Raw genomic sequence first — 121,896 nt, forward strand, 5'->3', positions numbered from 1 at the left:
GATTTTCAACTCATCTATTTAGTTTATCTACATCTTCATGAAGTAGCATATTGTGATTAATGTGAATAACTATCCTTCCCACCTCCTTTGTATCATCAGCAGATCTAGACATTAGACTTGAAATATTTGTAAATGACAGGACTCATCAGATACTAATTACTGTAGACACCCAGTTTCTCCCCTCAGCTAGTGAAGAAATAAGAGTATATCAGTGGAATGCTAATTACAAACAGCTACTTCTGGAGGGGAATATGGCTACTGTTTGTCAGGTGTGTTACATTAGTTACAAAGTAAATTTTTGTAAACAACAGCACATGATATCTTTTCTTCAACTAGAAGTTACACTTAGGACAGCAAAAACTGCTGAGGGCCAAACTAGACAAAAATATACATGAATCAACAAGTGATTTATGGAGAAATCATGTGACTTTACTTCAGCACTAGGATAGGCCAGACAGTTTGATTTTAATTTAGTTTTCTCAAAACGATAAATTCTAGGCCATCAAAAATAAACACATGGCAAAATTAGTAAATCAGTAGGACTGAAGTAACAGCCACCAAAAGAAGAAACTATACAGTTAAAGATTATTGAAAGAGTTAAGCGTACTGAAACAAAATGCTATATATTTTGCAAGTGTGGAATGCCAGAAGGAACAATCCACAGTTTGTTGAAAGAGGTAGAAAAATTGAATTCAATCGTAGACTCTATAGAAGATGAACTGGCCTCCAAAGAAAGAAAACTAGATTTTGTGAAAAGTGATGTGGACCAATGCTTATACAAGTGGTTTCTACAGAAGCATAATGAAGGAGTATTGATAATGGGATAATTTTGAAAACACAGACGCTTAAATTTCATGATACTTGATGGAGATGACATATTTAAAGCTTCTGATGGGGCTTGTCATGGGATATCCCAGATTAGTCTTGTAGGAAAACCTGAATTTGGTGACATTACAGCAGAAGTGTTTCCTGAATTTTTACATAATGTGATTAAAGATGGTGAATTCACAGAAGAATAGTTGTACAGATGTGACAAAACAGTGACATACTGTAAACTTCTCCCCGACATCCATGAAAACTAAGAAAAAGAGAGCTACTGTGTGCAAACAGGACTGGAAATCAGAAGCTACAGCCATTGTGGTTTGGTAAAAGTCGAAGCCCCTGTGTTTTTAGCACATCAGTGTGAAATCTCTACCTGTGATTTATAAAAATAGCTCCAACGCTTTGATGAAGAGTGATATTTTAGCTTCATGGCTTGAAAATGAGTTAATACCATCAGTGAGACACCACTTGCTTTCTAAAAAACTTGAAGGAAAGGCTCTGTTACTGTTGTATTGCTGCCCAGCTCATCCTTTGGCTGATGTTCTAAAATTGAAAATATGGCAAGATCAGAGTCATCTTTTTTCCAAGGAATACAACTGCGCTAATTTGAGCCTTCAAAGCCTACTGTTGTGGCGAGCTACTTGCTGGTATTGTGAACTCAGAAATTTAAGTTCTAGATTTTCTGAAAACATTAACACTGAAAGATATTGCATACAATATTGCATTAGCTTGGGGAGAAAGCTCAACCTGATAGCAGCGTTATATTGAAGTTGCACCATAACTGAAAGTAATATTAATGTTGCAACGACATTAATAAGAAATTGTGAGATTTTCAATAAATGCACACAGCAAACTGATTTAAGAGCAATATAACTCTATGTTATCATGGAAAGTGGTGATGAACTTGTTAAACAACAAACAGTGCTGACTTTTTGTGACATTACTGCAATCTGAAAGCTCTGCATGTGCATACACACACCTCAATTAACAGGTCTACTCCAGCTTTTTAGAGTTAGTATAAAATGTTACTTTTCCCTTTAAGGACAGAACAGAAAATTTACTTATAATGTTAAAATAATTTTTAAAAAAAATTTCTTTTAACAGTACTTTTATTTTATAAATATTTGTTGTTTGCCCATGCTCATTGTGAAAGTTAACATCAGGGCTTCCTTGGGATCAGATTTGGCCTGATCAATATCATTAAAAATTAAATGATAATTAAAGAACAAGTTTATTCAAACAGCTTGAAATTGTAAGGAAGCTTTTATTAATATTTTATCAAAGTTAATAATAATCCATGATATTTTAAAAATCACATATAATTAAAATTTAACAAAAAGTTTTGACACGAAGTTCTACACCACAGCAGCAAGCATGAATAAAGTAGTGAAATGATGACAGAACTATAAAAGATTTTAAAATATTAAAACCTAAATATGAAAACAAATGATGCAGTTCAACACTATAAAGAAGAAAAATACAGACAAGAACATCTTCATGTGTACATATTATTAGTTAAAAGTTAATTCTGATGAATTTTCACCTTTGGTACAATAGTAACAGGAACTGACCAGTCTCCAAACAGTTGTCTGTATGTTTTATTTTCATTTGATCTGATTATTTTCTTAATTTCACTAAAGAAAATCTTTTGTTCGGCATGAAGCATTTATAAAGAGACAGTCAGATAACAAAGGTTTATAAAAAATAAAAAAACTCATCATAAACCATGATGTAAGACTAAGCAAAATAAATTTTTACAGTTTTATATTTGAATATGATATCCAACAATTTAAATGCTGTTTTTACATATTCAAGAATAATTTTCATAATTATCTGTGTCTCTAGATTCCTACCTCTCTGCAAATAATTCCAGGGATAGATTTTAAGTTAGAGAATAAAGTTTTTTTTCAAGTATCCTGAATCTTATCCTTAACTTATTATCTACTAATAAAAGACTCGGGCATATATGATTAATCTACTTGGACAAATAACAGATATATACAAGGCAGTTAAATACAGCTGCTGTCAGCAGGTAACAAAACATAAGGCACTTAGGAAAATATATCATACAGTATCTATCTGTAATGTTTCACAAATTAATATTAAGCACTAAATTTCAATTACCTTTGTACTGTGCTCTATGCAGATGCAAATTATCACAGATGACAGTTTAACATATTAATATTAGTGATTCAACTTTTATGAAATATTTTTATTAACAGATGCAAAAATCTCAAATTCAGGGTGAGCAATTTTTTTACTGCTCTGTTGTAATACTGATATTAAAAATAATTACTAACACATTAAGTAAAAGAATAATATGCCATAGAGGAAATGTAGCTAGTATTCTGAACAAAATGTCTTAAAAGCACTTTGGTATGAACTTTCCTTTTCAGATGTATCATCATCATCTTGGATAATCTCTGTGATACTTTGATATGAAATTTCCTTTTCAGATGTATCATCATCATCTTGGATAATTTGTGTAATAGCTATACAAGAATTCAAATCATCTATTTCAGTGTGACTTAGAGGTATTTCATCATGCTTACTTGAACTCTGAGTGTTTATTTCTGGCATGTTAGTAGATGGCGTTGGAGTAGTTGGTCCTGAAGATGTCAGAGATAGTGAAACTGTTACTAAATGGTTTCCAGTTGTTAAATCAGAGATAGATGAAGCTGTTGATTGTGTCACCTGCATAAAATCTGGTTGTTCATTTCTTTCATTCTGTAAATGAAATATTTTAAGAATTACAAACATGAATAGGCATATGAAAGAAACAATCATACTTTGAAATACAGGTAAATTTTCATTTTCACTCCTAACTTTATATGTGGAAATTATAAATTTAGCTAAATACCAGAACATTATTTCCAATGTTGAGTGCAAAAATTGGGGGAGGGAAAATTTTTTACAAGATTATTATTAAAAAAAATTTTAGATACTTTGCACTGGTCTGAGAAGCTGGAATAACTTGTGGAGAGAAAACTCTACCCTCTTCCACTTGAGATTGGCTAACTACAGTTATGAGGTGGGTTAGCTTGATTATTCGTCAACAAATATTTGGAAATCTAAACAGTATTTTATTTTTTACAGGAATTTTTGTTACATATCCTACTTTGATTTAAAAAAAAAACAAAAAAAACCAGCTCAAACAATTAACTCATTACACTTACCTGACAGTTTTAGCTGGCACCATAGCATTGATGTGACTACAAATTTTGGTAGAGGAGCTAATTTGTTCATATTGCACCTGTTAATGTGTTTGCAGCTAACTACCAAGATAGCAAAATGGATAAAGTCAGAAGTCATATGGTTCTGTTTCAAAGTGGCAAAAAATGAGATGTGTGTAATCTCCTATAACATGGCAGAGTGATGGTGTTCTTGTAGGTGAGAGAGAGAGAGAGAGAGAGTGTTCAAGAAGATCAGATGAATATTGTTTTGCAAATTGCATTCAGTGAGCATATTTTTTAAGGGAAGTGTATACACCAGGGAGGATCATCTCCTGTAAGTAGCATTTATGTGACATTGCTGCTCATAACCTGATATTGCAGTAAAGCACTTTTTTCAGCTGGCATGCTAAAAATATATTTTTTTTTTTGTGTGTCAAAATAAGCCTGACATAAAAATATAAATTTTGCATGCCAAAATAAAGCTGAAAACAAAATCATTTTCATGTGTCATAGGGGTGGGGGAACTTGTAATGAGCACTGTATTGCTGCATAATTTTGTGTATAATTACACTTATTGTTAGATTTGGCCAGTACACCATATATGCGCATGTGTGTGTGTGTGTGGTCTATAAATGATGTAGAGCAGATATCTTTTAAGGGCACAAGGGGTGATATTGTTGTACACGTTAGCACTAATGACATTAAGAGTAGGAGATCTATGGACATTAGCATAAGTAGAAGTGCATAAGTAGAGGCACATGATGCAAGAAAGCAAGCAAACTTCCGCATATCTATTCTACAACTGCCTTTCCTCAGTTTGAATCTATGCTCCCCTCAGGTTTGTAATCTGAGCAAGAGAAAGAATCCCATCAGCATTGAGCCTACCCAATCTATTCAAGGCCTTATTGACCTCAATCAGATTGCCTCGCAGGTGCCTAGTCTCCTGAAGCTGCAATTTGCAGAACTTAAGCCTTTCATCATAAGAGCACTCCTTTGTTCCCTTCACAGTCTTGTTGCCTTTCTCTGTACTTGATCTAGAAACTTTACATCCTTCTTAAAATGAGGTTTCCAGACCTGTACGCAGTACTCAAGGTGTGGCCTGACCATTCCCTTATACAAGGGGATAATCATCCCCTTATACTTATAGCAAAATTCCTGTTTATCATTGGCAAGACCCCTTGACCTACTCTGGCAGCCTGTCTGCACTGTCAGAAAACTTCATATCTGACTGTGCAATTACCCCCAGGTCTACTTCATACTCCACTACCCTGAGTGCAACACCACCCAGTTGGTACATTTCTCTGGGGTTACTGGTACCCATATGCAGTACTTTGCATTTGTCAATTTAAACTTCCGTTGCCCCTTCTCAGCCCATCTACCCCACTTTTTCGGATTCTGTTGCAGCAGCATACTGTCATTACTGTATTAACAACCTTTGTATCATCCCTTGCCAACCTTTGTATCATCTGGAAACTTTGACATTAAGATTGATATACCTTTATTAATATATCATTGATAAATATACAAAACAACAATGGGCTGAACCCTGAGGTACACCACTGATAACCACTCTGTCTTCTCTCACTCAACCATCCTTTTATCCATTGTAGCAGTTTGCCCTTAATGCCACACTGCTCCAATTTGTACAGTAGTCTTTCATGTGCAACCGTATCAAAAGCTTTCCTGAAATCCAAGTATATGATATCAAAGTTATTCCATGCATCCAGTTCCTTTGTGACCACACCATAGTATCCAATCAAATCGGTCAGACAAGGCTTCCCCTTGACAAACCCATGCTGTGTCTGAATTATTACTGCTGTCTTGTCTAGATGATCCTGAAAGGCTTCTTTAACCAGTGACTCCATTATTTTCCCTGGAACAGAAGTCAAACTAACACATCTGTATTTACTTGTGTCACCCTTTGTGAATTGGAGATACATTTGCACATGTTTAGTGCATGGTGACTTCCCCCGAGTCTGAGTACTTACTTAACAAGTACAGGTTAATGTTTAAAAAAAGTTGCGAGTCAGGGTTAAATTTGAAAGTGTCTGCAATTCTGCCCAGATAGGAGAGAGTATATGATGAGAGTCTTGTCAATCAATTCGGCACTGGAGAGATTGTGCAAGACTCATGGGGTAGAATTTTCTCAGCATGGTCTGTGCTTGTTAACAGAAGAGACTGCTTCTACGGGGTTGGGATACACTTAAATAGAAAGGGTGCAAGAATATTTCCTGATGCTATCGAGGCACTGTTAGGTGGGTCAGAAAACTGCTAGCTCTGGGGGGAATTACAGAATAATAGATTAACAGTAGGCACAGGCATAAGTGAAAGTGATTCTTGCACTGATTCTGTTGGAATGAACAGCAGCCTGGAAAGCAAGGTGCTGGGGATATGCAGGACTGCTGGAAGTCATCATGGAACAAGTAAATACATGGACTGTGTTAGGGAAACTAAGAGTAAGAACAGGTGCATGTATACTTGCATGTACATCAATGTTAATAGTTTAGTAAATAAATTTGATGAATTTGGTGCTGGTCCACCAAAGGCAAATATTCTTGGAATATCATAGATATGGTGTCACACAGATATAAAGAATGCAGAATTGGAATTTGGGGAGTACAATATGTTCAGAAAGAATAGACAAAATAGGAAGGGAGGAGCGGCTATTCTGTTAGTTAAGAAACAAAAAATGTAAGGAAGTGCATCCAGTTGAAATTGGTGGAAAGTGCAATATAGAGTACTTTTGTGGGACATAAGCACTGGGAAAGCAAAATTGAGTTAGGCCTAATGAATGATGAGTACAATGAACAACTGTGCAGAGAAATAAAGTGGGCCAGTAAATCAGATTGTCCTATAATGGGGGATTTTAACTTCCCAGATATTGACAGGAACTTGTGGGTTGGTCACTCGTCCACTAGAAAGGCTTTTGTTGACTTAATGGATGATTGTTCTCTACAGCAGCATGTTTGAGAGGCAACTAGAGGGAGTAATACTCTTGATCTGATTATCAGAAGTGATTCTTCATGCATTAAGAATCTGCAGATAAAGTAACCACTAGGCGGCAGTGATCACATTGTGCTGATGTGGAATTTACTTAAAGATGTAAGTACCATCTGGGGTAAAGGGAATGGTTTTTGCTTTCGCAAAGATGACTACAGTGGTCACAGATAGATTTTAAATTCTATACAATGAAGCCAACTGATGATTTGCCAAAAGCAAATTCTAAATGGAAGCATTCAAGGAAGTAATCTTGGAGGCTACTAGTCTTTCTGTCCCAGCTAAGAAGTACTGTTCAAGGTTTAGGTCTAAATGGATGGCAGACTGCCATCCAGCTAATGAGACTCATGGCAGAAAAGAAAATTGCATGGGATACATATAAATTATCTGGTGACACAGAAGACTATAGTAGATATAATCTTGTCTATAATCAAGTCACAAAGGAGGTCAGTCAAGCGAAGGCAGATTAGGAGAAATATTTGGCAAAGGATGCAAAGAAAGACAGCAAAGAGTTCTTTACTTATGTAAACTGTAGAATCAGATTCATTCATTTAATATCAATTCTCCAATTGTTGATCCTACTGAGGTAGATGACAAACTAAATTATTTTGCATCTTCATTCACACATGAAGAATGTCTGTAGGACAGTAGAGGCCAGAAGTTTATCGAACTCTAGCAGGGAGCTAAAGGATTTTGTAATAACTGAGAGCAGAGTGGAGGTGAAATTGTTGAAGTTGAACATAAGAAAGGCACCTATGGTGGATGAGATATATCCATTTATATTAAAGGAGGCAGCAAAGGAAGTAAGCAATCCTTAAGCATAATTATGAAAGCTTCCTTGGTCTCAGGGGAGGTCCCCATTTCACAAATGGTGACAAGTAATTACAGACCTGTTGGTTTAACTTCTGTTCCAGGGAAAATAATGGAGTCACTCATTAAAGAAGCACTGCAGGATCATCTAGACAAGACTGCAGTTATAGTTCAGACAACATGTGTTTGTTAAGGGAAGTCTGGTCTAACAAATGATGTGGTCACAAAGGAACTGGATGCAAAAAATAATTCTGATATCATATACTTGGATTTTAAGAAAGCTTTTGATAGTGTTGCACATAGAAGACTATTGTACAAATGGAGCAGTATGGTATTAAGGGAAAGTTGCTGCTATGGATAAGGGGATGGTTGAGTGAGAGAAGACAGAGTGGTAATCAATGGACATGGCTCTCATGAGCTAATGTTATTAGTGGAGTCCCCCAGGATTCAGTGTTGGGCCCCTTGTTGTTTTCTGTGTTTATTAATGATATTGAAGAAAGTATATCAGAGTTAAGGTCCAAGTTTGTAGACTATATGAAGGTTAGTAATGACAGGACACTACTTCAATGGGATCTAGAAAAGTTGAGCAGATGGGCTGAGAGGTGGCAACTGAAGTTTAACATTGACAGATGTAAAGTACTTCATATGCAGTAACCCCAGAGTAACATACCAACTGTGTGTTACTACACTCAAGGTTAGTGGAGAATGAAAGGGGTATGGGGGTAATTGTGCAGTCATATATGAAGTTTTCTGAGCAGTTCAGACAGGCTGCAAGAGTAGCTCGCGGTGTCTTATCAATGAGATACAAGAATTTTTCTAGCAGGGATAAGGAGGTGATTATCCCCTTGTATAAGGCAATGGTCAGGCCACACCTTGAGTACTATATATAGGTCTGGAGGCCTCAGACCTATATACAGTACTGTAGAGCTGTTGGAACGAGCACAGAGAAGGGCAACAAGATTAGCGAATGGAACAAAGGGTTTCTGTTACCCAGAAAGGGTTAAGTTCTGCAAATTGCAATGTCTGGAGTCTCGGCACCTGAGAGGTGATCTAATTGAAGTATATAAGCACTTGAATGGTTTGAGCAAGCAATAATTGGGTTTGCTAGTTGAGTTACATAAGCTTACCCATCAGTGTTGGCCTTTTTCACTTTGCACATATTTAACTAGAGACAGTGATTGCTTAAGGTCTTTTGTGACTATATACCTAGTGTTTGTATGTATGAAGGTTAGTTGCCAAATATGAGGTGGGGCTGGAATACCTGTTTTACACCAACGACTTCTGTAGATGTGGAACAAGAAACTAACATTTTGTAGAAATTAGATCTTTGCTTGAGATTGGTGGAAATAGGCTTCTACTGTTGCAGAAAACTACTAGCATCGTGGTGATGCTAGTAGTAATTATATTAATTACTACTAGAGGAATTAAAACAAGAGCAGATTCTGTTCTTTTGTTCAGTGATGATGTACTTTATGGTTCATGTGACTACAGGGTGTATAAGTTCCTGAAAAATGATGTTCTTGTAAATGCTGAGGTAGCAATTTTCATCAATTAGCAATGCATTTTCAAATTTGTTAAGTTTACAGTACTTCTTGGTGCTGTTAAAGAAACATGAATAAATGTTTGTCAACATCAGCTCTGTCAGTTTCAGTGTGAGAACCTACCAGATATCTTTTGTATTTTGCCGTACTTCTCTTCAGAGCATCTAGCCCAAAGGTGAGACACAGCTGAAGCCCAAAGTCTACAACAGATGAACTTTACGCAAAAGATTAATTACACACAATGACATATATTTATCTCTGCTAAAGAACATGTCTAGTGATTTATTTTTACAGTGAATAATTTTCACTTACTTGTGCTCTCTTCTGACAGCCACCCAATTTCTAATTATTTATTTTCTCTCGTATTTTCTCTCTATTTCAACTCTAGCTGAACAAGAAATTAAAAAAAAAAAAAAAAAAATCAAGTGCATACTCTTATGTTTCAAATATGTTTATGGCAATATGGAAGCAGACCAACCAATATGGTTTTGCCACAGAGTATTAACCACTAACCCTCAATATCTACTTGGGGCGAGGGGTTTTTACTGCTCAAGCATAATTCAAAAACATCTGAAAGTGTAAAGTGTCAGGTGTTTTTGTATAGTATGCTTTGTAAGGGAAAGTTCCAATGTCAAGCATCTTTGATAAACAACTTTTCCTACAATAGATAATAAATAACCTGTGTATGCATTTTGAATGACCACAGTCCTCAGGGTCACTTAATTTTCTTTTAGGTAGTATACGGGCAAATGAAACTTTCATTTTGACTTAGCAACTTTCGTTGCTAAGTCAATGTTGTTTACAAATGCTATTATAAAAGTTGTAAAAACATTCAATAAACAGTATTGTATTGGGATTTTGCAATTCAAAATCCAAAAACTCTTAAGCTACTGCTTACAGTGTCACCACACTCAAATGGTCAAAACAATATTTTATTCATATTTCAAATTTTTGTACAGTATAATATAAAATTATTTAATTATTTCTTAGTTATTGTAAAATTTGAAAAATTAAAAAATAACTATTATAAAAATACCCCATATAAGTTTTGCACAGAGCCCACAAGTAATTCTTGAACAGAGCCCCACAAATTTTGGGGCTGGCTCTGACTGCTTATTATCAATGACTCGAATTATATTCTTGAATAACAGGAGACAATTCCATAACCTAGCAAATTTAGAAATTTGCTAGGTTGTCGTTGGAGAAAAGTAAAGTAAAGTTGGAGTGCAGTAAAAACTTTTATAGCTCAGTGCTGGGTGGAGATTTCTCCCTAATCAGTTCTGATGCACCGTAGTGCATCAGAACTGATTAGGGAATTCAAGCCAATTCAAGAACCAAATTTGCCAGATTTTCCTGTTTTCTTAAACAGCCAGGAAATGAGTTGTGTTGGATAATGGACTGCCAGATTTGGGAGGTTTGACTACTTTCAAAGTTATTTAAACTGCCAGTATTATTAATAATAGATCATACTACCAAACAATAAAACTTACAATGCATTTTCTTTTGTATTTGTATAATCAAATTGATGTAATGCCTCTTACTTACAGATTTAAAGATATTAATAATTTCTTAAATAAATTAACAATCCATATTTTAATGATTTTAACTGAGCAGTTCCCTCACGAATCCACCCGATTGTTTACTAATTGTGGAAGCTATAAAAAATTTTCCCAGTGGCTGGGCAGTCCTAGCTATACCACTGGTAGTGACTACTGAGAATTCAAATTGTCTTATTTTGCAACAGTATAAGAATGAATGTATGAATAAAAGATCACTTGAAACGAAAGCTGATTCAATTTTAAGAGCCTTGAACACATTCAATCTAAAAGCTGAATTGCTGTTATTTTCTTTTATTTTATCTTTCAGAAAAGCTATCTCTGCAATAGTACAATGTATCTCCCCAGCACAACTGGTCAACACTTCACGAGTGGCTGTATCTGTCCTGTCCAAGTATTGTCTCCATAACTGTATCTAGATGGTTCTTGAATTATTTTCATCCCATGAGGAATGTTATCTGTTGAATTACTGTACATGTTTACTAATTTGTGTTTATGTACAAGCAGGAAATATCTGCTTCTATACTGTTTCACATTTCATTAAATAATATTACCTGATATCAGGGTGTAGAGTCAGTTCAATTGTTACAGACTCCAATAAATGTGGTATGCCTCACTATGGGAAGGTAGGGGAACCTTGAATGAGTTTAGTTATTGATGTCTTGTTCTTCTAACAATAAGCTAGTTTATATGACTTGAAAAGTGTATATTTATGAGCAGATTTGCATGTTACACAACTGAAAATGTTATAATTCATGGAGAAAACACCTACTCCCTCTGTCTAAGATAACTAGTTAGTAATGTGAAACCAGTGCTGCTCACTGATATAAAAATTACATTCCTTCTTGTCTTGTTAAAGAAAGTAAAAAAATATTATAAAGGCCAAAATATAAATTTTCACAAAATCCATCCATTTTAATTCAAGCTATTACATGGGAGGGGGGGGGGAAGAAATAATAATTGGTGGATTTCTATTTGTCTGATCTTAATGAAATTTGGAATGGATCGACAAATCTTTTTAAAAGTCCTAAATATAAAATTTGATGAAGCTCCATGCAGATGGATGGATAGACATACACAGTGAAAACAATAGGCATAATGCATATACACTGAGTGATCACTGAATTATGACCACCTACCTAATACTTTGTAGGTCCTCCCCTTTTGCCCTCAGTACAGCAGCTATCTGATGTGGCACTGATTCAACAAGATGTCAGGAGGTATGGCCAACCAAGCTGTGTGTAATGCAGTCAGCATTGTAGGTATGGAGGTGATTGGTGTAATCAGACTCCTTATAAGCCTTTCCATAGGGTCCCACAAGTGCTCTATGGGATTGATATCGGGGGAGTTCAGAGACCAATTGATATGCTGAAAGTCAGAACTGTGTTCCTCAAACCATTCCTGCATAAGTGCCCGATGGCTTGGCACATTATCATCTTGGAAGACACCATTGCCATTCAGGAAAAAGTAACATAGCAGGGTACACAGTCAGCAAGCAGTTGATGATAGCGAAGACCACTGATACGTTGTTCCACATGCACCAGGGGTTCAAGTTCCTGCCAGTGAAACATGCCCCACACTATACAACCGCCTGCACTTCTGATACCATGCATGATGGAGCAAGAGCCTTATGTTGTTGATGCCAAATCCAAACACAACCATCCACGGTGTGGAATAAATAACGTGACTTATCCAACAAGCACACCTTCCAGTCTTCTAATGTCCAATTTTCATTCTCTTTGCACCAGGCGAGTCTTTTACGCCAATGAACCTTGGATATTGTTCTGGGTTGGCCCATGTTGTATTGGGTAGTCAACTCTTCAAAAGTGCTGTGCCTGTTCATCTGTACGAGTCTTCGGACCTGGCACTCACCTCTAACACCAGCCTTTCACTGACCTTTGCAGTTTTGCCATCAGGTCGTTGTTTGACCATTTTGATGCCAGTTCTGGTACACTTTAACTATGGTGGCTCTTGAACACCCCACCAGTTCAGCCGTTTGGGAAATCAAGGCACCAGCTCATCGAGCACTCACAAGCTGTCCTTTATCAAAGTCCGATTAACCCTTCCTTTTACTCATAACGTTTGGAATTTTACTACTTACTGAATCACTGACACCTTATGTATGCTACATAGGTCGACGACTAACTCCATACTCTCGTACCTCACATGGTCAACAGGTCGCATTGTTTTCATAGGGGTGGTCATAATTCAGTGATCACACACAGTGTATACTAACATGCCTAAAAAAGTTGTGAAATAGTATTAGTATTAGCCATATAATGCAAGGAAGCTATAGGGTTTTGCTGCACTGGGCCAAAAAAAAATTATGTCCTACCCTCCTCATCCTTTGAATTTCTTCAAACTCTCAAAAACCTGTGGAGGGAACCTGTTCCAATAATCAACAACTTGTTGGCTAAAGGAAAATTTCCTATAATCTAATCTAGTCTAAACATTTTTCCCTGTAATTTAAATTTACAGGCCCTAGTTCTGGAATTCTTTATGACAGTGAAAATAAAGAATTTCACTGTCATATAGCTCATTGACTACATGGTGTTCTTGTAAATGCTGAGGTAGCAATTTTCATCGATTAGTAATGCACTTTCAAATTTGATAAGTTTACGGTACTTCTTGGTGCTGTTAAAGAAACAGATGAATAAATGTTTGCAACATCAGCTCTGTCAGTTTCAGTGTTAGAACTTACCAGATGCTGTTGTGAAAGCAGAAAGAATTGATTCAGTAGTCGTGATTAGGGAACTAACAAGTGCACAAGGAAGCCTAAAATACAGCAAAATTATCCAAAGTCATCAGTGGCATTTTAACAATTATTACTCATAGTAATGCTGAGTGTGAGAGGATATTCAGCCATGTTATAAAAACAAAATATTCTCTTTCTGGTGAAGCTTTTGAAATGCTCCTAACAGCCTAACAGAAATAGACAGCAGGGACATTGTTATTAATAAACCTCTGAATGGTGCAAAGTCTGCAACAGTATCTTTCTTAAAGCAATCAAAATCAGTTTATGTCTAAAAATATCCAACAAAAGTCCACAGACAGAAAAATCAGGTAAGCTAATTTAAGGCTAAATTAGCCTTAAGCTTATTTAAATGGTGTTAAGGCTATTGTACTACTAAACGTTCCTATGGCTGTAATTTTATTATAAAATATATATATTTTGCCTGGTGAAATTTGTTTTCTGGTGCAGTGTGGACTTAAAAATCTGTTTTCCTCCTGCTGATAAATCTCCAGCTTTTTGACAGTTAGAAGTTGGCAACTATGCATTAATGTCATAAGCTTAATTATCAGAAAAAGAGGGGTAGCAGCTTGTAAAACTAGCCTGGAAGAAAGTTTAATTGGTTGGGATATATTATCGAAATGAGTTTTGTGCTCGAAATTTATGAGAAAGTTGAGTGACAAAATTTGTCTGTGAAAAAATCCAGTTGAAGGTTCAAAAAAGATGAAATATAAGAGTTTTTTAATGTCTTAGAAATACGGGTAGAAACTAATGACAAAGAAAGAATAATACTGGTTAGAAATTTAAATAGCAAAGTACGAAATGGCAATTACATCTGAAGAGATATTTTAAGAAAATCTGGAGAGAAAGGTAAAGTAAATTATAAAAGGCTCCTAGAATTTGTGGAAGCCATGCACTCTTAATACAACGTCGTATTTTTATAAAAAATAGCCACAAGTTTAAAAATAAAAGATGTTAAGCACTATAATTGTGTCCACCCATGCATGTTTGCCATGTAGGGGTGGACTCTGGAGTGGGTTTTTTCATACCATTTTGAAATTTGTAAAAAAACTTTGTACTGTTCATAAATGCTTTAAATATTAATATGTTTTTATTTTTACTTGAATTTTATTTATACTAGTGTCAAATATCAGAATTAAAAAAAAAAAAAAACTTCCAAAAACCTTGTCACTTTTTTTATAAAAACAAATAATATAATAATATTCTCTAATAATATAATAATAATCACTTGTTTCAATTTTATTAACTTCTGATCTTGAGAAGAAATTCTTCAATTTTGTCTTTTTAAAGTCAAAATTTTTAAAAGTTACTTTCTTGCTGCTGTCTACCATAAACTGTGTCTACAATTAATTGAAAGCAGCATGTACTGGAAAAATTTCAATACAGTTTGCACATTAACCAATACAATGAAGCATTCTTAGAAACACAAATTTAGATAAATAATTGCAAGAGAACTTGTTAAAGAGATATGTGGGGAAAATGTCTCTAATAGAAGATTCAGAATGATATGGTGGACCGAATAAGTTAGAGGCAATTAGAGAAGAGAAAATATATTGTTTATGAGAAATCCTTGGCAAATAAATCTAATAAATCTTTATTGAATTATAAAGAAAATTGCAAGAGGACAAAGATACATATGAAAGAAACAGCAGAAAAATCTGGGAAGATTTTTGGAAAAATAAGGAAACAAGAATTGGGTATGTGGGAAAATAGCAATGGCATTTAGTTAAAAATCTCAGAAAAGAAACAAAACCATAAAGGTAATCAGTAAGATAAGGGCAAAGTTAAAACAGAAGAGGAGGATATCTCTGAAATATGAAGTAAATATGTTGATTTGCTAAATAAAGGAGATAAAAATATCACTGAAAAGGAGAAAAAGATTAAAATGAAGGAAACTTGGATATAGAAAATATCATGTAAAATACTTGCACTGAGTATGAAAAAGTAGCAAGTGTAAATGAAATTAGATCTGTAATGCTGGATGGAAAAGAATGTCATTGGTTTCTCTATTCAGAAATTTCCTGAAGGACAAATTCTAGAAAATTATAACAAAGCATTATTTATATCAATATACAGAAAGAAAGTGAAATAAAGCTGAGTTCCAAATCAGTGAAATTTCTCTATAATGGAAATTATTTTACTGCTTACTGTACTAGAAAACATCTACCGTATTTGGAGAAGATAGTAATTGTTACTGAATGTAAAGCTGAGGAAAGGCAGTCAGCCTTTAGGGCAACTGAGGATGCCAGGATCAAATATTTACATTAAGACAATAGAAAAGTCATGTCATGGGAATGTAAAAAGAACCTATCAATGCTGATAAAACATCCGACAAAATCACTTAGAAATCTGCTCTTTCAAAATATGGAAAAATATGATTTACGTTTAAACATGGACCGATGCAAGGCTGCACTTTTCACAGCAGCTGTTTTATAATTTTCACGTGCATATATAAAAGTACCATACACACATTTCCTACCACATTACCAAAGGACTACCCTGCACCTTCATGAACTTTACAGTGGGAAAAACTAGACTCCAAAGATATCTGCACAATGACCAAGGAAGAAATCACAAAAAAGTTCCTACCCAACATTGACAGAGTGTACCCCGAGTCCCCAACCTGGTTCAAACCCACCCTCTACACGAACTATCTGCTAACGGGTCATGGAGCATTCAATGCAAAACTGAACTCCTTTAGGATCCTGGATGACCACGCTGCATTTGCATCGAGGCTGAAACATGGACTCACATTATGCATGACTGTACACACTACGAAGACCTCCATTGCAGGCTACGGAAATCACTTACTTTCCAAGGAACCAAGAGATGCATCTACTGGACTCACTGGAGGAATATAAGGCCCTGACCAAATATGCACAAGAACTGTTCACAGACACAGAACCCTAAACGCAATCCATAGGGAACACTAACTAGAACCTTCTGAGCTAACACCTAGGCTTTTGACAGCGACAAAACTAAACGACAAAGCCACATCGAGCACATACCACCTACCTGCACCTGAAGGAACAAACCTCGAAGACCCATGCTTGAATAAATCCCTGACGAGATACAGACTAAATGAAAGACTCAATCTAGCACAACCAACAGGAACGGGTCGCTCAAACTGTGACCACTATGCCATATGCCAACAACTACCTTACCCTGCTCAACTGAAACAAGTCACTGGATGGAACCTGATCCCAAGAACGACAGATACAAAAGACAGAAAAATCACCTGAAATGACTAATCACCTTAGGAGCGAAACCCACCACATTAGACAAAACCAGACAGGAACTATTCCACTGAGATGAGACCACAAGCCATACTGTGACCTACCTGGATTGGACATTTCTTTGATCATGACTGCAGCTCTGCTGCCACATAGCCAACAGGCGATCTGGACTGGGCACCTTGCCTGGCCCACTTTCTTTCCCTATCCTGGTGGGGGAACAGCCTCCCCTCCCCACTGCCCCCCATATTTTCCTTCTGGTGGGACATGGGCATGTCCCACTGACATACTGTCATCCTCTCTATTGGCTCCATATTTCTGTCTTTTCCCCCCAGCCTTCAGTCTCTCCACCACTCCTAAACACCACAGCATACACCCCACACAATCAAAATTTAAATTTAAAAATTAACTGCTTAGCCATGCATCACCCATTCGGACTCCTAACCTCATTAACATCTTACCCCCCCGAAAACTGCAAAATTTTTTTTTTTTTCACATAGGTCCTAGCCACTGAAATCTTGGGAGATTAGGTAGCAGGACCTGCCAGAGTACTTATTTAAAATACAGGTGTACCTGGTCTGCCTCCACCGGGCCGAGTGTGGGCAACGTTGGGCCTCAGCAGGGATCCAGCGGCTAAATGGCCAGATGAATACAACAGAACACAACACCACGCTCCACAATATCCATAACTTTTAAATCTCTGGCCTTTACAGTGCACAGTAACACAACAATGTATACACAGAGATGGAGGAACCCCTGGTGCCATTAGACCCTAAACACACTTTACACTATTTGTAATATTTTAACATGGTATCAAATTAAAATGGGAAATAATCTGTGAAATATAGCAAAAAAGTTTAAAATATTTGTAATGAAATTGGTTTCAGGAGAAATTTGGATTCCGGAGAGGTCCCTACGGATGGAGATGTGCAAATGTATCCCCAGTTCACAAAACAGAATCAAAGGGTGACATGAGTAATTACAGACTTGTTAGCTTAACTTCTGTTCTGGGGATGCAGTCTCTAGTTAAAAGAAGTAATTCAGGGTCATCTAGACAGGAATGCAATTATACAGCAGTCACAGCATGGATTTGTTAAGGGGCAAACTTGTCTGACCAATCTGATTAGATATTATGCAGTAAGAAAGGAACTGGATGCAAAAAATAATTTTGATATCATATACAGTAATACCCCGACTTACGCGAACTCGGAGTTACGCGGTTCTTGATTTTTTCGTTTGGCAACGCTGCCGCCCATTATCTTCAAGGTCGTTTTTCATATGTTATCGACATACGGTGCGACGGCGGAGAATGAGAGCGAAAGATGAACAAAATTCAACTTTGCTGCTTTTATGTTTTTTATATCAGTGAAGGGGAAACACATTTCACCATAATAACGTAAAAACCAACACAATTCCAGCTATCGATATAATCGCAAATGCAATTAGATCGAGTTTACTACCAGTTTATAACAGATTTCACTAGCAGAAACGCAACTGGATTTTTATTGTTTTATGGTAGTAACCCCTAGAAATGTGAGGTGTTAATAGCGTATCTCTGCCTTTATGGTGTTGTTTATTCAGTTGCTACATGCGCACAGCTTTGTTTATGCGTATCAAGCGTGCCTCCTCGTTTTGTAATTGTGCTTTATTCCCTAAAAATGAGTAAAATACTTAATTAAAAGGTGTGAAAAGGAAGCGTCCTGGTGAAGACACTGCAGATTCAGAGAGAAAAAGAAAAGCAATTATCGATAAACAGAGGCGGACTGGATCAAAAATTCTTACCCGGGAAAATTTATAGTGGCCTCATACTATGGTTTATGGCCAAAATCACACTGGCCCACCGAGGTTTCCCCGGTAAGGCTTATGGCCAGTCCGCCTCTGTCGATAGAGAAAAAATATGAAATTGTGAAACGCTTTGAGTGAAATGAAAGACCATGTGATATTGCACGTGCTACAGGCCTAAATGAAGCAACGGCGAAAAGCATATGACAATTGCAAACTTGAGAGGTTGAAAATTGAAAAGGGCTCAATTGTAAAGGGCTTAAAAATTTTAGAAAACATAGACTCCAACGAAGAACACGTTATAGCTACAAAGCAAGGAATAAAAAAATTATTAGCTTGCTACGAAGAAATTCTGCGTGAAAAAAAGAAGGCGCTGTGTCGTCAGACGAATTTGTTAGATTTTATGAAGCCATCGACATCGAAATAACTTTTTAACGTAAGTCATTTGTTTTTTTAATACATATTTTGTATTAATATGTATAAAGAACTGCAATTTTATTAATATTTTTCTTCTAAACTAGTGTTTTTGTTAGTCCTTGGTCCCAATTAAGCAAAATTTATATGTATTTATATGCAAAGTTGTACCCTGACTTACGCGATTTTCGTCGGACCCACCTATCGCGTAACTTCGGGGTATTACTGTACTTGGATTTCAGAAGAACCTTTGATACTGTTGCACATAAAAGACTGCTGTACAAAACTAGAGCAATGTGGCATTAAGGGCAAGTTGAGTAAGAGAAGACCAAGTGGTTATTAAAGGACACTGTTCTTTAGCATTAGTAGTGGCTTATGATACAAGAAAGCAAGCTTACACAACATCAGCAAAAAAACAAAAACCCTTTCCATTTCACCTATCCATTCCCTCCAATAGTTTGTCTAGTTCTTCCTTGTATTTATTTAAGCTATCCACTTCCACAACAACAGATGGAAGTTTGTTCCAGCAATCAACCACTTGCTGGCTAAAGGCAAACATCCACAAATCTATTCTGCAACTGTCCTTCCACAATTTGAATTTTTGCAACCTCATGAGTGTAGTCACTGAATTCACATACAGCACTCTCTATACAATGATACTCATTCTGAGGTCTGATAATAGGCATAAGCACTTTTTCAAAAGCCTGGTTAGCCAGCAAGGTTGTAAGCATGGTAATTGTGGAATTAAATGGCAGTTTTCTTAGACTATTTGTCACAGAAAATCTAAAAATTTTATCACGTGCAGTTTTTAAGATCTTTCATTTTGCTCTACAGTTTCTTGTACCTAAATTAAATGGTTGGCAAGCAAAACACAAAAAACTACAATGGCCATCATTTTTCAGAGATGGTGGTTAAGACACCGTGGATCAGTCAGGACTTACAGTGTGCTGTTTATAAGTGGCTTCCTAACAATTCTACAAATATCATTTCATTATGAATTAGTTTGGTTCGATATTTCACACAAAAAAATATCTAATTTAACCAGACTGTAAGGAAAAATTTTGGAGTAACAAATATCAAATCATAGATAAGTGAAGCAAACTTAAGCTGATGGAACATCAAGCATTAGAAGATAGCTTACTCTGACTAGGGTTGTTTTTCATGCTATCCTATTTCCTCTAACAGGAAACAGGATAACATGAAAAATACTAAGTGGAAGGCTGATAGTCCAGAAGAACTGATCTCTACTATCACAGCAACTTTTACATCAGATTTGGTTGATGATCATGATAACTTTTCTAAAATTTATTTTATGGAAAATATCTAATCCCTTTGGCCTAAAACCTGACTATTTTACCCCAAAGGTTACACTCAACAATACTTTTAATCCTCTTTACTAAGATACTTGCCAAGATATTAGCTGGTATACAAAAGGGTGAAATTTCTCTAATTGCCACATTCAAGCTTCTTTATTTCTACTTTTTTTTTTTTTTTTTTTTTTTTTTAAACATTAGTGTAATTGATGCCTTGCTCTAATCTTCTATGGCAACATTGAGTTAATGCAATATAACAACATGACACAATTTTCCTTCATCTTAGATTTCAGATCTAAATATAATATATGCTCACTGCTTTATCATACTTTTATATATAGAGATGAGCCAAAACATTATGACCAGTGAGTCATTATGTAAATCGAAGCAACTGCAGGTGAACTACGGCGCATGTGCGGGTCAGGACACGGTATAAAAAACACCTGATACTGAGTTCCATTAATCAGTGTTACTCTTGTTCTTCAGATGGGAAAGGCAACGGACTTAAGCGAGTTTGACAAAGACCAAATTGTAATGGCCAGACGACTAGGTCAGAGCACATCTGAAACGGCATGGCTGGTGGGGTGCTTACGGTCTGCTGTGGTTAGTACCTACCGAAAGTGGTCCAAGGAGGGGAAACCCATGAACCGCAGGCGAGGTGTTGGACAACCATGGTTCATCGATGCTCAAGGTGAGCAAAGGCTCTCCCGGATGGTACGTGGCAACAAGCTGGTTATTGGAATGGTGATGGGAGTAATATGTCACAACATAGTACATCAAACCCTGCTGAAAATGGGGTTGCATAGCTGCAGGACACTGAGTGCCCATGCTAACCATGGTTCACCGGTGACAGTGTCTACAATGGGTACACGAGCATCGAAACTGGACCTTGAGTGATTGGAAGAAGGTGGTCTGGTCCGATGAATCACGTTTCCTGTTGCACCGTGTAGACGGCCAGGTATGTGTGCATCATTTACCTGGGGAAGTGATGGCGCTTGGATGCACTGTGAGACGAAAACAAGCTGTTGGCTGCAGTGTCATGCTTTGGGCGATGTTCTGCCGGGAAACCCTGGGTCCAAGTCATCCATGTGCCGGGCACTTTCACATCTACCACCTACCTAAACATCACTGCTGACCAGGTACACCCTTTCATGGCAACAAGTCTTTCCCTCTGGTGGTGCCATCTTTCAGCAGGATAATGTGCCGTGCCACACTGCCCGGATTGTTTGAGACTGGTTCGCAGAACACGAGGAAGACTTCCAGTATTGCCCTGGCCGGTGGCTATACTTCTCGTCTTAACATGCAGACGCAATAATTCGAGCTCCTGATACTTTGTTTAACTTAAGTGCTTAAAGTGCCCCATACTTCTGGAATTATGTTCTCCATAGACAAGTTTAGAAGAGGATTCCGTTGGTGAGACTCTTTTGGTGTTTTCTGGGATCTTTCTGCTAGATCTTAACGTTAATTATTGAACGTCTTTGTCAATGGTTAGGCCGCCATTGGCAGGAAATTGAAGAGAGCAGTTTTCGGTCTTTTCGGAGCTGCCACGCTAATATCTAGCAAATTGTGACTGGGGAGGGGACCACCCGCTGTGTGTCAGCAAATGTCTGCTTAAGTTGCTTAGTAATTGTCGCTTAACAAGGTCAAGAATAACGTGGCGACAAGGTTAGGGATTATACCTCTTCCACCCTAATTGCACTTTTCTCCTCTTATGCCCACAGGCACGTCTCTGAAACTTTTCGCCTGATTTAAACTAACTTTACCACGTTTTCTGTGTGCTCCCCATACTTCTACAAACTTTCTGTGGCAAATGTGAAACTTCCCCCGGGCTTATCCTGCAAGAAAATGAAGACTGTCATCGTATTTATTGTCCCCAAAAACTTATAATAATAATAATAATAAAAAAAAAAAACCTTGTTCTATTAATTTAGAGGTTTTTCCCACGTGACCAGAAGGCTACAACCCAATGCCCAGTTCCTGTTTATCATAGAGACTTGTTTCAACCATCATTTTGCTACTTTTTAGGAGAATACTAACAGCGACCCGATTATCTGGAAACCCCTATTTTCCGTTTTTCGAAAATCATGTCCACTGCAGACTATAATATCATTGATGAATGCCAGGACTTTACTCCTGAAACTATCCAAACTCTAAGCCTACGGGGTGATACTGAGGCTTCCAGGCCTACTCCAGCCTCCAAGAAGCATAATAAAAAATCATTTCCGAAATAAGAAATGGAAACCAGATCCCAAAGTGAACGAAAGGAACTACAAGACCGATCTTCCCAGCAAGGAGAAAATGATGATGAAGAGACACCACTGGATCCCACTCTGCCTGAGGGTCCCATTTTAGAGCAGGTTCTCTACCTGAGAACTGCACTAGAAACTTTAATGAAGACAACCAACAGCAGAGTCAGTACAGCTCTACGCGCAGACAGTTTCCCTATGGATGAAGTTGGAAACCATTTTACTTACAACGCACCTCGAACGCGAGAAAGCAGTGGCTAAACTCGAGGCATATCTTGACGGTAGGGATAATCAAATGCAATAGCGCGCCCCTACCTATGCAGATGCGCTGAGGACTCCCAGAAATGCTGAACAAACAACTGAATCAGGAAACTCAACCAAAAGGAAAACTCTCCTACAAAAACCACATCTGGTAATTGTTAGATCTACTTCCACAGACGATCATCACACAAGTGAGGAAGTAAAAAATATAGTGGTCGCAAATTTAGCAGAAGACCTGAAAATGGAAAAATTAAATCTGTGCGTAAGACACGTAATATTGGTGTCATCATTGAAACTGAGACGAAAGAAGAAGCTAACAAAATCATTAGTAACCCCAAAATACAAACACTTGGCCTACAGGCTGCACCCCCGAAAAGAAAGGGGCCCAGCATAATAATTTATGATACCGAAAAGGACCTAAGCCCAGCAACACTCCAGGATGAACTATACAGAAGAAACCTCCAGCAGGACCACCCAGATGTTGAACCAAATGACCTCGTTTTCCCGAAATTCCAAAAAAATGCCAGAGTGGGAAATTCTACCAACTGGGTAGTGGAGCTTTCCCCCACAGCCTGGAGAACAATAAGTCAACAAAATAGTGTTCATAAATTGGGGCAGTCACCGCTTCAAGGAGCATGTGGCTGTCCCCAAAAGCTACAAGTGTTGTCGTTTTGGACACAACACACACGTGTACACAAGCTCAACCCACATGTGGACACTGTGCTTAGAGAGGCCACGACTTTAACTCGTGCATTAAAAAAGAAGACCCACCCACTTGTGCAAACTGCAAATCAATGAAAATGCAAGCAGATCATTCCATCTGGGACAATAAATGCCCTGTCTACACAAAAGCTAAGAGCACATGCCAACTAAGGCTCGATTATGGGGACTTACCTTAAACCATTTAATACTACCACTGTAAAATTTGCACAAATTAATGCCCAGCGAGCTAAAGCAGTTGCAGCGCAGTTGAGGAAAAAGGCAGATGAGGAGAACCTCGATATCCTCTTTCTTCAAGAGCCATATTCGCATAGTAAGGCAGTCAGAGGGTATCCGTTGACTTATAAGATAGTTCAAGTGGACGGGGAGACCCCATGGGCGGCTATTCTGGTCAGAAACTCTGATCTCACTGTTACCAAAATACCACATTACTGCCTTCCCTGGGCAGCCTGTGCCCATTTCATCACCCATGGGGAATTTTACGCAGTTTCTCTCTACTCTCGGCTGGGGAAGGATATTCTCCTGATTATTAGATACTTACAAAGCATCTCTCTGGAATTCCCAAATGCAAAAATCATCGTTGCCGTCGACGTAAACTGCAGGTCGCCAGCGTGGTTCAGTGAAACTCAAGATAGACGAGGCACAAACAATGGACAAAGACTGGAAGAATATCTCTCAAACAGTTCTTCCTCAATTCTCAACCAATCAAATAACCTACCGACCTTCTCTAGTACAATGTGGGAAGCCACAATTGATATCACCCTGGCCACAAGATCCGTTGCATGACACCTTTCATCCTGGACAGTTAGAGAAAGCTGGACCACTTCGGACCACCGTGTAATAACTTTCCAACTGCACCGATCAGTAAGCCGACAACCAATTATAAGGCAAACTCTACATAGATTTGCAATTGACAAGGCAAACTGGCGGGAATTTAAGGATTCACTGATCATGGCCGCCCACTCTCTCAGCACAGTTGGACTGAACCCAGACCAGCACCAAAAGGCAATTGTAAGCCTAGTCACTGAAAGCTCAATTAACTCTATTAAAAGGAAGAAACCTTCTCTTGGAGCTGTACCTTGGTGGTACCCAGAGCTCCAACAACTGTGACGGGAGGTTTACACCCGACGGAAAAATTTTCAACGCGCAAGATGGACATGGCCGGAAGCGGAAGTAGAGTATCTCAAGCAGCAGTACCGAACGGCAAGAAACGAATAACACAGCCCTGATTAAACAAAGGAAGAAGCGCTCCTGGGAGCACCTAGTCTCCACAGTTGGAAATTTTGCTCCACGGGGAGTGGTCTACAGAGTAATCACAAACAAACTCCCCAGGTGAGAAGTCATCCCAGCCACCAAGACGCCACAAGGCACGTATACAAAGACATGGTCCGAATCTATAAATAACATCCTTGACGCCATGCTCCATCAACACATGCCACCAAGCACCCCAGAGCAAATACTACTATGTGAGGAAAACAGCACATACACCACGGCCCAAGTGGAAGACAGCTTCACCAAGGAAGAACTGGACTCCACTGCAGCAAAAATAAAAAACAAGAAATCTCCAGGAGAAGATATGCTGGAGCCCGAGATCATACCATCCCAAATGAGATCCTAAACTTCTTCAACCATTGCCTTGAAGCAGGCCATTTCCCAGCAGTATGGAGATCTGCAAAATTAAGGCTTATTCTCAAGAATCCGACAAAACCACAAGACCTTTCGGAGTCATACCAGCCCATCGCTCTTCTATCCATACTAAGCCAACTCCTAGAACATCTTCTAAGCAATAGAATAGAAATTCATTACTCCAAGGCTGGCCTTCACTCTGACAACCAATACGGCTTTAGAAGGGGATGCTCCACAGTGGACGCCTTAGAGAATATCGTCAAAGCAGCTACCACTACCAGCCATAAATACTTCCTTGTCATTTCAGTGGATTTTGCTGGGGTGTTTGACTCCCTCTGGTGGCCAAGCGTCCTCAGCAGACTCCGGAAAGCAAAACTACCAGCTAATTTGTACAATTGTATAAAAACCTATCTTGCAAACAGAACAGTAACTGTCAGTGCTCCGTACTGTTCAGTCACACGACCAGTCTATAGAGGATGCCCACAAGGCTCAGTACTTGGTCCACTTCTCTGGAACGTGGTGCTCGACAGCTTTCTAAACCTCGACCTTGGTAATGTGAGGTCACAGGCCTATGCGGATGACCTCATCCTGATGGTGGCGGCAGACTCAAGAACTCAACTAGAGATCTCTGCAAACTGTGCTATAAATATGCTACAAGACTGGGCCACCCAAAACCACTTAAAGATATCCCCAACAAAAACCTGCTCCATCCTACTTAAAGGTTCTCTCAATATCAGAAGGCCTCCCTAGATAAAGATTCAGGAAACAACAATTAAGCTTTCCACCGAACTTAAATATCTTGGTATTTTTCTGGATAAAAATCTGTCATTCACACCCCATCTTACTTACCTCTGAAGCAAAATCAAAAAATACTCTGCACTAATAGCTAGAGTCACTTGTTGCGACTGGGGGCTTAAGAAGAGGACCCTAGCCCTCTTCTATAAGGCAGTCTTCTTACCAGCAATAACATACGCATCAGGAGTCTGGTTCCACAAGGCGGTAACAGCAGTAAACAAAAGGAAGCTAGAGACCATTCAACGTTCAGTCCTACTGACAATCTTGAGAGCCTGCTGTGCTGTAAGCACCCACGCCCTCCAGGTCCTCTTGGGTGCTCTCCCCCTGGTCCTGGAGATCGTCCGCTTTATCAACTATCCAAAGGCAAATCAATCACCTGCCTAGACTACACAACTGATCCGGCGAACGATTGTAAACTCGAGAAAAAAAAGCCTTCTCACCCACCTACAGCAGGCCTGGCAAACCCGCTGGATGACTTCGACAAAAGGGGAAGTCACCCGAAGATTCATACCAGATAATCAACTAGTGTTTCCCAAAAGCCCAAACTGGTTTTCACCGGGACTGCTGACATCCTACCTGCTCACGGGACATGGCGCAATAAGAGCAAAACTCTCCAGTTTCGGATTGAGTGACACCCCTCTCTGCCACTGTGGACAGCCAGAGACGTGGGAGCACCTCATGCACCACTGCCAACTATATGAAGACCTCCACTGCCTCTTAATAACTAGAATAGGTTTCTCGCCAATAAACCAAGAACAATATCTCCTGGAGAGCGAGGACAACTATAAAGCCTTAACGCAGTTTGCACAGGATATTTTTACTAGAAGAAGAACATACCCACAACCTTAGCAGGAATTTTCCCACAAACTAACCACTCGTCATCCATAATAAAGATCCTTAGATGTGTCAACCAAACAAAAACCTAACAGCTACAATCTGAAAAACTAATCATTAACTTAACCTGGATCTGACCACTGGCTTAAACTGGAGTCATTATCTGGTCTTGACCACTCACACGGATGGGACAACATGTCCCAGGAATGGCATACGAAGACCTGACAAAGACATTATGCAGTTTGCTGCCAAAACATCATTAGGCGATCTGAACCGGGTACCCTCACTCGGTTCGCTTTCTTTCCCTTCCCTTGGCAGGGGATGGTTACTCTCTACCCCCCCCCGCCATCCCCTATCTTCACCTGGTGAGGCATGGGCCTGCCCTGACGACTTTTGGGGTTATCTTCACTATTGACTCCATATTTCTGTCTTTCACCCCCCCAGTTTTCAGTCTCACTTCCCTCTCTAGCTATCTTACAACTAGCGTTTGACCCTTGCCAAAACTATACAAGCCTCACACAAAAATTATATTAAAAAAAAAAAAAAAAAAAAAGAACTCTAACCCGTATAACTTATATCTCTTTCGGCCTGACCCAATTTCTAGCGTTTCTCCCCCCCACTTTTTTTTTTTTAGGTCTTAGCCACTGAAATCTCGGGAAATTAGGTGGCAGGACCTGCCAGAGTAAATAGTAAATTTCTAAAATACTGGTGTACCTGGTCTGCCTCCACGAGGTATAGTGTGGGCAACGGTGGGTCTCATTTGAGACCCAACGGCTAAAAGACCAGATGAACAACGGTACAAAACATTACACACCACAATATCCATACACTTTTAAACCTCTGGCCTCTATAGTGTTCTGTATCACACCACAATGTATATTACGCGGAGATGGGGGAAATCCCTGGTGCCATTAGACCCTAAACACTATACTATATTTCCTTGGCCTCCAAATTCCCCAGACATCAATCCCATCGAGCATCTGTAATTTGTGTTAGAACAGCAAAAACCCGATCTGCAGCATCTCAACCATGGACTTTACAGGAGTTAAAGGATCTGCTGGTTACATGTTGGTACCAGATACCACAAGACACATTTAGAAATCTTGTAGCGTCCATGCCTTGTTGGGTACGAGCTATTTTGGCAGCACGTGAAGGACCAATATCATATTAGGTAGGTGGTCATAATGTTTTGGCTCATCGGTGTATTCCATGACCATTTCTACCTCAACAATAGATATAGTATCCAAAATTTCCCCATTACAATCTTTTCCTCACCTTCAGTGAGACCTATTCCTTCTTTTAACAATTCATCAAATTATCTACTTTACAATTCTAAAATACCCTGCTCTTCTGTTTTAAATGTGCCTTTTATCACTGTTGATTTTCTCAGGTTTTCTCTCCTGTTCAAATTTTAACCAAAACATTTTCCTACCTTTCTGATACTTGTCTTCAATACATTCCCTTTTCCTTTAGTCTCTTTGACACATTTCTTTTATATTCCAATGGGAGTTGATTAGTTTATTTGGCAAAAATTTCCCCCCCCCCCCCGACTATACTTCTTTGGTCCATTCTGAATTTCATGGCTTTAACAGATCTCTCCCACACTTCTTTTGCAACTTCCATTAAAGTTCTCTTCATTTTTCTATTCTTCATTTCAAGTTATTTCAGCATCAGGAAAGTCATTTAACTGTTGAGCAAGACAGTTTGTGTAATTCTTGGTTGTTGAAAAATCCAAGAGCCTTTTTATTTTTTGCCCATTTTAAAACTTATTATTCTTTATTTTTGGCACTAATTACCACTTGTAATTTGCTTTATACAAGATGGCAACTTCAAGTTTCAAATCTTCTGTATACCCTTGTATCTTCAACTAGTTGTTTAAGATCCGTTTCTATTGTGATCCCACCATATAACCCTGTACTTATCTTTATACAAAATTAAATGCAAACATAATAAAGCATAAACAATTTTAATTGCAATTAACATTTTAGTAACTTTTTACCGTTACTACTAGGTTTAACTTGCCCTTCAAATTTTCCTAAAACATTTCTGTAAATGCAATAGAATTTCTACCTATTACAACTGCTTCCAAGGCTAGCAGTCTACATGCAGCAGTCATTTCCTACCCTGTTTAAGTGTCCACTCCTTACTGTTCCTTTTTTTTCATTAGTTTACACTGCACTTACTTAGATATCATCTAACTAAGATGCTAAACATACATAACATATGATTACTACAAAATGGATCTTCCAAAAGTTTTACCAAACTAGCAATTATTTAATATTAAAATTAAATCAAAATAGTGCTTACCTCATTAACATTCCATGCACTGCACATTCCTTCCATATTCCCAGAAAAATCACAATCTAGGAATAAATATCATAATTACCTGGGCTTATTCATCTTAAGGCTCTTTTGTTTATAAAAATTAATGTTTAACATTAATAATATATTCATAATTATTTAAATTATATACTAGATTTAACAATCAGTTTAATTAAACAGTGAGACAATGTTAAAGTTTTTTTTTTAATCTACAACTGTTGAAGTTTTCTTGCACAGAACAAGACGTGCATTGAAGTTTTATCCAATCAAAATCTAGTCTATAATGCAATCCATTAATTTTGAAAGGGGTAATGCATAATATAGAATACTCATTGTTAACAGAAAGTGTAACATTTGATAGTTAACAAAGAGAAATTTTCATATAATAGCATTTTTTGAAAAGGAAGCTGAAAATGAAATTCCTAAATTCTTATTTGCAGAGAAATTGATCACACTTTTGCAATGTCTGGAATGTTATTAATACATTAAGAATTTACAGATAAAGGAACCACTATGTGGCAGTGATCACAGTGTACTCATGTGGAATTTACTTAAAGATGTTATTGATATCAGGGGTAAAGGGAAGCGTTTTTGCTTTCGTAAAGGTGACTACAATCATCTCAGACAGTTTTTAAATTATATACAGTGGGGCCAACTGATGATGTTACCAACAGCAAATTTTAATGGAAAGCATTCAAGGAATTAATCTTGAAAGCTACTTGGCTTTTCATACCAACTAAGAAATACTGTTCAAGGTTTAGCATGAGCATTAGTAGAGGCATATGATGCAAGAAAGCAAGCTTTTACAGAATCAGCCAAAAAAAAAAAAAAAACCTTTGAATTTCACCCATCATCCATTCACTCAAAATGTTTGTCTAGTTCTGCCTTGAATTTATTTAAGCTGTCAACTTCTATAACAACAGATAGAAGTTTATTCCAACAATCAACCACATGCTGGCTAAAGGGAAACTTCCACACATCTATTCTACAACTGTCTTTCCTCGATTTGAATTTATGTCCCCTCAGGCAATTAATCTGGGCAAGAGGCAAATCCCATCAGCAGTGAGCTTGTTCAAACCATCCAAAGCCTTATACACCTCAATCAGATCACCTCGCATGTGCCTAGTCACCAGACACTGTTATTTGCAAATCTTCAGCCTTTCTTTGTAAGAGCAACGCTTTGTTCTAGCAGCTTTATATCCTTCCTAAAATAAGGCCTCCAGATCCGTATACAGCACTCAAGGTGTGGCCTGACCATTGCCTTATAAAGGGGATAATCACCTCGTTATCCCTGCTAGAAAAATTCCTGTATATCGTTGACAAGACACCATGAGCTACTTTTGCAGACTGTCTGCACTGTTCAGAAAACTTCATATCTGACTGCACGATTACCTCCAGGTCCTTTTCATTCTCTACCACCTTGAGTATAGTACCACACAGTTGATATGTTACTCTGGGGTTACTGCTATGCATATGCAGTACCTTACATTTGTCAATGTTGAACTTCAGTTGCTACCTCTCAGCCCATCTGCTCAACATTTCTTGATCCTCTTTCAGTAGCATACTGTCATTAGTGTCATTAACAACCCTGCCAACCTTCATATCATCTGAAAACTTAGACTTTAAGCCTGATATACCTTCATCAATATCATTAATAAATACAGAAAACAACAATGGACCCAACACTGAACCCTGGGGGGACTCTACTAATAACATTAGTCCAGGAAGAGCAGCGTCCATTGATTACCACTCTGTCTTCTCCCACAGAACAATCCCTTTATCCACAGCAGCATTTTGCCCTTAATGCCATACTGCTCCAATTTGTGCAGTAGTCTTCCATCTGCAACAGTATCAAAAGCTTTCCTAAGATCCAAGTATATGATATCAAAATTATTTTTGCATCCAGTTCCTTTGTGACCACATCATAGTATCCAATCAAATTTTGGCTTAGGCCTAAATGGATGTCAGATGAACTAATGAGACATGTGGCAGAGAAGAAAAATGAATGGGATGCATAAATTATCAGGCAGCACGGAAGCATATGGTAGATATATGCTAGTCTGTAATCAAATCACAAAGGATGTTGGGCAAGTGAAGGAAGATTGCGAGAACTCTGGCAAAGGAATCAAAGAAAAACAGAAGAGATGTCTTTACTTATATAAACTCTAAAAGGAAGAGGATGAATCAGATTGGCCCACTTGACATTGACGGTTCGAATGTTGATGATCCTACTCAGATAGCTGACAAACTGAAAGAGTATTTTGCATCTACATTTACACATGAGGAGTTCTGTAGGGAAGTGGAGGATAGAAGCTTATTAAACTCTAACAGCAAGCTAAATGATTTTGTAAAACTGAGAGTAAAGTGGAGGAGAAATTGCTGAAGTTAAACATAAGAAAGACACCAGGGGAGGATGGGATCTATCCGTTATATTAAAGGAGATGGCAAAAGGAATAAGCAAACGCTTAGCCATAATTACGAGAGCATCAGTGGATTCAGGAAAAGTCCTCACATATTGGAGATGTGCAAATGTATCCCCAATTGACGGGGAAGGGGGGGTGTCAAAGAGTGACACGAGTAATTACAGCCCTGTTTAAAATTACAATCCTGTTTAACTTCTGTTCCGGGGAAAATAATGGAGCCGCTGGTTAAAGAAGCAAAGCAGGATCATCTAGACAAGACTGCAGTAATAATTCAGACACAGCATAAGTTTGTTAAGGGAAAGTCTTGTCCGACAAATTTGATTGGATACTATGATGTGGTTACAAAGGAACTAGATGCAAAAAATAATTTTGATATCATATACTTGGATTTCAGAAAAGCTTTTGATACTGTTGCGCATGGAAGAATACTGTACAAATTGGAGCAGTATGGCATTAAGGGCAAGTTGCTACAATGGATAAAAGGATGGTTGAATGGGAGAAGACCGAGAGTGGTATTCAATGGACACTGATCTTTGTGGACTTATGTTATTAGTGGAGTCCCCCAGTGTTTGGCCCAATGTTGTTTTTTATATTTATCAATGATACTGATCAAAGCATATCAGACTTGATATCCAAGTTTGGAGACGATACAAAGGTTAGCAAGGTTGTTAATAGCAGTAATGACAGTACGCTACTGCAACAGGATCTAGAAAAGTTGGGCAGATGTCTAAGATTGTTGTTGTTGTTTGGATTTTAGGAGCATTAGCAACTAAGGCCATATTGCTCCGGGATATGTGGTGATCATTCTCTGACTTTTCCACATCCTCTGTATTTGGTGGTGACGGGCTCGAACCCCGGTCTAATCAAGAAGCGTGTGCTACGCACTGCTGCTCCTTCCCACCTGGCTACGGAGGCGCCTCAGATGTCTAAGAAATGGCAACTGAAGTTGAACATTGACAAGTGCAAAGTACTGCATATAGGTAGCAGTAACTCCAAAGAAATGCACCAACTGTGTGGTACTACACTCAGGGTAGTGGAAAATAAAAAAAAAAAAAAGATAATTGTGCAGTCAGATTTGAAGTTTTCTGAGCAGTGCAGACAGGCAGCCAGAGTAGGTCATGGTGTCTTGTCGATAATACATGGGGATATTGTTAGCAGGGATTAGGAGATAATTATCCCTTTGAATAAGGCAATGGTCAAGCCACACCTTGAGTATTGCGTACAGGTCTGGAGGCCTCATTTTAAGAAGGATATAGAGTTCCTAGAATGAGTACAAAGAAGGGCCACAAGACTTGTGAGGGGAACAAAGGGGTGCTCTTACCAAGAAAGGCTTAAGTTCTGCAAATTGCAGGATCTGGAGACTAGGCACCTGGAGATTGGTGTTTTTTTTTTAGGAGCATTAGCAACTAAAGCTATATTGCTCCGGGGATACGTGGTGGTCATTCCCTGACCTTTCCGCATCCTCCGTATTTGGTGGTCACGGGCTCGAAGGTCTAATCAAGAAGCGCGTGCTACGCACTGCCGCTCCTTCTTACCTGGCTACGGAGGCGCTGCACCTGGAGGGTGGTCAGATTGAGGTTTATAAGGTCTTGAATGGTTTGAGCAGACTCAATGCTGATGAGATTCTTTCTCTTGCTCAGATTATAAACCTGAGGGGGCATAAACTCAAATTGAAGAAAAATAGTTGTAGAATAGACGTGTGTGGAAATTTTCCTTTAGCCAGCGAGTAGTTGACTGCTGGAACAAACTTCCATCTGTTGTTGTGGAAGTTTATAGCTTAAATAAATTCAAGGAAGAACTGAACAAACTTTTGGAGCAAATAAATGGGTGAAATGGTTTTTTTTTTTTTTTTTTTTTGGCTGATGCTGTATAAGTTTGTTTTCATCATATGCTTTTTCTAATGCTAATGTCTAGATGGAGCAATGGTCAAATGATGGTTGTTTGAAACCAGTGAATCTTCTAAAACTACTAAAATGCATTGCTAACTATTGATCCCATAACTGAAATTAATGATTTTGATAAATGCATAATACACAGAACTGTAAACTCATTTCATGCAACAAATCACACATTTCCAACAATAAGGCCAATTCTTCAAAAATTGAAGGATTTTTGAAGAAATGTCCTTTATGAGAGTGCCAGAAGTTTAACATTTTAAAAGGTTGGGATATAAGTGGAGTAAATGTAAATCCCATCTTCAAATAAAAAAAAAAAAAAATTAGTGATACCTGAAGCTGGTGAATAGGATAATACAAGGGCCATTCAACAAGGAATGATCATAATTTTTTTTTCACAATGTACTTTTATTAATCATCTATATTTTAATGATCCTATTCAAAATAGTTGCCATTTGATGAAATGCACTTACTCCAGTTTCTGCCATCCTTCAAAAATATGGTGGAAGACACTTTTTGACATGCATTTGAGAATTGCCTCCAAAAAAAAAAAAAAAAAAAACACAGGTTATGAGGTCAAGGCAGTAGGGTGGATGAGGAACACATTTGACATTAATGCTAGCTAAATACTCAATGGCAGTATGAGCAATGTGAAGGCTTGCATTGTTGATGCAGCTTCTACCCACCTGCATGCAGTTGTAATTTGCAATGAATGTGACCCTGCAAAGTATGCAGTACGGTTCTGTAGTAAGGTCCAGTAACAGTTGCATGATGTGGCACAACATGCTGGTAAACCATTCTTTGAATGTCAAAAAAAAAAAAAAAAAAAAAAAAGAGACGACCATAACCTTGTCTGCAGAAACCACAACTTTTGCTTTTTTTCGGTGTTGGTAACGATGTGGACTTCCAAACAGCTTTGCTGCTTACTCTCTGGGTTGAAAGAATGAAGCCATGTCTCATCTGCCATATCACCTTGTGCAAAACCTCACCATCTTCAGTAACCATCCGTTGAAGCTCCTGACAAACCCCTATGCAAACTTGCTGTTGCTCAGGTGTGAGTAGTCTTGGAGCCCAGCATGCACAAAAACATGTCATATGCAAGTGGTTATGGAGAATAGCATGCATGCTTCCTATTGATATTCTCAACATCTGTGCCAGTCACCTTACTGTTATATGATGATCTCTCAAAATTACAGAAGCAGTGTTTAAGGTTTTTTATGGTGACGGCAGTGGTTGGAGCTCCAGGACCACAGATTTTTGCGATTGAATCATGTCTAGTTTTAAACATTCTAAACCACCTGCAAGCTATATGGAAGCATACATTCACCATAAATCTCTTTTAACATTTCATAAGCTTCGGCTTTGATGTTTTCTTGAGATGGAAACAAAATTTTGGAGCAGCATACTGTTCCTCGTGTATCATGTCCATTGTTATGTAGGTGAAACTGAACAGGCATAAACTTAACCAGTGGCCAATGTCACACAGTGTGCACAAGTTAACTGCACAGTTGCCATGTGATGCAGCTTGGTTTAGTCTTAAATTCTGTAGCTCAGCTAGAAACAGCAAACAATACGGTTGTTCTGGAAAATTATCATTATTCTTTATTGAACAGCCCTCATATAAGAAGTATGCATCAATACAGAGAAAGTAGGCAACTGATTATTCATATGGATGAAATGTGGCTAAATAGCTCTCACACAATAAATAACACAAAGTGAGAATGAAGTTAGCCTATCAACTGGCAATAAGCCACTGCTAATTCTGGAAGAAAAGGTGCTTAATTTTATGTCATGGGAAAAAAGGTATTATATGTACATACATATAATACCTTTTACAATTGAAATATGTCTAGCTTTAAACATTCTAAGCCACCTGCAAGCTGTGTTATATGGAAGCATAGATTCACCATAAATCTCTTAACATTTCTTATGTTCAGCTGATGTTCTCTTGAGATGGAAACAAAATTTGGAAACAAATTATATGTATTGGGAAAAAAGCTATTTGTTGAAAATGGGCTTCTAATATATAAAGCCAACCAGATAACAGGAGATTATTACAAAGAAATGAACTGGATTAATTTAAAAAATATGTTAGGAAATAGTTTAAATATCACTAAATGCAACTAGACATAATATTTTTAATAGTTATATGTCTATGCTGTATCTACACCAATATTATATAGGTAAGAAATAGTTTAATACCAAACACTAACAATGTGTTAGTGATTGATAGTGCTCCACATCGTTCATCGAATTACATACACAAAAAAAAAAAAAAAGAATATGAAGGGCGGCTTTGTGAAGGCAAAGTAATATTCACTTTGGACATGTTAATGATGAAATGTATAGCTTAATTAAGCTATATATGCCATTACACAAATATAAATTGGATGAATATTAAAACCTGTGGTTCCACATTTTGCATTTACTTTCATACCATGCAGATCTTAATCAAATAGAATTTTAATATGAGGACAAAACAATATGTTACTGACAATAATGTCAGCTTTAAGTGGATGTCAAAGAATTATTTAAGAAACTTTTGGAAACTGACAGTGATATCAGGGAAGAATGTTGCAAACTTGTTATTCACAATAAAGATGAATACATGAAACAGCCAGTTATCAAAGAAAATTATGAAAATTTCACCATTTAGTTTGGTGAAGAATCTAGCTAGATCAGTTAGGATGATTTGTTTGGATCACAACGATTATATGAAAAATATACCTACTGTAAAAACAAATTTTTATTTCTAAAACTTCATGCCCTGTTCGGTACTTCATTTTCAATAAACTATAAGTTGACATTATTAAAATGTTTATCTCTAACAGATACCTTATGGAAAACTGATACTAAACAAAGGTACACCTGTTTTACTCTGCTATATGGAAAAGAGGCATATTCCAAAATAAGCACAAATATTTCATTAGCATGAAGCATTTGCACAGAATTTTTACTTGGGTTTTTAATGTATTTACTTAAGTTCATTGAATTACTTGAATAAATAAATTTCAATAAAGTTATCAATGTATAGAAATTTTATTTTGTACAATACCCCATCTAATTAACTGTGTGGCTATAATACAGTATAGCAACACGATGAATACCGAAGTATGATATATTTTTAGACACTTATTATTTGCCTGTAGAAAGAACAGTGCATTCAGAGAACTTTCAGACTTTTAAGGTGCTCTGTACTGGTGATATGGCAAACTGCACATTTGTATAGATTGTATGTTTCCAGACTGCTCCTTAGGCTATTTAATCATTTTAAAAATAAAGTTCTGAATTGTACTTATCTTCATCAATTTTCCCGATAGCAGTAGTTAACTGCAGATAATCTGCAGTTATAATCTGCAGATAACAATAACTGCAGATTGTAATGTTATCTGCAGTTATTGTTAATTGTCAACTATCTTAAAATGTACTTACTGTTATAGCTGTTATCTCACTCCATCATATTCTTCAACATGTGCTCTGTCTTAACACAACTAATTCTAAACAAAAAGTGGCTGTTTCCATATATTTCTGCATTATTGTAGGTAGCACTGCTGCTGCTGTTGATACTTGTAATGTTATTAATAATAAAGGGCATGCAAAGCAGACAAAAAAAAACAAAAAAAACTAGGAAGTGGAAGAAGTTTTTTCTAGAAAGGAGAGAGATGGAAAAATGGCAGTGAAAGGTTAGAGTTATAGCTTGTTTACACTAACTTAAGGATTTGATATTTATCAAAGTGCAACTTAAGAAGTTATAGTTAATCAAGATGCTTATTTTATGCTGAATGTCAACATGTCACTGTAATCTATAATCATTCCTGTTTCCTTGTTCTTTATTTGTAAAATAATAAGAGAAGTTTACCTCAATATGATAAGTAGAACACTTCCGTATGATACTCACCAGAAATTAAAAGGAATAAAATATTAATGCAAAATGATTACAGTAAAAAAAATAAATAAATAATTTTAAAACAATTAAAAAATCAATTGAACACAATTAAAACATAATTTTAAAAAGTTTAACGTACATTTTAAAAAATGATTTTCCTTCCTGAAGCTGACAATGCTTTTCGACCGTATGTCGTAATCACAGGAATGAATATTCATTCCTGTGATTATTCCTGTCGTAATCACAATGAATATTATAAATCACAATGAATTGTAATGAATTGTCGTAATCACAGGAATGAATATTCATTCCTGTGATTATTCCTGTCGTAATCACAATGAATATTATAAATCACAATGAATTGTAATGAATGAATGAATATTCATTCCTGTGATTACGACATACGGTTGAAAAGCATTGTCAGCTTCAGGAAGGAAAATCATTTTTTAAAATGTACGTTAAACTTTTTAAAATTATGTTTTAATTGTGTTCAATTGATTTTTTAATTGTTTTAAAATTATTTATTTATTTATTTTTTACTGTAATCATTTTGCATTAATGTTTTATTCCTTTTTCTTTTATAAATATTGATATGTAGAATGTATTGAGCATCATAGCTCTGGTTTATTCTATCTGTTTCCTTATTCTGTACTGGAAGTCAAATTGTAGCATATCAATAAGTCAGTTAATGAATCATAACTTGCATTGCACAGGCTTAGTAGTGACAATGAAGTTTTCTAGATTCTCACTAGAGAATCTAGTTCACTTGGATTCTCTTAGGGGAATAACCATTGTTGCATGGTCCTGCCGCTCCCTGTAGTGTTTCCAGGCATAGCAAAAGAATTCTTTAATTGTGTTAATGCCATTTAACACTTAAATAACATTTGGTAAAGGTAACAGATTTGGAATAAGGAACTGCTTTTCTACTTTGAGGAAGACTTCCAAATTCAATCAGGAAATTTTTTTATAATTTCATAATTTTTTCTTTAGGGATGGAAATTCTCAGCATTGTTGGAATAACCATCATTTAGACTTCTCCATTTACAGAGATGAACCACAGCTAGGATAACCTTACAGTTGGATATGAATAACATTTAATGAGAGTGCTGAATGAATGAATGAATGAATAATAATGCTGAGACAATTCATTTCTCTTATAAATGCTAAAATTCCTTATGAGTAAACTTTTCACATATCAACTAGGTTTAGAAAGAATTACTTTAGACTTAATATCAGTGACCACTACTTAAATTGGTTGTTAGATTTGTAGCTTGTCAGATTTGTAGGCTTGGTTTTATTGGTGCATTAGCTTCTATGGCTATAATGCTCAGATTTGTAGGCATAAAGCTTCTTATGAAATATAAGGTTTCATCAACAACTACAGAGGTTTGTAACTTATTTTGAGCTGTTATGTTAGATAATGTTTACTAGATTAATCCAAGAAACAAGTGTCTTTAATTGATTTAATTATGCTTACCACCAAATTTGAATCTCCGAACTTCATACCTGTGTATGCTTGGACACCTTTCAATCGCAGAATAGCTGGTAATAAATCTCAAAAATTAGAAATACTGTACCTTTATGCACATTTCAGTATGGAGTGGGGATTCAATCACCCATAAAGAACCTTAATTCTTATTTAAGCTGTTCACTGTGGACACATCTCTTAATCTTTACAATTTGGGCATGCATGCACTCTTTGTCCATGTAAATTTATTCTTTAGTAGGGACCAGAGCTGTATAAAGTATATCTGCATGTGTCAAGTGGAACAAATAAAATGGTTTGAAAGATTACCATTAGAAATTCTAAGTTCATTATTCTCTTGCCTACCCACAAATAACAATTCTCATTTGAGATGAAAATTCCTTTATTTCAGAAATTGATTGAACATTAGTAAACATACATAATTTCCTTATAGTAAGTTGAAATCATTGTTAGAGTGAAAATACAAACATCACTTTGCCCACAAATTAAGCAAATCCCTGTGTTCTCATCTTCACTGATGAAGATGAGAAGTAACACAGACTTCCTTCCAGTAAACTATCCAAATTTCCTAACCATATTATAACATACTCCTAAGTAACACTAGGAACAATCCCAGTTATGTTTTCCTTTGTGCAGAAAAAGCTGGTGACTACTACAGCCCCATCCTAGAAGAAATAGCATTGCAATAGATCTGTGATCTGCCAGCAATCTTGCCTGATGTCTACATTTTTAATTTTGGGAAGGGGAGGGGGGGCTCCCAGTACAGGGACTGTCATTAGATCTCAAGTTGTATTGAGAAGTTGTGTGGTCTAGCTGTCTGCTAGATAGCCAACCAGAGTGGGTATGGGGGATTATCTCTGTTACTATTAAAGTTCCTAAATGGTTGGAGTAAATTCTCCAGATTTCCACAAAATTCCTTCTGCTGTTTTATATATGGAAAGTAAGCTAAGTTGATCCAACAGAACTAGAAGTATAAGGGAAGGTGTAAATGTGCCGTTAATTTTAAGAGAGGAAGCATAGTTAACAACCAGAGCAAGGCCATGTTGCTTGAAAATGACATTGCAGATATGGGATGGAAGTGACAATGTAAACAGGCAACTTTGAAGGTTTGATTTGTAGGACCTTCGCAAGGGAGGGATGTCATTGTCTCTTTGTATAATATCATGGGGATATTACATTTACAATCCTTTATTCAGGTCCAGAAGACAATCTAACAAAGACGTGAAGCGTGTAGAGAGGGTTCAAAGAAGGGTGAGTAGGAAGTGAGGAGCAGTACATATGAATAATGACTTAAGATGGTGTGGGCTGCAAAAATTGGAAACTGTATCTTAGGGGAACTTGACTGAGCTGTTAAAGGAGAACCAGTGATATGAATTAAGCAGGTATACTCTCTCACTGGTAGGAAAGATAAGAACTAGGGAACACAAACATAAAATCATAAAAGTTAGCTCTGATAAAGTTTACCTAGTGTGTTGGTGCTAAGATGTGTGGTAAAGGTCAAAGCAGAATTGGACAATCACTTTTTGACAGTGGAGAAACTTTTTTTTTTTTTTTTATCATATACTTCTATATTGAAAGTGCCACATTACTGTTTTACTCTTTGTCAGCAAATCACAGAATGAAATGGGCTTAACAAAATTTAAAAGTATAACTAGAGGTGACAATACCGGAGGAGTTTAGAAAATAAAATTTTATAAACTTCTCCAGTATGTCACCCACGATCGTCTTATAATCTGGGTGTTTATTGTATCCCAAAATATTATGAACTGCATTTTTAAAGTCAAGTGTCTCTTTTAGTCTGGTTCATGGTTTCTTCAAATACAGTATCTAGCAGCAGCAGATTTGTGGCCCAACAGAAATTCCTGCTCCGATTTTTTTTTTTTTCGTATGCGTGCAATAAGAATTCAGTGAAATTTTTTTTTTAAACAATTTACCTTACACTTAACCTTAAATATTTATAATATAATATTTAAATGAAACAAACACTATTAAACTTCTTTAATAATGATTGTAAAATAAACCTAAATAATGCAATGATTGAGCCTGTATAGCAAAAACTAAATGTTTAATATTGGGTGTGATACTTAGAATGCTTTTGACACTGTCTTAAGGACATAACATCATTAATCCAGGCTGTTCTCTGAAGGCGGAGGCTAGTGTTATGTAGGTGTATCCAATGAAGTGGCCACTCAGTGTATAATGATAATTACATAATTATCATTATACACTGAGTTACATAAACAAAATTTTGGAGCAGCATACTGTTCCTCGTGTATCATGTCCATTGTTATGTAGGTGAAACTGAACAGGCATAAACTTAACCAGTGGCCAATGTCACACAGTGTGCACAAGTTAACTGCACAGTTGCCATGTGATGCAGCTTGGTTTAGTCTTAAATTCTGTAGCTCAGCTAGAAACAGCAAACAACACGGTCATGTCTAGTTTTAAACATTCTAAACCACCTGCAAGCTATATGGAAGCATACATTCACCATAAATCTCTTTCAACATTTCATAAGCTTCGGCTTTGATGTTTTCTTGAGATGGAAACAAAATTTTGGAGCAGCATACTGTTCCTCGTGTATCATGTCCATTGTTATGTAGGTGAAACTGAACAGGCATAAACTTAACCAGTGGCCAATGTCACACAGTGTGCACAAGTTAACTGCACAGTTGCCATGTGATGCAGCTTGGTTTAGTCTTAAATTCTTGGTTTAGTATTAAAGGCACTACTGCCTTTAATATATTATCATATATTAAAGGCAGTAGTGGTGATTGTAGGTTGTAGGGAATTCATAATCACTGATCTACTCCTAATACCACAATTTTTCTGAATTATATCACAAGGTAATTTCTGACACAAAAATGTTCAATGTAGGAATGCACTGAAAGCTTTTTTAAAACAAAATAAATTATATCTTAAGTTATTTCCGGCATCCAGCTTCTTTGTGACTGCCTCATAATATTTCACCAGGTTAGTCAAAGATTTTCCTTTGACAAATTCAAGCTGTGAATCTTCTGAGACTTCTCCCGAGTCTAAGGATCCCTCCATTATTACCTCCTTAACTTCTTTCAGTATAACTGGATAGGTATCATCTCCTTGTACTGTATTCATTTTTAAACTTGACAATTTCTTTTTCAATGGTTTTTCACTTATCACAAATTAATTTAACTGGCTGATGCTGAACTAAACAGTCTTCTACCCCACAAAGTACATTCTTGTGAGAATCTAGTTAACTCATCTACTTGGGTCAGAATCTTAGGGGAATAACCACTGTTGAAATATGATCCTGTTGCTCACTGTAGTATGTGCAGGCATAGCAAAAGAATTCTTTAATATCTTTCTCAAACCTCTTTGCCAAATCCTTTTCATAAACTTCCTTAAACTATCTCATGCTCTGAATAATTGGATTATAAACCACATAGTTATATATTCCATATTGAATAGGCTTTCTTGATAAGAAGCAAACTTTCTGTTGAGTTTAGCAGCATCACTTACTCAGATTCATGCACCTAACGATTTTTTTTTTTTTGTTATTAAGTTTTTTGTCTGCATGATTATATTTATCAAGTTTGTCATCTAGTTTCTTCTTATAGCAGCTAGGTTCTATGTACTTTGTGTGTTTTCTTACAGATACATTTATCTCTGACCAGGCCAGGGGAAAGCATTCCGGGCCTCCTAAAGTTACGGGGAAGGGAGCAGGATTAATATTTGTAAATTCTGTAATTTGTGGGAATTGACCAGGTTAGTCGAGTTTATGGACTTGGGGAATGTTAATAATCTTAATCCTATATTCTATTTTAGTGCAAAAGTTTTTCTTGTCTAAAAATTTCTAAACTTTGTGAAAGGTGTATTGAATTATTTGAAAGCCTATGCTGGTGTAGAAAATATATAATTAGCTCCATTAAAAAAATTTACTTTGCTCCTTTTTTGTCCTAGAAAAGGATAAATTCTATTCAAGTCAGCTGTGAATGCTAGTTAATAAATTAAAATAACTTACCATACATTGGTAATGTTGTGCTTTTACTGAGTTTATTGCTTGCTGCAGAAGTTTCATAAAGATCGTCAGAAAGTTGATCTACTAGTTTTTCAAGAAATGAACAGTATTTTATTACTCTTTGTAGTTTCCAAACCTGGGGGAAAAAATAATGTAAATAAATATATTTTTTGTGGATTAAACAATTATCTAAAACTAACAATGTTAACATTTTCCCAAAAATAAAGTTTCAATAAACAAGCATATAGAACTATAGGACTGTACGATTATTTCTGCACAGTAGTTGAAATCAAATCGAAGTTCATACTCTTTCCTACATTCAATTTCAATCATGGAGGGTGAATGGTTCTGGAAGACCCAGCATAGAGTACTTGGCATGAGGCTTGACCTTATTTTCAACTTGAAGACAAATACTGTTTTATCCACAGTTCTGCCTAATATCTTTTAATATCTTTTATCTAAGTTGCTAATATCTTTTCGAATTGAATAGGTTTTAGGGTGCCCTCTCTCTTTTGTATATCAGCACCTCCGTAGCCAGGTGGGCAGGAGCAACAGTGCGTAGCACACGCTTCTCGATCAGACCGGGGTTCGAGCCCATAACCACCAAATACGGAGGATGCGGAAAGGTCAGGAAATGACCACCGCATATCCCCAGAGCAATATGGCCTCAGTTGCTAATGCTCCAAATAACAACCATTTTTTGTATATCATTTAAGAAATGCTTTAGGGACCCTCTTCCTTGCTGGAGCCTCAGGTGCATGATCCCCCACATATGGTCCTGAGGAGTGTGTGTGTGTGTGTGTGTGTGTGTGTGTGTGTGTGTGTGTGTGTGTGTGTGTGTGTGTGTGTGTGTGTGTGTGTGTGTGTGTCGTAAACCATTATTTTAATACATTTGCTGCCTTTTATATTTGTGAGGGTGTAGAATGAGTAGGCAGTGGTTTTTAGTAAATGGATTTCTGTGAAGAGTCTTCACTCCAAGTAATTCCAGCATCTGTTGTTTGTAGAGTTCTAACATCAACAGATTCATCTGAACGAGATTCAGAATCTGCATCACTTGAATAGAATTCTATTTCAGTATCAGATGACATATTATATAAAGAGCTGATTCAATGTCATCAGCTTCAATATATTAACCATCCATTATAACCCCTTTAGGGTAAAATTTTAAGGAAAACTCTTTTTACACAAAATTTTATCAGTAGACACACACTAAGGATGTTTTGTTTTTCACAAAGTAATGAATTAAAATTCAGCAAGAATAATCTTCAAAAAAATTTTACTTTTTCTTCTTCTTGTGGGAAATACTAAACTAGATAAAATAACTTCGACATAAGCAAAGAGCATATGAAACTGTGAACCCAGTATACAGCTTTTATAGTGCTCTCCAGACAGTGCAATTGAGGCTAAGTAAAATCCCAGCCATAATGCAATAGCCCATTGTTCAATCATTGTGCTCATATATAGCACTCAGTTCAGAGGCGGGCCTGGCCATAAGACTTACCAGGGAAACTCCGGTGGGTCCTAGACAAATGTGATTTTGGCCATAAACAATATGGTCATAAAACACCAGTATAAGTCCGCTACAAGTTTTCCCCAGTAAGAATTTTTGACCCAGTCCACCTCTGGCTCAGTTCATTTCGTGTGCCTATCTTTTTTACAGTGCTCATTTACTGACTGCAATTGAATGAATGCATATCTGCACCGAGACATAAAAATTGCAGATGCAAGTTTGTGTTCAAACAGGGAATGTGTTAACTTAATAGACTGGAAATGACAGACATGTACATTGAACAAAGAGTTTTGTTTTTATAGGATCTGAAGACATAACTACCTCAGCTTGCTGGGGTGAGGGAAGGAAAGCAAATGAACAATGTTGAATTAAAAAAAAAAAAAAAAAAAAGAAATATGTTATTCACTGATAAATTCAGTGAAGACACTGAGTTGTAAATAGCAACCTTTCTATGTATCTGCAAAGCTTTGGATTAAATAAGAAATAAACAAACCACCTGTACTAGAAACAATTTCTATGAAGTAAATAAACTGTGGCATAAACGATACCTAGAATTTATTCTCTGTTATTCCATATATGAAACCAAAAATCAAGAGGAAGGAGGGTTGTATCTTGGGGCCTAGTGGGTGTGGTGTCCAAAATGTAACAAAAACAGTGGCAAGTCACCTGACAGCTGCTAAACTTCCAATTTAATTTTTTGAAAATTTTTTTTTGGTTTTTTGAATTTGTTTAAATAGTGCCAACATTTAATCTTTTCTTATGGGTAGCAGTACTTATTTTATGTACTGCAACCCTTAAGAAAAACCAAAATTTATTTGTTTCAGTAAAAAATCAAAAATTTTAAAACATTCTATATGTTTCACACCTTTTATTTTCAAAGAAACAAAAAAAAAATAATAATAATAAAAATAAATTAAAATAATTCTGCTGAAACTTGCAAAAAAATGGTTTAGACATATCAGTCTCTTATTCTCTTCCATTTTCCAGTTTAAAAGACCATTAAATGTACAAAATTTCAAGCATTCAAATATATTTCTGCTTATTATGCATATAAACATTGCTAAAAAATTTAAAAACATATTGTACAAATCCAATAACATCAGTTATTTCCATTTCAAAAAGTTTGCATAAAATAAATTTTATGCAAACTTTTTATTCCCAGAAAAGATTATCCATGATTCGTATTTTTAAAAATGAAAGAGCAGATTTCTGACTTAATTGTTATTTTATTTTTTTTTAAGATCAATAAATCCTAAATACAATTTCAGTTTTTGTTACATTCACTTGAGTTCTGTGTAACTTGTCTTAACATGAATACCATAAACCCCCCAGCATAAAAAAAAACTGTCACTTTGGAAACTACTGCAGTAAAAGTGACTAAGGACAGCGTTGTGGGCAGAGTAAGGTGGCGGATGAATGTGGCTGTCAACGTCTGTCTCACATTGTTTCAAGTCAACCAGAGAGCGATAGTAGCACAAATCACCACAGACTTCAACGAGGGAGGTGCCAGAAATGTCTTATATAGAAAGGTAGAAAGAATTTCAGTCACTGATGCGGGAACATTATTTTTGTGGGTAACCTATCAGGTCACCTGCCACTACTGCTGAGTTTACAAAAATAAAAAAAGCAATGCAAGAGGGGAAAGTATTTTAATTGAGAGTGCTACAGATGTGAAAAAATGCGAGGCATGCCACAGAATTGATCAAATGACTGAAGAAAACATTTAAAATTGGAAGAATGCTATAACTAGAGGTATTATGGTGGGGGTTTACTGTATTCACATTAAGACAAGTTACACAGAAATCAAGCAAATGTAACAAGAGCTTGTATTTAGCATTTATTGATCTTAAAAAAACATAACAATAAGATAAGTCAGAAATCTGCTCTTTCATTTTAGAAAAATATGAATCATGGATAATCTTTTCAGGGAATAAAAACTTTGCATAAAAATGGCAGATGTGTAGTGAGGATTGAAGGAAGCATTGGAAAATGGTTTGTGGCTAAATTACGAGTTAGGTAGTACTGCATCCTATTGCCACTTTTTATAATTTTCATGGACAATTTAAATAAAAGAAGGTTTACTGACGGTGGGAGGTGTAAAAAGGGATCATTACCATAAGAGAATAGTACGATGAAAGACATCTTCAAGAATATTTGAATAAAACAGACAAAGGTTTTGAGAATTTGGCATGAAACCTACCTATCCAAAAGTTATGAAAGTTGGAAAAGATGAGGAAAATTTAAGTTTTAGACAAAATAATCAAAAAAATTGGAAAAAGTTAGTAATTGTATATATATATATAGAAGTCTTTAATGAAGATGGGAGATTAGACATAGACAGTGTTCTCCCCAGAAAATTTTGCCAGCCTGGTGGGGAAGTGCAATACTTCGCAATATTATAAAAATTTCTGTTATTTATAAACGTGACTTAAGTGATCCAGAGCAAAAATTAATTGCATAATTTAACGTTATATGCTCCTGTCCCATTGCACTTGAACGAGAATAACTTATATTTTAGTGGGGCAGTGCACCCATTCGATAGGTCCTGGGAGAATACTGATAGAGAAAAGAAATAGAATATATAAAGCAAGAAGTCAGTTAAGTTCATTTAGAGCAAAAGAGAAATTAGCCAAAAGAAAATATTAGTTTATAATACAATTTTTAAGTCAATTTTAACCTGTAAAGCTGACAGCTGAATAATAAGAAATAAAGGAATAATTCAATCAGCACATTGCAACACACAAAATCCCATACTTCAGCTATGATCTATGGACCTATGTAATATGCATGTAAAAAAATAAATAATTGCCAGATTTTTAATGGTCCAATTTTAACGAAATCTGGGAAGGCTTAACAAATCAATAAATGAGTAAACAAATCAATAATCAGTAAATGAGTCAAATAAGAAATTTTATGAAAATCTATCCACCAAGAGTCGAGTTATTACATGTAGATGGACAAACATGGTGAAGAAAATAAGTGCTTTACACATTGGTTTATACACCTATGAACCTAAAAATTAGCAGTCTTAAAATAGAAAAAAAATTTACTACACAGAAACTTTCAAACAGTGCAATTTTATAATAAAGATTTTTTTTTAAAATGTATTTTAATTAATAACACAAATTAAAAAATAAATTGACACAATATGCAAACTGTGAAACTATGAGAGTATTAACACATTAAGTGAAAACATGAGATATCTCGCATTTTCACTTAGTATTAATTTTCTTATAGCTTCACTTTCAATTAGTATTACGTATCCTAGACTAATCTAGGCTATCCTAGATAATTAATAGGATAAAAAAATTGTTTCAAACTTAAATTCTGAAGAAATCACTCTATAGGAGCTCTACACTTCAGTGTATTATTGTATCTTGTTAATGGCAATGATAAATAGAATCAGGAGATCCTCTATTTATCAATGCCCAATTTTCAAGATACAATATTTATCATTGCAAACTTTCAAGCACTTTTTTCAAATGTGCTTGAAAGAAAGTTCACTGCATTAGCCACTGATATTTGCAGCTCCATCAAAAGACTGGCTAACCATTTACTTTAAATCAATATGAAAATAATTCATTTTCAATTTAATAACATCATACAGTAAGCCCTGACTTACATAAGCCCAAGTGATGTAATTTCGGATGCATAAATTTTTTTTTAGGATTGTAAAATTTCAAACAGTATAAAAAAAAAAAAAAAAAGCAATCAATAATGACAAACACGGTACGCACATAAATTGCATAAGTGAGATACGGGGTAACAAGCTTAAAAAATAGGAATGAAGAGAAGATTCTTAAAATTTATGTTTTTTATATGACTGAAGATTTCAGTGAAGGGGGGACACATTTCACCATAATAATGTAAAAACCCACAAAATTCCAGCTATTGGTATTATCGCAAATGCAATAAGATCAAGTTTTACTTATCCTATGCTTGTTAATGTCTGAGCATTTTCATACATCCTTATTATTTTAATTTTCTGATCCAAATTAATCGCTGTTGTGTTTAACCATATTGTGTCTTTCTAATGTTGAACATGAAATTTTAGCTTCATTGTAATAACTTTATTTTATGATATATTCCTATACAATTTAGGAAAGTAAATAGTTCTTTTTCATTAGAACCATCTCCCAGAATCTGCAATAAATTTATTGATGACTGTGTATTAGTAATTGATTTAAAGGTGTTTAAGCGGATATTTTGAAAGTGAGGACAGTCCACTAACAAATGGCAATGATCAGTTGTACTTGACATGATGTACATTGGGAAGCGTTGTCATTAGTTAATAGATACAGGTGAGTGAGGCGAGTTGTTGTTACTGTTATTTGGGTTTTAGGAGCATTAGCAACTAAGGCCATATTGCTCTGGGATATGCGGTGGTCATTCCCTGACCTTCGCATCTTCCGTATTTGGTAGTGATGGGCTCGAACCCCGGGTCTAATCAAGAAGCGCGTGCTATGCACTGCTGCTCCTTCCCACCTGGCTACAGAGGCACTCTATGTGAGGCAAGTATGCCCAAATCCTTAAATTATTTCATCTCGCCTGTTTTTTTGGTTCCGGTTTTATTTGGTAGAGTTTGTTTCCTGGAAAAAAATCAATCACTTTCCTTTTCTTGGTAGATTTATTAGTGCCACTGTCTGTTATTCTCTTTGTTAACACCATGATAATGGTCAAAATAAAATTTTCTGTAAAGAACTTCTCAGGATTAAGGCAGAAACACACTATTATTGCCTCACGTGAGCTCACATTTTACTAAAGCACATTTCTGAAGGTCATGCCATAAAACAAAGACAATTTACATTTTCCAGACTATTAGGCTTTTCTGTTAGTATAATTATTATTACCCATATGGTACAAGGAAGCCTGAGGCTTATGCTGTACCAGGCAAGAGAGAGAGAGAGAGAGAGAGAGAGAGAGAGAAGTAAAAGGAAATCACTAAGAAAGAGAAGAATGATGATATCCAGCTCAGGATCCTGGGCAAGCCACGCCTATACTCACCAGATGTGAGCCCCTGGAGAAAAAATTGGCCCCCCCCCCAATTGGGCAGCAATTTTTTTCCCAGGGATTTTTAGAAATTTTTATGCAACTTTGTTACAACGTGGCAAGCATGATTTTTTTTCCCCCCTGAAAAATGAGGTTTTTCGTCCAGCAAACAGCAAATTAACCACAGAATACACAATTTACAAACGTGTTATATACGGTTGTTTGTTTGTTAGTTGTAGGATTTTTTTTTTTATGAAAACCCCAAACACAAGAGGTATTAGAACCTATAGTACTTAGTACCGTGCATGGATTGAAGGTTGAGAAGATGAAGAAGATATTTGTTGACATCAGACTTGAACTTCTGTAGACTGTAATTTTCAAGAAATACATATGAAGGAAGGTTGTTCCAGAAAATGGCAGTTGATTGAATAAATGAGGAAGATGAAAAGTTGGTTCTGTGAGTTTGAAGTTGGAGAGTAAATGGATGTTGGCTGGTGGCAGCATGTGTTCGGACTGTTTTGAAAGAGAGCGGGAATTATACAAGCCAATTCAGAAAAACAGTGCCCATGGAAGTATCTGTAGAAAAGGCATGCAGCAGAAACAGTATGTCTACGAGATAGCAAGTGGAGAGACTCTGTTAGAGATGAGTCATTAATTAACCTAACTGCCCTCTTATGAATGGAATCTAGAAGCCAGAGAGAGGTTTTGGGGACACCGCCCCCACATGCGGGAAACAATATTCCATGGAAAGGCGGATTTGCAATTTGTACAGAGTGAACAGCCGTTTGGAAGAAAAGTAAAGCCAAGAGCGAAAGAGAAAACCAAGTTTTTTAGGTGTAGAGGAAGCAGTATTTGTAATTTGCTTGTCTTGTGCCAAGAGAGATTAGAAGTCAGGGTACTCCCCAAAAGAGATATATCATCGTGTCTAGAAATCGGACTGTCACCAAAGATAAGCATGGCAGCAGCAGCAGAAGAATCCTTTTTGTAAGGTATAAGACAAGACTGAGTTTTAGAAGGATTGAAATCAACTAAGTTGTCTTTGCCCCACTAGAGAATTACCTGGATATCGGCATTTAAGGAATTGGTAGCAAATATTCGAGAAGTTGAGGCTGACTGAGCAGGGCAAGGTTTCTCAAAATGGAAAGTGGAATGCAATGTGCTATCATTGCCAAAACTATGGATAAGATTTCTAGTCAGTGGAATAAGTTATTAATATACAAGAGGAAAAGAGTTGGGGAAAACATTAGCATTAGTAGAGGCATATGATGCAAGAAAGCAAGCTTATGCAGCATCAGCCAAAAAAAAACTTCCACTTCACCCCTCCATTCGTTCGAAATACCTGTCCAGCTGAGCCTTAAATTTATTTAGGCTATCAACTACCACAACAAGGGATGGAAGTCCGTTCCACCAACCAACTACCCACTGGCCAAAGGCAAATTTCTGCACATCTATCCTACATCTGTCTTTCCTCAATTTGAATTTATGCCATCTCAGGTAAATATTCTGAGCAAGAGGAAGAATCCCATCAGCATTGAGCATGCTTAAACCATTCAATGCTTTTTACACCTCTACCAGATCACCTCGCCAGTGCCTAGTCTCCAGACACTGTAATTTGCAAAACTTGCCTTTCTTCGTAAGAGCAACATTTTGTTCCATTCACTAATCTTGTTGCCCTTCTCTGTACTCGTTCCAGCAGCTCTACATCATTCTTGAAATGAGGCCTCCAGACCTCTATACAGTACTCTAGGTGTGGCCTGACCATTGCCTTATACAAGGGAATAATCACCTCCTTATCCCTGCTAGAAAAATTCATGTATATCATTGACAAGACACCATGAGCTACTCTTGCAGCCCATTTGCACTGCTCAGAGAACTTCATATCTGCCTGCACAATTACCCCCAGATCCTTTTCATTCTCTACCACTGTCAGTGTAGTATCACAGAGTTGATACGTTGCTCTGGGATTGCTGTTTCCCATATATAGTACTTTACATTTGTCAATGTTAAACTTCATTTGCCACCTCTCAGCCCATCTGCTCAACCTTTCCAGATCCTGTTGCAGCAGCATAGTGTCAGTAGTGTTCTTAACCACACTGCCAACCTTTATAACGTCTGCAAACTTGGACATTAAGCTTGATATACCATCATCAATATTATTTATAAATACAGAAAACAATAATGGACCCAACACTGAACCCTGAGGGACTCCACCACGATGAACAGTGTCCATTGATTACCACTCTCTGTCTTCTCCCCCTCAACCACCCCTTTATCCATAGCAGCAATTTGCCTCCAATGTCACACTGCTCCAATTTGTGTAGCAGTCTTCCATATGCAACAGTATCAAAAGCCTTTCTAAGATCCAAGTATATAATATCAAAGTTATTCCCTGCATCCAGTTCTTTTGTGACTGCATCATAGTATCCAATCAAATTGGTCAGGCAAGACTTCCCCTTAACAAAACCATGCTCTGTCCGAGCTATAACTGAAGTCTTGTCTAGATGATCCTGCAGTGCTTCTTTAACCAGTGCCTCCATTAATTTTCCTGGAACAGAAGTTAAACTCACAGGTCTATAATTACTTGTATCAGCCTTTGATCCTCCTTTGTGAATTGGGGTCACATTTGCACATCTCCAGTCTGTGGGTACCCCCCTGAGTCCAAGGAAGCTCTCATAATTATGGCTAAGGGTTTGCTTACTTCCTTTGCTCCCTCCTTTAATATAACTGGATAGATCCCATCCACCCCAGGTGCCTTTCTTGTGTTTATCTTCAACAATTTCTCCTCCACTTTACTCTCAGTTATTACAAGATTCTCTAGCTTACTGCCAGAATTCAACACACCTCTGGCATTCCCCTCGCTGAATAACTCCTCATGTGTGAATGTCGATGCAAAATATTCATTTAGTTTGTTAGCTACCTGAGCAGGATCATCAACAGTTGACCTATCGATATCAAGTGGACCAATCTGATTCATCCCCTTCCTTCTAGAGTTTACATAAGTAAAGAACTCTTTGCTGGTTTTCTTTGCATTCCTTGTCAAAGATTTCTCGTAATCTGCCTTCGGCTGCCTAACCTCCTTGGTAACTTGGTTACAGATCAACTTGTATCTATCATAGGCTTCTGTGTCACATGTTAATTTGTATGTATCCCATGCATTTTTCTTCTCTGCCATATGTCTCATTAGTTCATCTGACATCCATTTAGGCCTAAACCTTGAACAATATTTCTTAGTTGGTATGTAAAGCCTAGTAGCTTCCAAGATAAGTTCTTTGAAAGCTTCGCATTTTGAATTTCCTGTTGATAACATCATCAGTTCGTCCCATTGTATAGAATTTAAATACTGTCTCAGTCCATCGTAGTTGCCTTTACGAAAGCAATAACCCTTCCCTTTACCCCTAATGGTAGTTACCTCTTTGAGTAAATCCCACTTCAGCACACTGTGATCACTGCCACCTAGTGGTTCATTTATCTGCAGATTCTTAATGCATAAAGAATCACTACTGATAATCAAATCAAGAGTATTACTCCCTCTAGTTGCCTCCCGAACATGCTGATGTAGAAAACAATCATCCAATAAATCCACAAAAGCCTTGCTAGTGTGTGAGTGACCAGCCCCCAATTCCAGTCAATACCTGGGAAATTAAAATCCCCCATTATAAGACTCTCTGATTTACTGGCCCACTCTATTTCCCTGTACAGTTTCTTATTATACTCATCAGAGTCATTAGGCCTATAGCACACTCCTACTCTCAATTTTGATGTTTTGAGCAATACCTCAAATTCATCAAATTTATTTACTAAACTCCTAGCATTGGTGTACACACAACTATACATGCACCTGTTTCTATTCTTAGCTACCCTAACACAACCCATGTGTTTACTTGTACCGCAATGACTCCCAGCAGTCTCTGAAATATTCTGCATCTTGTTTTTCAGGCTTCTGCTCATTCCAATAGAAGCAGTGCAAGAATCTCTTTCACCTCTGCCAGTGGCTACTGTTAATCTATTCGTCTTTGTCCCCTCCCAAGCTAGCAGTTTTATGTGCACAAAGTAAAATAAATAGAAAATAAAACAACTTTAATTCCACAACCAAAGTAAAATTTCACAACTGCAAGTGAACATATTTTTAGCTCAGGCACTGGGCATTTTGCTGTCTATCACTTTCATCCATTCTAAAACGTTAATTGATCACTGGTTCGTATGGTAAGAGCAATTCACACTTAATAAAGTTTACTGACAGCAATAACAAAAGAGGGAAATGTATATTATCTACTGTTTAATAACCAAAATCTCTCTATACATTAAAAATTTTTTCTTCATAGTGATATTTATTCAAGCCAATGGGAGAAAGGGGGGGCAATTACATCATTTATTTGGGCCATAACTACTTCCATAATGTTCACCAACCTCGTGTACATGGTTCACTGTCTAATACATGACCAAACCCAGCATCATTTGATGTTCTATTATAATGTTAGCTGATGAAGGGACCTGATATAGTTTTTATATTTGTATAAGCAACAATATTGCTCATGCATTACACAGGTTATTTCCTGATTAGATATCGATCAGTGCGTTTCGACAGGTGTCTGGAATCCGTGACATCTGATTTGCTAATTATATGTAATAACATAGTAATTAACACAATGCCACGACTTAGGTTGTCAAGCATTGATTCTGAGAGAAAACGATGCCGTCATGAGTCTTCATGGAAATATAGAAACATGTTGAAAGGTTACAAACTAATATACAGGGTATCTCAAAAATATTAGTACAAATGTTTAGGGGAGGTAGGTAGGCAACATCTACAGGAATGTGAATTGCATAGGACCCCATAACCGGAAACGTCACAGGAAAGTAGTAGTAGAGGCACAAGAAGCAGAAATGACACAAGACAGTAATTAGTGGCAAACATTTATTTGGCATAATATTAACAATGGAGTACGAGATGGATGCATTTCATGATGTTACAACAGATGCTCAAAGGTTCCACCATGAGATCCGATGCATGCGTGACACCGACGCAGCATGCATTGGTGGATACGGTCGAACACACCTGGAGTTTCTTTGATAGTAGCAGCAGCGCAGACGAGTCTCCATAGGCGATTCATACACGATAGATTTGAGGGGGCCCCCACAGAAAGAAATCAAGGCTCGATAAATCAGGTGAGCATGGGGGGCCAGGCAACGGGTTCACCAAGCCAATCCATCGATGCCCAAAACACCTGTTCAAATGGTCGGGAACACACCTTCCATAATGGGCATGCACCCCGTCATGTTGAAACCAAATGTTGTGTCTCACATTTGCTGGAACATCGTCATGTAACCCTGGTAGAACTTGTTCAAGAAAGATCCAATATTTAGCGGAGTTCATGCGGGATGGTAACAGGTATGGGCCGACTAAGCAGTCACTGACCATACCTACCCACACATTTATTGCGAAGCGATGTATTGCCGCATGGGGGTGCACAACGTGTGGGTTGTCGTGAGCCCACACGTGAGGATTGTGCTGATTGAATAAGCCTTCCCAAGTGAAATAAGCCTCATCCATGAACAAAACATAGGCTTGAAAATTCAAGTCTCGAACACTTTCTTGGAGAAACCACTGCACAAAAGCCACACGTGCAGGATGATCTTGGGGGAGCAGTAACTGAACCCCCTTTGGAGATGAAAGGGGTGTAAGGAATCGTCATGCCAGACACGCTGTACATTGCAATGAGACACTCCTAAGGCAGAAGCAACGGCACATGTGCTGGTAGTAGGATTATTCTGGATGGCATTCAACACACTTTCTTCCATGGCAGGAGTTCGTGTGGTCTGCCCGTACTACTCCTGTTACCTCTAAATGACCCATAATCGCACAAATTTTGATGCACACGTGCAAACAAACGGTGGTCTGGTACATGTCTGTCTGGGAAGCATTCTCCACAAATTCGTTGAGCGGCTCGTGCATTGCCCTCTGCTAATCCATACACTACGTGCATGTCTTCCAGCTCACAGTTCATATATTGATGCATGCTCTTCATGCGGCAACTACTGCTTGAATGAGTAAACCAGAAATTTTCCCTGATGAACAGCGCCGTCTACCGACTTACAGTGCCGTTTCTGGTTATGGGTTCCTCTGCGATTCACATTCCTTTAGATGTTACCTACCTTCCCTAAACGTTTGTACCAATATTTTTGAGACACCCTGTAGAATAAGTTTAATGACGACGGAGCAAGTGGAAAATCAATGCTACAAAAAGTGGGTAGCTAATATGGATGAAAAACAGGCCGAAATTCAGCGAACTGTTAAATGGCTCAGACATAATGTAAGATCTTCACAAGATCCCGATAACAAAGAAAGCACTGAAGTATCACATTGTGATTCAGGTGATATGGTAGATGAATTGCAGCGGATTATCTTTTCATGGCGAACTCAGCAGAGCTGCACATTCGTGTTATCACAGAGGGAAGGTATGTTTGCCGATGGCAGATACTTTAAAGTATCTGCCAGATGCTTTAAAGATTTTGTTGTTTGACAACATGGAAAAAAACGGAGACACTTCTGAGAAAACATTCAAGTCTACAACAATCTTTACGCCTTTGTGTCTTTTAATGCCGAAAACATGGACTTTCAAGGTGGCGGTGACCCTTATACGATGTGAATACGAGGAGGTGCTATGGCGAAAGGAATGACAAGTTTAATGTCTATCAGACATTCCACAATTGGTCCACATCTACTATTATGATGATGGAGAAGCAATGATGGAAAGAGCTAAAAGTGTGAAAAGGACTGATATAGACTTGAACGTTTCCTAGTTCGACTCTACATCAGTGGGGATTGGTGCAATTGAAGTGGTTATTAAAAAGCAGACAATATCCAAAAAATATGGATATTCTCTATCTCTTGAAGGTATGTACAAATATATGTAATAAACAAACTGTGCCATTTTTATGCATAGTTACACATCAAACTGTGTAATGGAACTCAGTAATATCAAGTGCGAAAAATTTAGTAGATTGCTTCATAGCACAATTTTTATCTTTCTCATGTTGACTAAATTAACCCATTGACTATATATTCATGAATATCTATTTTAAATGAGAATTATAAAAATTCTGCACAGTATTAACAAATATGACTAAAAATCCTCTTGATTAATTAATACCAACATGTTTTGAACTTTTATGTACAGGTAACCCTCGTATAAAACGGTTATTAGGTTCCTGTAAAATGTTGTGTTGTTCGAAGCCGTGATATATATGGGACTAAGAAAAAGTACAAAAAGGGGGGGGTATGTTCCAAAAGCTAACGAAAATACTCCATTTTGTTAACAAAATCTCAACTGTTTGTTAACATCATTGTTAAATGGTGTATTTAACAATGGTGTTAAATACACCATTCTAAATTTCATGCATTTTCTGCTCTCTTTAAAAAATCAGTAATGTGGGTTTGTTTGCTTTTGCTTGATAAATCTTTGTGAATTTCATCGTATGGAACTAAGCATTTTTGAAGCTCCCTTTTGAACTTTGGGCTCCTTTCATTCAAGAATCTGCATTAAAAAAATAAGATTCTAATTGCTTGGCTAACTTTATGCCTTCCCGTATGTTTTTCAGTGTAAAATTTGGAGGTTTAGAATTTTCATCTACTGCAGGGGTGGCCAACTGAATTTGTGATGCAATCTACCTTTTTCCTTCAAAATGTGCCGCAATCTACCGTCTCAAAAATTTCACTGCACAAGGTTAAAAAAGTTAATCAACACATATTGAAAAATGTTGTTTATAAATTTTAAAATTCAATACAATTCAGATTTCTTATTTTAAATTCATATGTATTTAAAATTTTAATTTATGCCAAGTGTGTGTGTCTTCATGTCATCTGCCAAGCTTTCAAAATCGGGGATATACTGTGATAAGTCCAACCGTAAAGAATCTTCTGATTACGGAATCTTCTGTAAGAGCATAGCGATTCTTCGTCTTTGTTAGTTTCAAATACGAAAAGGCTGATTCACACAGATATGTGGAACCAAAACAGGAATTTAAAAGTTCATTGCATTTTTTTACATTTGGGTACTTTTCTCGGCAAACATATTTCCAAAAGTCTTCTTCTGATGATCTGGCTTTTAGGAAGATATCGTTTCACAATGTAATAATTTCATTTTCAAGTAATATTTTCTCCACGTGAAAAATCACACCGATTTTTTCTGAAATTTGTTTTGTATCTAAGTGGACATTAAATGGATAAGAAATATATTGAACAATGTCTTCAATTGTTTTAAAATCACTGATTCTGGTTTCAAAATCGTCCACAACATTCTCAATTTCAGAAACATATTTCTCACTATTAAATTTAAAAACAGGATATTTTTGCAAATGATCGAGTTTTTTATTTCTTTGGGATCTTAGCCATTGCCAAAAATTGACATTTATGTGCAGAAATACTACTAGTCATGTCACCCACATTTTTTTTCTTGTAATTCCAAATTGAGATCACTTAATTTACTGCTAAAATCTGCCAAAAAAGCCAGATCACGCAACCACTCCGTATCTTGTAGCTGCTGATAATCATCTCCCCTTTGATCAACAAATTTTTTAATTTCGTTCAGCAAATTTCAAAATCTCTGTAGAAACTTACTCCGACTCAACCACCTCACATCTGTGTGTAATATCAGTCCAATGGCTCCAATGTTTTTTTATTTATTTATTAATTTTTTTTGCAAAGTACTTACTCTTTCAAAGAACAAGTATTCCCAGTATCTACAATTTTGAGACAATTTTTTTTTGTTCTACCATTGTACTAAATCTGTTTAAACTTTAAACAACTTAGGTGTAACTGGTTGGTTAGAAAAAATTGCTTACAGGCAATACACTTGCCATTGTACTTATGATTATGCAAACAGGTTAAACACAAAAATAAGTCAATTTTTTAAATATATATATTAAAAAAGTTGACTTATTATTATATTATATGTATTAATATGTGCATACATATAATATATAAATCATAATATATGAATAATAGTGCATAATATATTTGCATATATGCATATGTGTTATGCACACATTTTTTACAAACACCTACAATTTATAAAATTACAAGAAATATAATTAATTTAATGCAAAATTTGAGCTTGTATGAATGAAACCAAATTTTAAACCTTAGTTTTAAATTGCTGAGGACCACAATTAAATCATTTTCTGGGAATGATACAATTTCTTAACTTTGTTTTTAATTCTGCCATAGTAGAAAAAACTTGCCTCACATAAATAGGCTCATGTGAATTGGAGGAGTTTTGTGAGGGCCAAGTTACTCAGTTATTTATATTCACCTTTTATTTTCCACAAGAACACCAAATTGTCACCACATTCAATGCCCTACACCTTTAGTATGCTATTAACTGAAAGCTCAAAAAGCTGCTCCTTCATTTCTTCTGAAATTGCTATTTGCTTAATGGCATCCTAATCTGCAGTTTTAAATACCAAAAATTCATTACATGGAAACTTCTCATTAATTCTCTCCCTCAAACCTTATTTGAAGTTTTAAAAGTACAAAGATAGTTAATAACTATAAAACTAAAAATAAAATTTCAGTTGTTGCTGTTGGCAGTATGTTGATATATGCAACTTCTCTTAAGTACCCTCTAAGAAGCCTCTGTAGCTGAGTGGTCAGGAGCGGGAGTGCAGTAGCACACGCTCTTTGAGTAGACCGGGGTTCAAGCCCCTGACTGCTAAATACAGTCAATCTGCCAACCCACACTGGACCAGCATGGCAGATTATGGTCCATTTCCCTCACCATGAATTGTTGAGGAGGCTTCCATCCTGCAGTGGATTGATAATGGCTGCAGTTTACTTCTTTTTTTTTTTATTTTTAAGAATACAGATACCACTGGTTGAGAAACACTGCTCTAGACCAGTGTCTCTTAACCACTGCTCTGCAAGTAATCATCACTCTGTATTCCACACTAAGGAAATAATAAATTTTTACATAATTTATTTACATGTATTGTCTGTATAAATATGAGTGAGATCTTATTTAGTTCATTTTCTGGATTATTTCTATCATAATGTAATATTTATACACAGTAAAAAAAAAAAAAAAAAAGAAAAAAACATTTGTTCTGGTGCTCTGCTTAAATATAGAAATATTTTGTGGTGCTCCACAACATACAGGCCTGGCAACCCAAAGGTCGCGGGTTCGATTCCCGCCTCAGGCTTGGATCAAAGTACTGCAAAAACCTTGGGAGGTGCATTATGGCCACAGAAGCCTATGTGCCAACAAATACCAAAAAAAAAAAAAAAAACAAACAACATACAGGTTGAGAAATGCTACTCTAGACAATGTTAAGAACTATAATTAAAAAATAATTAATTAATTATAGTTTCTGAGAATAAAGCTTGCCTGAAAACAATGAACTTCCCTTTCCTCGACAAAAGGAGATGTGGGTAATGATTCTGATTTCCCTGGCAGGTTCAACCATCACTTGGCTAATACACAGCTACCATTTAAGTCTGACAATTTAATCAAACATTTATGGTAAAAATATGCATATAATGTTTGAAATGGAAAATGAGATTATGTGGACCATTAGCAATTAGAATGGCAATATTTGGAAGCTAAAACAAGATTAAATATCAACTAAAATACATACACATTCATTAACTCTTAAACTGTTTAAGGAAAGCTAAGATGTTGTTGTTGTTGTTATTTGGTTTTTAGGAGCATTAGCAACTAAGGCCATATTGCTCCGGTATATGCGGTGGTCATTCCCTGACCTTTCCACATCCTCTGTATTTGGTGGTGACGGGCTCGAATCCCGGTCTAATCAAGAAGCGTGTGCTATGCACTGCTGCTCCTTCCCACCTGGCTACAGAGGCGCCTGAAAGCTAAGCTAAAGACACTAAGAAACCACATAATAGAAAAGCAAAATGTAAACTTCATTGAGATAGAGATATATTTTATAAAAGTAAATTATATTACTTAAGTCAATAACAAGACACCCAATTACACACAATCCTACCTCACTTTGATGTTTGTATTCCTCTTTGCGAATCATTATCAAGAGTAAAAGAGAAAAGAACTATAGTTGCTTTCATTATATTTTTTCATTACATCTATAATGGAGAGAGAGAGAGAGAGAGAGAGAGAGAGAGAGAGAGAGAGAGAGAGAGAGAGAAAACAAAAACAAAAAAACAGGTTATCCAGTCCAGCCAGAATATCTGGTTTCTCTCCTCTAAATGGTTAATACTACCAAATGAAAAAAGTAAATTCTACCTTTGTTTCTTTTATGCTTTCTCCTGGTACAAGTCTACATAATTGATCGATTGTTTCATTAATGCTCTGATGCCGAATCCTGCAAGAAGAAAAATATTTTTTGTTTTTGTTATTGAAGAATCAAAAGTAAAAAAAAAAGAAAAAAAGTGGCATTTATAGTAGTAATAAGTTATATACAAGATCACAAACCCTTAAAATTATTAATATAGTTTCAAAAATTTTGTCAGCCAGCTGAATTCTTGATTTTTTTTATTGAAGGTATCTCCAAAATCAATCTATTATTTCTTCCAGTGGCTCTTAAAAGAGGCTAGAATAAAAATTATTACTGAAATAAGGCTTGGGAATCACAGCACCTTCGATATCTTGCCCATGGCAGGACAACTAAATAACATTTATTGTAACTCCACACATAAAGGACTATAATATGTTACTTGCATGTGGAAATAAGATTTGCAGAGAAAAACCTATTCATTTGTTTCCTTTGTTTCATAAAAACTGTGATAATAGTTTCATAACTTGTAAAGCATCAAAACTGGACACTAGTTAGTATACTAAAATTTCTACTTCATTCTCACATTGACCTTAGTGTTTAGTCTGATGATAATAAAGTAGAAGCACAAATCATGGTCACTTATGATCAGTATGAATGTCCTTATAAAATCACTGTCCATTTGTGAATAAGGACATAAGTCCACTGTTAATTTGCAACTCCATGGTGCCTGATGCAACCAAGTGTTCAAGTGCGAGACTACAGTAATGTACAATTGTGTTTGAGTAGATGGTGGTTTGAGCCCACATGACTTTTCATTATAATTAATTGTAAATGCCTCTAAAGTAGTAGTAATGCCAGATCAAAAAGAAAAACAAGAACTGTACCCCCTATATTAGAAAAGTACTTACTTTGCAAAATGGATAACCACTGGCAGAGAGGCAACTTGAAATGCATTGAGGGATATTTTAAAACTGGAACATGGGCATAGTTGACTCTGACAGCTTTCAGATTTAATGTATTCAACCCTTGTTGAAATAATTACATTAACCACTCATCTGACTTGCCTATATAAGCTAGGGGCAGACATACCAGCTAAATACAGTCGAACTTGGTCATAACGAGCATCAAGGTAACAACAAAATTTTCTTGTTATAACCATTACTCACTATATCAGTGATGAGTTAAATCTACCTCCTATTTTTTTTGTTCTCAATAACTTAATAAAAACATATATTCGAAAAACAAATGAAATATTAGAAATAAAAAAAATAATATTAGTATATACTTACATATTATTTGTATAAACTATAATACACTTAAAACTAAACACAATTTATTTGTCTGTAATTTTAAAACCATACACTTAATACTAAACACAATTTATTTCTCCATAATTAAAAACAATACTAATTAATATGACATAATTTCAATTAGTCTTTTTATTTATGAATCTTAAAATTGATGTTTGTTTTAAAGATTTCACTTTGATATTTCTCAAGTTTCCCCTTAAAACACTCAATGCATTAAAAGTCTCATTATTTGCCTCAGTTCCTTCAAAAAAATCAACTGTGTCCATTGCACGTTGAGCTTGGGAGATTGTCAGCACTAATTTTGATTCACTTTCACTTGTCATCATCACAATCATTGTCTTTATGGTCTTTGTTGAGCACAGCATCTACAATGTCACTCTTTGTAGGAAGACCACTAGTTAAAAAGTTGTCAGACTCATACAAATTCATCGATGTTATTATTAAAACCTACAACACTGTTAAGCAGCAACCATTCAGATAATGGTAAGTTGTTTTATTTGTTTCCATCATCTTCATCTATGATTGAAATTTCATTTGAATTTCATTTTGATTTCTTGAAGCAATTCAATATGGTTGTCAAAGTAACATTGTTCCACACATCATTCAATAAATTTATAGCACCCAATATCGATATAGACCCGTTAAGTTTCTGTTCTCTTTTACTGATTAGATGTAGAACTATAAATCTTTTATAAAATCCTTTCAAATTCTTGATTACACTCATGTCCATTGGTTGTAAAATTGATATCAGATTGGGAGGCAGAAACACTAGCTTAATGTTGGACAAATTTTGAATCTAGGGGATGTGCAGGACAGTTATCAACTAGTAATAAAATATTTATCTTCTTTTTGAATAGCTCCTTATTCCAGTCATTATGTATTGCCCAAAAATATCCGAAGTCATCCAAGCTTTCTTGTTTGCAGTGTAATCCACGGGAAGTTTCCTTATGATTTTGAAACACCACGGTTTTAGCAAATTTAAGATAACGTTTTTTTTTTTTTTTGTTTTGTCGGTTCCTGTCATATTTGCACATACGAGCACCATCAAGCGAGTCTCTGATTTTTTTTCCATCAACACATTTCCCCCCTTTGAATTTAAATGTATTTTTAGGTGTCAAATTATAAAAAAAGTCTTGTTTCGTCAGCGTTGTACATGTTTTCATCATTGAAATCTTTTCATATGCCATTACTGGATCTGCAGATCAAGATTCTCTCCATTCATTTTTGCATAAATGATGTTATGCCAGTTTTTAAATTGATCCAGCCAACTGTTGTTACATACAAAATCATCGTGTCCAAATTGTTTAGTAAATTTTTCTGCTTGAGCCTTCAAGATCGGACCGTCTATTGAAAATGCAGCACTTCTTTGTATAGTGAACCATTGAAGCAATGCTTCGTAGACTTTGTAAACTCACACTTTTAATTTTTTTTTTTTTTTTACTTATGTTCTTTTCCAGTGCCAATATGTAAACCTGTTTATTCATCCACAATGTCAATACTGTTGAAGTGGACAAAGAAAACTTTTTGCACACTTCAAAATTTTTTGCACCATGTTCTAACTCCCAAATAATTTTGGCTTTTTCGTGAATCAAGAGACACTATATCTTTTGTTAGTAGACATGCTTCAGAAGGAAGGTTTTGCTTCTAACTGATTTTATTTTAAAACGACAGTAAAGTGATCTGCATACAAGCAATTATCAATTATCGTTTCCAAAATTCTTAGAAGTCCCGAAATAAATTTATGGTTCAGTGAATACAAGACAATCTGTAAATAGGGTAATGCGACCATAGAAATTACACTACTGTATAGCCCCTGTCCCTGAAAGGACAAGGTTAGGTCATAAACCGGCCCCTCATCCAATATGGGTGGTCATAAAAGCTAAGTTGCCCTTTCATTTTTGTCTTCCAAGAATTGGGTTTTTTTCAACTACCCGAGCAATTAAGAATGTTTGCATAGTTACCAAAATTTGTATGGTATATCTGTGTAGTATGCTTGTTATAACAGTGAGTGATTGTATGGAATACACATAAATTAAAATCTCGTTAAAACCAAGTTCGAGTGTATCACTTTGCCCACATGTGGTATGTGTACCATGAGCTTCAACAGCTGTTTTCTTTTGAATGCAGATATTTACTAACTACTAGCTATCAAACATTATGTGGTATGCTTGTAAGATGATGTCATTTTTTTTCTATAATCATAATGTGGCTACTGTTCACTAAATGACTATTTTCATCAAATCAATAATATCAACATGCATGTTACTTTCTGCATGGATACATAGGTAAAGACTTCTTCAGCTAGAATTGGGATATTTGCTTTCATAATTTTATTATTACCAAATATAACAAAAAACTTTTCTTCTAAGAGCAGGTATCATGGTTACTTTTATAAAAATTATATTGATTTTTGTAACATAAACTGATAACAGCAAATCAAAAATCAAAATTTCACTTGGTGATTCACGTTCTGAGTCAACAGGTATTTTAAATTTATCAGATAATACTAGTTCAGAAGATGAGAATCATGATTTTAGTGCAGCTAAACAATTTTGTATTGTAAATCAAGTATTGTAAATTTTGCTTCAATCAAACTGTAAACAAAAGAATTTCAAACATACCATACCCATATTTCAAGTGATGGCCATATTATTTTAAGATGGGTGGATCAAAATAGAGGTATGCTTGTCAGAGTGTATGGTGCACTTAACCCCACCCAAAAAGAAATAATTTAAATTTGGTTTGAATCAGGCTGTAAACAAATGAGTTATAAATAGGTTACACTTAAATCAAATGGTGACCATCTTGTTTTAAATTGGTGAATAAAATGAACACCGTCCATCAGGGTACTTGAGCATCCCAATGGAGGGAGGAAGGGGCGGAGAGAGAGAGAGAGAGAGAGAGAGAGAGAGAGAGAGAACAAGTGAGTGAGAATTTGGACACAGATACATAATCCAGTGAGTGTTTGAAAATAGTCTAGAAAGAGGTGACAGCTTTAAAGATAAGTTTTTGTGAAAGTTTTTGTGCCATCATTTCATGGAACCATTCAGAATAGTCTCTAGTGTACCTTAGGTTGTGAACCTCTGGCATAGTGCAATGTCTATTGATTGCCCTACTATAGTAAAAAATATTTAGAGAAAACAAAACAGAAACAAAAATGAGATAGCCTTCCTAAAAAAAACCAGCAAAGACTTCTTTACTTATGTAAACACTAGAAGGAAAGGAATGAATCAAATTGGTCCACTTGATATCAATAACACTATAATGACATCAGCTGCTCTCTGTTAATTTATATCTTATAATAAGATTAAGAGCATCCCAGAACCATTTACTAGGACACTCAATCTTGTTTCATCTTTATTAGGTCCATTCCACACACACACATCTAAGGAGAACAAAGCATTTTGTTGATGGAACCCAAATCGTTCCATGCCAGCTACATGTGTCCAGTTACACCTCTAACATGGATGAAACTGGACACCAACTGCCTTTGTTAAGTTGAATCATACCCTTTTCCAAGTGATTTAAATAAATCAGTTTAATATGTAAGTCAGAATGTTACTTGTTATATTCTTGCCCTAAACATTACCAAAGTAGTGACTGTATTGAAGGGCATGTCCACATACAGATAGATTATCAAAAAAATAATTCAATAAGTGGAAGAACAATAAAAATAAAATAAAAATAAATTTTTATTTTATTTTTATTGTCTGCTGAAAGCTGACAATTATTCATTGAAAATTTTTGAATTTGATATAACAAGGTAAAACTTGTCATATCATTATATATGAAATAATTTGAAACATTAACAAATGGCCATATGTTGCAGATGAATTGTTATTGTTATTTGGTTTTTAGGAGCATTAGAAACTAAGGCCATATTGCTCCGGGATATGCGGTGGTCATTCCCTGACCTTTCCGCATCCTCCATATTTGGTGGTGACGGGCTCGAACCCCAGTCTAATCAAGAAGCGTATGCTACGCACTGCTGTCCTTCCCACCTGGCTACGGAGGCGCCCGTTGCAGATGAAGTTGTTGACTGAAAGTACATTTGTACACGAAAAGTAAAACGTGAGGGTCATTTAAAACCCATGAGTATCAGCCCAGGAGAGCTGAACCTTTGGAGTTTCATGAGTACCTGTTAAAGAACTTAAAACTTCGCACAGATTGCAGATTTATTATTATTATTAGCTATATGGTGCAAGGAAGCCTGAGGCTTATGCTGCAACAGCAAAAAAAAAAAATAAATAAATAAAAAATAAAAAATAATCCCTAGTTACCCTGAGAGAGAGAGAGAGAGAGAGAGAGAGAGAGAGAGAGAGAGAGAGAGAGAGAGAGAAGTAGAAGGGAATCACCAAGAAAGAGAAGAATGATGATATCCAGCTCAGGACCCTGGGTGTGCCAAGCCCATACTCACTAGACGTGAGCCCCTTTTGTTAGTTTTGTTATGTTAGATTTTACTATATCACTTTTCTATTATATTATATTAGTACAAATAATTATGTAAAAATTGCAACCCCATTTTTCTCCAAAGATCAGAATTTATTTCAAATTTTAACTTTTCAATTTTGCTAGGTACTGGTAGAAAAAACAAAAATGTTTCCACAGCAAGAATTTTATTTAGTGCCATCTCAAATATCAGATGCTCATCTGCTCATACCACACAGTAGAGGGACAATGGCTCACCGGCATTTTTGACTTTTGGAATTGTGCTATATTATTTTGTGGCTATAATTCATAATCTTCTTATTTTGGAGAACATGCTTAGATTTATTTAGTCCTGTGCTACAATGTGGCAATACATGTATAGGCACAGAAGCAATGTTCCCGGAAATTTCCCAGAACATTAAATTGTTTTAAATTCATTTTTTAATATAAGGATAAGTAATAATGAGTTATGAGATATTGATTATGGATTATGAAAGAGTTATTGCAATTCCAGGCATCTCATCTATCCTCAAGTAACACTCGGCAATTGACACCATGGTTGCCAAATCTCGTGCTTGGTGTATTATCAATTCTACCAAATTCTCAATTTTATTATCAATTACTCAAAAAAATAAAATAAATAAATAAAATAATATATATAGAATTGAATTCACTCTGCTAGGCACAGTCTGCATCACACGGAAACCCAATTCGTATTGCAGTATCCTATGATATGTAAGCAAACAGGAATGCTAACTGTTAGTCAGCATTCCTGTTTGCTTACTGTTAACTGTAAGTCAGTTAACTGAATGCTAACTGTTAGTCAGTCTTATGAATAGAATAAGAATATTTAAATGAATTTGACTTTTTGTAGGATTTAAAATCTCACACTTGTAATATTACTTTATTATTAATAAATATCACCATTTTAATTACCAAAATACTAAATGATTATCTTTATTACCAAACAAAATTTTAATTACCAAATTCTTGCCAATTTGGTAATTGGCAAGAATATCCTGCAAGATATTGTTTCAACCCTGCAGCCAGTAAAAATTGGTGCAAAGAAATTATGCAACCATGATGCAGCTCTGCTAACTGCTGGAGTATTTGCTCTCATTAATGAGTTACAATAATAAAAGTCAGAATTCGCCGAGGAGATGAAAATCTCTTTTATAAAACAGATTAATGAGAGAAGGAATACGACTTTGGTCGGCCTGCTTCAGTATTTAAATACTGGGGAAAATTAAGTGAATTCTGCAGTGACTCCTGGCCTCCCATCTTTACCAAACAAAGAATCATTATTTGAATTTGCTAAGATGACATTGATTAGACTTTTCAAAGATGAATCTCCATCTAGCCCCAACTCTTCACAATCAGTAGATGAAGAAAATCAAGAAATTGCGCAACCTATGACATTGAGAGACAAGTTAGAAGCAGTGATTCAATCTAAGATAAAACTTGCACAATCTTCAGCTTTTTCTCAGAATCACAAACAGTGTTTAGATTTGGTTTTGAAGCAAGAATTGCAATTATTTGAGGCAACTGGGGACAGAGCTTCCAACATTATGCATTCACTAGTTGATTCACTAAAAACCATTTCACCGACCTCTTAAGAATGAGAGAGAGCATTTTCTGCAGTCGGTTTATTTATCACAAAATTGAGAACTAGCCTTAGTGATAGGAGTATTGATGCTTTTGTTTTTTTAAGGAGTTATTATCAAAATACATTAAAAAATTTTCATTTCTGATTGTAAATGTCGAAATTTTAAATAAAAAGGCTTCATTTTTTTAAAATAAAGTTAATTTTTTTTTTTTTTTTTTCACAAAGAAATTTTAGTTGTAAATAAAGAAATATAATGTTCTAGTCTTTCTTTGTTTCCTGTAAATTGTTTAATTTTTAAATATATAAACCTAAACAGTCGAATTTTCTAAATTTATACAACCATCCCCGAGAATCGGTAAAATTTCCTGGGAAGGAAAAAACTATATTTGAGGCCCATTCTCCTCTCCACCCCATTATTGGGAGTGAGGCCAGCTACTTTGTGGGAGTAATTTTCAAACCTGATGAGTAGGTATTTTTTTTATTTCTTAGAAATTAATGTTTTTTTTTTTATCTTATGTTTGAGATTAGTAGTGAAGTTATTATTTATGTTTATCTGATAAAGTAGGAAATTGTTTCTTATCTCGGCTTGAAAACTGCTCAAAAACGAGAGTCAAAGTAGGAAAGAATTCTGCCAACACTGTTCAGTGTTTATTGCATCAATATAAGAAATGACAAATACTATTTAATATTCTTTTACGTAATTCCATAAGAGTAATATTAATATTAGAAGTATTTTTTTTTTTTTAACTCTGAATTTATAAGGAATATGCTTTTATAACGTAACTATATAACAACAGGTAACATAACTTTATAGTGTAGTATGTACTACTATCACGTAAACGGAATAGTGTAGCATTATTATTATAATTACGTATCTTAGTTTGGTGTGGTATTTTTAATTTAAATTTAGACTAAAATCATGCCTCAGACTAGAGCAACAAATAGCTCAAAGTAGCAGGAATGCTTTGGCTTGGAGGAGAGATACTGAAGGCAGTTATCCTATGAATTGTGGCTGTATATGGTGCTGTGAAGCTTTCTTTATTGGAACATGATACATCCAAAGGAGATGCCTTTGTGTGTTTTCAGTACAGAGTGTGAGGAGATCAAGCTCAAATTCAAAATTACGTGATGGGTGAATTCAAAATCAAAATTACGTGATGTAAGAACTTGAAGAACAGGGTTGATGCCCCCAAAGGAATTAAAATGCGAGGCCCATCAAGCACTCATGTAGACAATTCAGCAGCATCTCTTCAAGGCAGAACGTGCTGGTCCCATAGGATGTAGTTATTGTCAGTGACTATTGCCATAGAAATTTTTCCTGGTGGTGTGTGTGGGGGATATACTGACACTGTAAAAAAAACTAAAAAGTATAGAAATGGCTAAGGGCAGAGCATTTTTTCAGTTAAAATGATTTGGTAATATGAATATAGCCTTAAACTCTGACTGAGTGTAGAGAAATTGTCATGGCAAATGTCAAAGAAACAAAAACATATTTGACTACAATTTTTAGTCAGGTAAAAGAAATGCATCTTTCAAAAGGTTTAATTTATTACATAATAAGAGAAATAAACAACACTATTTAAAAAGAAATATACAACCCGGATAAATTATCACTCATCTTAACCATGTTTTAACTCTGCACAATATACTAAACAAGCTCTCAACAGTACACGTCACTGCAGGCAATGTTAATAAGGTGAGAAATGCCTGGTGTATGGATGGAAATAATTCAGTTTTTGAAAGCAAATCAAGGAATTCTACATTGCTGTCGTGGTCTGGATCAGCAGACCACTTATCAAACCACATCATTGCTTTAGTTTATAAATTTTCTATCTTGTATACATCACTTATGATAGTCATTTGTTCCCTGACCATTCACAATTGAGATTTGTAATCTTAGTTGGATGAAGTGAAAAAAAGATTAAACTGCACACAATTAGCTTCAGAGAAATGGCTTTTTATGGCATTAATTACAGAATCCAGATATCGCTGAAATATCGGTTGACAAAAGTAGTCTTCAACATTTGATGCTCTAGGATTTTTGCACTATATCTGTCTACGACTGTCACACTGATGTGGCACAGTGAACTGGATGTTCAATTTATCAGTTAGCATAGTTACCTTATCAAAAATATAATTTCTAAAGTACTTCTCTGCTTCTTTCCTGTGGAGATTTAATATGCCTAGAAGATTTTCTATATGATCTTGCACTTTAAGGATATCCAGGTGAATGGCTTGAAGTGCTTGTGTAACAAGATTCAAGTACTGCAGAATATGAGGAGATGATAATTAGACAAAATATAAAAGCCGATGAACTACATGAACAAAACAACTGATGAGCCATCTGTTGAGTAGTTCCACTGGCAGTCACTGCCAAAGATGCTAGCTGATTATAGGTTACATATGTTAAAAATTTTCACTAAATATTCTAATACTTTTGTATTTACTTATCCATCGAGTCTCACAAAGCACTGGTATGTTTGGAACTAAGGATCTTCTCATGTGACTCCCACGGAAGAATACAATGATAGCCTTAATATTACCCATAGCACTGCGAAATTCAGTAACTGCATTGAGGTCATTGACTACTAGTTTCAGTCTGTGAGAGGTACAGTTAACAAAAAAAGCTTTAGGATACATTTTTCTAATTTTTCCTTGGACACCATTATCTTTTCCTGTAACAGTGGGTCATGACCCTGACCCAATAACTTCTTAAGACCAAGCCAAATATTCCGATTCATAATGGAATTAGCAATTGTAGAAGCACTCATATCCTCCAGTGAGATTAATTCAAGGAATTTTTCCAATGTGACACATTTACTAGCCATTTCTACAAAGCACACACCAAATGACAACTGTTCTTTTCCAGAAATGTCCACAGTTTCATCTGCCAAAATTGAAAACCCAACAGAGTTGGGTTTTCAATTTTGAATTCTGAATTCTTCACATATTTTGAGGAGTTCATTTTGCATCCAGTGGGAGATGTATCAAGCATTAGCAGCAATGTTCAAATGAGCTTTTAAAATATTATAACCAGCCTCTACACAAAAAGTATAAAGCTCTTATACTTTTCCTTTATTACTTTCCTTTTCTCACAAAGATAAATCATTCATACTACAAAATATTATTGTAGATAAAATAGAAGAAAGTTTTTTGCAGTTTTCTTCCACTTTCATGGAACTATCAAGTTAACAGATAATGTCCTTAGTTGGGTTTCTCTTTACAGCAGGAATATTCTCAGCACCTTGTCAAGCTCCTTTGTGCCATGCAAATGTAATATTATTTTTAGCATACGCACTGAAATTTTTGCATTTTGTGAAAGCACACGTAATGAACATAACTTGATACCCTCAAATAACACTTTAAGGAAACATAATTCAATAAATGCAACGCGTACCTTTTAACTTGGGTGAGTATACTAGCTATGAAGAATTGTGATAACCAAGAATACCTGAAACTTTGGTTTCCACTTACATCCTTTTTAAAATAATAATCATCTGTAGGCTTGAAAACATTCTTTAGCAATTTATATCTGACATCGGAAGAAATGCGTTGTGTTGAACCAATTTAAAGGCCAATATAGTCAGACAAAAATTTATCGGTATCATCTTCCTTACTACTTTTACTTTTTGTTACTCTTGAGTCTATATTTCCAAATTCAATCATGTTATTGTCCTCTAATTTCAGTTTTTTACAACTACTCAACTTCTCCATTGTCTTGTTTTGGTCTTAAATACTTTCTTATATCCATGATGGACTCTGTAAAATCAATGAGAAATATATATTAAAAATAAAAAAAATATTGAATGGAAGCTTTCTGAAATCATAATTAAAATATAAATTCTAGATGAAGTTCTGTAAATATGTTAAAAATATATTAAAATTTCAGTACTGTTTCAGTAATTACAAAATTATGTTTTTCATGTACATGATAAAATGGCAGTTTACAGAATTACATCCAAAAGGCATTTATATTATAAAAAAATTATTTTAAAATTAAATAAAAATTGTTAATAAAACTTACCATGATTAGTTGCTTCTCAACTGGCGCCTCCGTAGCCAGGTGGGAAGGAGCAGCAGTGCGTAGCACATGCTTCTTGATTAGACCGGGGTTTGAGCCCGTCACCACCAAATACGGAGGATGCGGAAAGGTCGGGGAATGACCACTGCATATTCCCCGAGCAATATGGCCTTAGTTGCTAATGCTCCTAAAAACCAAAATAACAACAAAAAATAACTTGTCAACTTGAATGTAGGTTCATATTTCACTAATGTGTAACATACAGGAACGAGGAAACCGTCACTTCTCACATACATCTGATGCTGACTGTAGTCTGTTGAAAATGAGGCTGAGAGATAGATTAACCCAAAATGCATGCACACCAGTGTTGCCGCCAGTAAAATGTAAAATTTTGCTTTCAGTGCACAACAAAGCTGCTAATTTTAAAATTTTTAAAAGTCAGTATTTTGTAAAATTTTAAATATAAAATTTGCTACAATTGTGAAATGAAATTAACCACTTTTTTTTTTTTTTTTTTTTTTAATTTGTTAGTCCTCTTGTGAGAAAAAATTACATAAATTATATTAAAATTGAAAAATCAGTGGGGGATCCCCTTCCCCTTATGTGGGTACCCATGTTTTCAGGGAAACATAATACACACTAAACTCTTTAAAATCCACACCCTCAGGAATGAGAGGCGCTGGATTTTAAAATTTTCTCGAGTTTAGAGAGGTGTATCTAACGGTTGAGCAATTCTGGAAAATCAAATTTGTGGTTAAAATGCAAATAACAATTAAATTTGTCAAATGTGAATAAATTAAAATAAACAAAGACAGTAAATTTTGTCAAAATATCAATTGATGTGCTTCGTAGAAAAAATACTTTTGCAATGGCAAATAAGAAAAAATTAACTATTCTTCTTCAGGAATAATTATTATAAAAATATGATCCTTATTAAGTTTACATGCCATTAGTTTACTTATTTTATTAGTTGCTTATTAGTTTACCTGCTTAATTATGTACTGTGAAGAAATTCAATCAATATCACATTTTTAACAACAAAAAACACTAATTTTTGTTTTTTTTTCTGGCTATAACTAAAGCAGAGACTAAAACAGGCAGTCAAAGTTGTGAACTGAGTCTTTTCTTCTTTGAGCTGCCTTGTATTTTTCTTCCTATTTTAGTCAGGCACCTGATGAGTTGTATGGTTAGTTGTAATGGTGGCAAAAAACCTTGGTTCTGTGGAATTAAATCTACTGGTTTTGCCTCTCAGTAAGTCACTGTTTATAGAAGAGATTAACAATAGATTTAATGAAACTATTTTTTTTTACCTGTACCTACATTGGGCATTTTCAATCTCTCTTTGCTCTTGGCTGTCTGAAAATGATTCACAGCATTTGCATGAACTAGCTCCTGCAAGCAGCTAAAAATTGTTAATAAAACTTACCATGATTAGTTGCTTCTCAACTGGCGCCTCCGTAGCCAGGTGGGAAGGAGCAGCAGTGCGTAGCACATGCTTCTTGATTAGACCGGGGTTTGAGCCCGTCACCACCAAATACGGAGGATGCGGAAAGGTCGGGGAATGACCACTGCATATTCCCTGAGCAATATGGCCTTAGTTGCTAATGCTCCTAAAAACCAAAATAACAACAAAAAATAACTTGTCAACTTGAATGTAGGTTCATATTTCACTAATGTGTAACATACAGGAACGAGGAAACTGTCACTTCTTACATACATCTGATGCTGACTGTAGTCTGTTGAAAATGAGGCTGAGAGATAGATTAACCCAAAATGCATGCGCACCAGTGTTGCCGCCAGTAAAATGTAAAATTTTGCTTTCAGTGCACAACAAAGCTGCTAATTTTAAAATTTTTAAAAGTCAATATTTTGTAAAATTTTAAATATAAAATTTGCTACAACTGTGAAATGAAATTAACCACTTTTCACAATATCACATTTTTAACAACAAAAAACACTAATTTTTGTTTTTTTTTTCTGGCTATAACTAAAGCAGAGACTAAAACAGGCAGTCAAAGTTGTGAACTGAGCCTTTTCTTCTTTGAGCTGCCTTGTATTTTTCTTCCTATTTTAGTCAGGCACCTGATGAGTTGTATGGTTAGTTGTAATGGTGGCAAAAAACCTTGGTTCTGTGGAATTAAATCTACTGGTTTTGCCTCTCAGTAAGTCACTGTTTATAGAAGGGATTAACAATAGATTTAATGAAACTATTTTTTTTTACCTGTACCCACATTGGGCATTTTCAATCTCTCTTTGCTCTTGGCTGTCTGAAAATGATTCACAGCATTTGCATGAACTAGCTCCTGCAAGCACTGTCTGGCCAGCCATATAGTAGCAATTTGCAACAGTTCATGCAAAGTTGTGAAGTTTACTGAATAAGAGAGCACTAAAAAGAGAAATTCAAAGTTATAATATAGCTACAGCTATATGGTCTCAGAGAAATTACAAGAAGCTTGAAGGATTACTTTGTCTTTTATCTGCCTTTGCAGCCAAGAGGATTTAAACTGCATTGATAATGCAATGGTCTTAATTCTCACAGCAGAACAAACTTGCTCTTGTTGGCCTTGATGGCCTTGCCAAAAGTTTAACTGTCCATTTGTTTAAAAGACGTTGTTGTGTCAGGACTAACTTGCTGCTCATCAGACAGCAGGTGGTCTGTAGTAACAACACTCAGACAAAGCAGGCAGCTTTAGCTATATTACAATTTTGAAAATTCTAATTTCGTATTGCAGCTTACATACAACTTCTTTATGACTGTTTCATCAGTATGTTGCCACTACAGACTACCTACTATCTGAAAAAGAACCAGTTAGCACTGAAACAGGCTCTCACAGCAGTCTCATCTTTTAAACAAATGGCCAATTAATCTTGGGCAAGGATATCTGTTTGAAAATACCAGGAGGGCATTCAGTATCATTACAAGTGCAAGCAGAGAATTTCAAGCTGCAAGAAATCATAGGTTTTTTGAAGAATTTTGCCAATTTATTTACTTAATTGTCATATTATATCATACTTTATAAGGAGCTTTAGAGTCCTAGTTATGCTCGTTATTTTTATTTTAGATTGAGATTTTGTAGGTTACTACTTAATATAGTAAAAACTGTTGTTTCATTCAAATCTTGCCGCCATTGTTATAGTAGAGAGTGAGTGGTAGGGAATCCAAATTTTTAATTGAGATAAATAGGTAGCTCTAACGTAAAACTAGATAGCATAATACGTATCACTGCATTTAGGAATTTATTAGATAGTGTAGTATTGATAATTAATTAAATTTATTAATCTTATTAATTTTCATTGTTAATTTTAAAAGTATTCAATTGGATATCATGCCCCAGACTAGAGCAGAAAAGCAATGGGCACAAAGTAGCAGGAGTACTGTGACTCGGGGGGAGAACCAAGGTGGGGGTTATTCTCCAACACATCACAGCCTAAAAAAATGTGCGACGTGAAATGATTGCAGACCTTTCTAGAACAGGATATGACCTAGCCAAGGAGGATGTCTTTCTGTGTGCTAGATGCAGAGTGTATCAAGAAATTAGGGGTCAACTGAGCATTCTGATGAGTACCTATAAGAGTTTCAAGAGTTGGTAGATATCCTCAAAGGTATTAAAGTGGGGGACCCATCAAGCTCTCAGCTGCCCAACTCAATGTCAGAGCTTATTCTTGTGCATCACACAACAACAGAGGCAATCTCCAAGGCAGAATGCACATGTCCAACAAGAGCTAGTTATTTTCAGTGATTCCATTGTCATGGAGACGGGTAATATATTGTGTAAAAAGGATAGGTGGAATGGGACCAGTGTATGTCTGCCAGAGGCAAAGGTTGATGGCATTGTAGAGCAGATATCATCTTTTAAGAGCACAAAGAGTGATATCATTGTATTTTGTGCACTAATGACATTAAGAGAAGGAGATCTGAAAATTTACTTAACAAGTACAGGTCAACGTTGAAAAAAGTTGCGAGTTAGAGTTAAATTTGAAAGTGTCTGGTATTCTGCCCAGACACGATAGGAGGGAGTATATGATGAGAGCCTTGTCAATCAATTCAGCCCTGAAGAGACTGTGCAAGGCTAATGCGCTAGAATTTTTCACAGCATGGTCTGTGCTTGTTAACAGAAGAGACTGCTTCTACAGGGAGGGGATGGAGACGGGTAATATATTGTGTAAAAAGGATAGGTGGAATGGGACCAGTGTATGTCTGCCAGAGGCAAAGGTTGATGGCATTGTAGAGCAGATATCATCTTTTAAGAGCACAAAGAGTGATATCATTGTATTTTGTGCACTAATGACATTAAGAGAAGGAGATCTGAAAATTTACTTAACAAGTACAGGTCAACGTTGAAAAAAGTTGCGAGTTAGAGTTAAATTTGAAAGTGTCTGGTATTCTGCCCAGACACGATAGGAGGGAGTATATGATGAGAGCCTTGTCAATCAATTCAGCCCTGAAGAGACTGTGCAAGGCTAATGCGCTAGAATTTTTCACAGCATGGTCTGTGCTTGTTAACAGAAGAGACTGCTTCTACAGGGAGGGGATACGCTTAAATAGAAGGGGTGCAAGAGTGTTTGCTGATGCTATCGAGCCAGTGTTAGGTGGGTTGGAAAACTGCTAGCTTCGGGGGGAATTCACAGACTAAAAGATTAACAGTAGCTACAGGCAGAGGTGAAATTGATTCTTGCACTGCTTCTATTAGAATGAGCATTGGCCTGGAGGGCAGGGTGCTGGTTTATCAGGTGGTGGCAGTCATCATGGAACAAATAAATACATGGGCTGTTAGAGTAACTAGGAGTAAACACAGGTGCATGTATACTCGCAAGTACACCAATACTAGGAGTATAGTAAATAAATTTGATGAATTTGAAGTGCTGGTCAAGATATCACAGGCAGACAGTGTTGGGATATCAGAGATGTGGTGTCACACAGATATAAGCAGGGCAGAATTGGAATTTGGATGGGGATTGTTGTTGTTTTTGGTTTTTAGGAGTATTAGCAACTAAGGCCATATTGCTCCGGGATATGCGGTGGTCATTCCCTGACCTTTTCGCATCCTCCATATTTGGTGGTGACGGGCTCGAATCCCGGTCTAATCAAGAAGCGTGTGCTACGCACTGCTGCTCCTTCCCACCTGGCTACGGAGGTGCCTACTTCGGATGGGGGGGGAAGTACAACGTGTGCAGAAAGGATAGACAGTATAGGAAGGGAGGAGGGGTTATGCTGTAGTTAAGAAACAAAATCTAAAGCAGCGCATCCAGTTGACATTGATGGACAGTGCGATGTTGAGTCAGTTTGGTGTGACATAAGCACTTCTAAAGCAAAAACGAGAGTAGAAGTATGTTTTAAGCCTAATGACTCTAATGAGTTGTTGTTGTTGTTATTTGGTTTTTAGGAGCATTAGCAACTAAGGCCATATTGCTACGGGGATATGCAGTGGTCATTCCCTGACCTTTTCGCATCCTCCGTATTTGGTAGCTCACAGGCTCGAACCCTGGTCTAATCAAGAAGCATGTGCTGCACACTGCTGCTCCTGCCCATCTGGCTACGGAGGCGCCACTCTAATGAGTACAATGAATGATTCTACAGAGAAATAGAGTGGGCGAGTAAATCAGAATGTTCTTATAATGGGGGATTTTTAACTTAACAGATATTGATTGTAACTTGTGGGTGGTCACTCGCATACTAACAAGACTTTGGTGGATGATTCATTGGATTGTTATTTTCTGCAGCAGCATATTTGAGAGGCAACCAGAGAGAGCATTATTTGTGCATTAAGAATTTGCAGATATAGTAACCACCAGGTGGCAGTGATCACAGTGTACTCATGTGGGAGTTACTTAAAGAGGTAACTACTATCAGGGGTAAAAGGAAGCGTTTTTGCTTTCGTAAAGGTGACTATAGTAGCCGAGTGGGCAGGAGCGGGAGTGCAGTAGCACACGCTCTTTGAGTAGACCGGGGTTCAAGCCCCTGACTGCTGAATACGGTCGATCTGCCAACCTGCACTGGACCAGCGTGGCAGATTATGGTCCATTTCCCTCAGCATGAATTGTTGAGGAGGCTTCCATCCTGCAGTGGGTTGATAATGGCTGCCCTTTGCTTTTTTAGTGGTCTCAGACAGTTTTTAAATTCTGTTCAGTGGACCAACTGATGGATGATGTCATCAACAGCAAATTCTAGTGGGAAGCATTCAAGAAATTAATCGTACAAGCTACTAGGCTTCATACTGATTAAGACTTCATACTTTCATACTGATTAAGAAATACTCTTCAAGGTTTAGGCCTAAATGGATGTCAGATGAACTAATGAGACTTGTGGCAAAGAACAAAAATGCATGGGATACATATAAATTATCAGGCAACACAGAAGCCTACGGTAGATATAAGCTAGTCTGTAATCAAGTCACAAAGGAGGTTAGGAAAGCAAAGACAGATTATGAGATATCTTTGGCATGCACAGCAAAGAGTTCTTTACTTAAGTAAACTCTAGAAGGGGATGAATCAGGTTGGTCTACTTGATATTGATGGTTTGACTGTTGATGATCCTGCTCAGATAGGTGGCAAACTGAATGAGTATTTTGCATCTATGTTCACACATTAGGAATTCTATAGGACGAAAGCTTATTAAACTCTAATAGGAAGCTTAATGATTCTGTAATAACAGAGCACAGTGGGAGAGAAATTGTTGAAGTTAAATATAAGAAAAGCACCTGCAGGGGATGGGATCTATCTAGTTATACTAAAGGAGGCAGCAAAGGAAATAAGCAAAGCCTTAGCCATAATTATGAGAACATCTTTAAACACAGGGGAAGTCCCCAATGGACTAGAGATGTGCAAATGTATCCCCAGTCAATGGGGACTTCCCCTGTGTGGTTAAAGAAGCATTGCAGGATCATCTAGACAATACTGCAGTAATAATTCAGACACAACATGGGTTTATTAAGGGGAAAGTCTTGTCTGACAAATTTGATTGGATACTATGATGTAGTTACAAATGAACTAGATGCAAAAAATAATTCTGATATCATATACTTGGATTTCAGAAAAGCTTTTGATACTGTTGGGCATGGAAGGCTACACTGAGTTGACAGAAATCATGAGATATCCACCTAGTAACGGGTATGCCTATTTTTCGCCTGGATAAGGACAGTCACATGGCGAGGCATTGAGTCCACTAGTTCACAAAACATTCTGCAGGTATTTCCATTCATGCTTGCTGCACCGCTGTCCATAATTCCATCACATTCCTGGGTGGAGGATTCAAAGCTCGAACAGACGTTTCAACAGCATCCCAAAGATGCTCTGCAGGGTTCATGTCTGGTGAACGGTGAGGCCATTCCACGGTGGTAAAATCTGCAGAATGCTCTTCAAATTATTTTCTAGTCACCACGGCTCTGTGAGGAGGTGCATTGTTCTGCTGGAAGAGTTCATTGCCCTGTGAGTGTGTGATGACCATGAAGGGATGCAGATGGTCTGCAATGATGGACACAACCTGGACCGTTCAGATATGTGTCTAGATGTACCAAAGGTACCAACGTGTGCCAGCTGCCCATGCCCCAGACCATTACCGACTGTCCACCTGCCCGAACAATTCCTTGTTGCCGTGCACCTGTCACGGCAACAGTTCTGTGTTGCCGTAACAGGTGCATAGCTTCGTGCGGTTTCAGCCAGATACGCACCCTCCCATCTGCTCGAAATGGGACTCATTAGACCAGGAGACCCATCTCCAATCATCCAAGGTCCAGTGCTGATGTTCTTTCACTCAACCGAGGCAGAGTCCCGTGTCGTGGTGTTAGCAATGGGACTCTTTTGAGTTGGTAGCTCCTATAACCTATTGTGCCTGATGATTGTCTGATGGTCTTGGTGGAGAAGTTTCTGACACCTCCCTTATTGAAGTCAGTGGTGATTTGTACCACTGTCGCTCTCTGGCTGGCTGAAACAATGCAAGACAGACGGCGATGGCCACGTTCCTCCACTACCTTTCTCCGACCACAGCACTATCCACGATGAGATGTTATTCCGGAAATGGCGCATTCCCGATACACTCTTGATACTGTCGAACGGAGATAGAGCAATTTCTGTACCACCTCCACGTTAGAGTGACCCATGTGTCAGGCACCCACTATCATTCCTCTTTCAAAGTCAGTTAACTCACAATTGTTATCCATACTGACATTGCATTACCATCTACGTGAATGCAGTATACCTATATACCTGCCTGGCAGTGGTTTGTCCACTAGCAACAGGGGTGACAACATTGGGTTGCTTGGGAACCAGATATCCCATAAATTCTGTTCTTTCAGTGTACTGTACAAATTGGAGCAGTATTGTATTAAGGGCAAATTGCTACAATAGATAAAAGTGTGGTTGAGTGGGAGAAGACAAAGAGTTGTATTTAATGGATGCTGTTCTTTGTGAACTAATATTATTAGTGGAGTTTCACAGGGTTCGATGTTGGACCCACTGTTGTTTTGTATATTTATCAATGATATCGATGAAGGCATTTCAAGCTTAACGTCCCAAGTTTGAAGATAATACAATGGTTGGCAGGATTGTTAATGATAGTAATGGCAGTGTGCTACTGCAACAGGATCTAGAAAAGTTAGACAGATGGGCTGAGAAGTGGTAGCAGAAATTTAACATTGAAAAATGCAAAGTATTGCTTATGGGGTAGAAGTAACCCCAGAGACAAGTACCAATTGTGTGGTACTATACTTAGGGTGGAAGAAAATGAAAAAGACATGGGAGTAATTGTGCAGTCAGATATGAAGTTTTCTGGGCAGTGCAGACAGGCTGCCAGAGCAAGTCATGAGGTATAGTCAATGATATACAGGAATTTTACTAGTAGGGAAAATGAGGTGATTATCCTTTTGTATAAAATGGTCAGGCCATGCCTTGAGTTCTACTTACAGGCCTGGAGGCCTCATTTTAGGAAGGATGTAGAGTTGCTTGAGCAAGTACAGAGAAGGGCAACAAGATTGGCGAGGGGGAACAAAGGGGGTCCTCTTACCAAGAAAGGCTTAAGTTCTGCAAAGTGCATCGTCTGGAGACAAGGCACCTGTGAGGTGATCTGATTGAGGTGTGGAAAGCCTTGAATGGGTTGAGCAGCTCAATTCTGATGGGATTCTTCCTGTTGCTCAGATTACGAACCGGTGGGGACATAAATTCTAATTGAGAAAAGACAATTGTAGAATAGATGTGTGGAAATTAGTGTTTAGTCAGCAGGTAGTTGATTGCTGGAACAGACTTCCATGTGTCATTGTGGAAGTTGATAGCTTAAATAAATTCAAGGAGGAACTGGACAAATGTTTAGAGGGAATGGATGTGTGAAATGGTTTTTTTTTTTTTTTTGGCTGATGCTACATAAGCTTGCTTTCTTGCATCACATGCCTCTACTACTACTACTAGTAGTGGTACCAGGGCAACTTGTTGCAAAGGCAAGTTTGTTTGTGGGAATTAAGGCTATTACATTATTTATGCAGTTTAAATCTTGCTGGCTATAAAAACAGTATAAAAGACCAGTTATTGTTGTTTGGTTTTTAGGAGCATTAGCAACTAAGGCCATATTGCTCCGGGGATGTGCGGTGGTCATTCCGCATCTGACCTTTCTGCATCCTCCGTATTTGGTGGTCACGGGCTCGAACCCCGGTCTAATCAAGAAGCATGCTACGCACTGCTGCTTCTGCCCACCTGGCTATGGAGGCGCCATAAAAGACAAGACAGTCCTGTAAATCATAATAGCTGTAAATTGCAATCTTATAAAAAGAGAAACGTTATCTTTTTTTGCGTGGATTTTTAAATACAAATGTGACCATTGATACGAGTGCCGAATTTCTCTCTTAATATTTTTGTATTTTAAAATTGATTTTTTATAAAATATTTGGTCTTTAAAGAATTCCCGATTGTAAATTGGTGCTGGATTTTGTATCATTTACTGTATACTGTGGGATATAACAGTCAAAAATCAATGTTGTTGTAGAACAGTCACATTTTAAGGATACAAAAGGTGGTACCATTGTACATTTTAGTAGTAATGATCTTAAGAATAGGCAATCTAAGGAATTACTTAACAGATACAGAGAAATGTTGAGAAAAAACTGCAAATTAGGATTAAATTTGAAAGTGTCTGGAATTTTGCCCAGACATGATAGGAGAGAGTACAAGATGAGCCTTATCAATCAGTTTGGCCCTTAGGAGAGACTGTGCAAGAATAATGGGGTAGAATTTTTCTCAGCATGGTCTGTGGTTGTTAAAGGAGAGACTGTTTTTAGAGAGGTGAGATACACTTAAAAAGAAGGGGTGCAAGAATATTTGCTGACATTGTGGAGGAAACATTAAGTAGGTTGGAAAACTGTTAGTTTATGGGATACATATTCTATTAACCCAGGGGCTCACATCTGGTGAGTATGGGCTTGGCACATCCAGGTTCTGAGCTGGATATCATCATTCTTCTCTTTCTTGGTGATTTCTACCCCCCCCCCTCTCTCTCTCTGGGTAATTCAGAAATTTTTTTTGGCTGGTGCAACATAAGCCTGAGGCTTCCTTGCACCATATAGCTAATAATAATAATAGTTTAATGAAAGCTGCAAGCAGAAGTAAAAAAATTGATTCTCGGCCTAGCCAGTCATGCACGTTGTGTTGTATGACCGGCCACTTACACCAAATACGGAGGATGCAGAAACGTCAGGGAATGACCACCACATATCCTCGGAGCAATATGGCCTTAGTTGCTAATGCTCCTAAAAACCAAATAACAAACAAACAAACTAGCCACTTAGTGACCAGACAATGGAAAATCACCTGGATATTCCATGGCTAGTTCCTATATCCCCCCCCCCATTCTGTCCTTTCTTGCCATGGCAAGAAAGGACAAAATGGGAATTATGCAATTAATTAAGAAGCATACAGAATTAGAGAAGTTAAGGTAGTGCACTAAGCTGATGTGAGTGGCCAGTATAATGTTAAGTTGGTTTGGTGTAACATAAGTACTGAGAAGCAAAAATGAAAGTAGGAGGTGTGTTATAGGCCACATGATGGTGATAAAAATAATAAACAGCTAAAGATACAAAATGGGCCAGCATATCAGAATGTCTTATAAAGGCAGACTTTAACTTCCATATATTGACTGGAACTTATGGGTTGGTCACTCACACAGAAGAACTTTTCTGGATGTATATAATCATTTTCTAAACCAGTATGCTAGAGAGGAGAAGTAACAGGAGGAAAAAATACTCTTGATCTCATTATCAGCATGACTCTTCATGTATTAAGAATCTCAAAAAAAAAGGAAACCACTGGTTGGCAGAGATCATAATATACTGATATCAGGTCTACTCAATAATATAAGTAGTGTCAAGCATAAAAGGAAGGGACTTTGTTTTTGTAAAAGTGACTACAATGTTCTTAGACAGTTTTAAATTCCTTTCAGTGGGACCTACTGATGATGTTACCAAATGTAAATTCTAAATGGGAAGCATTCAGGGAAGTAATCATAGAAGCTACCAAGCTTTTTATACCAAATAAGTAGTGTTTAAGGTTTAGACATAAACGGTTGTCAGATGAATTGATGAGATTACTGTCAGAGAAGAAATATGCATGGGATAATTACAAATTAGCAGAAAACTACATTAAATACAAACTAGTACAATCGAGACACTAAGAGGCAAACTAAGGAAGATTGCGAGAAATATTTGGCTGAGATGCAAAGAAAAGTAGCAAAGAATTCTTTGCTTATATTAACAGTAGAAGGAAAGGGATGAACAATACTGGCCAACTATATAAAAATGGCATAACTGTTTTGACTTTTAATGCAAAATGTTTATTCAGTTTGTCAGAAACAAACATGTTCAGGTTGCTGAAAAACTGAATAAATATTTTGCATCGACATTCATGCATGAAGAAATTTTTTGGGATGGAAATACCAGAAGAATATTAAGACATAACTGGAAGATAAATGATTCTTGGATAACTAAGAAGAAAATAGAAGAGAAACTGTTGATGCTAAAAGTAAATAAGACACATGGGGGCTGATGGAATCCAATTATATTAAAAGAATCAGCAAAGTAATTGTTCACTTTAAGCAAAAAAAAAAAAAAGGAGAGGGGGCAAAGTGAATAATTGCAGACCTGTATGCTTCATTTCTGTTCCAGGAAAAAATAATGGAGTCAGCAGTTAAAATACCACACAATTATCTTAACAAGAATACAGTTATATGGAAATCACAGCATGAATTTTTATGGGAGGATCTTGTCTGACCAATTTGATTAACTACTATGTTGCAGTAATAAAGGAATTGGGTGAAAAAAAAATAATTTTGACATCATAAACTTAGATTTCAACACTTTTTTATGACTACTGCACAAATTGGAACAGAGTGGCATTGAGGGCAAGTTCCTGCTATGGATAAAGGGATGACTGAGTGAAAGAAGACAGAGGGCAGTTATAAATGGGCACTACTCTTCTAAGACTAATGTTGTTAATGGAGTCCCTCAGGGTTTGGTGCTGGGCTTCTTACTGTTTGTTTGTTTATTTCGTAGTTTATTGGTGCATCAGGAGCAGGGCTATAATGTGCCAATAATGGTAAAAGAATAGAAACCAGTTATAGTTACGAAAAAGAAAAATGTTGATAAAATATTACAGTAACCAAAGAAAGTTGGTCACTATGTCAAAAAAGTGTTATAAAGTGCTATATATAAAAAGTGCTATATATAAGTAGAAAAACTATATACAATAAAAAAGTATACTTAAATACAATTAAATAAGCTAATAAATCTTAAATAGTTAAAAAAAAACAGCCTTGGACATTGTCAGAAATTATCTGACTGAGTGTATAGGGCTCAGTCAGATGGCTAAAAGCAGTAAAGATATTCGTTGTTAATGTCTAAAACATGGATATTCAGTTAAAATATGCCTAATGGTTAAAATGCCGTCGCAGTTCTCACACATAGCTGGGTCATCCGCCCTCAGCAGAAAAAACAATTTCCTCTCTACAGCTCCTGTGCAGACTAGACGGCCTGCCATGTTTGAATTACAGGCTTAATTTGATAAAACTTGTTTGTGCCCTGTCTGTGCCATGATTGTTGCCAATGGGAGTGTAATATGTTTTCTATTACTTGCCTGTAGTCTGTGTAGGGGGCTAGCAGGCTGTGATTGCTCTGGGATTGTGCTGAGCTGGCTGATGCTGTAGCCAGATCATTTCCCCTGATCCCAATGTGGCTTGGGATCCAACAGAAGTGGATATCAAATATAGATTCAGACAGACAATGAAATTTCTGCTGGACAGCAGACAGGACTGGATGAAGATTATATCTCATCCTCAGCAACTCACCCACTATAGAGACCAAACGGAACACCCACTACCATCTAGCAAGCAATAAATGCACTTGGGAGTGGGCCACCAGGTTACACCAGACACAGCTGGTGTAACCTGGTGGGCAGCTGTATACCCACACAGCTGCCAGCGTTGCAGGTATAGTGTCTGAATTCTGTCTCTCAGACCATGAGGGTAGAGGCACAGCATTGCTGTGGTTGACCCTTGCAAGTGAACCCACTAGCTGATTGACCTGGCCGAACCATCCAGGATCATCCATCTTGTCGAAGTAGGGGGCCCAAGTGGTGTGTTGAAGCTGGGCCCCTCAACCACCAGGATCCCTCTTTCCAAGTTTTCACTGATTGCAGTGCACGGCAAATATGCTGGATTCCTATGATGATAGACTGGAACCTAGGCCATGGGCGTTGGATCCCAGTAATGCAAATCTGGAAGACCAGCAGCATCACTGGTAGGTCCCCTCACCATGTAGAGGTGCCCACGTCAAGGGGGATCCTTACTGTTTTCAATATTTATTAACAATACTGATTAAGTCATATTGGGCTCAATGTCTAAGTTTTGCAAATGCAAAAAGTTGGCAGGGTAGTTAATGAAAATAATTAAGGTGTACTATTGCAATAAGACAGAAAATTAGGCAAGTAGATTAAGAAGTGGCAAGATACTGTATATGGGCAGCAGTAATCTCAGAATAATGTACAAATTGGGTGGCAACACACACACAAGGTGGTGGAGACTTAAGGTAATTGTAAGTTTTCTGAGCAATGCAGACACTGTCTGGATAGCTCATGGGATTCTGTGAATGATACACAGGAATTTTGGCAGCAAGAACAAGGAGGTAATTATCCTGTTGTATAAAGCAATGGCTAAGCCACATCTTGAATACTGTACAGAGGTCTGGAAGCTTCATTTTAACCCATTAGGTATACTGTGTTTGATTATTAAATGGACAACATATGTCATTAATAGCATAAACTTAAGTATATGTGAACCTTAAATTCAACAGGCTGTGCCCTGTGATAATGAATAGCTGAGCTAGTAAAACTTTACAGGTAGGTACTGTCATTTGTTGCATTTCAAACAAACCATCAATTTCAAAGAGTGGATATCAGAAATGGAAGTTTTTGTTTACAAATCACATCACATCATTCTGAAGAGCTACTGCAGAGTGATGTGTAAATAATTAACAATGCCAGATCAGACAAGTTTCAGCTTTGAAACTTGTCTGATCTGCCATTATTGTAGTTATTGTAGTTCCAACTACAATAATTTATTGTGTGACAATGTTGGAAGTATATGAAAATTGTTAATCTGACAAAGATTCTGAAAATGTTTTATTTGATGAAACAGAACTGGCAGAAATCAACGAACTCCAGCATGTTGAACCAAGTTCTGATTTTGACAAGGAATTAGGCAGCTTATGGAGAAACAGAAGCTGATAAAATATGAAATAAAATAGCACAGGATGAATAGGATTGAATGCAATCCTAAAATAAATAACTTTGATGGCAGCAATTCAGGCATTAGGGAAATGTGTTTCCTGATAACTGTAGTAATCCAAAATAAATTGACATTTTCCAAAATAAATTTACAGAAGAAGCTGTAAAATTAGTAGCTGAAAAGGCAAAAACTTATGCCATTGGCATAATTGAAAATATGACTGAAATTTTATACTCATTAAGACAGTGGAAAGAAACTTCCATTTCATAAATGTATTATTTTTCAAATTATATTGCTTTGCTTATGGTGTTTAATAAGATACAGTCTCTGAAAGAATATTGATAAAATAATTAGCTTTTGAAATCCCCAGCTTTCTCTGAGATTATGGCAAGAGATATATAAAAATAATTCTGAAGAATATTTTTACATAAGCACCATACATGAAATCTATTTTTGTAGAGTTTTCCTTATATTTTTAGAAAAGTCATGTTTTGAAAATGACTCAGTGCTCAAAGGGTTAAGGATGTGTATCTGTCAGAATGAGTGGAGAAGAGCAACAAGATTATTCAAGGACACAGAGGGTACGCCTACAGTGGAAGACCAATTCTGCAAATTGCAACACTTGAAAATTAGGAACTCATGAAAGACCTGACTGAGGTACAGTCATCCCCTGAGTTGTGCGGGGGTTATATTCCAGGAAAACATTGCACAGTCTAAATCCGCCCAATGTAAAACATAGTTTATATGACATAACGAGGGTTCCATACCTGTGTACACACAAAAAAAAAGTGCAAAAAAAAATTAAATTGAAAAAAATTGTCTTCGTTCAGTAAGAAAAAAAGAAAAAAATTAGAAACATGTCCATAAAATTAATCTTGCTAATACTTACCTTTAGATTTTTAATCTAAATTCATTGCTTCTTCATCGCTATTTTACTTGCAACAGTATCCGGCACTTTTTGAAAAAAATTTGTTAAAATTGTTTGCTTAGAAGCACACTGTTTTTCTCTATAAATTTCTTCATAAGGAACTAAAGCTAATGATAAAGTTCTGCGAAAATTTAAACTCCTCTCCAAATTAGGATCCATATGCAGAGCTTCTTGGCTAAGCTGATTTGCAAGTCTTAAAAACACAGCTAGTCTCTTAGTGGTCAAATTTTTGTGTGCATCTTCTTCACATTGTGAAAAAATATTGTCCACTGATAATTGTTCTCTATGAGATTCAAGAATTCCCGTGATATCTGCTTGTTCCAGTTCTTCAAATCCCTCTCCGCTAATCGTTTTGCCAATTCTCACAATCTCAACTTCCTCCAGAATTTCAACCATGGCTTTTTTAGTGCAGCTTTGTGGCCACAGCTTTTTCCACACTGCATTCATTGCTGAGTTCTTAACTTCACCCCACGCAAATTCAGTATTTTTACAGCATCAAGAATGTTATAATTCTGCCAATAATCTCAAATTGAAAGACTGCCTATTTCATCAGTAGCTTCTACCAATTGTAAAAAGGATCTTCTTATGTAATAAAGTTTAAAGGAAGCTATAATACCTTGGTCTATCGGCTGAATTAATGAACTTGTATTCGCTGGAAGAAGGCAACTTTTGCATTTGGGTGCAAATCAGACAAATGTGCAGGATGACTGGGTGCATTGTGAAGAATGAGTAAGATTTTGAATGCTATGTTCTTCAGGCAATATCTTTTTGTTTCCACACAAAAGCAATTTAAAAACTAATCCTCAAAGATTTTAGCTGTCATCCAGGCTTTTTTTGCTCAATTTCCAATGAACTGGTAAGGGGCTTTTTGATATTCCTTTAAAAGCACAAGGATTTTCTGATGTATAAATTAGCAGCGGTTTACACTCAAAGTCGGCCTCTGCATTGGTTGGTTGGTTGGATTGGATATTTTACTGGCGCATCAGCTTATATAGCTATAATGTGCCAAACTTATGATTTATGGCTTACTCAATGATGTCTTTTGTTATGATTTTTATATCAAATTGTAGTAGTTTATGCGTTTCAGAAACTGGAAGACTTCGGATATATTAGATTTATCTGACAATATTGTTTGTAATGAAAATGTGTCCGTTCCTTTTAAGGATTTAAAAGTAATCTGACGTTCTCATGTAAAGTTAGGGCAGTCAAGTAGAATATGTTGGACCGTTTGCACTGTGTGACAGTCAGAGCACTGAGGCGGAGATTCAACTCGTAGCAGATAGGAGTGGGTAACATTGGTGTGTCCTATTCTTAATCTGCTAAGTGTAACTTCTTCTTGTCTGTTGGTTCTTGTACTGGTTTTCCATTGTTGTAACAACGGTTTTATCTGTAATAATTTGTTACCAGCCTGTTCCTGCCATTTTTGTTGCCACTGTTTTTCGCCACTATTTCGAATTGTAATTTTATAGTCCAGGTATGGTATTTTTATGGTATTGTTGATTGGGCTTTCTGCTTGTTCTGCTGCTTGGTCTGCCTGTTCGTTGCCATCTATTCCTACATGTCCGGGAACCCAGCAGAAACTTATGTTTTGCTAGTTTTGATAGTGTGTTATGTATTTTACATACGGTCGGATGGGTATTTATGGCGTTATCCTTTAAGTCTTGCAGAGCATTGAACGAATCTGTAAATATTATACTGTTGGCGATGTTGGTTTGCCATATATGGTTCATGGCTAGTTGTATAGCCTCCAGTTCTGCCGTATAAATGCTGCACTCAGTTGGAAGTAGTTTGGAAACGATGGTATTCGGGAATTTGGCTGCTATTCCTACTTTGGTTTCTGTTTTGGAACCATCTGTGTGCATCAGGGTAGAATTACAATGTTGGTCGCTGTAGGCTGCTTGTAATTTTTTGTTGGAAATTTTGTGTAGGTAGGGACTCCTTATTCAATTTATGCATGTGGAGTTAGCATATCGTTTGAATGGTATCCCAAGGTGGATATGGAATTTTGGAGAAATTGCTATCTGATTGAGATCTAAATTACATTGCTGGATTAGGTCTCTTAAATATATGCCTGCTGGTTTGTTAGCATTTGGATGTGCTCTATATAAGTTTTCCAAACTTGGTTCGTGTAGGATTGTCCATGTTGGGTGGCCAGGTATTGATTTTATCTTTGCAGCGTAGTATAACAGCAAGTTTTGTCTCCGGAGTTGCAGTGGTGGTTCATGAGCCTCTGCATATAGGCTCCTAAAGCCACCTCAGGGCACTCGGTTTGGCTGAGTTATACATGGGGGCTCCATAGTCTAGTCGAGATCTTATGAGAGCTCTCTGTATAATTGCAACAGAGTAACTCTATCTGCACCCCAGGTCGTTGCAGACAAGACTCTCAAAATGTTTAGTTTCTTGAGGCAGTTTATTCTTAGTTGTTTTATATGTTCCAAAAAAGTTAGTTTTTTTATCAAGAATAAGTCCAAGAAATTTTATGGTTGGCTTGATTGGGATTAACTGTCCATTAAGTTTTAATTCTGGATGTAAATGAAGGTTTCTTTTCCTACAGAAGTGCACACCCATAGTTTTTTGTGTGGCAATCGTGAAACTATTTTCCTGAGCCCAGTTGCTGACCTTGTTTATTGCACCTTGTAACTGACGTTCTATTGTTCTCGTGTTTTGGGATTGGAAAGAGGTACTGAAATCATCTAGGTAAAGAGCTGTATTTATGGAGGATGGTATCTGTTTGGTTATAGAGTTTATTTTTATTGCAAACAAGGTGGCACCGAGGACTGATCCCTGTGGTACTCCTTCTTCTTGTAGAAAGACCTTTGAGTGTGTAGTTTGTATTCGTACTTGGAAAGTTCGATGCTGTAAAAAGTTCTGCATGAAAACAGGGAGATGTCCTCTTAGCTTTAAGTTATATATGTCCCGGAGAATGCCATTGCGCCAGGCTGTATCATATGCCTTTTCGATATTGAAGCATATCATGACTAAATGTTGTTTTCTAATGAAAGCATTTCGTATGTTGTTTTCTATTTTAATCAAGAGGTCCAAAGTTGATCTATGTTTCCTGAAGCCACACTGCACTGGGCACAAAAGGTTATGGTTTTCTAGGTACCACATAAGTCTTGAATTTATAATCTTTTCCATTAACTTTCCTAGGCAGCTGGTGAGTGCTATTGGACGGTAGCTGTTTAGATTAGTAGGATCTTTGCCAGGTTTTGGGAAAGCGAGGACAATTGCATGATGCAATTGCCACATGTTAGGAAACTCTTGTTCCATATAAATTCTGTTGTATAAAAGAAGTATAGATTGTAATGATTCTTCACTGAGTTTCTTTATCATTATATAATTGATGCCATCTGGACCTTCCGCACTTTGTTTTGTTTGTGACAGTACCTTATGGAGTTCCATTATGGTTAGTGGATGGTTATATTGTTCTACATATTTTGTGGAGAATTTTAAGTTGTATTTTTCTTGATGATTTTTATATTTCTGGAATTTCAGTGAATAGGATGTGGTGGCAGATATTTTGGCGAATATTTCACCTAAAGCATTTGCTATTTCTTTTGGATCAGCGATGTCTTGTCCTTGCCAATTGATAATTGGATGTACTAAATTTTGGTATCTATTGTTCATTTTTCTTACTTTATCCCAAACTGTTTTAGTATTTGTAGTTCTATTTATGGTTGAGGTGAAACGTATCCAAGAGGTTTTCTTGCATGCCCATCTGACATATCTTGATCTTGCTCTCATTTTTTAAAAATGTATTAGATTGTCTGTGGTAGGACTTTTGTGAAAAATATTCCATGCTCTGTTTCTATCTCATTTTGCTTGGGTACATTCCTCATTCCACCAAGGCTTTGGGAATAGAGGAAGTTTGGTAGATGTTTTTGGTATTGATTGTTCTGCTTGGTCAATGGTTAGTTGTCGGACTCTCTGTTGTTCGATTACTGCTAAATTTTTGAATTTTTCACAGTCTGCTTTGTGAAATTTCCATTTGGGTTTTCATCTGGATTGACATAGGGTGTCTTTTGTTAAAGTGACAATAATGGGATAGTGGTCACTGTGTAATGGTTCTTCATGAACTGTCCATTCTAAAACAGGATATAATGCTGGGAAGCATAAAGTAAGGTCTATCGCTGAGCTGGTTCCTGTTGGAAGGTGGTAAAAAGTGTGTTTCCACTATTCAGGAGGATTAGATTTTTGGCGTCTATTACTTTTTCTATTTGATGTCCTCTTTTATTAAAATCAGTATTTCCCCATAAAGGGTGATGTCCATTTAGATCCTCCATTATACAGTAAGGAGGGGGTAGTTGATCTATTAGTTCTTCTAAATCTTTGTAATTTATTTCTTGGTTCAGGGGTAAATATATTGATACTATTTTTATTAAACTACTTGTTGCTATACGTACTGCTACTGCCTCAAGAGTGGTTTGTAGGTGGACTGCTTGGACTGGTATGTGAGAATTGACAAGGATTGCTACTCCTCTGTGGGCTATAGAATTATTTATTCGGTCTCGTCTATGTATAGTGTAATTCTTGATTAAGATTGTATCGTCAGGTTTTAAATACGTTTCTTGTAAGCAGAAACATATCGGTTGATATTGAGAAATTAAATCACGCACATCGTCAACATTCTTACGGAAACCTCAGCAATTCCATTGAATAAAGGTACTACTCATTGTTTTGTTTTAGATGAGTTTTCTGGTTGTTTTCTCGTTACTGTTTTAAATTTTTCTGTCCGTGGTTTGTCTTTTTTAGGGAAATATGGCTTTCCAGTGTCCATATCTTCCTCGGCAAATATTTCTAGAACAGGCTCTTCTTGTGTTTTTCCTGCTGTGTCCATTTGTTCAGCAGCATGGTGCATTATTATGGAGGTATCGTCTTTGGTTTTTCCCTGCAGCGGTGAAATTACTTGTTTGTTTGTTATTTGGTTTTTAGGAGCATTAGCAACTAATGCCACATTGCTCCGGGAATATGCGGTGGTCATTCCTTGACCTTTCCGCATCCTCCGTAGTTGGTGGTCACGGGCTCGAACCCCGGTCTAATCAAGAAACGTGTGCTACGCACTGCTGCTCCTGCCCACCTGGCTACGGAAGCGCCGGTGAAATTACTGTTGATGGAACTGAGATAGGGGGTGTTTTGCTGCCTGTTCTTGTTTCTGCTGTTTTGGGGGCATGAGCCATTTGTGTGCCCAATCTGACAACGATTCATTTGGTGCGATTGTGACTTCGGTTTGTGATTCTGTTGTTTGTTGGTTCTGGGTTATTTGTACTACTTCGGCTATCTGTGCGTAGGTAGGTTTCCTTGTGTTGGCTGGTTGCACCGTCTTTCTGGCTTCCTGGTATGTAACTTTGTGTTCTGCTTTGTATTTTTGGATTTTCCTTTCCTGTTTCCATCTTTTGCATTCTTGAGAGTAGGCAGTGTGGCTTCCACTGCCTACTCTCGAGTTTGGGCATTTAGGATGCTCGGTTGTGCATTCTTGATTGGTGTGTTCTTGGGAACCACATTTGGCATATATTGCTGTTCCTCTGCATGTTGTTTATGAATGTCCGTATTTTTGACATTTAAAGCATCGAATAGGATTTGGTATGTAGGGTAGGATTTGACAAAGCAAGTATCCTGCTTTCACGTGCTGTGGTGGACTTGGAGTGTTAAAAGTTAAAATGATATTTTAGGTCTGGATGATTATTCCTTCTTTTTTGACTGTTATTCTTTTAACATGAATGACTCCTTGGGTTTTCATTTTTTGTAATATTTCTTCTTCTGTTATAGTGAGGAGATCCCATTCAGAGATGACTCCTTTCGAGGTGTTTAAAGTATTATGGGGTGTAATTGATACTGGGATTCTGCCTAAAGTGGATGTTTTCATTAGTTGCTCTGACTGTCGTATATTGGCTGTCTCAATTAGTAGGTCACCTGATTTTAATCTTTTTACTGCTTTTGGAGTTCCAGCTATGTTTTCCAGACATTTTTGTATCAGGAAAGGGGATAATTTTCCAGTGGACTGTTTTGTCCGTAGAATGAATGATGAGATACTTTGAAGCGGATATCTCATATATATCGGTTTTTTGCCTTTTGGCCATGTTTGTACTAATTTCTTCATGTTCTTAAATTGATTGGGCCATGTTAGAGGATTTTGTGACTTTGTTGTCAGAATCCATGCTATTTGCTCCTCTTTTCCCTGGGAGTGAGAGCTTTTCCTCTCAGGTTTCCAGCCCCACCACGTGGAGGCAGGAGTGGTGCCACCTAGTGACCAAGCAGAAAAAAAAAAAGGGGTTAGTAAGTGATTAATATAAAGAAAGGTGACTTTTCTTTCTGTATTAGTAAGTTTTAATGTGCTAAATGTTATTAATATATGCAGTAGGAGTTTAAGGAGATTGCAAAAACTCACACAAAAAATAAACTCTTTATAATAATTGGCACGCTAGAAAATTTGCTGAAAGGTCGCTCGAATCACTATGCTTGGCACTCGGGGCTGGCCTCTGCCTTGCCACATAACAAAAGTGTTAACCTATCTTTTGCAGCTTTGAAACCTGGGGCGGTTTTCTCTTCTTCTGAAATGAATGTTCAGCTTGGCATATGCTCCAAAATAAGCCGGCCTCATCAGCATTAAATACTTGACTTGCTAGATAGCCCTCAGTCGCAATAACATCCTTGAAAGTTTTCGGATACGAAGAAGCAGCTTCTATAACTGCACTGGCTGCTTCGCCCGTTAATTTTAGATTGTGAAGACTGACGTTTTTTTAAATTTTCAAACCAACCTTTACTGGCCTGAAAGACGTCTGCATTGGATGGACCGGCTTCTTCTTCTTGTAAGCGATTAAAAATTTGCAGAGCTTTGGTGCGAATAATATCTGAACTAAGAGGCATTCTCTTTTGATTAAGATCTTCTTCTATTCAGAAAGAAAATAATTTTTCAGTTTTCTCTATTAACGGATTTCTCACTTCTGTAGTGCTTTTTGTAGCCAATGATGTGAACAGATAACTGAACTTTTAATTTTCTCAGCATTTTTCCTAATTTGTCGAATGGTAGATTCATTTATGCTGTATTTCTTGGCCAATGTCACAACCTTTTTGCCATTTTCTAAATCCTCAACGATTTTTAATTTTTTTTCTCTAAATTAAAAAAACATTTTTGTTGTAGCTCTCTTCATTTTAGGCACTAATTAAACACACACTTTATATAGACAAGAAATATTAAATCAGCAAAAGCAATGCTTACTGATTAAAACACTTTACATTGTGTAAACCAGAAAAATATTCTGCCTGAACAGATAACGTAGGATAACTGATGAAGAGGGTTCCCAAATGAGGAAGTTGTTTGAAAAATAACCTGACAAGCACACTACTGTTTATTGCTATGTTTGGTTATAAGAATCAGTTTTGAATGCCTTTATGATATTTTTCTAAAGCACATTTCTGGAGGTCACTACCATAAAACAATCTAAATCAATCTAAATCAAATCTAATTATAAACGGGTAGTAAACTCAATCTTATTGCATTTGCAATAATACCGACAGCTGGAATTCTGTGGGATTCTACGTTATTATGGTGAACTGTATTTCTCCTTCAATCATGTAAAATACATAAAAGTTTTCAAAATCTGGTCTTCATTCCTATTTTTGAAGCTTCGTAAACAAAAATCTAGCAGGTAGTGAAACTCACTGCGCAATCTAAAACCTTGGTAGTAAATACCTGACCGCACAATAGAAAAACTGCGCAAAAGAAAACTGCAAATCGAGGGATGACTATTTAAAAAGTTACCTCTAGTCCCCTTATATGTGAAAAAGTAGGTAACATGGATGGTATCCTTACGCTTGCTGGGACAACACACATTAGGGGACACAAATGTAATGAAGAAAGATGGGTTGAAAGTTAGACGTGCAAAAATTTTCTTTCAGTCAGAGAATGAGTGCATATTGGAACAAACTTCCATCTAGTGTTGTGGATGGATAGTCTGAATAAGTTTAAGGAAGAATTAGACAAATTATTAGAAGGGGTGGATGAGTGGGGTGGGTAGTTGATATTGTATAAGCTTGCTTGCTTCCTCATTTGCCACTACTAATACCAATCTAAGAGTTTCAGCTCTAAGAAACTTAGTTCTAAACATAACTTGTTACAAAGAATTCCTAATTCCTTTACAGTGTTTTTTTATTTCCCCATAAACATTCCATCTGGTTTCACTGTAATTCCTGTATTCATCCTTAATACGGGTTTTTATTTTTCACATTCTCCATCCCCAACCATTTTTTGAATGCTGTTACCATTAGAGTGCTAACTTGGAGTATCTAATGCTTTAGTTCAAGGCTTCGTCCTTTAGTTCGCCAGTTCCCAGGCAACTCCGGAACTGCAACTCCTTTGCTAAGGAGTTGCAGTTCCGGATAAGGTGTGGCTGTGGCAGATGACTCAATTCATTCTTCATGTAATTTCTATTTATATATTCAATTCGGTTATTTGATTTTTTATCTTATTTTACAAAATTTTTGTCCTTAAAAACTTGCATTCTAGCTGCAAAGGAGATGAGAATGCCTCAGCAAGTATCATATACTTTTTTAAGTGCCTTCCAAAATATTCTTTGTAATTTCAATGCACCGTAATGAAAATACAGTATGTACATTCATAATTCCTGCATACATTTACCCTTTATATACAAATTTTATAATTACATGAGTAATGTTGTTTTTTTATGGAAACAAAGTGGGACAATCGCCATTTAGAACAACTTTTGATACAACCATGATCTGAATTACCATTTTATTACAAGCAGGACCCACTGTTTTGAATTGCTTGCTATGATATTTAATTACTTAATGCTATTTATTGAATTAAAAACTAGCTTTAGTATAACAGTTTAACTGTTTATCGATTTTCATTTACCTTTCCTTATCACGATGCTTTAATTTAAGCTTCAGTGAGTTTTTAGGTGCCATCATTAGTGTCCACTCCCTGGATTTATGTTCATGTTGATCTGTCAAAGCAAGGCAGAACACAGATACTCTAAAAAAAAGGAAATATATACAAATGATTATACAAGTCACAAAAAAATACACATTTGTCTATTTATTTATTTCAATTACATAACAATACGGGTTAACGATAAATAGGGCCCGGTCCAGGAAAATGCAAAGTATACCTTACCCATCCTCACCTTGAACTGACATTACCACACTTTGACCAGTCCGCATAGTTATTTTGCATCTAAAATACGGAAATGGATAAACAGGGAAAGGCATCCTCAAAAGTCCGGATTCTTCTGCCCAAATATTCTCATTTTTAAGGTTAGAGGGGTGGCAGCCCTATCGTTGATGCGGCAGTAATGGAGCAAGCCTAGAAGCACCGCAACCTGTACACAGCCTATACTAACTACTGCAAGGATTTTGACTCCGTGCCCCTTAGCTGGCTGACAGGGACACAGATCTACAAAAATCAACCCAACACTGACACACTTCCTAAGCAGCCATGACAAAATGGAGAGCCACCAAGGTCGAGAACATCACAACTACACCAATCGCCATCAGAAGAGGAACTTTCCAAGGAGATGCCCTGAGTCAACTGTCCACTATACTTAAACAACAGCAAGTATGGATATACTCTAAAGCAGCATTTCCCAAACTTTTTTAGTAACAGAATACTTTTCATCTCACAATATATTTACGAAACACTTATATTCTTTGGTGGCTATTTGGTTTTTAAATAAAAAAAACATAATTAATGCTCAAGTGCATTTTATTTTTAAAAACAAAATCAAAATAAAAATATAAGTATAAAAATTATAAAATCAGTTGAAAATTAAAGCTGTATTTTACATAAGAAAAGTTATATACAGGTAACCCTCATCATATAACAAAGTAGTTAGGTTCCTATAAAATGTCGTGTTGTGGGAAACTGTGTTATACGGGACTAAGAAAAAGTACAAAAAAGGAGGGTTATGTTCTAAAAGCTAGAAAAAATACACCATTCTAGATTTCATGTATTTTCTGATCTCTTTAAAAAATCAGTAATCTGGGTTTGCTTGCTTTTGCTTGATAAATCTTTGTGAATTCCATCGGATGGAACTAAGCATTTTTGAAGCTCCCTTTTGAACTTTAGTCTCCTTTCATTCAAGAATCTGCATTCAAAAAATAAGATTCTAATTGCTCGGCTAACTTTATGCCTTCCCATCTTTTTAGTGTAAAATTTGGAAGTTTAGAATTTTTATCTGTGGTATCATCCTCTGAATTAATTTCGTTTTACCTCCGATGCCATTTCCACCAAATCCGTTTTGCCAGCCTCTTTTTTCTACCAGTAATTCTTGAATGTCTTCAGTAAATCATATCTTTTTTAAATTTTTTTAGGAACATAGACGACTAAGGCCATGTTACTCTGTGTGTATATTGTCTATAAATTGCTTGTTTCCTGAAATCGATTTTCTGTTTTGCTGGACGAAAAACCCAAGTTTCAAGGAGAAAAAACCATGCTACCCTCACCTGACTCCGACTAACTCAGCCACGTTTTGAAAAAGACCCATAAAAATTCCTCCTGTCATTGACAAGATTCAAACTCAGGTCTTTTCCACCCGGTATGGAGAGGAGGGCGATTCTATCAACTGTGCAACCCACGAGGGCTTCAGTTGTCATATCATCAAAACCTTCCCCTCCTACTGACGTAGCAAGTTCTACTATCGCACCGATTCTGTTTTTCTGCCGGTTCGACCATATTTACTGAATGAACTGACTCTGGCCATACATTTTTCCACACGCATTTAATGCTGACCGTTTTACTTCTTTCAGTGATAAAGCTATGATTCTGATACAGTCCACAACCAAGAAATGTTTTCATGCCTCCATTACTTCAATAGATCAGAATCAATTTTTTTCAAAATCCATTGTAACGATTTTCTGATGTAATGAGTTTTAAAGGTGGATATAATGCCTTAATCTAATGGCTCAATGAAAGAAGTTGTATTGACCTAGTATAACTGTGGTGGTAGGAACATAACTTACAACGTTTGGATGACTTAAATCTTTTGGATGGCCTGGTGTGCTATCCAATAGTAATAAAACTGAAATCTAGATTTAGGAAAAGTCAGTTTCACACAAATAAGTTGTAGCAAATGGAAGTAATACTTAAACTGCATGTTTAGCCACATCGGGGTACTGTTCTATTAAGCTACTCCAAAAATTATTTAGAAGTTCCTTAAACTTTTGTTTTAAATTAGAAATTAAATCAATTAAGCTTTCATAATTGTGTGTAGTGAAGCAGACTGGTTTGTTTGGCTGTAATTATAAATGGATTTCAAACCCAAGAATTATCATCGGTGGTTTTTGGAAAATATTCTAATAAAGATGACTGCAAATCATGTAAGTGTGCTAGAAACTTCTTCATGGATTGTAGAATTTATTTCTGTCAGAAATTCATGTAACGTGGGGAAGCAAAGTTATTTAGTTCTACAGAAAATAACCAGAATTCCAGTTTCTTTCTAAAGGATGAAATTTTATCCATTGTACCAATTCTAGTGACAGATTAATTTCATTTAATTTTGAAAAAATATCTGCAAGATACACAAGTCTCATTTGCCACGAGGAATTTGTCAAACAGTCAATAAAATTTCATCTGGAGTTACCAGAAGTGAAGAATACCAGTAGTTCGCTACAAAGTTCAAAAAGCCTTACAAATACTTTGCTTCTGAATAACCACCTTACTTTGGTGTTTAAATAAAGTGCTTTATGCTGACTGCCCATTTCATTGCACAAAATTTTAAATAATCTGGATTGAAGTGGTCGAGATTTGACAAAGTTAATAATTTTTATGGCTTCATCCAGCACAATTTTTAAATATGCTGGTATTTTTTTTTTAACTGCCAGAGCTTGTCTATGTAGAACACAATGATTGTCAGTGCTTTGTGGTGCCACATTTAAGATCTGTGTCACAGTTCCCTTCATCTTCCTGACCACTATCAGTACATACATCAATACATTTTCCCCGACTAATTTCACGCATTGTGATAAAATTGTTGATGCAGTTGAATATTTTTTTTCCCAGTGGTGTTGCTTTGCAGAGATTCACATAAGGGCAGGTCTTCTTCAATAGTATTATTAAATCTATATTAGACAAATACTAGTAGCACAGCAAGTCCTGAAACATCAGTGGATTCATCCATCTGCAATGAATACTCACTGCAAAGTTTCAGTCGATAAACCAGCTCTTTTTCTATGTCATCAGAAAGATCTTTAATGCACCGTGCAACAGTATTATTTGATAATTGTACTGCATCAATTTTTTGAGCAGAATGCTTGTTTAGTATGCATGTTACAATATCTTTTGTGTAGGGATTGATAAACGTTTTTCCAACAGTGTGAGCTTTGCCGTTAAGCGAATACAGTAACTTAGCATTAGCAGAGGCATATGATGCAAGAAAGCAAGCTTATTCAGCATCAGCCAAAAAAAAAAAAAAAAAACACACCACTCCCATTTCACCCCTCCGTTCGTTCGAAATACCTGTCCAGTTGAGCCTTAAATTTGTTTAGGCTATCAACTTCAACAACAAGTGATGGAAGTTGGTTCCACCAACCAACCACCCGCTGGCCAAAGGCAAATTTGGCCAGCGGGTGGTTGGTTGGTGGAAGTAACAGAAGTTGGTTGGTGGAAGTAAATGTAACAGAAGCACCTTATCAACTTACTTGATAAGGTGCTTCTGTTACATTTTCGTTGTCTGTTTTAGCAAGTTTACACACTGAAAGTTTAGAATTTTTCAGTGAGTTCCAACACCTCTAAAAAAAACATATCTTTGTCTTTGTATTCAGCATGATTGGTTTCAAAATGCCTATGAACTGTTTGCTAATATTTTATTACATACAACACATTGTGCATCAGGAGCATCTTCAAATAACTTTCTTTATACTTTCATTTTGGTATTTTATTAATTGGTTCCTGTTTTTTAACTTCGGATTTTTGGGGAACAAAAATCCGAAGTTAAAAAACAGTTGTTAAAAAACAGCTGCAATTGTTCATCCTCACTTTTAAGTGTGACAATATTGTGTTTGTTTTCATCGACCACAATTGCACTACTAGAAGTACAGTACTTGCTTTTTGTTTTAAAGTTCTTTTTCAACCACAAATCCATGGTCATTTAGTAATATTTCGAAATACTGATAATTATCAAAAGTGAGTTTAGTTATGATTACTAATTTTCTATACTACTACAGAACTAATCTTGTAATTGCGAAGACAGTCTGCACCACACCACCAGCACTGTGTAAACATGCAAGAATGTGTTAGCAGAAGGCTACTTGGTTTCATCTACTCGAATGATGCATGATATTGGTTCACTTCCCCCTCAACTCGTGTACTCCAGGCTAAATTGCATATGAATGGCATATTACATCACTACATTGCTACTTTTTTGTAGATGTCATTACCTCTACTCATACTTCTCTATGAAAAGCCTGCCAAAATAAAGTGTTCTGCGGTCTATTTGATTATTAGCCTATGCCAGTATATTAATATACCGGAAAAAAATAAATAATATTAAAAATTATAATGATACAAAAGAGGTGTAAGCTACAAATATGCAAAATTTATTTATTTTATTTTTTTAATTATTAATTACGATTTTTCACAGAACACAGTTTGGGAAATGCTGCCCTAAAGGAAGAATCAGTACACTCACTCTCTCACCTAATGTATATGAATGACATCAAACTCTATGTAGCAACCGAGAATCAACTCCAAATCACCGAAGAGTTCAATACTGACATCAGAATGTAATTTCGGCTAGACAAATGGCAGACTCATCGACTGCTTTAGGAAAATACAGTCAGCCAAAACTACCAGCCGAAGACTGGTGAAGTCATTGAAGCCATGATGACTACCTACAAATAGCTGGGGATGATGCAGGCTCAATGGCTAAAACACAAGGAGATCAACACCTTTCTGGAAATCTTAGAATGGAAAGGACAACAATCACTGAAATACCTGCATACTGAAGTTATTAAACATGATGCACCACTATCCAGTCCTTTTTGGAAAACACTGTGAATCCCACATATTGTATGCTTCAATATCAAAAAGTCACTTATCTTAAATGTTTTTCATTTTTTTTATTCAGGTGCCAAAATACTTTTTTTAATCATAACAGAATTATAAGAAGGCAACTACAAATTTTTTTTTTTTTTTTTATGTAAACCCCAAACACGACAGGTATTAGAACCTATAGTACTTAGTACTGTGCTTGGGTTGGAGGTTGAGAAGACGAAAGAAGATATATGTTGACATTGGACTTGAACTTCTGTAGACTGTAATTTTCAGGAAATACGTATGAAGGAAGGTTGTTCCAGAAAACGGCAGTTGAATGAATAAACGAGGAAGATGAAAAGTTGGTTCTGTGAGTTTGAAGTTCGACAGTAAATTGATGTTGGCGGCACGTGTTCAGACTGTTTTGAAAGAGAGCGGGAATTATAGAAGCCAATTCAGAAGAACAGTTCCCATGGAAGTATCTGTAGAAGAGGCATGCAGCAGAAACAGTACATCTATGAGACAGCGAGTGGAGAGACTCTGTTAGAGACGAATCATTAATTAGCCTAACTCACCTCTTCTGAATGGAATCAAGAAGCCTGGGAGAGGTGTTGGGGGCACCACCCCAGATTTGGGAACAATATTCAATGGCAGGGCGGATATGCGATTTATACAGAGTGAACAGCTGTTTAGAAGAAAAGTAACGCCGAGAGCAAAAGAGAAAACCAAGTTTTTCAGATGCAGAGGAAGCAATATTTGTAATGTGCTTGTGCCAAGAGAGATTAGAAGCCAGGGTAATCCCCAAAAGAGATATATCATTTTGCCTAGAAATCGGAGTGTCACTAAAGATAAGCATAGGAGATATAAGACAAGACTGAGTTTTAGAAGGGTTGAAATCAACTAAGTTGTCTTTGCCTCACTGGAGAATTACCTGAAGATTGGCATTTAAGGAATTGGTTGCAGATTTTCGAGAAGTTGGAGCTGATTGAACAGGACAAGGTTTCTCAAAATGGAAGGAGGAATGCAATGTGCTATCATCGGCAAAACTGGATAGGATTTTCAGTCAATGGAAGAAGGTCATTAATATACAAGAGGAAAGAGTGGGGGGAAGAACTGAACGTTGGGGGGCCACCAGCATTAGTGGAGAAATTAGAAGACAGAGAGCCATCTACCATCACCCTCAGTGAGCGATCAGAGAGAAAACTGGATAACCAATTAATAAAAACAGTTGACAAACCATAAGATGGAAGTTTGTTTAGAAGACCTTTATGCCAAACATGATCAAAAGCCTTTGAGATGTCAAGGGCAACTACTTGTGTTTCACCAAACCTTTCCATTGATTTAGTCCATAAATGGGTAACATAAGCCAGAATATCACCAGTGGATTGACACTGACGGAATCCATACTGGGGATCGTTGATCAGACGGAAGGTTTCTAGGTAGTTAAGAGCTGGTGGTTAATTGATTTCTCCATTACTTTAGAAAGAGAAGTAATATCAATGGGATGATAATTAGATGGGAGGGATTTGCACCCTTTTTAGGAACTGGCTGGATATGAGCAAATTTCCAAGCAGAAGGAAAAACACCTTTGGAATAAGAAAGTGAAAAAAGGCGGCAAAGAATAGGAGTAAGTTCAAGAGCACACGTTTTAAGAACAAGTGGAGAAATACCATCGGGACCTGGAGCTTTCTTAGCATCAAGATTCGTCAAAATCCTTCTGACATCCTTTTGACGGAAGACCACAGGAGGCATTAAATGGAGTGTGTTGGGAATGGTGGGAGGTGTTTTACCAAGGTCATTAATACATGAGTTGGAAGAAAAATGCGATGCTAGCAGGTTAGCTTTATCCTTGGCTGAAGTGACAACAGAACCATCTGGTTTGGACAGAGGTGGGAGCAGTGATGGGCAAAAGTTGCAGCCAATAGCTCTGGCAAGAGACCAGAGTGCTCGGCTACCATTAGGGCAAGAAGCAAGTTTTCTACTCTTAGCCTGTTTGAAATCTAGTTTGGACTGATTATTAACTGCCTGCTTTACAATTGTTGCGAGCTTTGGTGTAGGCAGAAAATGAAACTGGAGAATTAGAAACAAGCCAATTACGATATGCAACATTCTTCTCTTGAACAGCCTTAGCACATTTATTGGAAAACCAAGGTTTAGATAAAGGACGAGATTTTAAAGTGGAGTGTGGGATAAAGATTTCCATTCCCGCAAGAATAATTTCACTGACACGATCTGAGCAAACGTTGACATCAGAAGTTTTAAAACAGTAATTCGACCAAGGAAAAGAAGAAAAGAAGTCTCGCAGGTCATCCCATTTTGCATTCTTGTAATGCCAAACAACACGTGGTTGGGAATAGCCATGAGATAAAGGTTCCATTGGAGAAGAGACAATCACCACCAAGTTGTGATCTGAAGTGCCTAAAGGACCTCTCACTTCAACTGTGTACTTAGAAGGGTTGTTTGTGAGAAAAAGATCAAGCGTATTGGCTGTATGATTAGGATTGTCCGGTATTCTTGTAGGTAAATGAACAATCTGTGCTAGGTCATTAGTAATTGCAAAAGCCTCAGCATCTCGACCTGCTGGGTCGGTGTGACTAGAAAATGGAAGCCAGCTGGAGTTGTGAACATTAAAATCACCAAGGAAAATTACTTCACTGTTAGGAAAGTTGGACTGGAGAAAGTCAAGTTGCAAAGAGAGGAAGTCAAAGAGCTCCAAGTGATTAATGGAGTTGGGAGAACGGTAGAGACAACAGATGAATTTGACACAATGAGGTAGAGAGATTTTAAGCGAGAGAAGATCAAAGAGAGGAGATTCCAAATTGCCAAGTCTCTGACAGGGAATATCAGAACGGACATATGCACAAGTACCATCTTTGAGGCGAAAGGAATCATACAGCGAATAATTTGGGCATCTGAGATGAGCAGTAGATGAATCAACCGATAACTGAGATTCTGTCAGAAAAAGTACATGGGGTTTGGCAGACTGCAAATGGAAACGGATATCGTTGAGATTAGAACTGAGACCACGTATATTTGGGAAATGAATTAGGAAGTCCTTGGGAGGTTTAGATCTTTTCGCAGATAAGCTTGCTCTATTAGTTTGACAATTCATGGTGTATTCAATAGTAAGAAAAAGTAGGTGGGACATGCTGTATGAAGTAATGAAATTTTTGGATATGGCGTACATGTGGTAAGAATATACCCAGATCCTTGACATAACGTGGCCTCGACAATGCTCTCCCCATACACACTACTCGGACTCCCTCCATTCACTATCTGGCAGAGTAGAGGTAGCAAGATTATACACTAGCTGATCCAGAAGCTTCCTAGAGAGTTACCAATAGGTTCAGTCCGGTGTACTAACTAGCGAACACCGTTTTAGAGCTGTACACCGTTTTTTAGCCTGCGAACACCGTTTTAGAGCTGTACCCTCGAAATGTAAGGAATATTGGATCTCGCCACGACGTTCATCATAACCTCAAAAGTCATCAATCATACTGCATGATGGAAGAGATAGGGAAGGGTTGACCGGAACTTAGCTCTAGAGACTAAACATGGGTTCCACCACTTCAAGCCTCCAATAAGCAAAGTGGTGGTATTGCACCGGTTGATGAGAGTCATCTACCACCTTGTACTGATAACGTAGAGGGGCGGCGTTCCTCCATTTAGTGTGGGCGCCACACCTCGACCCCTACTTACACCTGGGTGGTCACCCACAATGTATTTGTGCATGGAGGTTATACCCAGCATTACTAACAGTCCCACCATCGTGAAGGTGCAAGTAGAGGATTCGGCTGTCACAGACCATCTGGACTTCGCCAAAATTGGGTCCACTTGATTTGAGTGTCACCCGAATATCAGTTCCATTCAGCATTTTAGACTCCCAGGTAGCAAAGTACAGCTTGTCTGGCATATCTGAGAGAATGTCTGTGACAACCTCAAGGACTAATGGAAACTATAAGTTTATATTAGGGACAAATTGCCACTTTTGACAGATAACAAAAATATGTTCTTTTAAAATCATTCTCTGTGAAGTGCAGCCAGGCAGGAAAGAGGAACCCACATAGTGTTCTGTTGATGAATTATAAAACAATTGCTTGAAGACACTGGAAGTTATAATTCCACTGAATAAGTAACTGTGAGACTGAACTTAGAATACAGTGTCCAAGTAGGGCACCACACCTAAAAAAAGATGCAGACATTCTTGAACAAGTCAAAATACGAATAATGTATCAGTACCATACCTAAAAAAGATGTACCATATTTCCCCATATATAAGACGCTCCCATGAATAAGATGCACCTTAATTTTGGGGCCCGGAATTTGAAAAAAAAATGTATTACATAAAGTTATTGAACTCAAGTTTTATTCATTATAAAATTCATACAACTCCTCATTACTTGAATTCAGCACTGTACGAAAATCTTTTCTGAGCCATTTCTGGGCAGAATGTGGCCTAAACGTAATCTAATATACCGATAACAAGTGCGAAACAATGAGCACAATGACAACAAGTGCAAAAAAGCGGGAAATGCAAGTAAAAAAATCTACAACCACAGTATAAAATGCACCCAGTTTTTAGACCCCAAATTTTTCGAAAAAAAAGGTGCGTCTTATACATGGGGAAATACAGTAGTTTCTGGGACAAATCAAAAATGGGTAATGTGCATGGTGAAATTGGCTAAAGGGTTTCCACATGAGGAGAGACTTCAAATATGTAAGCTACACAGCTTGGTAAGTAGGTATCTTTAAAAGATTATGAAGTAATTGAGGTTTTTTTTTTTTTTTTTTTTTAATTCTGAGAAAGAACAATAAAATTAATGAATGAGAAATTTTTGCAGTAATAAATAATACTGGACTCAGGATACATACCTCAGTGTTCATCTAACACCATACTGAATAGCATAACAGCTGCTATTCACCCAGGCACCAACTCTACTAGATGTTTATAGGGATCTGTGGTCATGCTGCCTGCAAGGCTTTCCACAGTTTCAGAATAAATAGATGGCTGCATGTCCATATGCCTCACTTCCAATTCCAAAACACCCACCATGCAGGTGGTTTGTTATTTGGTTTTTAGGAGCATTAGCAACTAAGGCCATATTGCTCCGGAGATATGCAGTGGTCATTCCCTGACCTTTCTGCATCCTCCGTATTTGGTGGTCACAGGCTCGAACCCCAGTCTAATCAAGACACGTGGCTACACACTGCTGCTCCTGCCCACCTAACTACGGAGGTGCCCTATGCAGGTGTTCAATTGGATTAAGGTCAGGCAAATTTGGAAACCAATCAAGATGGATATCTTCACTGTGTTCCTCAAACACTCATGCCCAGTGTGGGCCTGATGACACGGCACATTATCATCTTGGAAGATCCGATTTCTGCCTGGGAAAAAATGCAACATTGCAGGTTACACATGGTCTCCTAAGAGCTGCTGGTAGACCTCACCAGTTAAACACTGGTACACACCTTTGCTGGCAAGAACCAGGGGTCCTGGTTCTTGTCAGCAAAATATGCCCCATGCCTAAAATATGACCAACTATTAACAATGGGTCCATGGACTGGTGTTGCTTGTGCCACACATAAAGGTGCCCGTCAGCATGCTACACCAAGTATTTGGACTGATCCAACCAGCACACTCATTTCTGGTCCTCCAGTGTCCAACCAGTGTGTTGTTGATAACACAGTATTCACTGTCAACAATGATCAGTAGTGAGGACAGAGTATCTCTTGGGTCATCTGATGTGGAACCCCATAAGTCTGAGTGTGCGGCATATCATCATGTGGGATATTGTTCTCGCATTCCCCATATTGTATTGTGCCTATTGTGTGTCAACTGTCGTACAGTGCCTTGCCATTGACAGAGGCGGACTGGGACAGAAATTCTTACCAGGGAAAACTTGTAGCTGCCTCATACTAGTGTTTATAGCCAAAATCACACCAGCCTCCGGCCCACCGGGGATTTTCCAATAAGTCTTACAGCCAGTCTGCCTCTGGCCATTGAGTCTGTACAATACACTGCACCCTTCAGTCACCACGAACATTCACCTTGTGTAATCCTTGACAGTTCTGTAAAGAACTGTAAAGGATATTCAACACATTCTTCGTACACTTTAACCACACTGGGGCATGAGCAACTGATAAGACATGCTGTTTCTGATATGGAAGCACCCAACACACAAGCTCCCACAATTGTACCTTTCTGAAACTCTGTTTTCTTTGCTACGTCCCATAACTGCTACTTTATCACTTTGACTTGTATGACCAGATGCAAATTACCACTGCTCTAGCCTATGAAGCTATTCGGCTTACTCTATTATGGATGGGGTATTCACAATTCAGTGACCAATGAGTGTAAACTCAAACTAAGGGAGAATAATTATAACCAATATCCAAGTACATCAGACCTCATACTGAAATAAAACAAAAAAATAGAACACCAGTGTATGGGAAGGGAAACTCAGACATCAAAGTTAAAATAACTACATCTATATAAATAATAAATATTAAAAACAGTAAAGAGCCCAACACAAACCCCTGTGAAACTCCACTCATCACACTAACCCATGAAGAGCAGTGGCCATTTATAAGCACTCTGTCACCTACCACTTAACCATCCATGATTCCATGGTAGTAAGGAGAAACAAGCTTGCAAAATAAAACTGGAAACTTGCCAAGTTACTATATGTTTGAGTTCCTCGTGCTCCCTTAATTCAGGCCCCAGAACAGAATATTCAAGTGCATACTACTCTGGAAGAGGTTTAGTTTTATTAAGAGACTCCATTGTTGGAGAAACAGGTAATAATTTTTGTAATAAGGATAGGTGGACTAGAACCAGCATGTATGTACTCGGAGCAATATTAATGATGTCACCAATAGATTGTTAGATTTTAAGGGGGATAAAGAGAGCAGTATTATTCAGGTGGGGACTAATGATATTAAGCACACATGAAATGACAAATTGTTGGATAATTTTAGGACCATACTGAAAACATTATTTGCATTAGTTAGGTCAAAAGGTGTATATATCTGCGACTCTACCCAGCCACTACAGGAAAGATTATATGCTGAAAGCATTGTGATTAACTCAAGACTTGGACTCTACAAGGCTTTTGGTGGTGGGGGAGGGGGGATTTGTATCATTGTGGCCCATACTTGTAGGTAGAAGCAATCTGTTTGTAGATGAGATAGGATACATTTGAATAAAGGTGGTGTACGAGTTTTTGCCAATATTACTGGCGCCTCCGTAGCCAGGTGGGCAGGAGCAGCAGTGCGTAACACACGCTTCTTGATTAAACCAAGGTTCGAGCCCATGCCCACCAAATACGGAGGATGCAGAAAGATCATAGAATGTCCACTGCACATCCCCGGAGCAATATGGCCTTAGTTGCTAATGCTCCTAAAAATCAAATAACAAACAAACAGCCAATATTACTAAGGATACCTTAAGGGTTCGGGGAGGGACAGCAAAATATACACTGGTGTGCAAAACTAAAGGACCAGTCAGGTTTTCACCTGTAGCTTCTCATAGGAGTGGCCTGGATATGGGAAAAGCATACCAAAGGAACCACCTGCAGTACAGAATGATGAAGGAAACAATACCGACACAACAATGGAAAAAATGGTACAGAGGGACTTTATTCAAAAATGGCAACATAGCACTGGCTGCCATGATACAGATGCATCATTGCCAAAGATGGAACAAAGGGAAGAGGTCTTCAGTAGGAGATATGGCCACCCCTAATGTCGATGTAGGCTTTGCACCACCTGTCCATACTTAGAACAATGTTGTTGATAAGTTCTTGTGGTAACATCGTCCATTCCTCTGTCAGCACCATCTTCAGCTGGTGAACATTTTCTGGTGGGTTTGGACGTGTTAGGCATCTCCCCAGAGCGTCCCATATGTGTTCGATGGGATTTAGATCAACAGAATGGGCAGGCCAATCCATACGAACAATGTTCTCACTTTCCAAAAGTATATCAACAGCTGCAGTGAGATGGGGGTGTGGCGTTATCATCCATAAACACGAACTCGGTGCCAATGGTACCTCGGAACAGATGAACATGGGGAAGGATTACCTCAATACTACAGTAGCGTGCACTGGTTACTGCCTTCCAGTATCTGGAGTTGTGTATGTCCGTCCAAGGTAACGTCTTCCCAGACGAGAATATCTCAACCGCCATATTGATCCCTTTCAGTGATGTTTGTGGGGTGATACCTTGTACCATCTTCTTGCCAGATTAGCTGATGTCCAGAATCACTGCTGAGACTGAATCTACTCTCATCAGTAAAGAGTACCTTACCCCACTGCACTGCTGTCCAGTCCTTGTGTTTGTTGTTTTTTTTGTTTTTTGTTATTTGTTTTTTAGGAGCATTAGCAACTAAGGCCATATTGCTCCGGGATATGTGGTGGTCATTCCCTAACCTTTCCGCATCCTCCGTATTTGGTGGTGACGGGCTCGAACCCTGGTCTAATCGAGAAGCGTGTGCTACGCACTGCTGCTCCTTCCCACCTGGATACGGAGGCGACTCCTTGTGTTCGATGCACCACTGTGAACGGTGTGTCCGATGGGCAGGTGTTAAAGGGACACAGTGTACTGGCCATCGGGCAAACAGTCCACCTTTGTGGAGTCGGCTGGTCACAGTAAACCATCGCCGACCGGGATAGCCAGGTGGGTAAAGTGCCTGCCTGGTAACCCAAAGGTTGCGGGTTCGATTCCCGCCTCGGGCTTGGATCAAAGTACTGCAAAAACCTTGGGAGGTGCATTATGGCCACAGAAGCCTATGCGCCAACTACCACCAAAAAAAAAAAAAAAAGTAAACCATCATTGAGCATTGTTTTTCATGGACGACCACCACTGGTCCTTCAAACAGCTGTACCTGTCATTCTGAAGGCCAACCACACATGTGACACGATGCTATGGGTGATACTCTGCAGCCACACTCCTCGCACTTTGACCTTCCTCGAGCTTCCCAATTATTCAACCCCGGGTAAAGTCATCCAGATGTTGTCTACTGGCCATTTCGTTGTCTGTAGCACTGTATGAAACCAATCGAATGTCTGTAACAATCATACTCACCATTCAGTAATTTGCACATAACTGCTGCTTTTATCTGTTTATGTGAGCCCTCATCACGATTCAAATTTTTGCGTGTGCACCAGCTTTCTACTGAATGGCCACAGTTATGCAAATTGCCACAGGCTGTTTCATTTGATGTTGTGGTTGTAACCTTTAAAAATAGTGTTGGTCCTTAAGTTTTGCACACCAGTGTATATATGCCTTTGTATGATGATGCGGGTCAAAGTAACACTTACACACATCAAGAGTTCTTGTTTGTTATTGCAACAAACCGTTGTGAGGGTAGCAAAATTTCAAACAATAAGGGGAACTAATGCTAGGGAAATAAGCTCAGAATAACTTCAAGTAGTGACAAGAACACAGTCATAATTGTCTATACAGTAATGTCATGAGTGTTGTCAATAAAATCAGTGTATTTGAATTCATGGTTAGGACAACTAGCGCTGACATAATAGGGTTAACAGAAACATGGTGTCACCCAGAAATAGGAGGTAATTAGTTTCACTATGGTATATACAAAGTATACTATATATTTTGGGAAAGAACAGATAAGATAGAAGTAGTTGTGGGGTAATGCATCTTATCAAAAGCAACGTGAGTATGTCAAAATATTTTGTAGCTTCAGAAGCTACTAGAATCTGTGTAGTAGTAGTAGTGGCATTTGATGCAAGAAAGCAAGTGTATGAGCTTATGCAGCATCAGCCAAAAAAAAAAAAAAAAAAAATATATCACACCATTCCCTCCAAATGCCTGTCCAGTTCTTCCTTAAATTTATTCAACCTATCAACTTCCACAACGACAGATGGAAGTTTGTTCCAGCAATTAACCACCCGCTGGCTAAAGGCAAATTTCCGCACATCTATTCTACATCTGTCTTTTCTTAATTTGAATTTATGCCCCCCCCCCCTTAGGTTCGTAATCTGAACAAGTGGAAGGATCCCATCAGAATTCAGCGTGCTCAACCCATTCAAGGCCTTATACACCTCAATCAGATCACCGTGCAGGTGCCTAGTCTCCAGCCACTGCAATTTGCAGAACTTAAGCCTCTCTTGGTAAGAAGATCCCTTCATTCCCCTCACCAATCTTGTTGCCCTTCTCTGTACACGCTCAAGTAAATCTACATCCTTCCTAAAATGAGGCCTCCAGACCTGTACGCAGTACTCAAGGCGGGGCCTGACCATTGCCTTATACAGAGGGATAATCACCTCCTTTTCCCTGCTAGCAAAATTCCTATATATCATTGACAAAACCCCATGACCTGCCCTGGCAGCCTGTCTGCATTGTTCAGAAAACTTCATATCTGCCTGCACAATTACTCCCAGGTCTTTTTCATTTTCTACCACCTTAAGTGTAGTACCACACAGTTGGTACGTTTCTCTGGGGTTACTTCTACCCATATGCAGTACTTTGCATTTGTCAAGGTTAAACTTCAATTGCCACTTCATAGCCCATCTGCCCAAATTATCTAGATCCTGTTGCAGTAGCACACTGCCATTACTGTCATTAACAACCCTGCCAACCTTTGTATCATCTGCAAACTTCGACATTAAGCCTGCTATACCTTCATCAATATCATTGATAAATATACAAAACAACAGTGGACCTAACACCGAACCCTGTGGGACTCCACTAATAACATTAGTCCAAGAAGAGCAGCACCCATTGATTACCACCCTCTGTCTTCTCCCACTTAACCATCCTTTTATCCATTGTAGCAACTTACCCTTAATACCATTCTGCTCCAATTTGTACAAGAGTCTTCCATGCGCAACAGTGTCAAAAGCTTTCCTGAAATCCAAATATATGATATCAAAATATTTTTTGCATCTAGTTCCTTTGTAACCACATCATAGTATCCAATCAAATTTGTCAGACAAGACTTTTCCTTAACAAACCCATGCTGTGTCTGAATTATTGCTGCATTCTTGTCTAGATGATCCTGCAATGCATCTTTAACCAGTGACTCCATTATTTTACCCAGAACAGAAGTTAAACTAACTGGGTCTGTAATTACTCGTGTCACCCTTCGATTCCCCTTTGTGAACTGGGGATACATTTGCACATCTCCAATCTGTGGGAACCTCTCCTGAGTCCAAGGATGCTCTCATAATTATGGCTAAGGGTTTGCTTAGTTGCTTTGCCGCCTCCTTTAATATAACTGGATAGATCCCATCTACCCCAGGTGCTTTTCTTATGTTTAACTTCAACAATTTCTCCTCCACTTTGCTTTCAGATTACAAAATCATTAAGTATCCTGCTATAATTTGATAACCTTCTGCCATTTCCAAACCTTAATAACTCCTCGTGTGTGAATGTAGATGCAAAATACTCATTCAATTTGTTTGCTAACTGAGCAGGATCATCAACAGTCAAACCATCGATGTCAAGTGGACCAATCAGATTCATCCCCTTCCTTTTAGAGTTTATATAAGTAAAGAAATCCTTGCTGTTTTTCTTAGCATCCTTTACCAAAGATTTCTCGTAATCTGCCTTCGCCTGCCTAACCTCCTTTGTCACCTGATTACAGACTACCTTATATCTGCCACAGGCTTCTGAGTCGCTTGATAATTTATATGCATCCCATGCATTTTTCTTCTCTATTACGAATCTCATTAGTTCATTAGATAACCATTTAGGCCTAAACCTTGAACAATATTTCTTAATAGGTATGAAATTTTTAGTAGCTTCCACGATTAATTCCTTGAATGCTTCCCACTTAGAATTTACTGTTGGTAACATCGTCAGTTTATCCCACTGTACAGAATTTAAAAACTGTCGGAGACCACTGTACTCACCTTTACGGAAGCAAAAACCCTTTCCTTTACCCCTGATGGTAATTAAATCTTTAAGTAAATCCCACATCAGTACACTGTGATCACTGCCACCTAGTGGTTCCTTTATCTGCAAGTTTTTAATACATGAATGATCACTGCTGATAACCAGATCAAGAGTATTACTTTCTCTGGTTGCTTCTCGAACATGCTGCTGCTGCAGAAAACAATCATCCAATAAATCCACAAAAGTCTGACTAGTGTGTGAGTGACCAACCCACAAGTTCCAGTCAATATCTGGGAAGTTAAAATCCCCCATTATAAGACATTCCGATTTACTAGCCCACTGTATTTCTCTGTACAATTGTTCATTGTACTCATTCGAGTCATTAGGCCTATAACACACACCTACTCTTATTTTTGCTTTCGCAGTGCTTATGTCACACCAAACTGACTCAACAGTGCACTGTTCATCTATATCAACTGGATGCACTTCTTTTGATTTTATGTTTTTCTTAATTAACAGCATAACACCTTCTCCCTTTCTATCCTTTCTGTACATATTGTACTCCCCAAATTCCAGTTCAGCATTCCTTATATCTGTGTGGCACCACGTCTCTGCTATCCGAACAATATCCGCCTTTGATGTCTTGACCAACACTTCAAATTCATCAAATTCATTTACTATACTTCTAGCATTGGTATACATGCAAGCATACATGCTCCTACTCCTATTCTTAGTTACCCTAACACATTCCATATACCCACCTATTTCAGGAGTGTGGTGTGAGTTAGTTGAAAGCAAAGGTATAATAGGAGTGAGTTATTTAAAGAGCAAAAGATTGCGAAGAAAATCACGACTTTTTGGTCTTTAAATATGCAAATGGAATGGATGAGCACATAGGAATGTCCTATTATGGGTAATTTCAATTTTCTTCTAACTGACTGGAGCAAATGGAAGGATAACTCAATATGGGAATCAAAAGTTCTGATTAAATCATCTAGATGACCATTATTTATTTGTGTCAATATGTTCGAGAAAGACTAGAGACAAGAATATTCTAGACTTGATCATCACCCATGAATCAGATGACATCATAGGACTAGCAATAAGGGAACCTTAGCAAGGACAGATCATGAAGTTCTAAATTGGCATCATTTTAATTATATCTCACATTGTGAATACCTTCACAATGATTGCCATGATATTGCACTACCTCAAATAAGTAACACTTCACTAATGGAGAAGACTATTGCTACTTATTCTTGGCACATACCACCACCCAGATAGCACCATATCAAGGCTTTTTGGCCTTTCATCAGTGGGTTGGCAGGTACACTGGTGTTTCAACAGTGACAAATATGTTACGAAGTACAACTCCACAATATGAGAGATGCCTGGTCGTGTACAATAGTTTAGACTAAAAGACATCTTTATAGCTAGAGCCTTAGACTATGAAGGAATTTACTGACAAATGGGTTAGTGCAATCCCATCATTTTTATATGCAGTAACCTACCAAGGTAGATGAATTGGCATCGTTTTAATTATATCTCATATTGTGAATACCTTCCCAACGAGTTGCCACAATATTGCACTACCTCGAATAAGTAACGCTTCACAAATGGAGAAGGCTATTGTTTGGGTGGTATCCGCCAAGAATAAATAACAATAAGTAACAATATATAAATTTATATATTCATGTATGTATGTACTTCTCAGCCGATGAAGAGATTCATTATCTCGAAAGCTACTGTCATTAAATATACTTGGCTACTGCTTTTACTGGACAAACAGAATTTATTTCTTATTTATGGAACCCAGTGCCACAGGCCTCTCCTATTTCAAAATGAATATATTATATACAGACTTAAGAGCTATAATATGATATCTAACCAGACAAAGGTCAATAACCACAAGTTACCATATTATTTAGCACAACACAAGGGAAAACACAACAAGAAGCTTTCAAGTATATCTAACAAGCTAAGTAGGTTTCTCAGCTTGAAAATTTCTTGTTTTGAAAGTTTAGGCTTGAATATTTAATATTTTCACATTTTTCTCATATTCCCAGATTTTATTTCAAATCATTCTGACGAGTGGAAATTCTCCAACTTTTTAGATTTCAGGAGATTGCAATATGTCTCGGATAATGTAGTCTACAAGTGGCAGCATGCATTTTAATTTGCATGTATTTGACTTAGGTGGGTCATTCTATAAAACAAGTCTGTCACTTCAATGTGTATGCCGTTGTGTTGAAGTACAATTAATATGTGAAATTGTGCTTACTGGCTGGTTACATACCAGATTATAGTTCCTATGATATTATCAAGTATATAAGAAAAAATAATATATTGTATGTTAATCCTGCATTTATATAAATTCAACCTCAAAGTATATTTTAACGGTTTTCTCAGAAGGCTGCTCCATGTTTTATAATTCTTTCTTCTACTTACTACAAGTAAATATGTATATAGTAAATTCAAAATGTAAATCCTAGGATTTACCAGTTTGTGTTGGTAAAAGTGCAAAACCCCAACACTAACTTATTTCCAACTTTTAACACTGACATGTAAATCCATTCCATTTCACCAAAAAAGTTGAGTGTGATTTGCAAAAATCAATTCAAAATAAGTAAAGTTGTTAATTTATTTTTTTAGGCAGGTTTTCTTCATAAATTCTAGTATAGAAACAAAAACATAATTGAATATGTTTTTGTTTCTATACTAGAAACAAAAACATATTCAATTTATGTGGAATATAGTGACTATGTTCCCAGCAATTTTGAGGGGTATCAGACATACCCCCCCCCCACACACCCTTGTTTAAAAATAGGAAAAGTGGATAAAGCAGAAAATTATCCTTCCTTTCATTTTGCACTGTCTGATCATCTCTTTTCCAAATTTTAATCAAAGACATAGGGAAATGAATCTCCTATTCCTGCAAGATTCTCTGGGTAACATATTCACCAAATTTCAAATATAATGGTTATCCATCCCATACTTATTGAAAAACCAGAAATGGACATTACAAAATGGGAAGCTATGATAATTTCTCTGCTTCCTTCACTTTTACAATTTTTGAAAAAGGGTATAGGGGAGATAGTAGCAGTAGTAATAGGACCATGTGATGCAAGAAAGCAAGAGTATGAGCTTATGTAGCATCAGCCAAAAAAGGAAAAAAGAAAAAAATATATATATATATTTTTTTTTTCACACAACCATTCCCTCTAAAAGTTTGTCCAGTCCTTCTTGAATTTATTTAAGTTATCAACTTCCACAATGACAAATGGAAGTCTGTTCCAGCAATTAACCACCCACTGGATAAAGGCAAATTTACACATATCTATTCTACAACTCTTTCCTCAATTTGAATTTATGCCCCCCAGGTTTATAATGTAAGCAAGTGGAAGGATCCCATCAGAATTCAGCATGCTTAGCCTATTCAAGGCCATATACACCTCAATCAGATAACCTTGCAGGTGCCTACTCTCCAGCCACTGAAATTTGCAGAACTTAAGTCTTTCTTAGTAAGAAGACCCCTTTGTTCCCCTTCTCTGTACATGCTCAAGCAACTCTACATCCTTCCTAAAATGAGGCCTCCAGATCTGTACACAGTACTCAAGGCATGGCTTGACCATTCCCTTATACAAAGGGATAATCACCTCCTTTTCCCTGTTAGCAAAATTCCTGTATATCATTGACAATACCCCATGACCTGCTCTGGCAGCCTGTCTGTACTGCTCAGAAAACTTCACATCTGACTGCACAATCACTCCCAGGTCTTTTTCATTTTCTACCACCTAAGTGTAGTACCACACAGTTGGTACGTTCCTCTGGGGTTACTTCTAACCATATGCAATACTTTGCATTTGTTAATGTTAAACTTCCGTTGCCACTTCTCAGCACATCTACCCAAATTTTCTAGATCCTGTTGCAGTAGCACACTGCCATTAACAACCCTGCCATCCTTTGTATTATATGCAAATTTCGACACTAAGCCTGATATACCTTCATCAATATCATTGATAAATGATATTGATGAAATATACAAACAACAGTGGGCCCAACGCCAAACCTTATGGGACTCCACTACTAACATTAGTCCACGAAGAGCAGCGTCCATTGATTACCACTCTCTGTCTTCTCCCACTCAACCACCCTTTTATCCATTGTAGCAACTTATCCTTAATACCATACTGCTCAAATTTGTAAAGTAATCTTCCATGCGCAACAGTGTCAAAAGCTTTCCTGAAATCCAAGTATACGATACGAAAATTAGTTTTTGCATCCAGTTCCTTTGTAACCACATCATAGTATCGAATCAATCAAATTTGTCAGAAACAAAGAAACCCATGCTGTGTCTGAATTATTGCTGCAGTCTTCTCTAGATGATCCTGCAATGCATCTTTAACCAGTGACTCCATTATTTTGGAACAGAAGTTAAACTAACTGGTCCGTAATTACTCATGTCACCTTTAGATCCCCCTTGTGAATTGGGGATACATTTGCACATCTCCAGTCCATAGGGACTTCCCCTGCATCCAAGGATCCTCTCATAATTATGGCTAATTGTTACTTACTTCGCCACCTCCTTTAATATAACCGGATAGATCCCATCCACCCCCAGGTGCCTTTCTTATGTTTATCTTCAACAGTTTCTCCACTTTGCTCTCAATTATTACAAAATCATTAAGCACTCTGTTATAGTTTGATAAACTTAATAGCTGCTCATGTGTGAATTTAGATGCAAAATACTCATTCAGAATATCAGCTATCTGAGCAGGATCATCAACAGTTGAACCATCAATATCAATTGGACCAATCTGATTCATCCCCTTCCTTTTAGAGTTTATATAAGTAAAGAAGCCCTTGCTATTTATCTTAGCATCCTTGCCAAAGATTTCTCATAATTTGCCTTCGCTTGCCTAATCTCCTTTGTGACTTGATTACAGACTAGCTTATATCTGCTGTAGGCGTCTGTGTTGTCTGATAATTTATATGCATCCCATGCATATAAATTATCAGACGACATGGATATACACAATATGGATATACACAGTATATCCATATTTGGATCGTCTAATACACAGCACTCCAGTAATACTGGAATGGAAATTTGCAAATGAGGTTATCAAATGGGCTTTGACTAATGTAAACTGTTAAATATTTGGATTTAACATATCAGAGGCAACAGTATGAAATAGTAATAGTATTTGCCACATATTGCAAAGAAGCTATGGGCTTTTGCTAAACTGGAAAAAAAAAAAAAACCAAGGATATAAGAAAATACAAATTATATGCTTCTCTCCTCACACAGGTAACTATCTAGTTGACCTTTGAATTTATTCAAATTGTTAGCCTCAACTACCTGTGAGGTTCAACTTGTTCCAGCAATCAATGCCTCGCACGCTAAAAGAAAACTTCCTACAATTTAATCTAAACCCCTGTAATTTGAATTTATGACTCCTAGTTCTGGAATTCTTTAGAACAGTGCAAATTCCACCTTCATTCATTTTAATAATCACTCAGAGAGCCTTAGAAACCTCAATCAGGTCAACTCTGGATGTCTGGTTGCCAAAGCTCTGTAGTCCACATAATCAGAGTCTTTCATCATACTGTCATCCTGCCAGTTTCACCATTCGAGTTGCCGTCTTTGGGCATTTTCAAGAAGCTCAATGTCCTTTTTCAGATGAAGTCTCCATACTTGAACAAATAAAAAGATCTCCATATGAGGTCTCTATTTTTCTGATGAAGTCTCCATATAAACAAAATAAAGCAAAATGTGTTAATATTTCGAGATTTTTTACAGTAAAGACTATTTGAAAACGAAATGCACTAGGCATAATTCTTATGGGTTTTGGTAATTAACTATATAGTACCGGTGTAAATACACCATAGTTAACCCAAAAATTTGAACTACGTAAGTAGTGTGGGGGGCATCATTTTAATTGTATCTCATATTGTGGTTGCCTTCACAACGAGACAGCGGTATTGAACTACTTCAAATAAATAACGCTTCTCTAGTAGAGAAGACTACTGTTATTTATTTTCAGAGGATACCATCACCCACACGATCGTTTCAAAGCTATTGGGCTTCGTCATCAATGGCATCTCTCATATTGTAGATATAACTTCGCAACCGTGATGACATGCTGTACTACCAGAGTACCTGCCCGCCCACTAGCTTCGAAACGATCGTCTGGGTGGTGGTATCCTCTGAAAATAAATAACAATAGTCTTCTCTATTAGAGAAGCGTTATTTATTTGAAGTGGTGCAATACCGCTATCTCGTTGTGAAGGCAACCACAATATGAGATACAATTAAAACGATGCCTTCTACACTACTTACGTAGTTCAAATTTATGCGTTAACTATGGCGTATTTACACCGATACTATATAGTAAAAACTATTTAACATTTTTATCATACAGTATATAGAGACAATTTAAATATTTATTAAAAAATATATTTACACAATTTTCAAGGATGAAAAAATATCCTATCTACTAGGAAAATAGGCAAACCACGTGAAATATTGAACAGTTAATAATAAGATATATATTAAAATTTATGATGTCTATTCCGAAATATAACTTGATACGAGCAGAAAATCTGGGTTGGGAATAGTAAATACAAGGTAAATGTTCCGTGAGCAAGTGGTTCACAAGATGCAATATTTTATAACACACATTTCGCTCCAAACTTTTGTTCACGTGAATTAAATTATATGAAGCTTCCATATTTTTTCATCCAGATTAAATCAAATTAAGTTTTTATTTTTTTCAGAAACCATATTATGAATAACAAACCGCCGTTCATTTCCTTCTTTGGATAAACTCAAAGCCGCATCAATTCAAATACAACGTAAAACCCCGCCACAACAGATGTAGTAGCAACAACATACTGTATTGATAAATAAATTCGAGAAGTGTATTGACATTATTACAGCGGTAGATACACCGTGATTTTTACGATACATAGAATAAAAAATGTCGACATTTAGCAGCAGATATATATATAGGAAGTTTGCAACCTAATCGGTCAATTTTTCCAGACAATACTATAAAAGTCATAGTACTGTATGGAAAATATGTAAGTGGAGGACGGGTTAAATAGATTTTGCTGTTAGTAGAGGCATATCATGCAAGAAAGCTAGCTTAAACAGCATTAGAAAAAAAAAAAAAAGCTCTTCCCATTTCATCCAAATATTCGCTCCAAAAGTCCAGTTCTTCCTTGAATTTATTTGAACTATCAACTTCCACAACAACCGATGGAAGTTTGTTCCAGCAATCAACCACCCTCCAGCTAAAGACAAATTTCTGCACATCTATTCTACAACTGTCTTTCCTCAATTTGAATTTATGCCGCTCAGGTACGCAATCTGAGCGAGAGGAAAAGCCCCATCAGCACTGACCTTGCTCAAACCATTCAACGCTTTATACAACTCAATCAGATAACCACGCAGGTGCCTAGTTTTCAGACGCTGCAATTTGCAGACTTAAGCCTTTCGTGGCAAGAGTAAGCCTTTGTTCCGCTCACCAATCAAACCACCAGCCACTTAGAACATATAGTCCCTTATTTAAAAAGGTCAACAAATTGTGTGTGTTCTGCAGTCTATTTGCCTGCTTGTTGGACTAAAAAACACCGAGTTGCAGGGAGCAAAAACATCCCACCCACGCTTGAGTCCAACCAACCCAACCATGTTACAAAATATGCCATAAAAATTCTTATGGCCATTGAGAGATTCGAACCCAGGTCTTTTCCACCAGATGTGGAGAAAAGGATGAACGTGATTGTATGGGTCGGTGGATTTACAGGAGGCCCGTATTTGAATTGTTTAAGTCTCGTAAACTAAAGTAACCATCTCAGTTTCATTTAGTAAGTTAGATTTATATTCACAGTTTCTGTTTGTTGATGTTCACAAATTAACAATAGCAAATCAAAAAATTTCTGGATAGAACTAGAACGCAAGAAAACCAAGGACCTACAAGAAATAAGAGAATGAGAGATTCAGGAAGAAGATGTAAAACAGACGATCAAGAACTCTCACAACTGGCTAACTCCAGGAATAGATAACATCCACAACTACTGGTACGAGAAGCACACTTGCACACACAATCACCTGGCAGAGCAGTTCACCCGAATGATAAGGCGCCCAGACACAGTTCCGAAGTTTCTCACTCAAGGAATTACATATCAGAAGCCTAAAGACGAAGATACAAGAAACCCAGCGAAATATAGACCAATCACCTGCCTCCCAACAATGTACAAATGTACAATATCCTGACCACTTGCATAACCAGGAAGATATCAGACCACTTGGAGAGCCAGAACGTAATGGTCGAACAGCGGAAAGGATGAAAGCGGCTGAGCAATGGATG

The 121,896-nt window shown here is 37.0% G+C and overlaps 1 protein-coding gene across 1 annotated transcript; it reads right to left on the reverse strand.

The window, feature by feature from the left end:
* Window positions 1-3,162: 3,162 nt before the first annotated feature.
* Window positions 3,163-120,349, reverse strand: LOC150084714 (uncharacterized). The gene is made up of 6 exons (XM_090376329.1): window positions 120,325-120,349; window positions 96,548-96,667; window positions 60,639-60,717; window positions 42,888-43,020; window positions 29,183-29,238; window positions 3,163-3,549 (listed from the first exon to the last, which is right to left on the reverse strand). The coding sequence occupies exons 2-6, from the start codon at window positions 96,601-96,603 to the stop codon at window positions 3,163-3,165; spliced, it is 711 nt and encodes a 236-aa protein (XP_090232455.1). The 5' UTR covers window positions 96,604-96,667; window positions 120,325-120,349.
* Window positions 120,350-121,896: the final 1,547 nt, after the last annotated feature.

Source organism: Mastigoproctus giganteus, chromosome 6, assembly GCF_048544385.1.
Source record: "Mastigoproctus giganteus isolate SK-2022 chromosome 6, ASM4854438v1, whole genome shotgun sequence".
NCBI classification, from domain to species: Eukaryota; Metazoa; Arthropoda; class Arachnida; order Uropygi; family Thelyphonidae; genus Mastigoproctus; species Mastigoproctus giganteus.

Coding starts and splice junctions, on each gene's coding strand:
- LOC150084714 (XM_090376329.1), bottom strand. CDS start 96,603: ATGATGGCACCTAAAAACTCACTGAAGCTTAAATTAAAGCATCGTGAT. Junction 43,021..60,638: donor AAAGCATAAAAGAAACAAAG/GTAGAATTTACT, acceptor TTTTTCCCCCAG/GTTTGGAAACTACAAAGAGT. Junction 29,239..42,887: donor CACAACATTACCAATGTATG/GTAAGTTATTTT, acceptor ATTTATTCCTAG/ATTGTGATTTTTCTGGGAAT.